Raw genomic sequence first — 124,960 nt, 5'->3', positions numbered from 1 at the left:
AAATCTTCTAATCATAAAAACGAACGATACGGCATGAATTCATTATTAGATTATACGCGCGGTATGAATACATATAGATCGCGTATATAATCTCCAGCTCAGGTATGCGAAATGCTGTGCCTTCTACGCGCCTGAGACAAAACCGGATAAAAATTCGAGAGAAATATGAAACCTTGAAATTTTCAATTGCCAACTTATCGGAATAATTAAGTTTTTACGAAACACATATCCATTAAATTTTCAACATATTCACCGACACTGCAATTACGCGGTGTCCCCGATTTGTCATATCTGCAAACACCCGCGCGTCCCCGAATCCTTTATACTTACATGAATTATACATATACCTTTTTATGTACATCCGTAAAGCAAGAATTGTGGGAAAAAAAGGAAATCCAATTTTTTGCAATTTTTATACTCTTCTTTCTTATTTTTCTTTTACGTTTTATCGTTTAATTGATACGTCGAGCCGCGGCAAAATATGTATATACATATTCTTCAGGTATACATCTATTCCCGTCGTCTGCTATCTCGCAGGATTTTTATTATCAGCTGTTAAAATTCGTATACGTGTTATTATTATACACCTGTCTACATACTAAAATATTGTAATTAAGCTTACGACGAAAGGTTAATGCTCGTATATGTAAGTAAATCGATTATACGCGGATAAAATGTCCCATTTTCAGAAATTTAACAGCGCGTCGATTGATGGGCAATAGCTGTTACCAAATTCACCGTCCTATGTTTACATAACGTTATGTTATCGATCCATCGGTATAAAGTCAATTTATGTTTCATCACGTCGAGATTAACCTCGAAATGCGGATCATTAGTCGGTGCTTTGGTCAATCAATTTGAAGTTCGTTTTAACATCGATTGATCGAACGGTGCGCAACGATACGCGAGGAAAATCACTGGATGAATAATAAAATACGACTTGTGCGAAATGCGATTTGTATAATCTCCATTCCGCAAAGGCTACTCAATCCGTGATAAATGATCAGCAACCACCCGCGCAACTTATTATTTGGGTTAGATAAATTTAAGTATTTTTTGCGAAAAACATTTATAAGTAATATAAAGTTGATATCGTGACCGAATTCGCATCTATTTGGAATAGCAAGAAAACAAGGATAGAATCCAAAGAAAAAAGTAGACCTACTTGAATGGAAGAGTAATATGAGGAAAAAGAGAAAAATTATTGCTACAGGAATATTTATAAAAAAAATTAGTACGTCGAGTTTATTCCGTAAGCTTAGACTATGACTCCGAGTTCTGGTTGAGCTGCAATCTTACGTAACGAACGGCAGATTCTAGATGGAAAAAAAACCGATGTTGTACAAATATTTCGACGCGGACCGATTCGGTCTTTGTCGCGTGTAATTCGTGCCACCCGAAGACCTCAGATAAGTCTCGGCATAACAGATTAACATGTTAATTGTCAGGCCAGCGCAAACGTTGAGCGAAACGACAAACATTGTTTTTCTTTCTCGAGAGTTCCGAAAGCAGGAATATTAAGATAAGCCGCATGCGTTCTAGTTGATTAAAAAACGAATTTGTAAAAACAAAGAATTGGACGTGTAATTTATCAAACGTGCAATTTACATTCTGGGATGCGATAAATGTGAGAAACTAAAATGAAAATCAGCACTCGCAACAGGTAAACGTACAACCCGTACCACCTTTCTAGGCAGCGATAATCAATTATGTAATTTTGTATATTTGATCGGCGTATCAACAATATTGACGCAAGGCATCGAAATTGTGTCGATTAAATATGCATCGTCTTGTCTCTAAACAACCCACACCGATCGATCGGGTTCAGTGACTGTTGTGTACCTACGTATATACGTATGTATTGTATAATAATAATATCTGTGTAGCTCGTCTGACTGCCAAATTACCAAAACCGTATAAACGCGGATATGAAAACGAAAGGTAGAACCCTGTGCGCGAAGAGCCGCAGAAAATAATTCAACGAGCAAGATTAAAAGTCAAAGTTGATGCCATTAGAAATAGGTGATTTTTTTTCTCACATCCAAGAGCAAAAAATTAAACAACGTTCTATCTCTATCTCTCTTTCTCTCTTTCTCTATAGTCTACAGTCATCATTTATTACTAATACTCCAGTCTCATGTTTCACATAATACGTTTAACGATCGTTTGAAAATTAAACCTTGCCCCATCTAATAAAAGATACAGGTCATTGATTCAAGATCAAGAACCATATAAGTTAATCAAGTTACAAGGCTGTCGAAAAAAATAATATGGTAATGCGTTCTTCGCTTCCGAGTCTAGAGTCGAAATCCGAATTAAGAGCTTTAGAGCATGGAGCTCATCCGTCTGGAAAACTCTCCGTGTCACGGAAGCGAGTTTTTACCAGGAGCTAAAATAACATTACGGCATCAATCGATTACTGTGACGTTGGTTAGCCGAATGCCAGACGACACACTTGATCGTAGAATTGCTCGGCAACAGTCACAATCGCATCATCGATACCCGCATGTCGCCGCCTTTCGATCAAATCCTAAAGGTGGACACCCAAGCCCAAGTTTCACGCAACGAACGATCGTCGGGACCATGTGACCGGACCTTGTCGAGTTCTACGCCATTGTATTACCGTTATCTGGTCAGCTGACCGACCAGTTTGAAAACCTGAAATGCTCTGGATGGCGGCCACGGTGTCCCTACGATTGTACACGTGTAATGGTGCATGGACGAGGAATAACGATCCAACGACGAAGAGAGGCTGCTGTGCATCGTTACAAGGAACGCGCGCGTAACATATTCGACGTCAGAGTCGATGGTAGAAAATCTGACCACAGGCGTAAGATAATTGGGTCTTTTTGACACGGCTCTCCCCACATTACCTACCGTTATCATTCGCCACGTGAGCTTTCTTTCTACAAGATGTTGAAAAATTGAGGTTTCGGAAAAGTGAAAATTATTTTTGCTTCATCCAAGAGACGTAACGAGAACGACTCGTGCGCAATGTTGATAATACGGTACCCCGTAACACGTAAACATCTGCGTACAGGGGCCACATGATATATATATATATATATAATGGATACCTTGTATAACGCCAGTTGTACGCGGTGTCACTTATCCGTTACCTCGGCTCCGTTTCCGTATGTTATAGGCGACTGATATGAAGTTTATTTGCGGCGCATGAACGGAACCCTTTTCATTCGATCCAAGTACCTACTACGGTCAGAAACGAATGGAAGGAGGTAAAAGTACCTGGTATACAGGTATCGATCGACTCTCGCAGCATCAGCAGCAGCCACAATTGCGGAAGTATCTCTGACAGTCTCGCAATTGACATGAGAAAAACAGGAGTCGACCACCTGGATCACGAGAAGTATACGACGGGGGAAAATTGAGTTCGTCGCGATGCACCGGAGTAAACATATCGTGTGGCAGCTAGAGCAGTTCGGAGCTGAACATTGCGCAACTCTGGACGCGTTATAGAATACCGGAAAACGATTGCCAAAGCCCTATTTTCTCGCAACACGTATTCAAAGCCCGTGTCGAGAGGATGATTTTTCACGTTTTCCCGCAGGCTTGATTGCTTGTGTCAGACGTTCGTTAAAATTTTAATTATTCCTTTTCAGAAGAGCGGTAAAAAAGAATAGAAATATTTTCGGTAAAACTCTTTAGTCGTGAGATTTTCGGAGCGAATAGGGGAAGGAAGAGCGCTTGGCTCGAAGAACGCCAGATCGATCAACCGGTGAACCGGCACGAACGACTGGGCAAATGATAATTGGAATATTCGAGGAGGAGGAGGAGGAGGAGGAGGAGGAGGAGGAGGAGGAGGAGGAGGAGGAGGAGGAGGAGGAGGAGGAGGAGGCCGGTAGGTATATAACGATATGGATTAATATGACTTCAAGGTCCCGGCAGATAACCATTGATGACCAGTAGCAGCGAAAGCCTTACTCACGAGGCGGGAAACGTGATGGACTACTATATTTCGGGGAAAAAATTCCATGAAAATTCCAGGTTTTCCAGGACCTAAGACCTAAATCGTTCGGCGTATTAACTCTATATTCGGTTCAAATTCGATTCGAATCCAAGAAGAATATTATGTACAGAAAAATCAGTTCAAGTGAATTTGTTTTCTCAACGAAAAAAAAGAAATTTGTTACCTCGAAAAATCATCTTTAATTCCCATGATAGGAAACTGTTACTTTCAGTTTTTTTCCAGATTTTTCAGGTGTGTGGCCACCCTGTAATAAAGAAATTTTGCGTTTTAAATACGTGTACTGCGATATTTCGCGATATATACGACACGTCGAAATCGACTAGGGCGCACAGTAAAAATTAGTAATCGAAATGTATCTTTCTGGAGTAATTTTGAAGAGATTCAGACGGCGCCACAGCCATGCAGCCATCCGGCAAACGTTTCTGGAAAGTTCTACACCGCCTTTAGGTTATACACCGTCGACCCTAAGAAAATAAACGTGACGGCTCCAAACTCAGAGTCTGAGGTACAGACAAATGGATATGCAGGTATCCTGAAAGCACGCGCCTCTCGCTCATCGAAGAGGATAAGCTACGACCTGACGAGACAAGCTGGATGAACAAAGAGCGACGGGCTCAGGTTCGAGCTTACCGAACTGAGTGGGTTTTAGAGTCGAGAAATTTTTGCCACGATCGCACGGATTCTTCGGCTTCTTTCTTCCACCGGCAAATATGGGGAAGAATTTGCTTTCCAGGAAGAGATGAGCAAAAGCGAGTCCCGAGTCTAAAGAAAGAAAAATCTCGACGATACGTTGGCGCAATATTACGTAGGTGTCAATGTTCTTCAAACAGAAGAAAATTATTACGGAATTGTTAATACGTAATCAGAGTGTACAGCGCGTATAGCCGCGACGGACAGCGATCAGTCGGTTACATAAGGTGCCTATACTCGGTCATGTATCCGAAGTCGGTGAGTTTATTGTACCGAAATAAAGAAGAAACAAATGAAATGGCAAGATTCTGCAGCAACGAGCTGTGAAAGTATGCGCGCACTTGATGCGAGAAAAAAAACTCTACGCAAATTACAAAATTAATGCGTGGATGTGCTCGAAAACTTTTTGGAAACTTAACAGCTCAGTTCCTCCAAGTGGTAGTTGCGAAATACGTATGAAGGATCGCATCGAAGAAGCGACATAAATTTCCTTACAGCAAACTATTAAACGCTACATTATTTGCTGCGCAATACACCGAGAGAAAAAAAAAAAACCGACGAGAAGAAAACGAAAAATGTCTTTCACGTGTTTCATCAAGCTTGAAGTGTCGGTGTGATGCAACCAACGATAGAAGAAAAAAAAGTAAAAAATTCCACCGGCAAGTCGACGTCGCTGGGTAGTTCTCGGTTTCATAAGTTTGTCCAAAGTTCGGACTCGTTGACGGGCGAATGCGCACGGTGTGAATTAGTCACGGGATTTGAAGCGTTATAAACTTTTCATTCGGGTGGTCGAGGAGTCTCTCTTGATACCTATACCGGCACGGTACGTACTCATCGTCGAACCTCCTTGAGTTGGATATCGGCGATACTTTGAAGAGTCGAGAAGTTTACAAAGGTTTAGTGGTAAAAGTCACGCAATGCGTCGGACTTCGATTAGAGAAAGGGATTTGTTTGGACTCGTGCCGTTGTACAGCGGTGCACAAATAAATTGCGCAACGTTTATGCCCGCTCCGTATAGAAGGGAACTTTCTCGCGAGTGTCACTTGAGGAAGGTGTTTTCTGACTGGAAAAAAACCTTCGACCCTGGGCCCCTCAGGCCAGTCTATACGGCCCTGCATTTGATCGTACTCTCGTTTGATACGGTACTTGGACTGTAAAATTCTTGCTTCGTGATATCACTTTGACCCGTGGAACTCTCTGCTAGTTCCAAACGCTTTTGCCAACTTCACGGAAAGGAGTGGAATCAGCTCGTATCCTTGATCATTAGCTCGTAAATTCCGGAACCGATTAAAAGATCTTATCGTTTGGTTTTAACGGCAGGTTCAGGTCAATAACACTATAAAAAAGTATTTGAATTTGAAATGAGAACACCAGATTTCAGCCTCGACTCTCGAACTGTATTTCGATCTCACTTTTGACTTGAAAACGAATTCATTTGCGTCGGGTGCAACGTGACCGTGCATAATAACGTTGTAACTCCCCCTACGAAAATATTTTAATCAAGCGGGTCAACGAGGTGCCTGATCTCGTAATGAAGAATGACACTCTTCCTCGACTTGTTCAGCTTCCGGCTCAAGCACCGGAGCGTAGGACAAAACGGGAAATAAGGGGTAATTTTATTCGCGAACTCGACAGAAATTGGGTCTTATCAGTGTAGGTTAACGTATGACATTTGATTGTGGAAGTTATTTTTTTTTTTCATTCACGCACGTATCTCGAAATGGAACTCGTCGAATAACAAGTAAAGAAATACAATTATAAGAGTATGAAAATGTCAAGACGCGCAGACAGGACTGACTAAGCTGGCACGATGAGCAAAAAATTGCGGAATTGAAACACACCAGAGATGAGTAATTTCCTGTGTCTTGACCCATGCTCTATGGAAAATTTTATGTGGAAAGTTGAGAAATGTTTGTAAAGCGGATAAGGAGCAGCAGTTGAGCGTGCGGAATGACGCAGGAAGTTTTATTCAAGTTTGAAAAAAATCCTTCGACAAACTGCAAGTGATTGTTATAGAATATAATGATCGATCTGGCAGACGGTCTTCTTTTAAACCTCATATCTGAGTATTGCTACGTCCTTCGGAAAAGAGATATAAAAACACGCCGATGACTTCAATGCGAAACGAAGAGAGTGTTTATGAAAAACGACTTTGAACTTTTTTATCAGGATACGTTATCCGAACTCGTGTAGCATAGTGGCGCTTAGCCGTATAAAGTGCGGAGAGAGACAGAGAGCGAGAGAGAGAGAGAGAGGCTTGAAAGAGGAGGAGGAGACGCAGAGAGAAAGAGAGAACGAGCGCCTTGAACAGACGCGGAAGCGTTATAGAGCGACTGGGAGTGCTTCCAGAGGAGTAGAGAAGCTACTAGTGCGGACAAGGTAAATGAACCATAAAGTGTCATCGACGCCTTAGCCTAGACTAAGGCCGACGTGTTCCGCCAGTCCAAGACGTCAGTCGACTGTACGGGTATAAGCTCAATTTCCACCGGACATACGTGACGATATAACCTTCCCTATTTCCATTTCGTTGATTTGAAATTTATTCAACATTTGCCTTGGCTCGCTGGCCGGCTCGAAACTAGACTGCCGACATTACGTACGCTTGAGTCGACGAAATTTAAATAGTAAGTACACCACGAAGAGAGATCGTTTCGTTAACGACAGCAAAATAGTTGTTGACGATTATAGATGCCTACGTTGTAACTGAAACAAACTAATCAGCAAATTTGCGACATGTGAGCGGTAGTAGCTCTCAACGTCAGCAAAGCAGCAGTGGCACACATAATGGCGTTTACAAGTATTTGTAAATTATGATTATCAATCGTTTCGGAAAAAGGATGTGGCTATTTGCAATACTTTTGTCACAGTATTCGTTACTAAATACTGCCGAGGAATGGTTGTTTCAACCTCTCGTATGCCTGCCGTACAATCCGGATACTGTAAAACTGTGTTACGTGGGGAATCAATACTGCCATAACGCGTGATATACGACGCTGACAAAAGTATCGGAAAGGAAAGTAAATGTTGTTCACTACTTGGCTACTTTCGCGAATATTGGATTATGTACAGTGAACATTGCTGTCTACTTTGACGCGAAAGTAATCACTTGAGTAGCTTCTTACAATACTTAATGCTACAATGACTCGTACACATGTCGGAGATTTCATATCATTGCATTTTTGCCGCAAAGCTCCGCTTCCAAAAGAGAAAAGAAATAACATAGTGCAGACAACTCTACGGAGTTCATTTCAACCCTTGTGAATCCCCTGAATGTAGGAACCATACTTCACCGCCAATCTTTCTATTACTCATTGCGACTCGGGTTGGATGATGGAGTAAAAACTGTGTCGCGTAATGGCAGCTGGAAGTGTGATACTCGAGTATTTTACAGCACAAGTCTAGCTGATGAGATTAATTAAACCAGTTTGACTGAAATCTTCGCCGTTGCACCAGCAGTTCCAATCTTCGTCATACGAAGAAAAAGTTATGGCAGATGTTTCCGGCTTATTCACGAGTTCGGCTCATTTTTTAGAAGCAGTTCAGAAGATTCGAAATGACCACAGACGATCTCTGACTCACTCGGCAGTAAAACTCGAATCACCTGCCAGCTACCTGGTGGAAATATGGCGACGTAGCAATGGTCCATACAGGTGCCGATGGTCCCCAACGGGTCGCATTTTTCTTTTTATTTCTGTTTTCGTATGATTACTTACCCGACAAGAATGTGCCAAAATGGCGCGTTCTTTATTCGGCTTACTGCGACCCCGTAGCGTTGTAAGAATAAGAGAATAGGTACCTACTGAGAAGAGGGTTTCGATCATTTCGTGGAAGCACCCTGTTCGATCAGCTGATTTGGAGAAAGAACGCTGGTCGGCTGACTCCATTCTCGTATTGGATTTGACCCACGTTCCTCGTTCATCAATGTTGGACTTGGCCTGACCGAACAAGCTACGACACGTAGAAACGTGAGTAAAGGAAGTGCAAGCACAAGGGTCGATCATGTCTGTGTGGTGCAGGGGAGCAGAGCTCTAGGATAGCGACACATTGTTATAAATAGATGGCAAAATACCGAAAGAAGCGTGGTATGGTATAGATTGATGGGCAAGTCGCGAGAGTTGGTTGAAAATCGATTAGATTCGGCGTTGCGTTATTAGGCGATTGATTCACGTCATTTGCATCTTTGCTTAGATTCTTATTTAGAATCGCTGTTGGATCAATGTCGGCAAGTGGGTAGACACGTTTGCTCATAGGCGGCGAGCGTGTGTTGTTCCATGGATCGTAAAACATATTATACATACACTTGACATTTAGGATTTACAATTAATAACCAAAAGTCATTATACTTCAGCATTGACTCAATGCCGTATCCTTGATCGAACGAGAGTTCAATCAACTTTGAAACTCCGGGAACAGAACACGTACGCGCTTGATTAATTGAACGTATTTAATGTTTCGCGGCAAAATTGGCTTCCTCGATGCGGAAATCGACAACAAAAACTTGCTGCGAACATTTGACTGTGGGAACTGGAATGCCGGTTCAATGCAAGTTTTGATTCTCCTTTCACGCTAAGCTGCGAATAAATAAAATTCACAAGGTTGTCAGTGTTCGAGGTAGGTTGTTTCGGTGGGTACGTGTCATACAGGAATATAATGAGGATAACAAAAAACAAATAAATTAATTGATGAAATTTTTTTTTTTATCATACGACACGTATGATTACGGTTAGTATCCCTGTTAAATTATACTTTTCTTCCAATGTCAGTGCTGTTTGTTCAAGAACCGAATTCAAGCCATGGCCAGAAGCCAACACAATTTTCTTTAGAGAATAACACAGCCGCTCGCGCAATCATAACGCGTAGTGATTGCTTATCTTTCAGTTACGCGCGCAAAGGAAATTTTTCATGAACGAATGTAGTGCAGGATTTAAAATTTAAATTCACGTGAAAAAAACCACAACCGTATTTATGTGTAACTATCACGCCGGTTCTAGTCTAAATTACACTCAAGTGCAGAGCGTGTATAAACTACATAGGACGACCTCACATTGTTATCGGTCCATAATATCAACTAGTCGTAAGTTGATTTGAACCAAAGCTCGACGACAAAGAGCTTTCTGAAAATCCCTGGAAAAAATCGATTTTTAATTTTTCTTTAACATTATCCGCTGTACCGTTATGCCGTGAGATTCTCGCTTGAAAATGCAAACCCTAATATCACCCGAAACTATATGAAACTGATACTCTCCAACGGGTTGGAAGATTATTCGTAACTTGGTATAAGATTCCATGATATTCCTGCTCAGGGACTATTAAGGAAGGCATTAAGAGCCCATAGGATTCGCTGCTATTACGCAGGGGGATGAACAAGTGCGCTAACCGTGAAACCGTTGCTTCCGTAAACTTCGTTCTTCAGCTCCGTTATTTCCGCTCGCTAAAATTATATCAACGTTGCCAAATTACCAGTGGAAGGTTAAGACACGGTGCCAATTTATTGCAAAACCTATCCTGAGATCAGTTTGCGAGGCGCGACTGCTAATTAACATCACATTAAACGATATCCGTGCGGGCTCAAATCTGTGAAGAACTATTCCATAAATTACATTTATTATTTACTTTGTTTCTTTCATCATCATCGATAGTCGGTACAACGTGCCGAGCCTATAACCGGAATTACAGTCACAATGTCGTTGAAATAGAAATACAGAGAAAACACAGTCTGAAACTACAGCAGAATAAAGCATGAAGCATACAAATTAAGCTGCCTTTAGTTCACGAGGTTGAACTTACCGGCGTTATCGTGACGAAACATCGAGGAAAAAATGACTATATTCGTCGAGTCGTGATTACAACTTTGCAGGAAAAAAGATTTTAAAATATGAGTATGTTTTATTTTATTACAGTTCACTGAACGCCAAACAAGTCCAAAATTGCAAAATAACGGATATCCTCAGCATGAATCGTTACGATAAAGTTAGTGACGTCAACTTGATTTTAGTTTCACGGGGATTTCGACATGACCTACTAATTACGAACATGACGCGGATGCCATCTGGATAATCAATGGAGGTTAATAACGAACAGGCTAGCTTGGTATACAATCGTTTCGTAATCATACAAAATTCATCATCATTTATCATTCGTAGAGTCTGCAGTGTTTGCTAATTTCGTCTCTGTTCTGGCATTAATTTTATTTTGTCAATTTACTTCGTTGTGTCGCGTATAACAACGGAGTTGATAATTTCACTGAATATTTGCTGAGTGTCATATTAACGGTAATTTGAATCGTGTTAACGTGTCTCTCTGGTGTAATAGAGTGTCGTAATGACGCTATGGACTTACATCGGTAATAATTGTTACGATTTGTATTTCGACGAGGTCCGTAACATTCGCTCCTGAAAATAAATAGAAGAGTAAAAAGATTTGGAAAGAAAAAACAAAAAGGGACACTACTTAAAAGACACTTTGTCTATCAGCGTTACACGTTGAATTTCAACTTCATTGTAACAGAACGACAGCTCCATTTTTGAGAACTTGATATGGAGAGCGTGTGATATTATATACGAAAGTGAAATTGTTAAACGTTGTCCAATTAAGCGGATGTCAAGACTGTAGCCGCTGCAGGAGATGGTAAAATATCAGTTAAATACGTCACGCGGCTGTAAACCGTAAAATAATCATTGAGGCAGCCTTCGATCAATTATAACACTTTGCGCCACGGCGAGTTTACTGCACCTACTTCACAATTAGCATGTTTAGTTGTTAAATAGTATAACGCATTGCTTGGGCAATAACTGTTTATTCACTCTGGGTGCAAAGTTGCATGCATATACATGTATGAAGTATTTGCCCGAGTCGTTGTGTAATACTATGTTGGTCAAGGCAACTGGGTTATGGAGTGAACCATATACACGGTGTACGCTCCGTTAGCTGATCGCACTGTTACTTGCTTTCAACGGATTCCAAACGAAGAATTATCTGCAGAGATTTGCTCGTTCGTCGATTTGAAGCTCACACAATTCTCTGCTGGAACCCAACGTTTTATCGCATGTCAAACATTCTATCGATGAGGCAAGTACCTGTATTAAATTACTTCTTAATTAAGGATGACAGGTTTTTGAAACTATGTATGCAATTGAAAGAAATGACCAAACAGAGTTCATGAATATTGAACGACGCTTGATTCAACTTTGTCGCAATAATTTAGAATTCGCACTGCGAAAAGACCGCGAATTACGAGCCACGAGTTCGAAGATGTAGTAGAAGTGGCTCGGCAGAGTAGAGGTTCTTCGTGAATATGCCTATGCTTAGGTACAAATTTATTCATTAATGCAGGCCGAGAGTTCCCATAAAATTTACGAATGAATAAATTAACTAATTGTACAAGAGACGTTAGCTAGGTAGGTGGAAACAGCCGGGTCACATCGTATAAAATCATGTTAAGTACCTACGTAATATTATATTTACATGGCTATTTGTACAAATTGAAAACTTGCGAATAGCTAAGTAATCACTTTCTACGTTATTATGTGCACAGGAATTGTGCTACGTATTTTATTCGTGTTGTGATCCGGAGGCTGTGCAAAGACATTTACGGTAAACCCGACGTGGCGTTGAAAAAATTCGCACAACCGCAGTGCCAATTTTTAATTCATGAATCAATGGTGCAAGTGAAGATACACTCGCTGTTAAATTGGAATAAATTAGTTACCAACGGTATTTGAGGACAAGTACAGAGACTACTGTTTAAAAAACTTCTTGACCATACATCGAATGGTTTGAACTTTGATCCAGCATCACTTTTTCGATAAGATTATTAGTTATTGGCTGCGATATGAAGATTGATCATAGCAAGTTTCTCGTTTGGGGAGGAAAATTATAATCTCAATCAATCTAAATTTGAAACGATTCAGCTGTTCAGAAGAGGAATTAAATTGAAAATGAGTATATCGATTGAAAGAAAGATGATACAAAAAAGAAACAGTTGATTCTGCAACGACGCGGAGGAGAATAAAGCGGGGAAAAATTCTCTTCCGTGATATATGCGGGCGCAAAGAGCGGAGAATTAAAAGAAAGGCTAAAAAATTAATAAAAAAAAGAAAAAAACGATCACGAAAAAAAAAAACATCGCAAAACGCTTAATACCAGCGGCACTTGCGTGAGCTCTGGCCAGATGGCCTCATGGATTAAGACCTGACAAATTTGAATAAAATCTCCTGTAGCCTGCCGTCGCGTTTCCTCCTCCTCCATTTTGCACGCAGGACGTGGGTTCTTTGACTCGAGGTGAAAAGAGTCGTCCCTCTTTTGTCTCTCTTTTGTAGTACTATCCGCGTATTCCCTTAACCCGGGTGTTAATTTCATGAAGTGGTCAGCTATCCGCACTCTTTCAATTGCGCGCGCATTTGTGTGTAAAATTTGCACGAATTGGTGTGTAGATAATGTTCATGGTGAACTTTCTTTCACATTTCAACTGAAATTCAATACGTAATAATATATATATATATATATATTGTCCTGGTTTTTAGGAGAATTCGCGGAAATACAGTGGTGAAAAAATACACCCTCGAAATTTTTTTATGGCGATAGAGAGCAAAAGCCTCGGGTTTTCGGAAAGGCTCGTGCAGGTTTTGCAGCTCGACAAGACAGGCAACATGGTGGGTCACGTTGCATGGGAACGGGTATAAACGACCGACCGAACTCAACGTCGACGGGCGTGTAACACGTTCATACCCAAACCCAAAATAAACTTGACGTGGCTCTATGGTGTTTAAAAAAACGACTACCGAAAACGAGGCGACGAACCAGCAACAGCGGCTCAGCTCTTCTACGGAGCAGATGGCAGGGCTTTACTTACCGAGCTTGCAGCTCTGAGCCCTGCAGGAAAAAATAGACGCCGACGAATTTTCGAGATAAACTGCGACACTGTTTTGCGCTTCACATGCATTACCTGCAGGCCTTGCGTTACCCGTGAATCTCAGCGAGTGGCGCTTGAGAAATCAACAATTATCAACCCTGATCGGTCACTCTGGGTGAATTTCACCCTAAAAATTTTTCAAACTCCTCGTAGAGTCCCTTAGTCCTGGAAATGGGCCTCTGGGCGCTATTCTTCGTGCGAAATAAGGCCCTTCTTTTTCGACATTTTTGTCACTTACTTTAACATTGCCGATGTTTCGCAATATTTAAACAATCAATTTTGGTTAGGAAAATTGAGAAAGCTTTTTCTGCGATCCTTAAACAATATCTAGATATTTTTTTTATATTTTTGGGACTAATGTTTGAAGCAACGTATCACGTTTGAGGTGAATTTCACCCAGTGTGACCGATTAGCGTTACGGGAGGTAGAAAAGCCTGAATATTTCTTGCAATATTCGCGAAAGCCCGTTCGCACAATTTGTACTGCAGTATCGATAACAACAACACTACACAGTGAATTGACGGACGAGTTTATACACGTGACTGCGATTGTCCTGACCTTTTACCCCCCCTGCATAATAGCTGTCGTTATACGTTCGTTCGGATGGTCAACAATTTTTATCGGACCGTTCGTCCGCTATGCTGCTTAAAGGGACTTGAGTCAACGACCCGTTCCGCCGCTGCATCGCTGCTGTACTTGCAGTGCTGCATTTGCGTGCATACGCGTGATTTTGTACTCAACCGAGGACACGTCATTTCGTATCTGCACTTAGGCTATATCTACACACAGACGACGCGTACAGTCGTGATTGATTTTTAAACGAATACGCATGTACTGGATTTCATTTACCAAGTAGCGCTGAATTAATCGTTGCACATAAAGAGATGTCGAGAACTTTATCCTATCTTCGAAAAATCTTCCTTACATTTCACGTGCCTTCGTAGACTTCGCGTGTATCAAGAAACTTGACGGTATTTGATGCCGTGTAAAATCTTGCAAGTTTTCACGGAGCTGCATCCAATTTTACGTCACTTTTATACTTAGCTACCTTTTCTACCATTTCTCGTAAATTCACCGCTGTTTGTTGGTCTCTTGATTTCCTGCAATGTTATATATCTTATAAGGTAGCAGGATATGTTTATTGGCATTGAGGTGCCAATTATACCGAGCTCCGTTTAATTATAGTTCGCAGCTGATCGAGTAGCTGCCGCTTGCTGGCTGGCTGTAGGTTTGCTACAAAAATGAACCGTCATTTTGATGATACCTACTTCGAGTCACCGGATGAAGCAGAGTTTTCAAGCATGATATTATATATGTATACAGTTTTCGTATGATGCGTTTTTTCAATTGCATAAATAAATTCGAATGAACCAAACGGATGGCGAAATTATTCTTGTTATGTTGAGGATCAGAGTGAATAATTAATTATACAAGTTTGGATATAAAAAAAAAAGATATATATTGAGGAATCGGTCGAGGACAAATTTTGTACATTTGCGGAAGCATTATACGAGACAAGGAGGGTTATTGAAAATGTTAATGAAATTTATCCCTAGCCATAAAAATCCGAAACAGTTAATTTATTGGTAAGAAGTAAAAACGGTCAGCAATTTTTGATGCGAGAGCTCGATTATTCACTGGCGTCAAGTTTGAACGAGTCGAGTAGTGACGAAGTCACGCCTACTCCGACGTCTAGACATCTAGACAAAGTGGTACAGGATTGCAAAAAACGAGTTCCTGTTAGTCGGAAGACCTTATTAACTCGAAGACGCCGCTGCCGCTGCTGCTGCCATGCCAACGGAAAAAATTCAGCCAATCAATGCGAACGATATCCAGTCAAATGTGGTAAATAAATATTTAAGACGTGTGTTCAAGCCTTTGATTACAAACAAGATATTCATAGGAATTTTTCGAAGTTGGTTTGGCGCAATTTAAGCGGAATCATCGAGTGTTCCCCCACACATGTCGTCTCAAAATATTATACAAAGTTATGTTGTATAATAGATTTCCTGCATAAATCGCGCTTCTCTCGTGACTAGACAGACAAGTTTCGGTCAACGTTTGACCGTTATTTTTTACCATTCGTAAATAAAATATTCATACATACCTACTTTTATAATTCAACTACCTGACGCGAGTTTGCGGTGAATTTAGGAAATAATTCATGACGCGGTTGAAAGATTTAACGGACGACGGTGCAAATTCAAACAGCAATCGAAGCAGCCACTGTCTGGGATACGTAACGGGCAATTAAAGGTTAATTATTGGAGGCTACAATGACACGTTTCTAAATGTTCGCCTCGTTACCATTCCATGTTTGTTTATTTACTCGCGATCAGTGCCACCCTGCGGAAGGCAGACGTAGGAAATTTGGCCGTACATATTATTCTACTGGCAGTCGCGCAGAAGGGAACGTATCGCGAGTTTTGAGGGAGGGAAAGAGAGAGAAAGAGCGAGAGAACCGCTAAAAATATTTGAACTTGCACTTGACGGTTCGGGGGCGGAATGTCTCGCGATCTGTCATGCCAGTTACTGTCACGTGGGCTGTACAGCGAGACGTAGAGATGCAGACAACAATGATGCACGCACACAGACGTCGAGCATTCGTAACGCTGCGCGGTTTCAACATCGTCAACACGACGAGCAACGGCAGCAGCAGAGACACGCAGAAATACGAGGTAAGGAGATTAATACGCGAGGCGCACGATGATGGTGAAATTATGCAAAATCGGTGCATTACTTTATGGTTTATATTTACACCGATTCGAGAGGTCTCGTAATGTAAAAACAACCTCGTTGCGTAAGTTGGGAAAACAATCGACGAGGAGTTGGAAATTTGATGAAAATAATGATTAGTAAGAGTATTCGCTTGTTGCAATACGAATCAGAAGGGGAACGAAACTCGAGTCGACGTTGTTGCCGCGTGTTTGTATGGATGTACTGTAAGCAATGTTTATTAGTGGTTCCCAGTGGCTTGCTGTGTTTTTTTTCCCTTGGAATCAAAACCAAAACAAACCTTCTTTCTACGGACAGTTTTCGTGTCTACGATCACTTGCGAAATTTATTGAGAAAGAAAAGTCGTTCTAGTTTTCATTAAGAAAAAAAAAAAAATAGTGTAACACTGGGAACCTATTAAACAACATTACCGTGCAGTATAAAACTTGGGCTAACGGCTAACTCGTTTTTTCTCCGAATCAAAATGCGAGCTCGTATGCGACAATGACTGGCGATGCGACCGGCGTGAGAGATTGAAAGTCATTGTCACATAATTCGTACAGAATCAAGGTTGCATTTTGTTTCGGAGCGACTGCCAAAACAAGTTACGGCATTAACGAAGATTACCGTTGATACCTAGGCAATAGGCACGTACGTACCAGGTAAACAAACCCAACGCGGGACGCGCTAGTTTCAATAATATTATCATCCGATGTACAATCAGCTGTGCAAAGCTTCTCCATTCCGCGAACGATCGAGTTTTATAAAATCGAGGAGCGTCTCCGATACAGTGAAAACGATCTCCGCGCTCAGCGACGCAGCGAGGCTTCTTTTCTCGCGGTTGATTGACAGACGAGGCGACGAGATTCGTCGCTCGGTCCCACGCGACAACTATACGCGATGCCGTAAATAGCCAGCGTGCATCGGCTGCACGTGTGTGCGTGCCTGTGGCTGGTGTGCGAGAGATAAATTCAAACAATCTAACCTTGGTCCGGGTTCCAGTTTCGACAGAGCGGTCGCGGAGCGGCCGACCCGTGTTGCTCAAATCGGGGACTCGTTCCCGGTCCTGGTCCTCGTGTAATCCCCAGGGATCCAAGGAGCGACGCCTCTCGCCTCTCCGTCGTTGGCTGGTTTTGCCTGTTTAGTTTTGCTACACGGGCGAGCGGCGGCCCGAGGGAAGCGAAGCGAAACGAAACGGAGCGAAACCAAACGAAAGGACGGAGCGAGCTGTCGCCGCTCGGAAAATGGCAGCTCTACTGCAACACTCGCGGCAACGCTGCCAACCAAAGCAGCGCATACGAATTAAACAGCGATCGAATCCTCGGATAAGCGGGGAAAATCTAGCGGGGCTGGAACGGCGATTGTTTTCGTTCATCGACGCCGCCGGGCCGCTGTCTTCGTTGCTGTATTCACCAAGCCCCGATACCACGCGTTGTCTTTCTCTTTCTCTCTCTTCCGTTGACTCGTCTCTCGTTTCTTTCCCTCTGCCGTGGTTCACGTCGTTCGGCAAATCGCGACTCGTATTCACGGTTCCTCACGATCGCACAAACTAACCGAATTCTGCACTCCAACCTCGGGTTCCTCGGTGACCCGAAGCGACTTCGCCGTGGGTATAAACGCGAATATTTTGATTACGGCCGCGAAACATCCGCAGGACACGAACCAGGCATCAACTCCACGCAGTACAGACTGGTTGGCAGTACTGATTATCCCAGGACCGACGACCATCTGCTTCGTAGTTGATACAAACGTCGGCAGAAGGGAGTACCAACTACGAGTATCTCCGCGGAGGACGCGATCTCAGCGCTGTCGAGCACACCTCGCGATTCTGCCTCTCGAATCGACTCGTCGGTAAGCCTTCTTTAGAATCTTTCGGTCAATGAAGAGAACGAAGAGGAGAATCTCCTGGGAATCGATCAGTTCTATTCGACGTCTTCGGTTGAGAATAATGTAAGAAAATTCTGTCGGAACGAATAAGAATTGTCTCACGTTATCGACCGAGCAGCGTCAAATATTGTTACATATCTTTTTTACGGGTAACAAAGGGTGTACGTTGTGTTTATTGGGAAATACCCAGGAATTCTAATAAATGTAACGATATACTGCATTCTCTTACAATTTAATGAATTATATGCCCAGGTTGGCTTCCGGCTGTTTAGCCACTGTTGCTGCTGATGTTTCTTGCTGTGGTAACCCTGCTATCGACTGCCAGCTCAAAGAATACCGAAATGACTTACCAGCGGAGTTGATTAGAGACAGAAGTTATAAAACTTATCTACAAATGTTAACCTTCTCAAGGTTAGTATGTACCAGCATGTGTAAGTGGTCAGAAAAAATTGGTTACCTGTGAAGATACAAATCCTCATGTTTTCGCGATACACGCAATAATTATAGTCGTCAATAACGAATTTTTATACCGCATGCTTGGTATTTCACGAATATCTATATCTCGTTTAAAAAAATCTACTTTTGATCACACGAGTTAACGGAGTACTCGGGTCGATTTCGACTTTGACCTATACATCTCCGAATATCGAAGTCCAGATATCTGAAACTCAAGAAAGATCTTAACATCCCCCATTCTATGCGCAATTAGCGACAAAAACACTCCAACACATTCTTATTTATGAGAATGTGTTGAAGTGTTTTTGTTCATGCGATACGTAAATTTCAATGCCTGGAGATATGTATGTCACCGTCAAAATCGACCAAGGCACCCCCTTAATATTGACAAACAAAACGTTGTTTGTAGTATGACGGTAGAGTTACGAAATTATTTTCACAAATTCCGATCTCTAACCCGAGTTAGAAACCAGACAATTTAGTTGGCTAAGCTCACTGCACACAACAGTAAACAACATTATCATGAAATACAAATAACTGATATCATAATTCACAATAGAATTTCATTTACGTGTTAATTTTCCAGCTACATGCATAGTTCCGTTTTTAAGGATCTTTGAACTTCTGCGATAAAATAATGATCATAACTCCGGATGATGTTTGGAATTTGTTATGACCACTACAGCAGGAAAGCAAAACAAATCGAAAAGAACTGACATTGATTGTAAGAATTGAATTGTTCAATTAGAATTTGCAAATAATTCTGAAACAAGTTACTTAGTAGAAGCACATAACCGCGCGTTATTGGAACGAGTTTGGGCGATAAATTCCGCTGGGCGATAACCAGCGATCAATAACCTTTGATGCAAACGTACACCGATATATAAGGCTGCTTAGTATTCGGGTGAAGATGGAAAAACAAGTATCGAAGGCACGATCGTCGCGAAGCGTGAAGGTGTCAGATAAACATCGATGTTTTCGCCGGACCCCGTAGTTGCGAGTAGTTCGGAGCTTGCACGGGTCGTGGTAATATCAAAAGCTCATTTCCACGCGACGTCTGGCATCCGTAACTCAGTTGGCCGATCACGGCGAGGGAGCAAGACGATAGTACGTGGCACGGTGTTCGGGTTCGTTGTTTAAGCATCGAGGCATAATCGAACCGGAGACCCGGGCGCCTCAGACATAACAATTACAACTCCTTGCTGGGTCCTTCGACGAGGCCTCGGCCGTTCCCCTGCGTCCATCACGTTCCATGCAGTGAGTCAAATGAAATGCACGAAGAAAACGGCGCGAATGAATTTATGTAAAATTTTAAGCATTTCACGATATGTACTCGGTGATCAAAGTTCAGTCGCAAGGATCCAAATATCAGCGTACACGCGGTATTTACGCCACCAAACGAACGCGCGGATGAGATAAGAACATTGTAATTAATTTTATACTCCTTTACAAGAGGTTGCGGTTATGGTTTGAGATTTGGACCTATACGAGAAACAACAGCTGCAGTGCATAGTCCAATCAGCTGCTGAGATTGTTAGTGGAACCCTTTCCATTCGTAATCAAAAGGAAGCAGAATTTCTTTTTTGATTTAGGTTGTGGTTTAAAATTATCATTAATCTTTTGTTTTTCACAGCTTTGACATTTTACAACGATGAAAAATAATGCGTACAATAATGTTTCGAAATTCACAATCGACTCGCGCGGATACTTTATCAAACAGCTCTGTTACCGAGTCGAAATACTCCGATAAAAAATCGCATGAAAATCGCGAACGACCTTCAAGATTGAAATTATAATTGAAAGCCTTAATTTCTTTCTCCCTCCTCTTCTCCGGCCGCCATTTCCTGTCGAGTCGTGTCCCGAGGACGTTTTCCTAGCGGATCGGAACATCGAGGTCGGATAGCAGGCCCTCGACGCGATGATATACGAAGTAATGGAAACTAATTCAAGTTGGAAGCAGGTAGCGTGTGAGGTAAGATAACCGGCAGGCGTTGGAAGCGATGCCGCGGCGCTACCAGAAACTAAAACGTGGCGGGTCCCGCGGGCAATTAGCAATTAGATACGAAAGTCTTAAAAGCTAGGAGCAGTGGGCCAATCGTGAAATCGATACGTGGCAGGACCCGGTCAGTCGCCCGTTCCACCTTGCCCGGCCATTTCGTGGCAGAAACTCCAATAAATTCGGCTATCTTTTAATCTAAGCGGTTGTCGTCCGCTAGCTCGGAACCAGGCCGAAGATATGAAGTCGCGGTGCTATCGGCCCTGGTGGCCGTTGGTCATTTGCGGGATCGCGGCCCTCCAACTTCCAAGTCGCCCTCCGACCCTCCGACCGACTCTCACCGTCGACTCCTGGGGGACGAAATGTCTCCTGCGATCCCACCCCGAGATACCGGACACGCTACTTCGAGCGCTCTTGGCGGTGATGTCCACCGTGACACGCCAACGCCACCGGAGACATTCAGATTCTTCCAGGGGGTGTACAAAACCACCCTTCACCCTTTCTTTCGGAGCGAGTATTACGCACACTTGCCAAGACCGAGGATGAGGGTTCGTCCGATCAGTCGGTGGTGTTTTCAGGTCGACTTTCTTCGTCCTACGTACACTTGTCACTTTAGATCAATTCCTTGACTTTGATCTAATCCCGTACCTTTAACTTTCACAAGACAAATTGCAGTCGGAACAAATTCTTATATCACATGCATCTGGATACTTCTTTTCCTTGAGACCTAAAAAAACAAAAATGTAACTTGTAACTTTGAATGTATTTATTATGTATCAGTGACTTAATTCCGATTCGTTTTTTTCCGATGACTTGGAGTTTGACTGGATATCAAAAGATAGGGGCGAACGAAATTTTAACGTATGGTAAAAAAAACTTCTACGCGAATGCTTTTCCCTTCGTAACTGTCTCCGAGACAAGGAATTTCTAAAAGTGTTAATAAAGTCGTGGATTAATGAACTCGGATAAGGTCTAACGACGTCCAAGGTTTTCGAGGTGGTAAAAAGAGAAAAAATCATATCAAACGAAGTAAAATCAAATAAAAAAAAAAAAAATAATAAAGAAAATACCTCGGCGGAATTAAGTGAGGTAGTTGTTTTCTCGGTGAAAAATTTTTCCACCCCTGGACAGACGCGTGACGACTTATCGCCGTTAAGACGGCCTCTTTTGTGCGGACGTAAGTGCGCGTGCGGCTCTGCGTGAGGGTTTCTTGGACGTCGTCGACAAGAAGTTAGATGGGAACGACACGCGAAAGTCCTTCCTACGGCAGGGTTTCCGTCGTGTCTTTTACTGTCTCCTTCGTGCTCGCGGCCATCTCCCCAAGCCTGACCGACGCGTCAGTCCGTCCACCCCATCAACGGAGGTTTGGCGCATCGAATTCCGCTCATTATGCCACTCCGTGAGACGGTACGTTGTTACATCGATTGCTGTTCAGATAACGAATCCGAAGGAAAGCGTTCGACGTGTCAGGCGTCTTTCCAAATAGCGTAACGGCGTGTGTTTTGACGATTTTTCAAAACATTCGGCGATTTAATTATCAATATTTCGTCGCCCCCTCGTCATTTGTTCACTTCACAATTCGCTCCCCGCGTACACACGATCCGGAATGACTCGGTTCGGGGCGGCATGCGCGTTTTAACCTTCGTAAAAAGATGCAAAGTAGAAGCAATAAGCAGCGCGGTTCAGGCGGAACGACAACGAGTGTTGTGCATGTAAGACGGGGGGTTGGAACGGCCGTATGTAGGTCTAGCTTTGTGGCCCAACTCCGACCCCGACGCCTCCCGTCACGACCCCTTCAAATAATTACGAAGCTAATGATTTTCTCGGTAGTCCAGCCACGGTTAGAGTTCACGTAACGAGCGCTACATGTGTACACAGGTTACAGGCGGGTGTAGGTATTACAGTCAGTGAGGTACTCACACCGTTTCCTCTGCCCACAGGGCTCGCCGTTCGCTTATTTAATATCGTATGTATTTTTCATGCGTTCGTGATCTGGTCTGCACGTGGCGCTTTGGAACGACCCACTGCAAAAGGCAACGTCACTTCCTTGTACCCGCCGGTATCTGCATAGGTACGATACACCATCAAGATGTCATATCTGTAACTCTGTGCGGGCGGTTGGCACATGACCTGGAACAATGAAAAGTCGGAAGGTGCGACAGAATCTTTGTTCCAACTATAGGTGAGTTGTACGCGACTTATCAACGTCAGGCTCCGTTAAAATCAAGTGGTGTACTTTTATAGCAGGTACCCTACAGATCTCCTTCGAGATATCTTTGATGTTAGAAACGAATACACTACGGGGAAATATTGCCGAAAGCGTAGTATTTACACGCTTACACGAAGACGCGTGCGGTCCGACGTTTCAACGTGCAACAGATCTCAACTATAATTAAGTCGAATCACAAGGTCCGTGTTCCTCCGAGCTCCGGTGAAGATGCTCATCTGTGAGCATACCATCACGAAAATTGAGGACATTACGGTCATTCCTGTATCTCGAACATCCTGATCGCGTCTGATAACGGACTCGGTGGGGAGTTAAAAAAATGCCCAAAATCAGGGGACCCTCTCGTGTGCATGGAGAAAGATCGCGTTCGCCCGAAGTAGGAATCGATACAAGAGCGAGCACACCAACGCAACGTAAATGGAGACACGGTGGAGAAGTTGGAAAGGCGTAGATAACGTTGCCGTTCTTTTTCACCGGTCGAAGAAAATTGTCGCGAGTTTATGCCCGTTTCATGTACGCAGACACGAGCCGGTCCTCGCATGCAAACACACATGCGGCCTCCGCTGGGCGGGTCGTCGGCTAATGGTGGCCGCGGTGTGTCGGAGGTGTAGGAGTGTGTTTAAACCGAGGCACGCGGCGTGCGAACCGGCGGTGGACATGCGGAGGAACGGACGGGTCGCCGCACACGGAGTTGGAAACGAGCGGTCGATGTGTGGCATGATAAACGTGTCCTGCAAGGAGGCAGTTTCAGCCTCAAGCTCTCGCGCGACCAGCTTTCGAGCGTGCGGTATCAGACGAGACACGGCAGTCTTTGCGCCATGCCACCAGATCCCAGAGCCGCGATATCGCCCCCGGGCATATTTACGGTCACCGAGATTTCTCCGTGTTATTAGAGTCATTAAGTATTTTCGCTTGTAACCTTATACCCGACGCGACCGACTCCTCGATCACCGGCGGTCCTTCTCTTTCGATGCTTTATCCCCATTTTCTCTCTTCTCGCGTCATTTCGACGGGTGTTTTTCCGCACTCGTATCGTCCCGGACTGCCTTGTACCCTTGTGACTCGCAGTCCGGCTTGCGGAGAGATGCTCGCCCTTGTTTGACTTGCCCGTTTATAGCCCCCGAGCAGTTTGATTACCGAGGAGCAAGCGAGCGAAGTAATATGTTTGGACAGGTTTGAACATCGCTGTGACCTGAAATAAACGCTTTGTTCCGGCCTCATCCATATTCATTGATTGGCCCAGGACACACGGGAGCAAACAGAGAGGGACAGGCGTGTGGCCGCAGAGACAACATGCCAAATTACGTGCATGCGATGCAGCTATGCAGTAACGTCGATTTAAACGTGAACGCGAAGCGTAGAACGGATACGATTTCCAATCAAAACTTGCAGTGCGATTCGGTATTAATGGTCAATTCTGCGTCCGCGTTACTGCAGTAACAACGACCTCTCTGTCATTCGTTAAACTTGGAATAGCTTTTCGAGGTCCGGTAAATGGAAGCGTGCATTATCGCAGATGAATATCGACTCGCGAATTTCACGCGCAAACACACAGACCGTACACCCTTTATACCGGAGCGTAGCTGGCTGATCGAATGCAGACAATTAAAAAGTCTCGTTAGCCGTTTGCTTACCGCTTGTACGCTCTAGACTGAGTGCCACAGTCGATCAGACGTCTACGTGGCTCGGTCCAAGTAATACTCTGTCATTACAACGAGGTCGCGCCTCGAACGATATAAGTACATTATAATGCCTGGTCCCCGTGTTTGCTCAAACTCGCGATCAGTTTGAACAACGATCCGGACTTATTGCTTAATTGTCAGTTACTCCGGCATACATGTGTATTCGTATTCCCGTATCCGCGACATTTTTATAATACAACGTCATTAGCTTGGTCTAGTAAGTATACGAGGACACGTATACTTCTCAAGTCTGTTTGTCCCGGCTCTTGATCTATTCATATGGTAGACTTTCTAGGTACAGCAATCCGATGATCTATTATTAACCACAACACTTTCCTGGCTGATTATGGTTAAAGCTTCACCGAAATCAGTTGAAGAGCACGGTAAGAGCCTGTATGTTGAGACTCGATGTAAAGCCAAGATGTGATGTAGCCTCGGATTTACAGGACTTTCAAATCCCAAAATCATTGCTAATTGACACTCTTCCGCTGAAATAGCAAATCCCCTTTTCCTTGTTCAGCGAAACAACTCGTTGGCACGATGCGCGAAATGGATGTAAGTCTCGGAACCTATAAACGTCGATCCATCCGATTGAAACGGTTGGCTGCGGTCAGTTTCTGCAGAACTTCCATCGAGGAGTGACACTCGATACTTCCTATATCGTGAAACCAAGCATTCTTCCTGAATTGAGACTCTTGGTTTTCTCACTTGGTGCTTTGCGGTTGCAAGGTCCTCGGGCAATCTGAGCGGCAGGTTTATCGATTCCTCGCAGACACCGTTTTCGCAATGGCTAAAACTCTAGCGAACCATTTTTACTCCACAACGAAAGAACAATTTCTTAGAATTGCTGAATTCCTTTCTGGTAATACTGGATCAACTGTTACGTTATTCGTCAGGATTTGTTTTCAAGGTTTCCGCGGTTATTTTCGGCGGAAATAAGCCTACAAAATATCGACAAACAACATTCGCATTAATTTTTTCTCCGCAACAATGTTCTGCCAATTTAATTTCGATTTTAGAAAATGATTCGTAGTTGCAGCTGTTACCAATTTGATGTCAGCGGACCGATTGATTTATGAATTTATTGATTTCAATTCTTGACAGTATCGAGGATGATTACAGTTAAACTGAACCTCTAACTGAGCTTGACCGTGCGTACATTGCAGACGACGAGAATTCATGCGTGATTCAAATCGCAAGGTAATTGTTCCATCATATCGCAGTAAGTGCATCTGTTATTGGCTTTGATCCTCTATCTCGAAAGCCTGGCACCAATTGATCGATCAAACTTAGAAATTCCTCTTAGTATGTTACGTTAACGATCGTCAACCTTGGCTGGCTTACAGTACAACAGCTCGGTTTCATATCCACGTGGAAAACTATGACGTCTCGACTTTAAAACAGCATGTAATCCCGAAGTAAATATATCGCCTGGCAATCTTCAGGTAGAAATCTACGGAACGATTATGCATTCGTATTTGCATCGTACGTGAATTTGTACTTTCTGTAATGTTGTTAAAGGAAAAGTTTTCACGCAGAATAAAATTGAAGCAAAAAAATAAGATGGAACAAAAATGGAGATAAATCTTGTAAGATTTCATCAAAGAAAATAATTCCAATGAATGAAATCATAATCTTTTTTTTCGCCTTTGGCGTTCAACTCGTTGTTGCTTATTGTTAGCTAGTCCTACGTATTTCTTGACTCGACGTATATGTATGTATATCATATATCACAACAGCTCTTGTAGAAGTTTTATTTTTATCCTGCCTACACCGAACGCTATATCTAATCTGGCGACGGTGGGCTACTCTCGCTTCTGGTGCGTTCACATGGTTGACGGACGGGTCCGATAATTTCACTGGCCTTTGAGATATACTGTATCGCGCATGGGGTAAACGAAACTCGCTTAAGTCCTTTGCTTAGAATTTTTCGAAGTAAAAAAAATCGTTGCGGAATCGCAGTTGGGGTGGGAACAAATCTTTATAACGCTTAGGTACCATTAACCGGAAGTTACGTTATGAAAACCACAATCGCAAGTCTAAAAACTTCAGTAACCTAATGATAAGCGTATTCATAAGAGAAATTGAATTTTATGCTTCGCCTCTTTCGTGTGAAACGTTAATAATTCTCCAGAGTCATAAGAAGGAAGGAACAGGAAAAGAGAAGATAAATAATTATTGGCTCCAGGCAGGAACCAATTAGCTTCTGTAAACTCTACGCGGTACGTTTTAGGCGATTGATTGTAGTATACATACTCTACAGTTATGTCACCCAGATTAGAACAGAATTCTCTTTAGGGGAAAAAATGATATGAAAGAATTTGAAACCCTCTTAGATTCATACGTCTTCCGAAGTAATAAGTCAAGTTTTCCTCGTGCATTTATTTGACGCAAAACCGAGATCGGTGTTTCCGTGATAACGTTTCTGGAATTTCAAGAATTTTTCCACGTTATGAAATATGCAGCTGAATCAAGACTGGGGTGAGAACAGGAGACAGAATAACTGACAAAAGACAGAGACTGGGGGTATGAGTAGAAATGTGCGGGAAAATGGCGACAGTTTTTAAAGACTCGCAAAACAAGCACATAATATTACAACGATTTTCTCGAACAGTTCAATCTGGTGTAAATCATCAATCGAAACTTTCGAGCGTTCAGCATAACTCAATTGGCTGGCAACTATAATTTTCACGTCTCGTATATAATTTGACGAATGAGGTGATACAACGTTACGGAAAAATCCATCGATGGTAAATAAATGAAAGAGAAAAAATTTGAACAAACATAATCTATTTCCGCGCTGCGAGAGTGGGTCGTACTTAGTTTATCGGCACGACTTCCTACCACCTCCTGACGTATGTGCGCTATCGCTACACCTACACACCTGTTACGAAAAATAACTGGCCAGGATTTCGTAGGCCTACAAGCGCAGGTACGGCCTACACGTCTGTCCAATCGATTCGAATCGAATTCACACACTTTCGTTCCATCTTTACTCGCAGGCAACGGCTGAGCCAGCCTGCAAAGAGTCTAACGTATCAGCTGCTCCGACGAAGCAGCTTGCACGACATCGGATTATTTTTCTTTCCGGGACCGGAAAAGCACAGTCTGTGTGCCTGCATTTTCAGAGTATAATTTTGCATAACCGCGTGAGAGAGAAAAGTGGGAAATTGATATACCTCGGATAAATGGTGAACATGCATCACAGACGCTTGATAAGAAAGAACGGCCTCTGGGTACACAAGACGAATTTTCACCGACGCTGGTTCCGCAGGACTGAGGCGGGGGGGTTGGCTGCCAGAAGCCGCAATACGCTGGGCAATAAATCCATCACCCGGTGATCAGAATCGCTCTGGACGCAGAGCACGTAGGTCCGAAGTCGGGTCGCGGTGAGAAGCTAGCCGAGAAACGGACGGTCACGATACCCTGCACCAGCTATAAGGGTGTAACTGGTACGCGTGGCGTTTGCACAGTTCTGCAGGGTGGCGGAGGTGGGCCGCAGGAGTTCTTTATTGTTTCAATAAGCGGCACGGTCCAGTCTTATTAGCGAAATAAACCTCTTTAACGGTGCCGCCGTGTGACAATTTTGTCCTGATTCTGGAACGGTTTTGCGGAGTGACTCCGGGACGGTCGGGGGGGAGAACGTCGAGGAGACGGTCCCGGGGATGGGGATGGGGAGGGTCTTGAAAGAGTTCTTTCAGAGAAGGCAAAAGGGAGAATCGATAGGATTTTTCCGAGGGTTTCCATGGAGACCGCGAGGCGAATCGGACTACACGCGATAAGTGGAGATAGAGGAGGAGGAGGCGGAGGAGGAGGAGAGGGCGAAGGGAAGGAGGACGAAGAGAACTTGGGAAACGGGACGCCTCGAACCACCGTGGATTCTTCTTCTCAAACTTCACTCTCGACTGCCACCGCTTATCCCTACACCTCATCCAACCTTGCCGCTGTGGATACTGAATGTGAGAAAATTTCTCGACATTTCATCCCTTTCAGGGGAGACCACGATTCTTCGGGGCGTTTTATTCCCCCGAAACGCCGCGTCTGCATTTTCAAAAGGCCAAAAAAGGCCGGGTGTACTCGATGCCTATAACGGTAACGGTATGGATTATCTTGGATCCTTTGGACTACTGTCTGAACTCTTTTTTTTTCGTAATTTTCAAATCGAAAGATCACCGCCCCCTTCCGATTCCGAGTATAAATTCTCGTCTACGATCGTACAATCTTCAAAGACAGACTCCCGACCGGAAGTTAAATGTGCAAAAATCTCGACACCTGCGCCAGAAACAACGACATATCCTGACGTTCACCAACACCGACGTCTCCGATTAGCGCAACGCGTCGTTATCAATGGACCGAGTGACTTTCAACAAAGGGAACTAGTTTGACGCCGAATTGAACCGAATTCGAGCGGCGGCTACACGAACAAGGAATTCGTTAGACGTTTGCGTGATCGAATTTACCCCGGCTCTGTGGGTATAGTTGTCCACAATCGCCGTAGTGGTTGCAGGGACACGTGGTGTATATTTCACAGAGACGCACGCACGTAGAGTTCCGAGCCAACGAGGGGCAAAGGTGGCTGTGCAGAAGCAGCAGAAGGACCAATGGCCAGCGGAATCACTTGTCTGCGGAACACCTGGCCTCGAGTAGGTTGAAGCACCGCACGACGATCAATATGACATCCATTCTCTTGGTCTCGTTCGAGGAGCAAAACGATAACGAGAGAGGGTTCTCCTCTCCAGGAGGCACGGAGGCGAGGCAGGCATGTGTACCTGGCTGGTCCCGGACGGCTGTCTCCCGTCCCATTCCCTTCCCTCCGGCTCCCTTCCTCTCCTTTCCCTCCTCGAACCCGAGGGTCGGTGGACGGGGGCCGCGGGGCTGCGGAGGAGTAGCCGGAGGGATCCCGAGCATCGGCGGCCATCTTGCGGATCGCCTCTCATCTTTTACGAGGCTCTCCCGCCGCCGCCGCCTCGGTCGGAGCTCCGTCGCTGCTACCACCGCCACCATCGCCGTTGACGACGCCGACGCCGAGCTACCAGCTACCTCTGCACGATGTCGTCGTTTTGCCTCTCGCGAACAATTGAATGTCGCCGGTTTATTTTTGGAAGCCTTAATTTAATTCTTGTCGCGTCTGCGGAGCGGCAAGGACGGAGGCACGGGTACGCGGGAGGAACCGAAGAATCGAGGAACCGAGGAACCGAGAAACGGTGGAACGGAGGAACGCGGAGAGTGCTCTCTCTCTCTCCACCAGCTTATAACCGGCGCGGATCTTTTGTTTCCTGCCGTTCAAACTTCTTCTCTCGCTGCTGCTGCTGCCTGCTGCCGGTGCTTCGTCGTCTTTTTCAGTCTTTTTTAGTCACGAGCTTACGCTCTCTCCCTCTTGCTCTCTACCTTCCTTCGTATAATGCCTTTACATTCCGCGATCCTTGGATGAGTCGTAAAATATCTGTTCAAAAATCTGGGAGGTCTGAGATCTCGGAATTACAAATACACACTTACTGGCGCAAGTCGAAACCTGGGACTGTAAGTGTACAGTAATGGAACCTTTTTATAACGAAATTAAAGTCACCATAGCATATTCTTAAAGTCTCAACCAGAGTAAGAACAAAATGGTGCAATACAGTAATCGTCTCACTTACCCGGACAATTCTGTGCCAAAACTCCTGCAAAAAGAGTGGATACGTGATGGATGTGATGGATGGGACCAGCGATTGGAGTAACGCGTTTCATCCAATTCACTCCAAGCAATCTAAAACATCACGTGCAGCCCTCTTTCCAAATCAGAATTCAAGGAAGGAAAGCAGGGAGATCATCGTCTAGATTCTTCGATGTGCTGGAACCATTGTACCGCAAGCAACTTAAGCAGGAATCGAAGGTGGAACCTCAGTTGCGGTATTTCGGGGATCCAAGACCTTTGCTGTTGGATCGCGCGGTATTCTACGTAATCTAGACTGCGGTAGGCCACGGACAGAGTCCTGTCCGCAACGGAGACCGCGGCGGTGGCGGCGGCGACGTTACCCAGGAGTCAGTGACACCTCGAATCGTTGACTGCGGTCCCCGGTAGCCATGGCAACGATCTCCTTCCCCTCCTCCCCCTTCGCAGGAGGGGGTCGCCAATTATCGTACCATCTCGCTTTCGGTCTCACCCTCCCGAGGTAGGTACGCGGCTGTCACTCCCTTGGCCTGTGCGCTCTTCGGGAGAAGAGAGAAGGGAGAAAGAGAAGAGCAAAGAGAGGGGGAGGGAGCTCGCGAGAAGTGGCCACTGTTGCCAAGCCGGAGGGAACGTCGTGTCTCTCCCGCCCTCGCCTCGACGGCTCTCCTTTCTTTTCTCGCTCCTCCGCACTCTGCGCTCCTCCTCGTCATTTTCTCGTCTCACGACTCGAGGATATTCCGCCGGCGTATGAATAGATCCACGCGGCTCGCCGCTCCATGTCTGCCGTAATGGAGTCCGGTCGTTACGGAGGCCGGTTATAGACCGATGCAGTATGACAGGATGTATGACTAACTCTACTCCGCACTACCTACTTCACTGCCACGAACACGCCGGTGCATTTGACGCAGCTATTCTGGGAGACAGCCGAACACCCGACGGCGAACGCCTCTCGACTCGCGGTCCGTGATCGCGGATCGTTTCTACCGAATTGCAGTAACCTGCGACGAATATAGCTATGTATATGCCTGCGCATATGCAGGTACAACTGCAGCCGCATGCGAGCGTCGGGACCCGTTTTCGGGAATAGCCAAGGAGATTCTCAAAGGTTTCGGAAGATTTTAAGATGCCTATACGATTATGTGTTAGAGGTTTAATCTCACGCTACGTATAACACGCGTACTTGAGTACTTTGTTATATCAGGATTTTGAAATACGAAGCGATTCGAGATTAGACTGTACGCGAATACATTTACATTTTATTTCACGGCTAATCAGTTTTCCTATATTCGTGTCAATTGTTTTTTTTTTCCACTTCAGTGATAATGGGTAATACTAATTGTGAACACTCTTTGCCTCAACCGTTCCAATTATATTTCGGAAATATCAACTTAAAAATTTTAGATTATTTGGTAGCTGATTAGGTTTTTGGAAGGAAAGCTTTTATCAGGTAACCTATCTACAGGACTACGCATGCATGCAACGACTATGTTTTTCAAAAGCTTACACTTCAGGAAATTGGCAACACTTTCCTCGACATCAAATTACCAACAACAACGAGTTGAAAATTTCCTGAGAGAAGAAAGCCAAAAAAAAAAAATAAAAAATGGAACAACATTAGACCGGGAAGCACCGTTCACCACCTTACCTCTGGCTTTAAGTCCGTCCGCATCGCCGCTGGTTTCCACAGGTCACGTTGTAGGTACCATTGTCTATCGGTGATGCCACCATTTTGGAGAAGCGAGTTCGCCGTGACCGAGCAGAGCGCGCAGTCGCGAAGATGAGTCGAGATGCTCATCGAGCAGCCAATCGTAGCGCGAGGATGATCCCCTCGACTCTGCAGCGGAGACTAAGGGGATGCGCGAGTCCCCGAGGGAGAGATACCCGTGGTAAATGGGAGCGAATGCGAGCGAGGGTTGTGCGTGGGCAGAGCTCGATCTCGCGCTCTCTCCTCTCCTTGCACTACGTCTCGCTCTCTCTTTTTGTGCGCGCCAATGGGCGCGGCTGAGATAAGATGCCTCTCGCAGGGGAGATAGCGCCGCTCTCGTTATTGCAATGGCGGACCCGACGGCCGCGTACCAAGAAACGCGAAAACGTCGGCCGCCTGACGAACCGCGCGCTCGATTGGCCTTCAATCTCGGATGTCGAGGGAAATGAAAAAAAAAATATCAGAAATGGAACCATAGCCGAGAACTTGTCACGAATAGTTCGAGACGCGATGCGTGATTATAGTTATACATAAATACTCGACGAGCCTGCAGCCGCAGCTTCGATTCGGAATCGATGTTGTAACTTTTTACGCCAATCGGGAAATATTCTTTGGTATTTCATTTTCTTATTTTTGGATTTGTTTTGTTTATGTAACAGTTAGGGATGTGTTAGATATTACATCAGCCGATGAGAAATATGGCGAGGCACGTGCAGGGGAGGGAGATGGAATCGTCGTGCGGAAGATAAAGTTGCCATAAAGTGAAACTCGGAGCGCAATAAACCGCTAAACTAACGAGGCTAATTCATCAAAAGTGTCCAACCGATATCCGGCTGATATATGATTATGGGCCCTCCGTGGTATCGATCAATCCGTACCTTATTATACTTAAGCTATGCCTCGGGATCTCTTGAAGAAATAAACGTTCGACCTGTATGGCAGACGTCAAAGCCTGCAATACGCGGTAGAGGCTCATCGTCGCAAAAATTTTCACTCCGTTGGAATGATCATTAATATGATAATGTGCAAGAGATGCAAGAACGTTCGAAAAGAAAATAAAATGACCGAGTGTTCGTTAAAGAGTTTGACGTAAAATAAAGTAGAAAATTAGTTAATCTAATCTTAATCTAGAGATATCTACATTTCGAATGATTATAATTGTGTGACTCTTATATTTTTCTTCTTGAACGGAGACACGGAGATGCCGACTAATTGCGTTAATTATTCGAGTTTAACCCGCGTGACGGAAAGACCCGCCTTGCGGTTCAAAGTCAAGGGCGTACTGGACCCTCGTTAAGGTTCTCCAAAAGTCTCTCCGCGTCTGGTAAATATAATAATTGTGTTCGGGGCATTGAAACGCCTGTGTCAAAGAGTCCGTGGTCCAAGGTCCAATAGGTAGAAGGTTGGCGGTGGTGCGCGAGGTGCACGAGGTGCTCGGCGTGGAGTGCGAGAGATCATCGATCGAATCGATACACAGTCAGGCGTCGAGATGCGGAACAGGCGCAGTCATGTATTCATTGGAAAGATTCCCGGTTAGCAACGAAACAGTGGTGAGTGGGAGAAGAGAGGAGAGGAGAGGAGAGAGCGAAAGGAGAGAGATCCTTCATTCCCGGTGGCAGGGAGGTATCGAGGATGAGGAGCCGAGGACGGCGGGGTGGCAAAAGACGAACCTGCGCGCGTCTCTTCCTCGGAGGATCAATAGAGACACGGAGACGAGCCCTCCCAGCCTCCGGTCCCCGGTCGGCGCCTCTCCTCTCCTCTCCACTCCTCTCCTCTCCTCTCCTCTCCTCTTCGCTCGTCTCTTCTCCTCTCTCAGCATCTCGGCGGTGAACGCGAGTAAGCCAACCGAGATCGCGAAATCCGTGCCCACCCACCGCTGCACGGGAATTTTCGCTGCAGCTTGCGGAGAGAGAGAGAGAGAGAGAGAGAAAGAGAGAAATGAGGAGGAGAGCCAGAGTCTCGAGGAATGGGCTTAATGTTGCGTGGATTGGAATATACGGGATGCGGGGTCGGGGGTAATGTTGCGTGATGAGACGCCTCGCGGACTCCTCGAGAAGAGAAGCGGCGGTCGCTGCAGGTTGGAGTCAGATTCTAAAGAGCACTCCCTCGTCCTTCTTTTTTTCCCCTCTCTTCTCTCTCCATCCTACGTTCGCTGGCCACCCCCTGCAGACCTCCTTCCCTCCCCCAAAACCGCCGCCCCTCGACCGCACGTGAAAAGCGCATCGTTCTGTTTCGCGAATCGCATTACGTAGTTCAGCATTGTTTGAGAAAAGGAGAAAAAAGTAAATTTAATTGGACGAGCCGACCGCGGCAGGGAGAAGGAGATTCCCAATTGTAACGATCGTCGTAAAAATTGATGCGAAGAGAAATGGTCAAAATGACTGTGAAATGTAACAGCTAAAAACGAATTTCTGCCAAATTGCTAAATTTCGTATAAACTTCTTCAGGTATCTGGCGTAACATTCGATTTATGTCAGCACGCGGACGATGCCTCCTTGGCGTAAAACGTGCAGTTGAACGGCAGTGAAAAATGAGATTGCAAAATGACCGAGCTATCGTCGGCTAAAATTTTTTTTCTCCCACAGAGAATATCTAAAATTCTAATCCGCGTGCCGAAATCTAGTACAACATGGATATACGTATCGATAATTAGTGCGATATAAACAAAGCGCCAACAGAGACGGGCGAAGGCTGCAACGCCTATCGGAATGACAGAGGTAGAGGAAGACAGACGTGCGGACGTGAATAGAATAGACCGGGCGGGTGTATCCCATCAGAGGAAGGTGTTTGCTCTCGGTTTTGGGAGCGTGCCCGTCTCCTCGTCTACTGTGCCGTACCGGGGTTGGCCGTGATTAATTTGAATCAGTGAATAGCTGCAGGGGTTTGCTAACTGAAGGCACAGCGGCTGCGGCAGTAATATGCTTCGGATGAGGAGCTCCCGCTGGAGTGGCGTAACGGCGGGCGATGTGCTCGGCACAAGGGAAGGCAGCATCACCGCCCCCGCCCCCAGCATCCCCAGCATCCCCAGGCCAACGTTAACCGCACCGAAAGCCAACGGGCCGACCGAGCGTCGGGGGTTGAGGGGGACGCCCGCCGTCCCGTCTTAAATCACTTCTCGCGCGACGTGGGAGGGGCGACGCCATGATTCCGGTTTACAAATTTGATTACGCCGAGGTGAAAAGACTCGGCTCCCCGAGACAATCGCCCCGTTTGATTAATAATTACCACGCCGTGTTTGTTCCTTAAGTAATCGCCCTCTCAGTTTACTCCTGCAAACTCACCGCTTGACGGCGTCAAACTTTTTTCTATCGGCTGTATGCTGAGAGAAAATTTCATTTCATTTCCCTGCTGTATGTAATTCAAATATTCGGTTAAAATTAAAAAATTTTATTAGAACTACACGACGATGTGATGAAAGTCAGTGTTTAGCCTAAATACGGAACAGTTTTTTTTTCGCTCGCTGCAACGTTCGATCAGTTCGTTTACGTCGATACATTTTTGGAGTTAAATGGTGTCTTAGAAAAAACTTATTGTTGCACCAACATCAAATTCTTGCAACAGTTGAAAGAAAATATTACAGCAAAAATGACCGTAATGGAAGAGAAGGTAGAAATGCAATGCTAAATTTTTCGGTTACGATAGAAAATGAAAATGTTAAGAATTGCATGGTAACCGTAACTAGGAATTTCTCATGGTGTAGCTTTTCCGCTTGTAGTTTAAAACAAGACTTCCGACCTTTATTCAACAAACGATATTCGTGACAGGCTTACGTCAATTCAGACTCAACTAAGTCTCGCGTCCTTCATCCAACTTGATTCTGATATCACACTTATTTCACCCTGAAATTTCCCGCTACTAAAAACAGCTACAAAAATTGTGCGCCGGAGAATCAGCCGCCTGGAATGAGGAGTAGGACATAACATTTCATAGTTTCAACTGGCTTTTACGATTGTATTTCGTTTAGTTTTACTGCTCTCTAGCCCCCTTAATGACAATGTCTAGTTGTAAAAATTAATTTCTGTTTTCAAAACAGTCGCGCACCCTTATCCTCCCTGTTTCATTTTTTTTTTTTTTTCATGCAACCGTACCGCGGTAAGGCGAGCCTTTATTTCTATTCCAGACGACGGTAAACGCGGCCTCTAAAAAAATAAAGACTTTCTTTGTCGCGACGCATACCACTGTAACCCTACTCGATACACCATCTACTTTCCTACACTCCGCGAGGTTCCGTCGGATTTTGGTTGCCATTATTTTCTCCGCGTTTGAGTCGGTGTGCAGCAACGATCCCGAGCTATAACTCGCGTCTGTCAGAAGCCTGGAGCGATACTTTAATAAGTTTTGGAACATCGTAAAGCCGGATGAAACAGGATCAACTTATGTTTGCTTCGGTGAAATATGTTCCTCTTCTTCTTTTTTTTTTTTTCCTTTCATTCCAGTTATACAACCGATAAATTTACATTCATATTCCTGCATAACAATATCGAGTTCACCTCCTGGATTTTTAGTTATGATTTTCCGTAAACGAAAGCGGAGTTTCCAAAGATTTGACCGTGAGTACTGAATAAAAAACGAAAGTGTATTTTACAAAGAATAAAACTGATTTTAAGCTTCTTGTGTTCCCTTTTTTTGATCGAAGGGGGATTAAACTCGGTTGAGCTGATTGTACGGCATTAAAAAAAATGTCGATAAAATTTCTGGCGCACTATTTGAAAATGGGTAAAATTGAACGAAGCTTTTTATCACAGCGAGCGTGGAGTGAGACGAAAATAACGAAGCTGCGGAATGTGAAAATCCGTGGAAGGAGGGTGCGGAATTAGTGTAACCGCGGCGCCCATCCTCCCCCAGGAACCCAGAGGACCGCGGCTCTGGCAACCTAGCAATTACTCGCTTTCAGTTGCGTTTTTCCGCCCGAATACTCTCTCTATGATACACTCGTGCACTCGACCTGCGCTTTGGCTGATACTCGTTACCCACGCGTGTTCTTTCGCGTGTGCCGGTACCCAGCCGCAAGCGAGAATCGAGAATTACACGGGGGAGAGACGGAGACAGGAATCAGAGAGAGGGAGAAGGAGAGAGGGAAGATCGCAAGCTGGGGTAGCGATTGAAGCGTGGTGCCGCGCCAAGGATTGCCAATCAAATTCTCCACTCGAGGCTCGTTTCCTAACGGCAATAAAATCAAATCTACCGAGCGCAAACGTTATATTTAGTCGTTCGTTACCGGAGAATTTAATCTGCAAAATTTCACCGCAAAACGGCGCCGGTTCAGCTGTCTAAAAACTTGCGAACGGTGTGGAAGTTTTAATTGCAGTTCAAATGAACGACGCGCCACTTATGTGGCTCGCGGAACGAGGTCGTGCAAATTGGTAAAGCCGACACTTGCGCTTTGACACACCTATAGCTATAACGCATTTTTAGAGAAATTGACCTGATATAAAAATTTGATCTTCAGAGTGCAACGAATACCTCTACGGGTTGTCGGTAATGTGATTTAAAAAAAATTATTTTCATCCGTTTCTCGTACTGTCTGTTTCATTTCCATGAAAGCACATGAAATTTCACAGGGAAAATCCTACCGTTAAGCTTATGTTTAGTTTCTGTGGACACAGATTTCCTTAATATAGTCATTGCTGCATTCTGTGAAAACTACAAGACGGGTTTTTACCGGGGTGATAAGAACAATTTCTTCAACAAGAGTTCGATGTACCTATCTATACAGATATGAACGTCGGCACCTAATTTGATTATTTCTAATCTACTTGTTCCCTATTTATCTTAAACGGTTCACGTCTTCCTGCCCTTTTATTTCCGCCTAATGCCGGCCAGCATCCGTTTACGACAGATGCGTGTTTGAATTGCGTGAAATCGACGCGGCAGCGACGCATATGTCAATCTACCTTATATCTACAGGCATCGAGAATCGAGGGGGACTGACAGAGTCAGAAGAGAAAGCGGCCAAACGTTGATCGTTTTTCATCAAATCTCTCGAATTTCAATCATTTTTCTAATACCTAAAGAACACAGATATCGGAACTGCACGGGCTACTGATTGCACGTAAAAAGATGTCTGGAGGAAAAGGTGTGATTTCAACGCAGCGATTACCGCAAAGTTCGATTCTGCACCGGCTGCCCTTGAAACAACGAAACACTCAGTACTAACAGTTCGAATCAAGTTGCAATACTTTGTAAGAAAATAACGTACGCTTTTAAATCTGCATCGAATCATCTTCCCTGCAGATCAAGCGATTCCGTCACAATTTATCGCTTCTACATGGAAACAGGCACGTCGATCCATCGAAGACAACGAATCGCAGGGCTCAGCAATTATGGTCAGACGGTATAGTTTTCAAGAAATAAATAATCTCGCCCCGCCCATTTCGTACTTAATAATACGGGTAATAACAAAATATATTATTGTCACGAGGCGCAGCTGAGCTGCCGGCTCGGGTGGAAAGTCACGCTACCTTTTGTCCACATTATTAGACATGCATATCTTATATTACGTGGCGAATGCGCGCGTGTTTGTTACACACGTACAACAGCGACGGGCACTTAGAGAAGAACGCTCACGACCCCGTGTTCACGTACGAATATAGGAGTGTTATGGTGACGAAGAGAAACCTCGGGGCCAAACCGACCAGGTCCCAGTAGCCTCTTGATGATGATAAGCCGTTATCACGAGATCCGCCCTAATTACGTATGCCTCGTGCCAGATTCGTATAAATTCAAGGGAACCCCGGAGAGAAGGATTTAACGACTTTTCGCTACTTTTTGTCTCCTCTTTTATGCCCCCGATATTCACACGTTGTATTAGCATTTACCACGATTTCTTTCCTCTTGCACTTGCGTACCAAGTTTCAGTTTTGTATACTTGTTGCTGAAAACTTGCGATACAGGCTAACCAGCATCTTTTCTTACTTAATTTTTCTTTGAATGCAAAACCAAGTTGAAGCAAGTGACGTAAGCTCGCGTTGGCAGTGTGCTATCGGATTAACCCAATTTCTGGAAATGCGGTACCGAGCAAATTGAACTTGAACTCCCATTCTCAGTACGCATGTAACTGGAAGTCAGAAAGCATAATATCTAATTAAGCAATGTGCGATTTTCTGCTTGTACCGACCGATTACAATTTCAAATAACTTCAACTAGTGAAGCGTAAGAACGTGTTTCAAATTTACCACGAACACGTCAATTTTATCCGGACTAATTTCTTATTGATTATTTCTCCTGCGTTGAGATTTTTGTTCCTGCGGATTGAACCTGATACTACCTTTGATAAGAGAAAAAAAAAAAACGGCAGTAACTAGCGGTGTGGCGTTTTTTCTCGACTTCTTTCGGCTCCTTTCCTTCTCCATGTTTCGCCGGCGGGATAATAAGTCCGTGATTTTTCATTTTCGCTCTTCGAGAGTCCGCGATAGCGGTCGCGGTTGGTGCGAGGGAGGTCGCATGTCTCACCGAGGCGGTCTCCGCGGTCACATCAGTCTCCGAGCATGCGAACGACGTCCTCCAGGTTTCTCCCCTCCTTTTTAATATACACCAATACACATCTGCGGAGCATACCGCCGTACAGGCAACGATCGGAATACACAAACCGCAGATGTCGGTGTGAGTCTGTGTCGGGTGTTTCTATACGTTTCTGTAGGACGCGTAGCTCACACGAGAGGAGTTGCTCGGTATACGCCTATATTCGGCCTGATGATTGCTGATATGACATGCGACCGTCTTGGATACAACCCGCCACGACACGCGGCGCACAGCCTGCTCTCACTCGGCTACTGCCATTTTGAAAACATTTTGCACTCTTACACTTTTATGTATTCCACTCCGCATTGCGATGCCCTCGATGTTTTCCAAGTTCTAATTATGTTCTTGTATTACTCGTTGTCCTACCGCGTACACCTTGAAATCGTTCGAGTCTTGCTCATAAAGTAGTCATATCTCGACTAACGGGTTGTACATTAAATAACGATGAGAGACAACCATGCTTCGAGTCTTTTCCTCAATCACGTGTCGCCACGTCATTTATTCACGAAAGTGATCAGTGCGACTCAGGTTAGTCCAGTCGTAGCACAGCGTTGTCTATTTATCGAGTGAAGAATATTGGCGGAATGGACACGGTGTTCGAAACTCTGGGACGGACTGTGACAATAGAAAGAATAAGGAGACTGTACGTGGCAAAAAAAGGGAAAATAAGATCGTAAGAAAGGCGACCATCGTAATCGGTGTGGTATGAGGTAAGCTCTTCGGGTTCTGGACAATGGCACGGCAGGGTTGGAGGAAAATTACTGGCTCGGGTCACACACGCCACTCCGCAACGAAGGTACGAACTACTTTCCGCGAGAAAGCGAGCGCTCGGAACGTCATTATTTGCTGAGCTAGTTTTTAGGGTTTTTTTTTCTTTCCACGAAGTGTCACGAAATTAGTTTTTGTTCCTACATACCTGATCTAGGTTGTGTGGAAAAATTACACGACCTTGAAAGGACGGTTTTCATTGCGAAGGTTATCAAAAATTGGCAAATGGTGGCTTGCGGTAATTTTCAGTAATCACCGACGCTTAACTTTGAGTCACATGGATTATAAGCTCCAGAAATTTTTGCGAATTGTTCGATGATATATTCGGGGTAAGGATTTGGAACAATTCGAATCGCAGGTATAAATTACTGAAACATTCCTCAAAGTACCGATGTCAGACAGCAATCGTTGTCCGAAACGCTTTTTAAGTGACGCACACCCCTCCGCCCCGGTAGGTCGCTTCTCATGGTTGGGAAAATACACGCGGCTAAAGGCATATTGTCAAAAGCTTCCTGGTCTAGGGGCGCGGGGATTAAAGTGAAGTACGATTTAAGTTGCGACACCCCAAAAAATTCGAAAAGCATCGAAGTGGTGGGCTGACTGCGATCGTATTTCCTAGTCGAAACGTATATAACAGGTCTGAAATCGTCCTCCTCCTTTCGCCGGTCGATATATACGATGGTCGGGGAGCTGGCCGGGCCGGGGAGGCCGGAATTGGCCTTTTAGTTCAGGGGGAGGAAGAAGGCGAGTGGTTTTTATAGTCGGTAAGGGTCAGGGAGGGCCAGAGAGGGACCTCGCTCCTCTCCTTCGTCGGAGTGTCCCTAATATACGTCGTTCGTCAACGGCACTCCCTTACGCACTTCCTTCGGTCCTCCGCTACTCACCCCTGACATGCAGGGAGGTAACAACCTTATCTCGGCCCGCTATTCATGCCGGAACCCTCAGCTTTCCAGCCCGCATTTCGATGTCTACTTCACTCGTGGTCCTACTACCTTCACCGGAAGTAGGCTACTCAGGATGCCCTTTTCTTGGATCCCCTGACCAATGGCCTGCTGTGAGTTATATTTTTCAGCTGAAATTTTACTCAGTATATGCTATTTTGATAAGAAGCTTTTGGTAAAGATCAATTCCTGTCGACCATACGACTAGATTAGATTAGAAGCACTTTATGGTTTTGCAGAATCGCTCTATACACCAGCTTCCCAGCACGAATCCATGTTTCAAACGAATCGACGACCATGACAAGAGAAAAAGTGGTCTCGTTGACACGGAAAGCCTCTTATACCGCAACATCTGGGAATGTATGGGAACAAAGCATCGATTCATAAATCGGTGCGGATATCTATAAACGGGGTGCACTTGCACTGCGATATTTAGTACTTTCGTTATACACGACACGTGATTCGAGATTGCGTTCCGACTGTAAGCGTGGTTTGTAGGAGGGTGAAAAGTAGGATGGCGTCGAGGGTGAAGGGGATCGTAAACATCGCTCACTTCCATTTACTGGGGAAGTTCCTGCGAGGCACAGTCTTTCTTCCGTACACCGAGGACATAACAGGGATCGGAAGTTTGCCAATATATCTGATGCGGGGTGGCTACATCCACCAAGCGGTGTGATAAAAGTAGGTCAGAAAACCAATCATGGTCGGTTGAAGGACCAGGAGGAAAAACGGGAATTATATAACAAATTTTGCATAACCTGCACCAGCGCTCCGCGGGCTTGCCGAGCTGACGGAGAAACAAGGGAACGAGGGACTTCGATTTAATTGCAGTCGCTGCTGGGAGGTGGTCTTGGACCGAGTTCATCGTATGCATACCCTGCACACTAACAAGTTAACATCGGGCAAAGCAAAGCATGCCGAAGCGGAGCGAGGAGGAGAACAAGTGACGCGACGCAGAGGTGACGTATGGAAGTTTGAAACCGCAGTGGAGGAGTGCAGAGGCGTGTAAAGAGTCTACGAGTTCCTTGGAAATGAGTCCAAGCTTGAACCGTGGACCAGGCGATGGTCCTTTCGCTACCAAGTAAAGAGGACACGCGGTCGTAAGCTCACCGCCTTGAACCGCCATCGTCACCGAAGCACCTCTATCGAGGTTTGCCTCTACACGCACGGTGCCTTGGCTCGTACCTTGTACGTGCCGCTCTGTAACCAGTGTGAAAGCTCTCTGAACGATGCTGCGCTTCTCTGGCACTGTGGTCATAAAGTCTCGGACTGGAGGGCTTGTCGGGAAGGAAATTAATCGAATACCGAGTAGACAGATCCCAGGGCGGCAAATCCTTTCGGGATGCTTTTGCATTTTGGATTTGTAATTTTTTCACGATTCATTCTGTTTCATGTCGTTGATTATCGACAACGATGCTTTCCAAGGCGGCTATGCCGGAGAAATTTTGAGGTATTTTGAATTCTACTTTATTCGTCTGTTCATTTGCCTCAGAAACGCGAAGCTCATTTTTTGTTTTGGACGTGGATGCGGATCTGAATACCTCCCTCGTATTCAAGGTGAGATTTCAATAATAGACTGCCGACTCGGTAGAGCTCTAAAGAATAAGATCAGGAGGTCTTAGGGTGTGCTTCATAATTGTGCCTGCATCATTGAGCGGGATAATGGGGGTTGAAAAAACTCGTCCACCGATAAACGACGATAAGAATATACAACATTTGTGAAACGTTATACTGGCCTCGTGAAATGGCAAAATCAACATTCTCATAGTTGACTAAATTTCTGCAAGCTCATGCTCGAGATACCTCCAAGGACGTGTTTTATATAGTCAAATCCAACAAGGTGATTGATTGGTTGTCGAGTATTTGTTCCAAGACACCGATTCGTGATTAAAAGGAAAAAAATATATTTTAAATGAAGAAAATAAGGCCAATCCTCGAGTCTTGTGATCCTCTGGAAACGACAGCGACTCTGTTTGTCCGCAGAGCAACAAACGCACGTATTCAATTTATGCCGTAGGCTGAGCATGCACCGAGAAGTTTCAGTTGCGCCCACAGGGTCCAAAGCACCTGCCCTCGCACCTCGGAGTCGAAAGGTATGTTAAACATCACAAACGTAATCCTGCGTCCATTCGAATGACGCGGATGCCTGCCTACCTACGCGACTGACCGCTGGTCAAGGCACCTTGGTCACCGTGGACCGCACGTGCACCGCAAAACAAAGAAACTGTACGGCACGACGAAAAAAAGGCCGAGGGTTCGCGAGATGGCCGCGACTCGCATCCCTTCTCCATGGGCATGGTGTCGTCTTACAACGATCTCAAAACCGCGACACGGACAGTCATTAGCCCCGTGCACTGTGAGGAATTCCTGTAAGTATTCTGGAACAGTTTCAGGTTGCGACTGTAAAAGGTGACTCGAGGCAGCACCCTCCGTCGGGATTATTGACCATCGCTCATCGTGTGACGGAAAACAGCGGAGCGCTCACCCTCGGGGAAAACCGAGAGACAGAATTCTGACGAGACTTTGAAGTTGGGAAGCCACGTCGCGCCAACGTCGAAGAGCTTGCAAGGATCGTCCGCGTGACTTGTGACAAACAATGAAAGCCGCATGACAGGCGGCGAAACTTCGCTGAAACCGAACCTTTTCCACTCGTCGTTTAATCAACTCGACCCCTCCCCCCCCGGCAATCAATGCCACTACGAGATTTCTGCGAAGTACTGTAGGGAGAGAACCTGGTGTACCTGTCCGTTAATTGGCGCATTTATTACGGCTTCCTATGGTGCGGAGGACCACTTTTCGGCTTCCCAAGTGCTTTTCTCCTGCGGCCTGACACGCTTTATTTCTAGCGCGTAATTCTGTGTCTCCCAAAAGTATAGAACCAAATTTAATTACGTTCATCCTTCCGCTTTTGTCCGGCCTGCAATCTGTGAAATGCGAATGAGTAAAGTTTCCGTCAGTATTTCGCTGAGATCATCCGCATTTTGGAGAATCTCGAGTAAAAAATGGTATCTGCAACCAGAACGTCCATATGTGACGCCGAAATCGATTCTGACGAACGCGGCTGGTTGACCGAAGTGCAAGAAGCGTTGCGAATCCTTGATCGAAGATCAACTCAAGACTCTTGTTATAGCCAGGGGCGATAAATATCATTGGTTTCGCTTCCGTCGCGGATAGGCCTGCGACGCGCGTATTAACGTGCAGGAAAACTGCGAACGTTGATCGCAGTGCGAACCGCAGTCACCTCGCGATATTACGATGCACAACGGCAACGCTCGCAGAGGCAAGTCACGCTGCAATGGGCAGTGCGAAAGCCAATGGCTGCCCTTTGTAGATTACAGCGCGACTTCGCCCGCATTTGACGGATTTTATCACGTCTCAGGTTACACGAGGCTGGAGGCTGAACCTGTCTCAGAAAGTCCACGTCTTGAGAGGCTGGACCCTCAACTCTTCCAGCCTCGGCCAGTCGGATGTTACCGCGGTTCCGGTTTGCCGCACGAATAAAGTAAAGAGGTCATTCTTGCTTAATTCTATATTATAGGATTTATCTGGCAGTTTTTTTTTTGTTTGATATTATTACTTCTTATTTTTGTTTTTGAACGAATTGCTATATTCAAATTCAATATCCTCAAAAGGATTGAATTATAATCGACAAAACGGTTGTTTAGATAACGGACACAACCATTTAACCGTTAAAAGCATAGCTGCGATTGATTGAAATTGATGTAATTTTCTTGTTAGTTAGTGTTGTTCTCATATTCCGACGATACGTTGTTCGATAAGAGTACAATTTCGAAATTTTCAGGTGAGTTGAAAAATTAACGACGGAGCCAGGAATCGAACCTGGTATCTAGAGACGCTTTACCGGAAACTTACTCCATTAGACCACCTAGCCGCTCTGACTGCAGTGTCGTTAATTTCTCTCATCACCTGTATTTCGAAGATTGTTGTTTTCGTGTGCCATTGAATATGTTCACATATTTGAGATACGTTGGTCGTTGACAAATTACAGACTTTGAACTCCGTTAAAGACGCTCAATCGAAAGTCTTTCGACGATATTTTTTTTATGCCAATTCTTTTTTCTTTTTCCGTTCAGTCCAGAACATAATTATGTCAATAAAAATTACTGAATATTTTTTAGTGTATAAGTTTCAGGTCTAGGTGAGGTTATGTAAATTGTAACTGGGACAAGCAAAATGTATGTGAATCATTCGTGAATTTGCTCGGTTGTCGATATCTAATGGCATAAGCAAGAAGAGGGATCGTAAAGAGAGTAAAATTTCTTTGGAGAAGTTATTTCAATTCTGTTATTTGCTTGAATCTGGTTTGCAATTACAAACCAAAATTAATGCAAAACTTACGCGGAGAATGTTTGAGTCAAGAATGCCTTTGGAAGAGCGCCACAATCCTGTAATTCGTAATGTGATAATTGAATTAAATCGAATTCGGTACTTACTGGAAACCTAAAATCAAACCACCTGTCGCCGTGTTCCATTCTCCAGTCACGCGTGCAAGCAAGCAAGCGGCGCGTGTTCGAAAGACGCACGCCGAAGAACCGCACGCGTTAGGTACTTATATAAGCGGCAGAAAACGAGCCGAGGAGAGAGAAAGTGAAAGAGAGAGAGAGAGAGAGTGAGGGGGAGAATCAACAAACATTTACGATTTCTCAAGATGAAAATAAACACGAGTGCCGGGTAGCGGTGCGGCTAGGAAAACCGCAGAACCATGGCGGCGTGCGTTAATATTCGCTGCTCTCACGATATATTTCCGCCCTGTTCTAGCTTCAGCCGCCTGAGGAACCTCGATCCATCGCTCGTTTGCGAACTGGAGCAGTTCTCTTTAAAATAACGGCTACTTACGATTTTAGAAGCTCGTACAGCCGCGCTATACCTAATTATTAGCCAACAATAGAATCGACGGTAAATAGCGGGGGGGTGGGGGTGGAAACGATATGCCAGTGTCTTTTCTTTGTTTTCTGACTTTCGGCGAGCTAATACGGAAAATACATCCTGCTCTGTAATCTCCAACGGCAATTCTCTTCGCCTCGAATCTTCCTGCAAACGTTGTTATTCTCGAAGAACCGGTTTCGCATTGTATAAAGAAATATCTCGGTGTAATTATCGCTGTAATGGCAGGCAATTCAGAGTTCAGACAGCCGTAACAAAACGTCGATGTAAATGGAAACACAGCTTTTGGTCTTTGATCCTGATCTCCTTCGATTGAAACAGATATTAATATGATTATCGCTACACTGTAAGAAAATGGTGGTGTTGAGAGTAACCGTAATTGACCGACGTGGATTGCAATAAAATAATGTTTTAGGCCAATTCGGAGATTCAACATCCGATAATGTCAGATTGACATTACATTATAGAGCTTTTATAGATGTCCACTTGGGTGGTTATTTTTTCGCTTTTTTTTTCTTACGTATCCTTCGACAAGTTAGTTCTTAGCTCCAAGCGAAGCCTCGTGAAACCGGAACTCGGTAGCAAAATTCTAAAAGCTACCGGTTTGAATCTTTCAAACACTCTAACCGAAATATCTCGAAAACTATACAAGTTAGGAAGCTGTTTTTTGTTTCATTTTGTAGATAATCAAGTGTTCTTTAAAAAATGTCGTAACCACTATTTGACATTATTTGCATCAGCTAAGAACACTGGTGAGATCAAACTTTACCAGATAATAAGCATCTTCGTTCATTTATTCAATGCACTCAACTTTGAACGTTCGTACATCGAGTACAAGATGAACATTTAGGTGTATCAATAGCATACTCTCGACCTTTTTTATAGTGGCCTGCTGCACGATTACCTTTGGATGGTACTTGATGAGAATTGCAGCGGTCGAACACGCCGCAAATACGTATGCATAACGGGGAGAAAATGGGATCCGAAATAGGGTGGACGATGCTTCTGCATACCTACCACGCGGCAATGAAAAGTGTAACGAGAGTTCAGCACATGCACTACGGGCACGATTCTACAACGACGCGCGATGCAGCGAGAACTGCAGCTTCGTACCCCTGCGATATATTTTTAGCAGTTCTTCTCGTCTCCCTCCTCGGACGCGACACCTGCACGTTTCGTGTCGGCAGCGCAGCGCGTTTTCTCTGCCCTGCGTTTATTCGCGCTCTTCGAGTCGAGCCCGTAATATTTGCTTCGACGTTAACGATCAAAATTACTTGAAATATAACCCCGGGTTTCCACCCACAATTCCCGTCCCATCGCGAGGGTGTCTGACCCTCGGTAGGCCGTTTTTCCAAGTGCCCGGACTGTGAACAAAAAGTTATGTAAAAAAGTAAGATGATTGTGAAGTAGGATGAGTTTTTACTAAATATCGTTTTTTTTTTCAATCATGATGTTCAGAAAATAATTCTCGTTCGACTCGCATCAGCCCCTTTTGTGGGTACCAGGTTATAGTTTGCCGCAGACAGATACTTCGTAAGTTCCCGTAACAAAAATCAACCCCTGAACTTCGGCGAGAAGTTGTGAAAATCCGCAAGTCATACTGGAGTTGAAGTTATATAAGTTAGCCCGAGTCGAACACTCGACTCATCCCGTGCTCGTTATCTATTTCCCAGTGACGATCGCGCGCTTATTCGATGGTCAAAGTCGCACCCAGTCGCCGGGGGGCGGTCGACGATACAAGGTTCAGGTGTATCGGAGAGCCGTGAAACAAACGCGGACGAAACGCTTCTCCGATTTGGTGCGACGCGGTGCGTCGTCGGTGGGGCGGAGCTGCGCGCGGGGGTGCGCGACCCGGTCAAACCGCGGGTGAAAGGAGGACAGAGGGTGATATTTTGCGAGGGCGACGAGGAGGGCAACAGCGGCAGGAGAAGCGACGAGCCGAGCAACGGTGAGGCGAGGAGCCGACGGAGTTGGTGGTCGATGCGCGTTGGCGACGGCTCACGCGGAGCGCCACGAGGAGCTTTGGGGACGAAAAGCTCGGGGAGCCGTGGAGCGCGGGTACGTAACAAGTGTCGAGAGAAAGCGCTCCTCAAGATCGGTGATAAAGAAAATCGCGAGGAAATCGGGCACCCTTTTCCAATTCTACCGGAACGAGGCCCTCGACGGAAGCTCGCGATCTCGAAAGAAAAAGCTCGGTGGTTCGCGGCGGCGGCGGCGGCGGCGGCGGCGGCAGAGACGGAGGGAGAGAGAAAAGGGAAGACCGTCGAAAACCGTGAGACAGTCGGCGATCATTGGCGGACAGGCCGAGCGGTGGGGGGGTGAGGTGGGGGTGGGGTGGGGGCGCGAAGAAGACGACGCGTCGCGTTCGGAGGATGGCGAGAGAGCTCGGAGAGCGGGGGGGAGGCTGCAGAAGGACAGATCCGCGCCGCGTCAGGACTGAGGGCGAGAGGACCGAACGACGGAGGTGACGAGGTGCCGGGGTACGAGGCTCGATCGCTCCGCTCCGTCGCTGCTCCGTCGCTGCTCCCTAAGAAGCTTGCTTAGTCAGGAGGCACCGAGACGCCGAGAGGGGGGTGCCAGGGGCAGCAGCCGAGCGCAAATCCGCACCGAGCTAGACAACTTGAGGTGTCGCTAACGGATTGCGGCCACGACGCCGCGAGGAGTTTCACGGACAACGTGCGGGACGGATTTTACAGCATACGTCACTCGCGGTGCGCTGTTTATTTGTTTATTTTTTTTCTCCATTTATTTCTTTTTCTCGCCATCTTTTCGTTCGGACGTACATCCGGCGTTATCGAGTCGTTCGGTAAACTGTTGGTGAAAAAACAATCGGAAAATAGGACAAGGTGAATAGAGAGTGCGACCGAAACCATGTTTTGACTTATTTTTTGGAATCCTAAACCGAAACTGTCGGAAAGTGTCGCGGATATAAAAAGAAAAGAAACTCTGATTAAATTTTTTAAACTAATTATTGGTGGCTTGCATGGCTCGAGGAACTGAAACAGACGTTTTGAACAGTGTTTTGTTTTTTAACACGGTTTCCTCGTTTCAACGATGAGATCCAAACCGGTGGCAAGGAGGCTGGCACAGGGTGAGTACTTTTTTTTTTTTGTTAACCTGAAACTGTTCGAATGGAACTTCTACCGATTGAATTTTAATCGGAGCAGCTGTCACTGATTTTTTACACCGAGTACCCGGACGTTGAAATATGCTTTCGCGGCAATCAAGAATTCTCACGAATAATTGAGATCTCAGATTATCGATTGTTCGACTGCCTAAGCGTTGAGGATTAAGCGTAACAGCCTATATATATTCGTTAGGCTGAATTACGCGTCCAACCGCACACGGTATAGCGTAACCGTCAACGATCAGAGGGTTTAAGATCAGCTTAGGATTCGATAAGGTGCCTGGTTTGGACCTATCAAAGTGGCACGCGATATAATTCTACGGAACAATTAATAGTCACCTCTTATCTATTTCAATTTCATTGTTCAAACGCGAAGAGAAATTGCGATTTGTGTTCGGACGTGTCTGTCGTCAATGCATGTGCATCTATTGCCTGGCATTACGAGATGAAAATTCTTCAAAAAACCGGGCTGGACGTGCGTTGTTTTATTCAGCGTTAAATCGAACATGAATACCGAGTATTTATAAACGGTAAAGGGATTCAGATTTCAAATTTTCAAAACGGCAAACGATGACAGCGGTGAAGTTATCTTCGAGGATAAACTTGAATTTGCCTTTAATAGACACGGAATCATCGAACATTACTCATAGATTGAAATTAAAGTTGGTGGAAAAATGGGACAATCGGAATCTACTGTTTCGAAAAAGATTATCAAGCTGTGATGTTCTAAGCATGAAAGTTCTTCGGTAGATATCCGATCTGTAATTCTACAATGAGATGCCAAATTCGAGAGTCTCAAATTTCAAATTGGTAGGACGATTTCGAATGGTCACAGATCCGTATATCGAAGGTAATGTGACAGAACAATCAAGCTCTGTGAGGTCGACAGGGAACAACGGAGCAGAATTCTTTTGTTGCACATGATTTGATCACAATTGAAAATTTCCTAATTCTTCGACTTGCCTCTAGGCGTGGATCCCACTTTACGGATAAATTGAGTTCGGTACAGTTTAATAAAGTTTACCACTTTCAAAAAATGTTACGGGGCAATCAATTTTCGGTATCTATTATATATACCGACTTGATTAATTTTTCCAAGAATCGAAAATACTACGATCCGTTTATCTTCTAATACGTGTAATCCAACAGGGGTAGATTAGCGATCTGATTGTCAATGCAATTTCAAACGAGGAGAATCAAAAAGAATGACTAGAATAATGAGACTGATGATGATGGCTGGATCTAGAAAGCGACTTGGAAAGGCTGCAGGGTGGAAAACATAGAAGTTCAAGTGGGTCCAACAGTTATCTTTCGACTACAGCGGTGTCACGAACCGAACAAATGACTATCAGTAGGCCATGTTGTGGACGGGTGTCTAGTTGGTCGTGTTATTGAATCACCCAATTCCAGTCGTAAATGGTCCAAATCAATCGATATTAATTAATTTCCACGAAATTCTTATCAGATATTAGAGAACTTGATACGTTGCGCAGGATTTTGATAGTCCTGACATCACGCGTGTAATACTTAATATACGCATCAGCATTGATGCTTTGTCCGAATTTCGTTCGGAGCTATTGCAAACAATGGTCCACGAGTGCATTGACATGTCAATCAATATCGCGACCTATAAACTCTCTTCGTTTTCTCGCTAACGCGGTTCAACTTGTATAAGTGCAACACGTTGCGGTACGAACTTCTGGTACAATCCTGTCACGTACACGTGAAGAAATCGATTCGTTACGAGCTCTGCTGCATAAGTGACATCGAATGTCTCCTGTATCAATGACGCTTGGGTTTACGTATCGTCACGCGACGTGTTCGGTCGATCGTTAAAAGACGATCGACTCACTCTTTGAGTCGATTCGTAATTAACTAAACTCAATCACAGATTGAGAAACTTTTGGACGATGTAGATTTCAATTCTTGAAGCTAAGGAGATTCGACGACAGAGAAATCTTCTTCAAGTTCTTAGGACGTTTAGTCAAATTATCGAATAATAGGGATCATTGATGAAGATTCGTACGTATATACATACATATATGGGCGCTTGATAATTTCGAGACCAAAAATAAGTGGAATCTTTGGTTTAGCCAATTGAAGAATTGCATCAAACCTTGAGCGTGAGGTGGAAAGATTCAAAATCGTTTTAATCATGGTTCGTACGAATTAGCGTAGAATCGCTGTACGGAAATATCGGTATTACAAAATCAGCTCAACCTTCCACACACATTGTCAATGCAGCCCATATCTCAGTCGAACTCCGCAGATGCGTTGAAGGGTTGTGAATGAAAGTGGTGTACGCCAGTTTGGCCTAATTTTTCAAGCCAATGTAGTTTGCATTTAGATTCACAAAGATTATCTAGTAAAATGACGATAAAATAACTGAGAAACGAAATAGCACACAGTGTTAAGTGACCATCGCAGTATACGGTATCGTCAGTTTCCAGCAAAAAATCGCGCGTGACGGTCCAACGGTCGTGTAAAACGCCTCGTGCCGATCCGGCCGATGATGTGACATGCGGCGATGATGCCTCTCTTTGGCAGGCGACAAATTACGTCGTTGGCGTATTGCCGCGAGTCGCATCTCGTCGGTCTTACCCTGGAACTCTCTGGCTGTTGTTAATAATAATGATGATAGGTTGCGTAGCTTCTGGGGGCGGAGCCAACGATATATTCCTATCCGTGCTCATCGAGTCATTTCCCTCTTTCCTCCTCCTCTCCATCCCCTTCTTCAACCTCGGCTCCCCTCTTCGCCCTCTTCGTTTCCCGCCGTTGTCATGTCTTGTCCGCGCATCCTCCCACTCGCGCACTCTCTCTGCATGTCGGTGTTCCGAGCTCAAGTCACGCCTACTGTCCTCGACTGAACGGTGAAGCTCCTCTTCGAGAAGCGACGAGATTTCTCAATTATACTAACCGCGCGAGTTTGGTTTGAGGTTCGCTCGGTGGAACGCACTTTGTGGTCTCTCTCCCAGCGTGTCGTCGCGATCCACCATCGGGAACCATTTTGAGAGAATCGTCGAATCTTGAAGCCTCGAAGAAAGTCGCTTTATGTGGAAAGCGCCCCTTTAATCCATCGGCATAGGACCGGCAGGCATCTTATGGTCCAGTTTAATCGCGATAGATCTTTGAATGATTAATACCTCTCCGCTGAGCGTGTCTATGGTAATCGAGTTTGTTGCCGGGTGAAGGCTTCGCGGGTAAACTGCACCTCGGGTTAGCAAACGGCATCACCGGAGAAGTGATTAAATCGGCGGAGGAGGCGCCTAGGTGTCGATAAAGTAATGAATCAAGAGTTAGCCTGACGAGGTGCGACGAGTATCGGGTTAGGCCGCCTTCACAACGATCGTTCAATGCCGCTGTGGCGAAAGTTTGCGAATGTTGGAAGTTTTCCAAGATCCTCTGTTACCCGTGCACCATATGCACGACACAAGTCGACGGTGTGAAAGCAGCTTCAATCCCGTGGTGATTTTGTCCAGCGGGCAATGAAAAGTTAATTGAAAAACTCTGTCTCGGTCTCGAATCGGATGTTCGATGTCAAAATAACCGGTGAAATATTGCACGATAAGTTATGAAAATATATTAAACAGAAAAAGATGAGATTGAGTCGGAGTAAAATTATAAACTGAGAATGAGAAAGTAACATGAAAAAGAATGAATTAAAAAAGGTATCGATTATCGAATAGTTTCTTATTCTTGTAATCACGTTTTGCTTTCGATACCGTTGATTAAATTAACACTTTCAACTCCGCAGAAATGCACAGAGGTTATAAAATACTTAGAAATAAGCTTGCTTATATTGTGTAGAAAAAGTACGTCATTCACTTGTAGCGTTATTGATGAAATATTAGACCCTTTTGAATGTCAGAGACTTTATACAATTTAATATCATCCATACGCGATATGTAAGAATATGAATATTGTTCGCAAGATGTTATCGAGATTTAATTTGTTTTTGAGTCAACTGTCAGAGCAGCATATCTTCTTGGATTTTAAAGACCAGTTTGTTGCCTAGAAGAAAATTTCTTTTTGTTCCAGTAAATCCATCGTTCTAACATGATTCTCTGCAGACTTTCTCTCGATGTATATAAAAAACATATTTCCGTCCTTTTAACCGACACGTGTAATTTCCTTCTCTTTCACATGTTTATTTCCGATAGTTGACATTTAGCTTGTATTATAATTAACACAATCTTGCGTAACGTGAGTAAGTAAACGGCTGAAATACCACAAAATTTGGCTTTATCGAAAGCGGGTGCCAGATTATTTTCAATCGCAAACGCTGCACCCCGTGATATCTTATCATCGGTCAAGATTCCGTAATTGATAGGGAAACGTAATTAACCGAGGTAACGAATTGTGGTTATACGATATGATCTGGGTGTAAGGTAGGTATTATTACCGTACTCTTTTGCCACAATTTTCAGAGCCTCTACATAATCGCGTACCCAATTAGCCCGTGGGATACGTATTAAGGTTGAACGTAGTGTATATCGGGCCTAGATTCATGCCGCGGGGTAACAGCCCGTAAAAATGTAGATTGATCTCTGCGTCTTTGTGCCCCGAAACAACAATGCATGCTCACCGCAGCGCTGCTTAAGCATCTATATAAACTTGGACATGCAGTTCGCCCCGGTTCGCCACAAAAGATTTATTTGAACAACGAGCTAACGTTTAATTTCTTCTTATTATATGATATTCTAAAGCGGGACCGACAGTTGGTTGCGAACTGCAGGCTCTGAGTTGATGCAGGCATGGGAGCCGAAAGCATTGTCACCCCGTCATGTCTCTCCGACTGTTCGATATAACGCCCTATAAAACAAATGATCCCTGTCCGAGCAGCTTTTGCTGTGATAAGACAATCAAACAGCTGGCTGGAAGAGTAACGATTCCCATTCATCGTGTATTATAAAAGAACTATCCGTGTCTTCCCGGCTTAAGTTACCCGCCTCGAAATCCCAGAAATGAGTCGATATGAAGTATAATCTCTGCTGGAATATAGTGAAACGGAATGAGCAAATCCTTTGCGAAATGCCAAGGCAACGCCTGGAACCGTGAATCTATTTCCAGTCGGTCTTGTACGTATTTTTAGGCTTCCCACTCAATTCCTCACGACCAATCTGTACGGCTTTGAAACTTCGGTTGCTTCTTTTATTCGGATAAATGAGGTGAGCATTGGTGGTACGAATAACACACGAAATTTATGAGGCATAAAAGTTCCTTAGCTTTTTCTGCGTGCTTTTGCCTGTCAGGCATTGGTTGGAACGGTTGAAACAGAAAGTGACGGGAAATTTTTGTTCCTTGCAATTCTTGTAGTTCCCTTGGTTCGACAGAGCCTGTTTCTGATTGTAGGTCTTTCAACGAATGAAATCTAACGTTGAAAGATGATGTCGAATCATCGGCTTGTTCGGTATGGACTCGATGTCGCCCAATTATACTGATATTCTGCTTTTCACATCCAGATAACACATCGTCGTTGAGACTGGGACTCTGAACTCGAACGGTGCTTACCAAATAATTTTTCTGAGCTGTACCCCTGCGATTCAATTGCTCGCTTGCGCCTTATTGTAGTAAAGAAATGGGAACCTATGGGAACTTGGCGAAGGTCATGGGCCGATTGAACGGGGGTTCCCAAGTCGACTGGTAGATGCTTGCACGTACGTGGATTGAAAACATCCTTTTCCTTCTCTCTCGGCGCCCTCGAATTAACGATTTAGTCAAGTAGTCATTCCTGCCCGGCCAACGGATCTTGGACAATAATTTGTAAGACAAAATCCGTTAAGGGTTGACTCGAGACTCGATTAAACAAAGGAGAATCGATTCGCAGGGTATAATTCTATGGGACACTGTAGACCGAATGACATGCGGCACGGGGATAAAATTCGACGGAGCATTTGCGGTTCGCTTCCAGGTGGAAAGGTGAACGGGGGTCGTAGAAAACCGCGGAGTGACGTGAATCCCCCGCAGGACCTCCCATTCAGGTGCATCCTATTCAGCGGCGAACAGGGACGCAGAATAACCAACCGGAAGTCGAAAACGGAGAGGAAACAAAGCGGAGAAACTCGGTTATACGCGGCGCGCCGCTCTGCGCTACGCGCTCTGTTTCATTGCGCTTTTGTCTTGCTTCCTGAGCGAGGATCGCCGTGAATAAAGTGCATGAATAGATCGGATGATCCTGAGGTAGGTCAGGCCCGATCCTACGCGAGGCTCCTTCTTCATCGCCGGCCTCCTGCGAAACGAGATCCTTTCCAACGAAATCTCGCCTCTTCCTCCGATTCATCTCGATCTTGATCTCATTTTAATAGCTCATTTCATCCCCCCCGCCAAGTTCCTTCGCCGAGCGAGACATCCTGTCGTCTTGTCTACCGCGGGCCAACCCAAATCTTACCGAATCAGAAAAAACCGGGGGCAAAAAACACCTAAAGAACCCCCAGACACAGAGAAAAAGCCATTTCTGCGAGTATAGCCCTGTGAAACGATTCCCACGCGAGTAATGAACGTTGTATACGTGCACCAATCTGTAAGTATGAAGTACCGGCCTTTAGATACGAGCTGAGGCCTTTGGATACGGTTTGTGAAAACGGCACGTTTCAGCTGTCGTTGACAACGTTCGAGAAAAGATGCGTCACGTGAATTCCAGTACACTTCTCAAAAATGATAATAATTTAACCGTCAAAAGCAATTACGCGTTTTCACTGATTTGTCGACTTCATTCTGCGTCTATGTCTCAATCTACGACGTTTGTTTGTTCGCGAGTTTAGTCACCGTTGGAGAATTGTCACACGACTGATATGTCGACTGAATTCCGTCTACTCTAAATGCTGAATACTGAATTGAAATTTCTAGAAACGTGTGAAATTAGGAACGCAGAACGATTCTAATCGATTTTCATTGATTTTCAATGAATACCGAATGAAGTTTGTTGAGTATCGCAGTTCATGAAAGTTTCATTAAATAGCTGAAAGTACTAAATACATTTACGCTCTGGTTGATACCTCCGTAGCAATTAATTCTCAGGTAGAAATTTTGATACCCTTTAAAACTCGGTGAAATCACAATATCGAATTAGAATCATGAGTCAACGATTTCCCAGTACATGCATAAGGTAAAAAAAAGCGAGGAATTTTCATAATTCGAATGAATTCAGCCGCAGCCTTGCGAATCCGATTAGGCATAATTCCCGAAGAACAATCGCGCTTTTCTCGCGCAATTTCTCACATTCTGTAGTTATAGTCAGAGCTTGCTTACGGCTTCGCAGTCGGTGTATAATCGTCAGCATTGAAGCGCATGCGAGTATTTTGCGTACGATGTGTTCGTATTCGTGCAGCTCATACAGTCAGTTGTGTGGTTCGTGATCGACGATTCAAGGCGTCTTCTGTGCTCCTTTCATGCAGGAAAGCGGGAGAGTTGAATTACTGCAGTGCTCGAGGCGATCGGCGTGTATTTTGTTTATAATTTCGTTTACCCGACATGGAATGCAATTAGTCGTGTAAGCTCGGAAAACAAACTCACAAACGGCATTCCCGAGAGCCAATCAGACGCGGCGGACAGAAAGTAGGTACAAGGCGCGCATAAGAATCGAATCGGAATCCGATTATTCGAGCGATCGATTGCAGTAATAAGGCCCTCGCCTTTGACGGCCGGGGCGTATTACACGAAGCTAGCCGAGCATAATGCGTCACTTGTCTTGGACATTTACCAGCAATTTCTCGCCGTCAAACATTGATTGCCTCTGCATCCGTGATCGCTTCTCGGCTCAGGCCAACCCTTGAATTAATTGTCAACCGATTGAACTGATATCCAAATATCGATATATGCCCGCATACGTATAATTAGTCAAAGCTCATAATCGTAACTATAATTAAGATTAGTAAGGAAACTAGAGAATTATTCGCTTTTCTTCCTGATAAATCTTCATTTATGGATCGGTTTAATTTGCGTCAAATTATAAAGTAACTCAATTTCTACATTATTTGAACAAGCTGTTGCAATAGCATTTTCAGAAATCGTGAGCAAAAGTATAAGCGCAGTCAGAAAGAGTTTCGTTAGTATTTGGCTCCGTCCGTATTATCTCTTCCTGTTCGCTACCCAGCTTCCTGATCGATCCATCGGCTGGTTTATGAATGTGCTTTCTCTGTCGGTGAATGTTTCGTGATGGTGGTGGTGGTGGTGGTGGTGGTGCGGCTCGTAAAGGCGTACAACCACGGCTGGTCGATCTCAGCGTCGGGTATAAGCGTGCGACCCGTTGTTGGGGTTAAGAGGCACGCTTCGCCGATAAGGTAAGACAGGATTGTTGTTCCCTTGGCTCGTATGAGTTGGATAATTAATGGCTCAATTAGGCATTCGTTTTTTCTTACACGAGGAGATCCAGGCATTCCCGAAGTGTCCCCTAATTCAATACAGGGAGAAAAATTCATTTATTACTGTGATTGGAAAATTTCAGTAAAATAGGTATCGTTACAACAACTGTTTGAATATTGTTGGAATGAAAAGAGAAAGAGGTCTTAAGCAATTATTTTGTGCGATTATAGCTGTCAATATTATATTTTCTGATAACACAGGTGAACAAAAAAAATTTATTTTTTTTGTCTAGTTTGTATTTAAATGAATGGATAAAATTTGATTCTAGACATCGAATAATTACCAAAATCTTCATTTATTACTTGTTAAGTTTGCTTTTGTCTTTTTTACGTTGAATAATAGGTCTTGAAGTTGCTGGTTCACAGTATGAACAGCAGGTAGCAGCACGTTGAAATAAAAAGCAAACTTCATCTGACAAAGCTATTTTTTCTTGTATTTGTTACGTGGAAGAAACAAAAATTTCTGTCTAGTGAACGCAACGAAAAATTTCTCTAGGTGCTTAATTCAGTCGTACAACAAAAACGTGAGAATAGCATCTATTCACCTGCAAAACGGTCAAACGGAAAAATGTCCGAAATATGCTGACGATAATGGTGCAAATATCGTTTGGCGCTAACCGCGCGCTGACGTCACTTCCAGTAACGATTCTGCGCCTGGACATTGGCCATACGCCTTGCTGGCAATCGTACGCATTGCCTACCTTTGTACCTAGAGTATAAAACTATTCAGCCTTCGTTCGGCCTTCCGCAGTTTCGCCGCACGGCCAACGTTTCGTACGTCAAGAGTTCATCGATGCAGGCCACTGACGTTTCCGTTTTGAGTGAAAGAAATAAAAATTATAAATCGAAGGTTATGGACAGTTTGTAGAGACTTTTCAAAATTGAGATTCATTTTCTACAAAATGAACGTTAAAACCAGAAATATAATCGGGCATAAATTCTCCTACAACGTTCGTCGTGTTATTTTGACGAAGCGTTCATGGTAAATTCAGTACGTGTTACATGTAAGGAAATAATTACTTTTCATCAATTGACAAGTTCAATTAAAAAATGTAGCGACGAAAGCTTGCAGCGAATAATTTCACTGACGAATTGTGCTTGGATCCAGTGACGTTTAACCGAATGAATAATTTTGGTATGGGAAAAACTGTTGAAGCTTTGACTTTTTCCTTCCATGTTACGAGAGCGCTTGCAGTTTTGAAAACTTCGTCTCAGAAGTTTGTCCTATCGACACATTTCTAACTGATTCCATATTTGAATGAATTCATATTATTACATACATCGTATGTTCTGTTTTTTTCTAATTCCAAAGTCTGCTCTCTTCCGAATCTTGCACGAGTTTCCGAGCAATGACGATGTTATTTTCCATAATTTCTACGTGAATTGCAGAATGACCAACGAGCCATCGATTTTCCCTCTCGGAATTTCAAACTTCCGGCAGGATTTCGTGCAGTAATTATGCGATCCATGCCATGCCAGCCATGCGATCAAGCGACGGTGATGAAATCAGCGACAGCTATAATTCCACAAGCTTCGAAGTATCATTGCGCATGAAGCATTGTGGCACACGTGATTGTAGAGAACCTTCAGCCTGTACGACGCGATGAAACGAACGGTGTAAACAATGACAGTAGAGTATAATAACCGTGCGAAGGGAATAAAGACGGGTGACGGCACAGCGGTTTTGCCAGAGCGCGCGCGGAGTTATTAAATCTTGAAATCATCCTTTATTTCGCGTCTCTTCTCGGTACGTCCGTAAGCGTTGAAACGCGGGTGGAAGCGAGAAGCGAGTCCATATTTAACGGGAGGAAAAGGGACGCAGCCGTGGCGGCGTGACAAACCGAGAAGGCGTGCTCACGCATGAGTCGCGGCGAGATTAACGCGCCTCCGATTGTCTCCGATTTTCGCGGATTTTAGCGCCTTTTCGCCATATCCTCATGCGTAAAACGGCCTCGTCTTCATTCGCAGTTCTAGACCCGCCAAGAATTCAAAGCTTCGAACTCGACGGAACTCAATACCGCGAAGTGCCGTCGACGCGACGGCAACCGGAAGTGACGATGCGGCCGTCCCTCAGCCGCGTAGTTACACCCTGCATGGTCTATCATCCAGTCGTACCGCCTGCTCTGAAATCGTCCGAGGTGTGCAAGCGGTTTATAAAGACGCGTGCATCGCATGCACGCCGATTCCCGGGGCCTTTCCCGCGTGTTCGCGTGCCCGTCTTTGGTTTACGACTCTAATTCCGCGGGCGCCCCTCGCAGCAGACCGGATCTCAATTACGTTCAGGGAACTTGGCCAGGAGCGAAGAACGGTAGCAGACAACACCGCTTTCCGGCTTCCGGAACGGTCGAAGCGTTCGAGCTTACCTCGAGTTCGAAAAGTCGGCGAAAGTCGTCCTGGTCGTGTAAGAATTACCGCGGCGTATTGCGTGGGCAGTGATTAACAGATTCGTTGGTCTGCTTCCGTGGCGCAAGGACTCGGGCTGAAAGCTGAAAGCTGCGCTGGTCTCTCCTGCGGACGTAAGAATGACAAGAACCGCTATCTCGCCGGCCACGCGATATTGTCATCAGGGCGGTGCGCGGGGCCGAGAATATACGCGATACCATCGCCTGACAACCCTCCTCGGGTAATCTCGTCCTGGCCTTTTGCTGCCGCCCCACCAATCCCCGACTCTCCCCCTCGCCGATACCACCCTGCCCGTATAAGCCCGTTATCTCGCACGCAAATTGGCTCAAGACTTCAGGAAAGAAGGCGCTCGGAGGCGACCTGGTCTGCGACTAATGGCCGCTCGGGGCTTGAATCGGGCGTAGGATTTTTTGACGAACATTATGGCGGCTGCTTCGGAAAAAGATTGACGCGGGGTGAATTGAATTTCCATACCTGAATCATTTCAGTCTTGAATTCATTTCATTCGGTATTGAACGTTGGAGTGTCTTATAAGCGAATTCGTTTAACCCTTAGCGGCCACATGGGGTAACTCATTACCCCACGTTGAAAAACCTAGTTGTACAAGACATATGGGTGTTTAAAGACTTCTAGCCGGTTGTTTCATGTTTGTTGAAGGGTTCTTCAACATTTATAATGATTTTTATCGGTCAGTTTATAGATGGCGTTCTAAAAACTGGTCATATGTGTGAAAATTCGGCAAAAATGGCTTTTTTCAGAAAAAAATTCATTACCCCGCCATTTTTCAATATTAAGGGCTAAAATTTTAGGATTGTACGCACAGCATATACCATTACCATAAAAAATAACAGTATCCGCTGATCATTCAAAAAGTATATTTCTTTTGTAAAATTACTGGAGGGGCTAATAATTTCACTTTTTCTGAGCCTGGGGTAACTAGTTACTCCGTGTGGCGGCTAAGGGTTAAAAGACCACGGGGGCTTATAACTTACCTAATATCGTATTGATCTTCTAGCACGAAGTGTACAGAATTTGACCACAATTATAATTTCTGAAACTTATAATATTCACCGCATGTGAGGTCGGCTCATAGATCAAGCAGCAATCTTTGTGTCGGGATACCATTGGATGATGTCAATTAAGTGGCGAAGTGTAGTCTCCGCACAAGTATAACGCATCAAACTCGTAAGTGAGGCCTGTTTGTACCAGCTCGTTATATTAAATTTTGTGATATATTCAAGTTCGTTTTTTCAAGTAGAAAATCACACAGATAGGGGGGAGCGTAATATTCAAGTCAGTCGGAACTTCTCTTGTCACTATAGTGATCCGTAATATCGTGACTGGAGCTGAAAAACTCGCAATTTTCGGTCGTCTCGTTAGACAGCTTTTGCTCGCGCAAGTCGCTCGATTATGTACTCTTAGATTATACCTATAACTTTTGAAACCCAAGGTACGTCGCTTCAAATTTCCGCGAACAACGCGCAGGGGTTCCATATCCATGCCCGAGCCTTGATTCGATTTGTCCAGAACAGTTTGAGGCACAGGCAATCTGCAGCCTTTGCGAAACGGTCAAAGGCTGTTCGGTGTCAGACCGTTGGTCATTTCGTTCGAAGCGTGTCGGTTCGATCCTAGTGCGGTGGTGGAGTAAAGAGGGAAGAGAATCGTTGTTATTCGATCTTAGATTGTGTTTAGACAAGGCGTTGGAAGATTTATCGACGGTCGTCCGAGTTCACGGCTAACTCGGTTCCTCGGTTCGCCGAGCAGTCGGTTATAAGTCCGTGAAGCCCGCGACGAGGAGGACGACAAGGGCCGGACCGAGCAGCCATAACTCCGCAGGGCAAGATGCTCGGTGCAACAGCGATGCTGTTCGAATGTTTGAGAAACGAGACGCCAGACAGCCGAAGTGAGCGAGTCGGTGAGTGAGCGAGTGAGTGAGTGTCCTGGTCACAGGTCTTCGGTGTTTCCCCGGACGGGACACGTCTCGGTTCGTGGGGTGGCGACTCTGCCGGCCCACACAAACACTCGCCCTACGAGGCGATAAGGTCTGGTCTAGAGGCTCGCCGAGAGGTCATGGAACTCGTCGCAAAACCTCTTGACGAGTCTTCCAGCCGCTTCCAGGATACGAGCGGCCGCTTGAACCAGGCGTTGCTTTATCTATTTAACGGTGAGAAGCGCGCGACGCGTACCCGAATTATAATCAGGCATTAGAACCGACGGTGAAACCTGGCAACCACTACCGTGTACATCCAGCAAGTAGTGCCTACTTGTGGTGAAAAAAGTTGAGGGCTTAGTTTACGACCCCCTTCAGGGGAGACACGTTGGGAGCGACGACGCCAACGGCACCGACAATCGAGCCCTTTGTCTTCCTCCTCCACCGCGTTTCACCCGCTCTATCCTCGCCTGTCCTCCTGCACCCGGGGAGCAATCGCGACCAGCGTTTTCCGTTCTCGCGCTGTCCTCCGGAAGGCGGTCCAATCTGCACGTACTCACTGCAGGATGTGCGTATGCTCGAGTTAGCTGTGCTCCTCCACAACCGCGCTGAATGGCCGTAACGCTCTCGCGGAGTCGTATAAAATAGACACAACACCGGTACGTGCCTGTAAACGGCAACACCAGATCCCCGGTTAACCCACTGTTTACATACTTCCCTGTCACTGTACACTATAAAAAATACTATATAATGACCCGGGCTCTCGTTCGCTAGTTCGTTGACAGCATCAGTCGAGTCCGGATTCCAAACGTCGCGAAGTCGTATCGGTTCGATTAGGTCCCGACCACGCATCTCGGGTCAACTAATCGTTGCACGAACGGATGCATTGGATTAATTAATACTCTTGCTGAGCAAGCGACGACGTCGAGTTTGCAGGTTCGGCTGAGAGCGTGTAATTATATTTCGGGAATCCCGCATCACGTGGCAATTGAAATCGATATTTTCGTTGTGGTAGGATCATCTAGACGTTAGATGTACCCTCGTAGCTTGTGTGCCAGCCTGTAGCGTCCGTCGTGAGAGGCTGAATGAGAAACCCCTGTTGTGTGTTGAAATTATTTTACGAGAACGCGATTCTTCAGCTTCTCTCTTGCCGCTGGAGAGAGAGAAGGCGAGGTTTCTTTCAGGTCCGCATAAGTCCGGACTATATATAGATCCTCACGAGTCTCCGCAGCCACTCTCTGGCCGCACTCGATGTCCTCTTGGAAACCAGAGTCTTGCGGTTCAAAGATTTCCCTCCACGCTCTTACGCGTGACGTGAAACGTGAATACGTTGTATAACTGCCTACCGATCATCCCTGATTGCCCGAGGCGTCGCCTCGCGGTTTACCTCTCACAAACGATCCTACGTTGCAATGCACCTCGACGCGTAACGGTCAAAGGAAGGAAGGAAGGAAGGCAAACTAATTACTCGCCGGTGCATAACGGCTATCGACTGGTAGATACAGACATACGCGTCGCTTGCTACACAACTCTTGAACGTAGGCGGACTTCTGCCTGGCGGATTTATTGGCTTGGGTGTAACCCATACCTCGCTAACTACCGCGGTGGCAGTCACGAACCAAGAATGTTACATCGGACGACATATCGGATTAGGAAAAGGTTGATGGTAAAGTGAATCGCCTGTCATTGGTTTGGAAATGAACAGGGTGCAAGGTGCCATACGGAATAAAACCTGCACTCTGTCAATTCGGAAGTGCGTCCGTCAGTCGTCCGCGTCTTAGTGTGTCAAGTTATCTTTCGAGTGGCCTCACCGAGACTTCTGGATCTCGAACGACTCCGCTTCGTTACGGCTATGAACTCCTCACGGTTTCGTGGCGGCTAGTTTTGTGAGCCACTGCTACCGAGTCGATTACTATCAAGCCCATGGTTGTCCATGAGGACAAACAAATGTGCACCGCTTTCGATACGGCGTTAAGTAATTTACGATCCGGAGATGCCCTACAATCTTATCGCCCCGCCGAGAGGTTTTCAACCTTCGCACCGCTCGCTCTCTTCTCCGATGCGTCATAATCCCGGATCTCCCGCAACTCGGAGCTTGTGAAACCGCGACCGCTAATCCGCTTTCGGTACCGTGCAAGAATCGGGCAAAACACGGCCGAATCACGAGTCTGCGGCACCGAGTGGGTCGGGTATAAGGCGAGATACGGGGCATGCGGAGGGGGACGCGGGGCCCAGGCGGTGCTTTCCAAGATCCAAGTTCCCACAGACTTGGTGGGACTCGTTGGCACACAAAAGCTTATCTTCTGAAAGATTCGCGGGCTTCTCGTCCGCGGCACATTCATGCATCGGGGTCTTGTGAAGCGTCGACGCTCGGATCCACACCCACGTCACCGCTCTTCCTCTCTTTCTCTCGCTCCGCGTCTTCCTCTCCCTCTTTCTCGCTCCTTCTCACCACCCCGTATTTTTCTCCGGCTCCTCTCCTCCACCTACCGCGCGTTTGTTCTTCGATGGGAACGCGAGTCGCGAGACAAAACCAGACGGACGAGGAACGGCTGAAGCTGGTGGCGCGAATCGGGTTTAGGACTGTGTCAAATGACAGGAGAGAGGAGACTCTCTCGACGCTCTTCGCAAACCTCGGACGAACGAATGAGGCCAAAGGTCCCGTGGGAATGAGAAAAAAAATATCTCCCTCAGACCGGCATCTCGGGATATGTTCATGTTCACAGTACCATTCTGTATGCGATTTTTTGCCTCATCTCTTACGCCTTGGAACAACGAATAATTTATAACGGAACCAGTCAAGACCGGCTAATTATAGGTTTTCGGATGTTTCTAAAGTTTCTATTAGAAATAAATGTCGACAGTTGAAGATAGCAGATCATTTAACGGCGAAGAATATACCGTAGTATCCTAACGAAACATTGTTCATAATTGGAAAGCGAGAGAGCGTCGATGCCGAGGCAGTGAAACGTTATCCAAAAGCTTGGCCTCGACCTCAATGATATTGAGGTACATACCCTAGTATAACAATCAAAGGTAATTTACGAAACAGTATCAGGAGCCACTCTATCAGCACTGTCTAAGCAGAAGCATGAATCGGTAGAAAACGGGACTATCGCAACCTTGATAAAAGATAAACTTCAATATAGCTCTCTTACCGTGAAACTCGTTTGAGTCTGGTTTCGACTCTGAAGGAAAAATGCAAGCTGATATATTGTACGTAGGTATAATTCGAAGCGTGCCCACAACAGGGCGGGATGAACGCAGGGATCTGGCCGCGGGTCGCGGTGCGTTTGTAAGATAAAAGCGAGCCCTGAAGCTGGCGAGTCATTACACGCCGAATCGCGGGTACCTCGAGTCGAGGTTCCCGGCTCAAAGTCCGTTTCGGTATTTCTTTAACTTGTTGTTTATGCGCGAGGTGTGAAGTCCCATAATCGGAAACCGCTGCACTCCCCGCGCCACCCACGTGGGCACCAACCAGTTCGCCATACTCGGCGAGGCGTTGATTTTCGCACGAACTGCACATGCGTATACGTAACATACGAGAAGACGGATGGACGGATGGACGGATGGAAGAACGGACGAACGAGGGACATGTGCGGGATTCTTAAAAGACATATGCTGGACATTACGTAATTGTAAACCACGAAGGATGTGGGCGGGTGCGTAACAGGACAGGACAGAAGTCCCGGAGTCCTATTTTCTCCAGGGGTCGATCTTTCCTCCGCTAATCGAGCGGTTAGTCGAACTTTGTTTGCTCGACTTGGTCCAGTCCTCGCGCAGGCAGATGTTACGTGACGTCGTTTGCTCGGCTAGTTAGCCACCTAGTTGTTATCTGGGCATCGTTAGTAGCTTCCGGAAAATTTATGGATAAGCCGGGTTTCCGACTGCCGCGCCTACTGTCTCTTCTACGATACACATCGCCGGGATTCACCGTTTCCGTTTTCGACCTACAGAGAAACGGCTTCACCTTGAACACGGATAATTCTCAAAAAGGATATCACGAGTCCTGGGAAAGTCCCGATTCGTCTTGACGCGTCACCGTTTACGAAGCTTGTTAAGGGGGTGCGTCTTATTTGAGGCGAGAGAACGCGTCCTGTGCACGCCATTACTGACAGATTTAGTCAATAGATGGCAACGGGCGAACATGTGTGAAATTAGCTTAATCTCTCGGCTCCGATGACAATAGAGATACAACCATACATCGTGTCCGACGTGCGGGACATTGCCTCTACACGGGTGTCAGATTCAGTCACCCCTGCACCGACACTGTCCTATCCCCGCGTAAATACATTAGGGGATGATCCTCTCAGCGGCGTAAACGCGGCAGGAAATCTCCGCACACGTAATTCAGGGATGAAGATGTGCTCTTGCGATCTGAGGACGAGTTTTTCCCTCGCTCGCTAGTAGAAGTCCGTATTCCGATCGAAAAAAATATTGTCCCTCCGTTACTTTGTCTCTTATTTTTCTCCTACCATTGGTCAATCCTTGGCCATCTACGATTCGAGCAACGAGAGTCCGAAGAGACAGTTTCGGCTCCTGAAGCACCGCGTCCTTACATATTGGCAAATTCTACGCCGCTGGGGCAGAGATATCGGGGCAACAGCTTCACAATGAGCCAGCTGGCGCGTGCTGGGGTTGTAACCCCTAATGTAGTTATATAGTGTAGTTTGGTACGCACACACGCGTCCGTCACAAGCAAACAATAAGCGTGGCTACGACCGAGGACTCGTATGTGCGCGGACGTGGATGCCTCAACGCTTTGTTGTCGTGGTTCCCGCGTCACTGCACCCATCCTGCAGGCATCGTTCATCGTCCATTGCCCGTGAATTCTTTATTTTCGAAGCGACGCCGAGCAACATGTGTACGCGATTCCAAAGTTGACGCCACCGCTCTGCGAAGGCTGCTAATTGAGTTGTTCGCTTTCGACGATATTATATCAAGCCGGCTTTGGTTCTGCCTCACCTGAAGTTACTACAACCTACCCGGTTTTTGAAAATTATTTTATTCATATTTTTTTACACTTTGGGAATTTCAGCTGAGTGATATTGAACTCTGCGTTAAGCGATTCCTTGGAGGAATGTGTGAATTTGTAAAATTGTGAAATTGACCGAAGTAAATAATTGTCGAGTAGATGTGCGTGTTCGTATTCGGAATGATCTAACTGATTGTTTTAAGGCTCTATCAAAGTCGTAAATTTGATGTTAATGATACTTGGAAAGCGATTGTTACAAGTATTTCTCAATTTTTGTAGATCAGCGAATGTGGAAGTAAACGTGTCTCTCGATAATTCTAGATCAGCTGATTGTGATCCAAACAGAAGTAACAATAGTTATCATTAAATGATCAGAATTTCGTCGAATACTGAGTTACTGAAAAGAACGGGTTTCTTGGCGAGGCTGTTCTTGCAAATTAGGAAACTAAACAACAGCGTCAATTATATTTTTTTCTCTCCAAAAACCCGTAATCTACAGCAACATAAGAAAGCAGACTGAAAAGGTCTCAGGCGCGAGAGGATCACTTGAATGATTGAAAACGGATAGTCCATAGCAAAGAATAAAATCATCCGTGTAATTCATAATCGGGGCCTTAGATATAGATGTCTCGGAGGTTCCTGGGCCCGCGATATTGTTTGGCCTCCCCCGCCGGTAGGGGGGGGGGGGGCAGGCGACCCCAACGTCATGATTAAGTAATAAAACATTTAGATCCCTCGCGACCCCAAACTGAAAAACATCCCTCCGGCCCTTTTATTCTCTGTCTCTCTCTCTCTCCGCCCTTTTCCGTCCCTCCGTCCCTCCGTCTCTCTCCTTCTCTCTCCCCTTCTCACTCTTTGAACGGTGAGCTGCGGGCTGCTTCGTAACGTGACTTTCCCGCACGAAACGCACACGCGCAAACAGAGCGGCTTATACACTCGCACCGCATACGGGAGGGCGTGACAACAGATGCGGCCCAGCGCAGATATCTACCCTCGGTCGTTTTGCTCGCTGCGGATCCGGCGGGCCTTCCGATTTTTCAGATCTCAGATAGCACCGCGCATTATGCGACCCGTTCTATGGTTCATGTATCAGATCTCATCTGTATGGTTAGCAAGTAATTGGCCCAATTGAGTTGTCCCGGTACGCATACTTCGTCGCATTGTCGACGCACTCATCTGAGGGTTGTTTAAGGAACCGGCAGCCGTTACGAAAAGCACAAAAAAGCTCTGCTATTCGTCGAAAGAAATTACAAGCACACTTCTGGCCGAGTGAGGATAGAAATTGTTCTTACAGAAATTTTCCTGTCACCGCGTTAAATACCTGGGTAGAAATTTTTTCATCGAAGAATATCTTCGCCTGGAAAAATTGCCCCTTTCCCTTAACGCGCCCCCCTACCTCGTCCGTAGAGTGAATTATCTCACGCACGTCGCATGCGGTAAAACAGCGCCCTTTATACATAGCTTAGCCGCAGTTCGCAGCGTCCGGAAGTTGATTTATCGAGCCGCCTTAGCCGCTGCGGATTCCAAGCAATTCCGGTTATTTCGGTTACCGAGTATCTCCACCCTCGGGACGTGCCGCAGAATTACGGCAAGCGAGTTACAAGGCTCGTTTCGATATCCCGTACAAATTGCAGCCTGATTACGTTAAAGTAGCTCTCCGCTTCCGCACGCTTCGCTGTGGAGGATTGCTGAAAACACGCCAGGTTTCCGGTACCCGAGAACAAACCGAAACTCACCTTTATACGATATGTATGAGCTTGTAAATTCGCGGGCGAACAGCGTTTCCTCTGTTGGTGAAATTTATACGACAGCTTCTCCCGCCCCACCCACTCTCCTCCCCCCTCTTCGCGGACGAGACCGATTATTTCGTTGTGCAAACAATCCCATTTCTGTAAACGATTGCCGGAGGAGCATTGAGGCGTAGGTAGGCTTGGGCCACGTGATTAGTCTTCGACGGCGACCCCATTATACAAGAAGACACGTGCCGGCAGCCCCTCTGGGAAACAGTTCCATTGCTCGGCATGTCCCACATCCAGCTTACTCTTCGCCCACCGATATTATAACCGAACGCACGATCCTTAACGACGACGAGGGTTAATACGCGGCGGCGTAAACTTGACCATATACGGTTCAGGATTGCATCGTTTACCGGGAAATTTACACGGATACGATTAAAAAGGGACGAAATTAATGGTTTTACCATTTCAAATGTATAACGCCTGCGAGCGGATTCGTCGTAGAGCTGTTTCGAAAATGGATTGAAAATTTGTCAAATTATTCATGCAACAACGATAACGAATTTCTTCAGTACTTTCGTCTCCGTGCGCTCTCGGCGTTCGTTGATTTTTGTTTTCGATCCGAACTCAAGCGGCAGTTTGCGAGACGACTTGGTGCCTTCTGCGAGACAGCGACGAGGGGCGTGGAGAGGCCCCTGAAGGCGTATCTTTCCCTTCTAAATTTTTACCGTTACGCGTAGGGGTGACGTTGGCTAACACGTGAGTTTACGCCAAGGATTTTGAGGCGTAGCTCAAGTGGTATCCGACCTCGTCTAGTATGTCAAGTTATAATATGAATAGAATCGTATTATTATAGACGTAACGGCACGCGACGTTCGCTTCACCCACACGAGGAACACGCTCGCATCATGCGTGTACGCGTGCATCTGCAGGGGTGCGCGTTAAACGTAAGAGAGATGAGAGAGAGATGGGAACGGTAGAAAAATGGATTGAATTTGAGAGAGGATCGAATCGTCGTTAGCGGCACATCGGAAATAAATTCAGGGAAAACACAACGTCGATACAACCGCTGGATTCGTTTCGAGGTGGCTTAAGGAGCACGCGAACCTCTCCGACAATAAAGTTGATTGGTCGGGCCCTCGGTCGAATTGCTTTTCACTCGGTAAGTCCTCTCCTCTCCTCTTCTCTTTCCGAGTCGACAACGGAAATACACCCTGGAAAGACCTTTACGGAAATATAACCAGCAGATAGTAGATATTACTGCACGAGAGTGGCGTGAGTCGCTTTTCCCCCTGCAGAGATAGACTGACGCATAATTTCCGGCTTCGGAGGATCCATCGATCAAACACTTCGCCTGATGACGAGTGCCTCCTCGAGAGGAGAAGTTAGCCGCTAATCGCAAGACACAAAGTGCAGTCTACCACCTCGTATCGGGATATAAATAAACCCGACTGCTGGTCTGTCGGAACTTTTCTCGCTTTATAAGCGATACGTGTCGATTCACTGTTTATTTATTTTCTGCTTACCCTGCGGTCGTAAACTATATACAAGCTTAGAAAGTTCGACGCTGAGGTTAGGAGAAGGGCCTGAGCGATCTCGGCGGTTTTTCTATCCACCGAAAAGTATAACTGCGGGCTTCAATTTTCCCTCCGTTTCAATTTCGGTCTCACCAGTCTGCGCGGTAATTATCCCGTAGATTAGACAAAGCGTTTCATCGTCAGGAATCGGCGATCTTCGGGTCGGTATTTATCTGGAACCCTTTGATGGACGACCTCCTGGGCCAGAAGTCTGCGGGCCGGTTTCAGGTTGCCTCATAAAGAACCCGGAGATCGCAAACTTGAGCTTCTGTGTCACCGAAAGAACTCGGCGGTCGTCTTTGCCTGGGCATGGATTCATTTCACGCCTGCTTGAGCAAGGCGACCCACGACTCATCGTCTGGCTCACGAGCCTCGAGACATCGCGGTCTTAAAAAATTTACAGTTTATATAAATCACAAGCGTTATGGTCGCCACCTCCTTTCTAAGCGCGCAGGTTCTTCGGTCAAGTTGGAGAAAAAATCTCTAGGGACAAAAAATGATTGGAAATAGAAAAATCGACAGAGGATATACTTAAAGTGATTCGTTCCTTGACCGGCAAACATATTTCCAATTTTATACACTGTCGTTTTCGACGGCTCGCATTTCGTGAAATATTACGTTATCACACTTGGAATACGAGGAAGTTACGACAGTGTCAAAAAAATGTAACAAATTATCTGTGCCAACATGCATAGTCGCGAAGATGATAAACTCCGCCAAAATTGTGGACGTAGAATTATCTCAGCGTTAATTTTAATCATCGACCAACTTCCTGCAGACGATACGCAAAAAAGCTGCTGGAATAGCCAAAAAATATTCGGCCGCATTTACAGTAAAACATATTTTGTCAAGATTTTCGGTCAAATTGTTTAGCACCGAAAAGTATTCCGCTTGGATGGAAATTCTTCGCAGTCCGTGATTCGAATAAAATTTTGAGAAAATTCGTAGATAATAGTTATGATTTGACATGAAATTCTCAATTGCCAATTCTCGTCAGACGCTGGGTCTGTAAGATTGTTTGAAAATATTTTTGTATTTGGGAAGTCGGGAAGCGTCGAAATCACTCGCGTGAATTGAAAATGGAAACCGCAAGGATTTTTCCGCGTCGAATCTGTCGCGGTAGTTGAAACGGTGGAAAATCAAATTCCGTCGAATTTTATACCCCATAACAACGAAACGTCCCGATCTGGGTCACGAGTGAGATATTTTTTGATAAAAATAACGACGTTCTGGCCGAACATTGATAAGGCGCAGCGGCGCCGAGACGCTCGGTCTCACGGTTCTCGCTCTTATCCTTACCCAATCCTACTATCGTGCAGGAAGTAGTAGGCGGTCTGTATCTCTGCGTGGTGATACTTCACTCAGGTCTCCTTCCAGCCCATTCGCATGCCGGGCACGTGAAAATCTTCCCTCCGGTTATGCGGCGTGCGAAATTCCGTGGCGTTTCTTCCTTTTCTCAACTTGCGTCGATCCTTTTTTCCATCTCCGAATAACAGCGATTAAGAGAATCTCTCTTGAGACTTCCGGCGGGCGGCAAACGTTCCGCAGCTGACGTTAGTTGAGAAAAATTAGAAGTTGATACGGGGAGCGCCTCGTGCGTGTAAGCCGATCCTTCCTCCTCCTTTCTTTCTCTCCTGTATATATCCTGTCGGCCGCGATGCCGCCTGTAGATAATTAGAAGATGCTGCCCAACGAGAAGCCTACATTCGCGCGTTATCTCCTCGCGTCTGCCGGTTGTTTAGACTGTCGCGTACCTTTTTCGACACCGGGAAGATCTGACGCGGCGCAGGTGGCCGTGAGGACGAGATTAGGAGCGAGAAAAAGGGATCGGTGTTTTCCTTCCTCCGCCACCTGGAGTCGCGTTATCGCGAATAACCGAGATGAAACGAAACCATAACGTGGAAGCGGGAAGTGAGAATCCTCGAATCGCCGCGTGGGTACAAACGGAGGGTATTTTCTCAGCCGCACTCGTACACACGTAACGCCTCTGCAAAACGCCGCCTCGCGCAAGGCGTGAGAACCGAGTGCCATCCACTGTCACTCAGTCATTATCATATCTTCACTCATTAGCGCCATGCGTGATACCGCCGAGAGGCTGGCTGGTTCGCCTTACAATATCGTTGCTCGAGCATCCAGCCGTAGGGTGCCAAGCAAGTGCAGCAGCCTCTTCCCTCTGATTCTATGCGAAGCGGACGAGCCGAGCGAGCTTCTCGCTTATCGTGAAATAATCGTCGATGATCGTTGCTGTGGGAGCAGACCGGACCGGGATTTCCGCGGGAGCTGTTCTCACCCAGGAAATGACCTTCGCGGGTAAAAAAGGGCCCCCCGAAGGACGGACGGAGGGCGTACTCGTCGCGCTATCTCGGTCTTGACGCCACGCCATGGGAATTGATGCGATAATGGCGAAACACGCGGTGTCGACGGGACGAGCAGCGTTACGCGTTGTATTGTATGATATACAAACTGTTTACGAACTGATTATGTTGTAACTAGATCGGTATCGCCGGCTAGATACGGGGCTATTAATTTCTCACAACTAAAAGCCACTTCGGCAAACGCGCCAGGCCTCGCATGCCTCTACATAACGCGACTTGCCAACACAATACAAATATCACAGGAATGATAATCGTCCGCGATGATACTATACGATACGATTTCCCCACCGGACAGATAGATAGCCCGCAATATTTCACGCTCGGAAGGAGCCGGATTCGGTGCAGTTTGTCTTTCGGCTCGGGAAAAACCTGCTCCAGCCGCATGGATCGCTATTTGGTTCTTCTTTCTCGTCTTAACCTGCGGGCTCTCCTGATAACGGATACAACGAAAGGATCTCTTTGTCGGTAAAAGACAGACAACAACGACTCAAGGACACTGAAGTATATGCGTAAGACGATGATCTTTGACGCAAATCGTGAGTATTGTTCGATTCACATCTGAATTTTTGACAATTTTTCACAGTTTTACCAGTTATAAGAATATCTCATTTCATTTACACCTGTCAATTATGAATTGACAGCTTTCTGAATTACACTTGCTTGCGCCGTGTGTTCGTTCATTTATAATTAGCATGACAAATAACTCGTCTTTGTGTCTTATTTTATTGAGTATTTAATCCATGTGATCAAGGTAGAAAAAATTTAGACACATGGTCTGTGTTGAAAATTTATTGTACAGATTTGAGATTGTCAGTGTCGAACAAAGATTGCTACAAACTTGAAACACCTAGTCGGAATGCAATTCTGCTTGCAATTTTTGCCATTAAATACACCAGAGCTTAGAATATTCGAATATCCGCTTGAGAAGTTGAATATTCTTTAAAGAAATTATTAATTAATATTTTTCTGAAGGCTATAAATAGTCTCTAGACATTTTATCATTAATGGTTTGAGTAAAGCGAAGCCAATATTCACCTACCTCATACAGATATTTCAACATTATATCACTTGATAAAAATCAAAATCGTTTGATTCGGTACGATGCCCGCTCACTTCTGTAAAGTAACAGCATTGAAGTCTGCGAAATAAATTATTGTATTTACTTACAACTCTTTGAATAAATATTCACAAGTTCCTCGCCGTATTTCATCTGAAAATCAGTGTAACGTTCTATTTAGAATTTTTAGCCTAATTTCATTTAATACGGTTCGACCTATCCTATATATGCTCTAATAGAAGAATAAGAAAAGTCAGTTCTATGCGTATACGTGTACTAATTACGTTACACACAGACATACAAATTTTAGTGATTAATTGTAAGTAAGTCTACTGAATCTGATTCGATCAGTTCAGATGCAGTGTTTGCGATTAAAAGTCGATTATTCCTCGATACTTACAATTAGTCAACTTCTAATGCATTATTATTTTCTCAAATTGATTACTAATCATCATTTTCAAATCGCGTTCGAAATCCTAATCTGAAATTCAATGATACGATCTCCATTTGTACCTAATTAGCCTGTGGTTTGTGCTAGATTTGTGCAATAGTCAGAATATTTTTTAGAGAATAATGAAATATGGTATAAACAGCAAGTCGTGCGTTAGCATAAAATTGTGAAATTTGTTCATGACGTCGGCAACCTCGAGACCGCAATGTTACTTATTGTCAAAAGATAACAAACGCGATAAAGAGTGTCAACTATCTTTAGATTTTTAACCGTAACGTCGCGGTGGCTCATAACTTGAAATTTGACAAAATGCATGCTTGAAAAATGAAACACGTGATTCTAAAAGGATGTAATCAGACTTCAAAACTTGGCGAATCACTTAACCCTGAAATTCTACATAAAGAACAGTTCTTAAACAACCAAGAAACTTTCAGTATAATGCTTCCAATATTTTTGAAAAGGAAGCTATATTATCAGATCGTTCTTCGGAAGATATTCAAGATGAAAAGTGTTTGAACTATGAAATTTTTGGTATCCTGTCAAAATTTTTACGTATTCGAAAATAAAACAAGCTTCCGTTATATTTTCCGTGGAATGGGCTCATTCCCTTTAACGGGTCTTTAAAATAAGGAATTAAGCCGCCAATTTCGTTCCGTTTACTAGATATTACGTCATATACGACTCAGATTATGGCGGAAAAGAAATTTTTGCACAAAATTTCGAATGAAAAAGTTTAAATCAGTTTGGTCTGCACTTCATTACCGCTCCAAAGTAAAGAGAATAGAAATTTTTTTATCGAGGAGATTTGGGAAAAACGGTCCGTTTCCTGATTTGGAATTGCTTATCGTTACGCATCTGAGCATACTCAGAGCGATTAACAACGTCGAGAGCTTAGGCTTAGCGAGCTCAGCTATTACTTCTTTGGGGGTTGGTCTCAGTCATGGAAGGGATGGTCGAGGAAAGAATCTATACGTACGGCGAGTGACAACGAGGCGTGCCTACGTGCCGGTACAAAAATACACACACGGGGCGTCGCCGTATACCTGCGTATGGATAGAAGAGCGAGATAAGGTGAAGACGCAGAAGTGGCCCGAGGGGCTTGACGTTGATATCACTTATCTGACCAAACTATATCTTCAAATCATCAAGTGAGTCAATTCCCGGCCAACCAGCTGATCAGATAGGCTTAAATTTCTATAGATAAGATTAGAGAGAAGTGCTTGAATCAGGAAGTCTCGATGATCCACTAATTAAGTCGCCCGGTTATAGGCGATATCTTCAAATTTTGATTGTAGGTGTCGATAAAGGCTTATCGCTAAATAGCGAACACGCCATGGATATGTTCTATTCCATTACGGCATCCGCTCGTGATATTAGTTCGCCAAATACTGACAATAATTTGTCGGGAAGGCATGATCTTTATCGGTATTCAGATTATTGGATTGAATCGAAAATCGTTTTCAATGTTTTGAACGTCAATTGATACAACAGAAATATTGTTTGCGGAGCTTCTCGCCTCGAGTTATGATTTTCTTATTTAATATCGACGTTTCATACTCAATCAATGTACACATTTCTACAGCGTAATCGACTGAGATGCTAATCTATCTAACGGAATGCTTCATACATATATAATGGGCAAAGCTTTGAGGCAACTAAATAGGTACGCCTAAATATAAGACTACCCATAATTTAATATCAATATTATCGTGGATCACGAGTTAGCTGCACTGTAAATTGAAAGAAAGAGATTTCGGTTACAAGTTAAGGGGGGAAATAGGTTTAGGACTAGGTTTTTTTTAGTGATTTTCATGAATTTGTTTGACATGAAAGGAATGTATATGATTTATTGAAACTGTGACAACATTTTATACATATATTCAAATAAGTATCGTCATTTTTTCGAAGTATTTCCTCGGCAAATATGGAAGATATCAGCTGCCACCTATCGGAGGTCACCATCAGACTATGTACATTCTGGAGGCCACAGTTTTCATCTAAAATCGATAAAGTTTCGAATTTACTTTCATAACATGTCTTCCTTCTGTACGAACCTAAATTCGGAGTAATGTCATTGATTGAAAAAAATTTTTGTTGCAAAAAAAGTGTGAAAAAAATGGCAAAAAATTATGCTCTTCTATTTAAACACCTCTAAGAAATGCAGGAAGTTAGCTTCATATAGAAGAAAGACATGTTCTTAAAGTAAATTTGATACCCTATTGATTTCAGATGAAAACTGTGGCTTCTAGAATGTGCACAAACAGCTGCATCTGATGATGACCTCTGACGGGTGGGCAGTTGATATCTTCCAAATTTTCTGAGCAAATACTGTGAAAAAATTACGATATTTATTTCAATATATGTTTAAAATGTTCTCAAAGTTTCAATGAATTATATACATTTCCTTCTGGCCAAAAAATTCATGAAAATCATTAAAAGAACGTAATCCTAAACCTTTCTCCCCCAAAAAGCCATGAAATAAATAATTCGGCGTGCATTGCCAGGTGTTTCATTTCTGTCAAGCTGGCCGAGGCTATAATCGGCGGTCGTAATTAAAAAATGTTCGGGATGTATCGATAAGGAGAGACAAGGAGAATGCAGGGAGATAGGTAATCTATCGGAGGGGAGATGTGCGAACGCGTCGCTGTCGATCACTGAGACGCTCGTTCGATGGTCGGATCGCCCAATCCCTCTCCGGATATCGCAACATCGGTCAATACTCGCCAGCTATCTCTTATCACCGAAATTGCGCCCAGCAATCAGTATCGTCGCTTCACTACGATCCTCACACAATATTACACTCAGGATCGGACACACGTAATTCTAATCGCCTAATCACGATATATCTATGAGACTCAATGTCTTGTAGCATGATTACGCTTCGATGTTGTCGAAAAATTGTTTGTAAGCAAAAATTGCGAACGCCGCGTTATCGAATTATTCCTCAGTTTTATTGTTCCGACAGAAAATAACAATTATATAAGTCAATCACGGTTTTGGCTGGTCTACAATCTTTTCGCAACTATTCGCTGTACAGAAGCTCACGAGTTTTTTAAAGCTTTCTTTGTTACACCCGCAGGTGTAATATTCTTCCAAGATCAGCATCACTTGATCGCTGATCGCCCGATCACTTATAATCATAGTAACCAATCGTGCCTTAGAATTGTACGAAAAGAGGTTCCTATAATTCGACGTGAACTAATCGTGATTAACAAAAAAAGCTAATGTGCACGACTAATCCGAACAACTTTATCGGGATTAGGCTGACATTTTTCTCATGGTCGTGATTCTCTTATCATCTATAATCGAACCTACATCCCACTCTCTGCCATAGAGAAGATTGTCTTCTCTGGTTTCCGAACACAAGAGTTTCGAGTGTATATTCTATCCGTTGGTCGCGTGTCTCTAACCGTACATCGTTTGCGAATCGATAAAACAGAGGGAACCGATTAACCGCCATTCCTGATTGAGGCTCAATTACCCCGTCCTTCGGCAATGTTCGAGGGCTGTGCAATCGCAGCGTAAAGCCGTAGGAAGCCAAAGGTGTGTCGTACCGGATTGAATCTAACGCGGCGCGTCGTCGAGATTAGCATTGGAGGTACCGCGGGATTTGAGGCTGCAGGCGTCGCTTTGCTTCACCCTCGATCATTGACTTCCGGAGTTTTCCTTTCCAGGAGGCGGTCGACTGCCTCCTCTCTTGAATCCAAATCGAATGAACGTAACCGGGTAGACGCGACTTCCGAAGACCGAGGATCGAGGATCGAGGATCGAGGACTCGGGTCTCCTTGCTGCTAGGGTGTTGGCGTTAGCGGTGGGAAGTCGGAACGTCGGGATGTCGAGGGAGAAAAATGAGTGAAATCCATTAGAGGGGATTCTGCGAGCCGGGTCGAGGGGGTCACTGTCGATACACGCCACCGTCGGCTTCGTCGTCGAATCGCCTCGCTCCTGTCATAATCTGACGATAACTATACGTCACGTGCATCGTTAATGCTTTTTTCAAATTTTTTATTGCGATCCGTCTCGCTGCAGCGCTGCATAGAACGAGACGCCGAGTCGCGGCCTCCGAACCTTGACTCAAGATTGTATGTCCGCTTCGTTTTTGAAAAACGATCACGATTGGAACGATGATGCGAAAAGCATCGAGGATCATTTTGGTGAAACACAGGATCTAACGAACGAAAAAATCAGGAATCATCAGACTTTTGTGGTTTTCAATTATATCCTGCGGCAGGAATCTATTTTCAAAGATTATGAAGTAAACGAGGTGGGTTGAGTTGTTTCATTTTGTCTACAACCCGCGATAATGGGAATAACCTCGCCCAGAGTTTAGATACTACACATCGTCAGAATGGCCTGTTCAGTCGGAAAAAACCGGCAGAAGATGAGAAAAATGACAAAAATCTGAATGAACGTTTAAAATCGATCGCAGTAAAAATGTTTCGCCGTTTATCGTACCAGATAATTGGTAAGCGAATCCGAAACGAACGCAGCACTCGTCGGGAGGTGGATATCCGAAGGCTGCGCGGGGTGTAAACGGCATAAAACAAACAGTTATACCTACACGGCGAGCATATGCGGTATGGGTATAATAAATGATTAACAATCGGCAACGATTACGATTGAAAGAGAGTAGAATGAAATCTGCCCCAATTGAAACGTTCGTCACGCCCCCTCCTCAAGGGCTCGTTCGACCATTATCGAATTGTTTCAACGATTGGCCCCGCGCCTCGTTTCGCTCAGGCATCGCGGTTCTGCCCCGTAAGCGCGTACAAGGCACAGACCGAGAAACGAAGGGGTGTTTGGACATGTGGGCACGTGCTGCGTCCCACTCGGACTCTCGATTGCCGCGACGAGCCGTTTGTCCGGTAATGCGCGAATTGTGAGGTCGATCTTGAAACAAAAACTCTCGCGAAGGGTGCCATCTGTCAGCGGGGGGATCGGAAAAAGAGCATCCGCGTGCCGCGCCGCGTTTAACCCCTGAAAGGGGGTTGAATGGGGCGGAATCCGCGCACCGGAGTACCTTGCATCGCATCCAGGAACCTCGGGCCTTCCCGCATAACCGCGTGTACAACACACTCCGCATCGGTGCTAGACTCGCGAGGCGGGGGCGCGGATCCTAGCAATTACACGCCCTGGAGTGCTCTTGCGGACGGATCCCCATTAGGGACGAGTGCAGGGGCGAGGAGAACAGGGAAGCTCACTTACTTACCCCCGCGCATGTGTCGACGCGCCTGTGTCTTTTCAGACTTTGTTCAAACGGTCCGGCCAACCGTGAATTCCGTTTGCTGATCTCTTTTCACCGATTCAATTCACCCACTCTGCACGCTCCGACCCCGCTTCGAGGTTCATCAATTATCATTAGGCAGATTTTTATATTATTATTATTATTATTATTATTGTTATTATACAACACCGACGGGGTTACCGATCACTTGATCGCTCCCAATTACCGATCTTTTCATTTTTCAAAGGATTAATTACTCTCTAAATGGTTCAGTCTACTCCTTTTCCTGAAAATCTCCACACATTTCTTTCAAACATTGTCCGACAGTATCTTTAAGCTGAAATCCAGCGTTTCTCTAACGCTTTTAATATTTGAAAAAATCCCAAGAAATGTTTAGAAACGTCTGAGAATTCGGCGGCATCTTGCCGCAATATCTGATGAAAACATCTTACGATATTATCTGCAGGTCATTAATTGTTTTAGCAATCCAAATGTCGCTATTGCGATTCATCATTCGGTAAGAATTTTGTACAAAAATTGTAAATATGTCAAACATACCAGACAGTAAAATGAACATAAATTAAAATAAAAAAAAAAAATCGAAAATAACTACATCCTAAAATTCGCGACTCCCAAGAACTACTGCTTGAGAAACTAGAAGCAACTCGTGCGAGAAAAAAATGATTGAAAATCGACTTTATAGGATCCCGTTTAAATTATGTTGTAATCCTACGGCTGTCCAAACAAAGGATGCTTTCATAATCTACGCTACCTGTAATAAGCCCAATTAACGCTTCCGTTGAGAAATGAGGCAAACCTAATGCAGGGACAAACCAACACGCGACGCTGTACAATGCATAGCGGCGTTCGAGCTGCAGAGCGTTGTAAACGAATGGAAGGTATGTAATTCACAGGCGATTGGTAACCGATTGGGTTGACGAAGGTACGCGAAGAGAACAATCGCACCTTTACGCCACAATCGCGGTGAGCCGATGTATGGACTGTTGGCTTTCCAACATTCTCGCTATAATATTACACATATATGTATACACATACGCGTACCCGTTCGGACCAATTATCAGGATAAACCGAGAAGCACGCCCCCTCGGTGATTGCGGCTAATCAGGCTGAAAGGCGGGATTTGAGATCATTAAAAAAATTATTCATGCAGGACATTGCACGGAGCCGAGTGATCGCTGATCAGCGCGCGGGCCGTGCGGTTTGGGGTGAGGAAAATCGCATTGCGGTTGATCGTTTATCACCGAGGATATCGTCGGCTTCTCGATCTCTTGACAGCTGGACGTACGCGCTCCTATCGCATTCTTTATTTTTCCTTCTCCTTAGATCTTTATGTTGTTTCGTCACTTATCGGACAAAGAAGTTACTTAATCTCTTGAGCCGGGTGAGCATGGTGTGACTCCTCCCACAAGACGAAAATACCAGTAGACGGTACGAGATAAGGAGAAGCTTGACGGTTGTCTCGTGTTCGGTAAATAGATGAGATATGTACCGAATGCCCCGGCTAGTTTCGCCCTTGAATGTGTCTAACAAGAAAACGGGAAACCCTCCGCTCGAACGGTGACAAAAAACGTGTTATTCAATACCCTGTACTAATTTCATTCCGGTCATAGAAAACCAAACGATCTCCACGGTATCTCCCTGCGACCAGAGACGTGTCGACAGTTTTTTTGTTTTTTTTTTTAATCTTTTTTCCGCGGTCGTGAGGAGATAAAAAAATTTGTACTGATTGTTATTCCAGTGTGAACCAGATGACGGAGAGTCGCATAGATTTTCCTCGTTCTGTCTTTTTCTCTCCAATATCTGACATTAGTTTTCTTTATTCAGATGTAGCGCGTCTAGTGTCGAGTTGCTTTAATCAAATCGCATTTGTGCTAATACGCGCCTGGTTCTTCCCTTGATGATAATTGAAACCCTGTTATTCAAAGTCGAGAACTCTGATCATCCGTAAACAGGGATAATTGCAGATAATAACACCGGCACACAAAAAAAATTGAGTAGAATGTGCATTTGACCGGACCTACCTACGGGTACGTATTTTGGTCCGCTGAATCCGAATTCGAGGTCAGTTTGACCCCTACACCCCCAAAATTTCGAGAAAACTTCGAAAAACCGTAAAAATGATGAAAATCGGCAGTTTTAATGATAAAAAAAATTTTTTGGAACTAAACTAAGCGTGATTTTCATGTATTTCGATCTGCTGAATATGAATCGAAACTTTATTGAGACCAAGAGCCATTTCAAATGTAAAAAAATCACACAAACCCTCCAAAATTCCGAAAAAATATAGTTTTCATGATAAAAAAACTTTTTCTGGTCCAATTCAGATAAAATTTTATATCTTTTCATGTCTTCAATTCGCATCTTAATTTTTTTAGTCTATTCACCCTCTAAAGCTGGAAAAATTCGAAAAAATTGTAAAAATTATAATTTTATATATATCTTAATTTTTTTAGTCTATTCACCCTCTAAAGCTGGAAAAATTCGAAAAAATTGTAAAAATTATAATTTTAATTTAATTTTATATATAATTATAATTTTTACAATTTTTTCGAATTTTTCCAGCTTTAGAGGGTGAATAGACTAAAAAAATTAAGATGCGAATTGAAGACATGAAAAGATATAAAATTTTATCTGAATTGGACCAGAAAAAGTTTTTTTATCATGAAAACTATATTTTTTCGGAATTTTGGAGGGTTTGTGTGATTTTTTTACATTTGAAATGGCTCTTGGTCTCAATAAAGTTTCGATTCATATTCAGCAGATCGAAATACATGAAAATCACGCTTAGTTTAGTTCCAAAAAATTTTTTTTATCATTAAAACTGCCGATTTTCATCATTTTTACGGTTTTTCGAAGTTTTCTCGAAATTTTGGGGGTGTAGGGGTCAAACTGACCTCGAATTCGGATTCAGCGGACCAAAATACGTACCCGTAGGTAGGTCCGGTCAAATGCACATTCTACTCAATTTTTTTTGTGTGCCGGTGTAATTGTTACGCAATGCGGTCTGAGGTTCCCTCCAGCTCGACTCTTCCTCCTCCCACTTTTTCTTGCGGCACAGCGACGTTGCGATAATTATCATTATCACGATGGAACGGCGGTTTTCATTCCCGACGAATAGCGGCAATGCGTGTACAGAGCCGATTGGCAGCGCTGCAGAGATGGTGGGCGGTGAGAACTGTGTGTGTAGACTGTAAGAGCCATCGCAAAATGACAGGGTTTGATCAAAGGACATAGGGTGTTTGATGTCTGCTGCAAGCTGCGCGGTTTCACGCGTCAGTTCTGCACCAAATTTGACTAAAACGCGTGACGCCAAGTAGTGAAATCGTTGAGCCAAATCGTAATCCAATGACAAATTTGTACCATTGACAGTGAACGTCATACCCGAGGCGCGCCTCATCGATTTTTGTTTTTTTTTATCAATAAACATCAGACGTGAATTTTTTCACCTGCCGATTCAGCTGTTTGAAGGGTGATATCTTTCTACAAAGTTTACCCCAAGGTATTAATTTTTTTTTTTAGGATCTTTACATAATGACGTGGATTTTTTTGATGAAACCAATTGGACGTTATTCTCCTTCGATATGCGTAATGTTTTTAACCGCAGGGGTTGCATCCCTCGTTTTATTGGATTGTTAATGTTAGGGGTGGTTTTCACCCCTTGAACGGTTAAATTACCACGTAGCAAAAATAGGTGTCTATATTTTTTTTTTACGTACCACCACGCGTTACAGAGTGAAAAAAATCGGGAGACACTCCTTGGGTACGTAATTCCTAATTACAAGAAAATCCGACCTATCGATTAACGCGCGGAAACCATCTGGCTTGAATATTTACAAGCCTCGAGCCTAGTTCAAGTTCATCGCGAAAATCAGCGAGCCTGCGAAAGCAATACGGCGGCAGCAAGGAATAAAAAATATTGAAAGTGTAAACAATATTGCGGTATGCTCGACGTATCGAAGGGCGGATATTCGAGTGTGCGTGTCCATATGGTGCGTGGATCATAATTCCGTTGACTGCAGGCCGCTGCGCGGCGACGCGGTGGCTTCGTTATGCGGTATCAAAACCGCAGGCTTATTGCACTACAGCTATAGCGAAGGACAGCGTGCAAATATTAGTGCGTTAACAATTCAATCTAATTATGTTTTCGTTCGAACGGCAGCTTCGCCGGCAATTCGGACCCGCCGCTGGCACTGCACCAATGCGCACTCTATTGTAATCCAAGCCGGAGTACACAGCCGCGGGCTAACCGCCTGGACCCGTAAATTAATTTTATCTCGCGTCTGCATTGGCGTTGAATCGGTCCAGAGCCGAATTCGCGGCTCCCCGTTTGGCCAGTTAGCAGTAAATCCGAGACTTACAATTAATTGCGGCGTCACGTCATCGCGTTTCGTACATAAGTACCTGATACGTAAGGCTACCTACGTGCAGATTCGTGGATTTCATTCTGCCCCTCTTTCAGCCGGTGTTTAAATTTCATTTTCATCATCTCGTAGCCCCGAGTTGTTTGTCCCGAGCAGCACTGCTCATCCCGAATCGGTCGTCTTGACCCTCGATTCCCGCCCGTTTCGACGCCGCTCGAAACTCAAAGACAACCCCTGCCGCACATCGTTCACCCCTTAGTAAGCGAGGCGCCCGGGCCCGAACCTTGGAAGGGGAACAGATGTTTTTGAGCGTAGGCCAACACGCCGTAATCTATGTTGCACGCCGTTGTAATTAGTTACAAATTGTCTGCTCCGATTATACATTTTTACCCCCCCATCCCCGAGGAAAGTTGCAGATTCGTCTTATCGTATCTTAGAATATCACGGGATGTTGTAACGATTTCGAGGGTAAATTTGAGCGGGGATTCGTCTATTTTTTAAACGAGATGTGCGGCGCTGATATACCAGAAACTAACACATCATGGCGCGTGTGTTTCACAAATGCTCAGGTGTTGAGCCTGATAAAAGCTTCGGGCAAAGAGATCGATCGAAAGATCTCGAAGTTTATCTCTCGGCGTCGAAGCGCGCGGAAGGAGGATCGTTATACTTGTGGCACACGGTGAGAAGGAGGGAAGGAAGAGGCGGGTGATCGAACTAGTATAAGGAGAGGAAATCCAATCAACCGTTTGCGATCACACGCCCCCGCAGTAAACAAGAGCAACAAAAGACTGACCGTTTCGGTCTGACGATCGCGGCCCCGTTTCATTCTTTCTCGCGAGAGCCAGAAGCGTCCGCGAGATAAAGTTTACTTTAAACTTTGAAGCCGGAGAGCCACTTACGCGATAGCGATCCAGGTCGTTCTCCGTTGGCCGAATGGAAATAGCGAATCGAGCCGGCATCCCCGGGTTATTTCGTGGACTCCATTTGCCCCCCTCACTCTCTCTCTCTCTCTCTCACTCTTTTTATTCCTCCCTTTCTGGCCGATGACGCGGTGCCCGCCATGCATCGCCCGGGCAGTAACATCCCTCATTCGGACAATCGTCACCGAGTTTAACTCGAGTGAGATAAGGAAGCGATATCGGAATCACTCGCTCGATCACGAGGACACAGAAGGAACGCCGGCTATTCAAACCGGGGAATAATAGAGTGTGATTCTATTCAATTCGGAATGGAAGATCGAACTTAGCATAGCGCCGAACGATCAGCGAAGGGTTCCTGCAGGGGCCGGCATCTGGGAATCGAATATCTCCGATCCAACGGTGTGACGTTGTATCCGCAATTGTGGAAGAAGCTGAGATAATTGACGGACAGTCGGGCTGCAACGGCGCGACAAAAATCAAAGCCTCACCCTTTTCCGTTTTCAATTTTTGCCTCTTCTCGGGTAAGTTTTTTTTCGTTCCTTCGGGTTACGCGCCGTTGTTGCGCTGCCGCTTTTGCCTTTCTCTTCTCCCTTGATCTGAAAGAGGGATGAGATCGGTTCGTCGCACCCCAATTTCTTCGCATTGTCTGCGGTTAACCCATCTCTGGATTTTTCACATTCCGATTAATATTTTGACAATAGAGAAATTACCGCGGGTCGAAAGGCGTGAGAAATCGCGAGGAGAGCTCTCACCTTGTAATAAACTCTGCGGGCTGAGTCGAAGGAATCGTAATTCACTTGTAATTGGTTGGGGATCGTCGCAGTTCGACTCGCGTCGTTCGCCTCGGTTTCTAATTTACTTTTGATAAGTGTCACGCTCGCCACCCGCCCCGGGGAAGAAGAACGCGGGAATTGGCGAAAAAGTAATGAAACCCATAAATAACTGATGAGAATCGAAATGCAGCTCGGCGACGCGGTTCGAGACGCCTGGCCCAACTTTCAAAACAAAGGGATTCAATTTCGATCCCAACTCAAAACAAATGCGCATCAAATATGAATCAGGGATACGAAGTAAGTTACGGGGGAGACGAAGCCGCTTTCGGTTCTGAAAAATTTTCCCCCTACCTCCTCCCCTCGCCCGGTTCTCGATATCAAATCCGATATGAATATTACTCGGCTAACGTCGCGCGGATCTGTGACTGACAGGCTTCTGCCTCGATATTCAGCCTCCACTGACAATACATAATCTTATCTCGCGACGTGCAATATTTCTCAGTCAGAAGATTAGTTACCGCCGATCGCAGAATCGCCTGACGCTAAAAAAATATCTACATACCCAGGCAATTCTTTTCTGATGACATATAACCTCGAACAGAGACGCGTGGCGTGACAGGTTCATTTGCGATTTCGAAGATATATAATTATACATACTTACGTGCACTATATAGATTTGACTCCAATCTGCATATATATAATTCTCCAAATTCGAGATCCTTCTTATATACGTTATTATAGTGTACCGTTCAACGCGGAGAGGAAGAAAATCTCGCATCTTCGCAAATGTAGGCACCGTGTATGAGACAGGCAATTAACGGGGCTGGCGATTGCTTATTTTGGCGAGTGATCAGATCCCCTAAAATGGTCGCGTGATCGCGGCATCAGGCGGTATAGGATGCGGAGTTTGAAAACAGCTCGCAGAGATGGAGAGAGATAGAGAGAGAGAAAGAGATCTCGTTCGTTTTCCTACAGCTATCTCGTACAAGGCTCGAATGTTTAGGCTGCAGTAAATCACGGCCCGGTCGAGAATTACGAGGGATAGATAAGGCGTTGAGATCCATAAGAAAAAAATAAAAATAAATAAAATACACGGGAACACAGCTAGATTATTCGAAAGATATAAACATCCCGAGGCGATTGCCGGAAGCGAGGATCATAGGCGATGGGGGAAAAATTAACGAAGCCAGAAGGCGCTTCGGTCTGACGGAGTGAATCGTATTTACAGACAAGCGCATTGTCCCATTATACCCCGCCCGGGTTATTACGGAGAGAATCAGGAGCTGGCCGGGAGGCTGCGCGATCGATTCTCGAGGGGCGGCCTGCCTCCGAGTCTTCCGTTACGTCTTCACCTTCCGGTGACTTCCGGTGGCTCGGTGGCCGGACAATGAGAGCACGGCGCACGCGGCGCCCGACAATTCCGTCTCGAGTTGCACCAGGCGGGGGTTCCGCATCCCCGCCCCCCTCGAACGCATTAGCAACGCTTTAAAGGCACTAGACTATAAAGCAACTCGACTCGACAAATTATAGACTTCTCCCGCTTCTCCTGCGCGTCCGTTACACGCAGTCATCTGCTTAGAAACACGCAATGCGCGCCGAAGAAGCGAGGAGCAAGGAGCGCGAAGAGGGGTTGGGGGCACATTCGTTGATATGAATGTCTCTCTTTGTCTGTGCGGCGAACAATCGCGCCTCGGGTCTGCAGATCAAGGAGCCACTGAATCGAGATTTGGTACAGCGCCGCGCAGGGCGAGAGATGATTGTTTGGTGACTTCGAGAGAGGATTTTTTTCGTTCACTTTTCTTTCTCTCTTTCTCGTTCTCTCTTTCCTCCTCGGAGCTGCACCAAGCATTCCTATGGTATAAGGTCTGGAACGACGCGGTGGTGCCCACTTGCCTTTGAGAACGGTTAACGGTCGATTGGGTTGTCCGCATCGCGCGACTTCGAATCTTGAGATCTCGCTGCGTGGATAAAACGCGTTCTCTGCATCGTCGTCGTCGTCGTCATCTCGATCACGAATTCATATCCGTCACGAGTATTTTATTATTGGGACATTTCGACCTGCGCTTCACCTGCACCCAAACGATTTTTCACCAACTCTTTTACCCCCCGAAGGTACTCGAGAGACCCGTTCACAGGTACCCGCAGATTGTCTGCATCGATCTCAAGCGATTTTCAACGACATCTTCATCCCGCCAGCCCCACTTGATCGGATCCGCGCTTCTACCAATTGGCCATCCTTTTTGAATTGAGAAAAATGCTTTTACCCCACTCGGCAGAGCCTGTATCTGATCCTTGCTCGCTAGTCTGCGGTATGCGTTGTCGTTGTGCGTGACGTTTTGTGTGCTGAAAATTAATGTTTGATACGAAAGATCGGGGTGGGGGGGATTTTTTGAACCAACATTCACCGCGGCCTCCGCAAATATTCGGTCGCTTTATCTGTTCGGGAATATATCCTTTGACCCGCGCGTCAATCGCAGGCCCTTTAAAATTGCTTCACAGCTGCAGCGACGATCTTGTAAAGAGGAGATAATTTGGGACGGGGGACAAGAGGAAAAACGACAAAAAAAAAAGAGGAAGAAAAAAAAATCAACATCGCGTTACCGTATCTACCCTTGTGTGTACAGATATTAATAAACGTGTTGCAGCGGAGATGAGGACGGGAGGGAGAAAGGGAGGAAGGAAGGGCTTCGGCCTTGCCGAGGGAACACGACCCGTGCGGGGGTGGCAAGTGTTTCTGTCAGTTTAATAGCTTCTCGCCCCTTCTTCCCACCGATGCACACCTCGCCTCCACCCTTCGACCCGACACACTTACGTTCCATCTAGTGCAGCTTCGTCGTCACTCCGAAGTGTCAAAAGTCACGCTCTCGGCCCGGGCGGTCTCACGCTTCGATCTGATAACCCTTTGATACCATCCGCGCACCCACAGCTTCCAGTATACTTCAAACGCCCGGGGTAAATGAAAATCATCAAAATCTGGAACGGACGGTGAAGGGATTTCTCCCCGTTGTCTAGCTACTTTCGATTAGTCGCAGTAGACTCATCGACGATATCTATCAGATTTCTTTTCTCGTATTTTGTTCACTTATGCATCTAAGAAAATTCATTGGAAGTATATTTTTCGTAAGATAATGGCAATACACTTCGTGCCAGGTAGGAGTACGTTAAAGAAGTGAAAAAAGATGTGTTAAACAGGGAATGTCAATAGCTGGAAGTATCGAATCTTCGGCTTTCGTCGCCTCTCCCTTTTGCTGTACCGAACCACAATCGTCTGGCTCCATGGCGATATTTGAACACGGTAGCCTCGACACACAAAGATATCGTCTAGGACACGGAACGCAGGTGCCTACCCATATTACGGTATTGAGCGGGTGGCTGCTCGTGATATTAGGATGTTTTTACGCTACGGTATAAATCAGGAGGAAAATATTATACGGCGTATCGTAGGCAGGGGTTGGCGTTGCCGCGGGTGGTGGTGGCTGCAAGAGGAGAAAGAAATAAATAAAGAAGGATAGAAGGTAACGCTCCAACGGAAAAAGAAGGAGCGAGCGAGCTGCACTGGGTCATAAAGAACGATATAACTACGCGACACATGTCCTCCGCACGTTGGAAATACACTTGGCGCTGTGCGTGCCCCGCAGTTATGAGCTCGTTTCGCAAACTGAAATGAAGATTTGTTTGAGGTTTCCCTTCTCCTCCTCCTTCGGCATTTTTCAACATTGTTTTCTCCGTGCACGCGCCTCGAGAATCGGCGACGAGTTTCATACTTTCCACGATGATTTCTTTTTTCTTTTTGTTTTTTTTTTTCCACACCACGCAATATGAGCATTACATAAGTCACCGGCTCGTATTTCAAAATGCGAAAGAACGTGTGTCCAAAATCCGCGCTGCGTGTCAAACCCCCGTAATTCTGTGACCGTTGAAATTTTTTTCTCTTCTCTTACTAACGAAGTAAGGTTATCATTTTGCACAGAATTTTTTTTTCTTCCACTTCTGGCTACGAGCGCCTTCACAAAACTTGGTTAAAAAATCTTGAAATCCGATTTTTCCTGTAATTTTTTTAAACGATTTCTTCTCACGCGCATATTCGAGTCAAGAATGGATGTAAACGAGACGTTGACGTCCGATCCTGGAAATCGAAGCGCCGAACGGGCGTCCAACCGCAAGACGTCAAAAAATTTTGTCCGCGAAGTGGTTGACGGAGGAATACGCGTCCCGTGTCAGGGTTTACGTCGAGTGGGGGTCGTCGGTTGGGTCGCGTCAAAAGCCGGGGCCAGGAAGGCCGCCGAAGGCAAACAGTCGAATTCCTGATTGCCTCCTTGGCTGTACTGACCGTGACTTGACGGGGGCACCCCTCTTTAATAATATTGAAAAGCCACTTTTCAATCGAGCCTAGGGTTCGCTCTGGCAAAGAAAAGGCGAAGAAAAAAATTCGTGATCGCAGTCGTTGGATCCGACCTGTAAGCATTCGCCATTGGTCAACGACCGCTGGTAACGTCTTGTCGCGGAGCGAACGAAGCGTCGTGGATGATTTTCAAATCGCAACGTTGATACGGCGCCCGATTCGCAGAATATTTATTAGATGAACTAAAAATCATTACATCAAATTCTCGTTAAAGATCGAAATCATTTTCTGAGAGTATTAAATTCAAATCAGGTATACGTTACTCGAATTTTATTCGTGTGAAGTGTGAGAATTGAAAAAATATAAAATCTACTTTAAGATTTCATTTACAATTTCTGACAGATGTATTTATCTAATTTTGAGTAACTGCAATCATTTATATTACCCACATTAAAGAGACCGTAAAAAATTGTACCCAATTAAGACAAAGCGGCGCAGTTTGCAGTTTCCTGTTTTTGTGATATAATCTAACCGTCGACCGTTTCACACAGTGAGGAAAAAAAAAAAATGAAGAAGAGAAATATAGTAAAATGGTGGATATTATTACGATTCGTTCATTATTTCGCTTGTTCGAGAGTGAACAATCACCCTCTCGGAACTATTCAAAATTTCTATATGCGGGAATTATTTTCAAACTGAAAATTAGTTTCATTATAAATTACGATTTCACATAAATACGTATATATCTGTGATAATGGAGTCACGGTGTAATTTTCATTAAGTTGTGATTAGTTTAGTTTCAAAATTCAAAGCGTTCGGTATACAAGGTGAATTAATTATAGTGAAAATTTAAACGTATAAAACAATAGTGTCACAACAGATCCATGCGTCAGCTGTCCCGAAATTCGTTGTTAGTTAGTTTATTCATTTTTCATCAAAATTCACGTTGCAGGTAGACCCAGAAAATCAAAATGTTATAGAGAAGTAATTAAATTTTAGCTGTACGTAAACCCGTTAGAAAAAGTTTATCTCCTCCTTTCGCTATCAAAAAGTTATGTTTCGCTGATGAAATCAAAGTCAATCTGTCTAAAATGAAAAGATTTTCTCCAAACGAATTAGGTAAATCTGTGACAGCTGTCGCGCCATATTTGTATCAAACGAACATCGATACATACGGTTAAAGATAGAGTTGCCACCAACTGTGGTTTAAATAAAGGACGAGAAGAGACGAATGAAATTAATCAATGTGCGGAGAAAACCGACGCTCCTGTGTTTCGGTTAAATAATCACGCAACGACGATACGAATTGAGTAAGAAAAAAATAGTGGGACGCTACGAAAGCTTGCGTAACGATAATTTTCCACGTGCCGTACGCCTATCGTATAAAGTTCGCGTCGCGTATCGAAGTCGTGGGTCGTGGCGAATGAGAGGATATTGGTATCAGTATCCGGGTGTAGGAGTGCGCAATAAGGTGGCAGGCGGGCATCGATTGTTCCGGTCCTGAGGTCTCCTCGTCCTTCGTCGGCGCGCGTCCCGGGTTGCCTCGCGTTCTCCGTCTCCTTCGCCTCGCAGCCGCCGAGATACGTACGTGGTCCAGCCACGAGGCGTCCGTCTCGCTCGGTGACAGGGGATGCTGCGGCGGTGGTGGGGGCAGAGCGATAGGGGTGGCTCCGCCCGTGGGCCAACCAGAGCCGAGACCGACGGCTCGCCACTCCCAGGAATTGTCCGGGCTCCCCCAGGAACCGTGCCATCCTCTTCTCAACAGATTTCGGATCTCTAGTCTCGTAAGAGCCGGCCGACACGGCACAGCTCGCATAGCACGTGCAGAGGGACGGACGGCTCTGCGCGCTCGTCGCCTCTACGCAGCGACAACTCCGTACAGCTGTGTAAAAACCACCCCCCGGGGAATCGCGAGTTCCTCGATATTGGATACTCGACACCGCAGTGACCGCGGTCAATTATTCCGGCTTGTTTCAATATTTCCGGAGAGCGAGAGAGAGAGAGAGAGAGAGTGTGAGTGAGAGTGAGGGTGAGGGTGAGGGTGAGAGAGAGAATGAGAGTGAGAGAGGGAATGAGAGAGAGAGAGAGAAAGAAAGTTTGTGAATACCTGTTGTTGTGATACTGCCGAACATTTTTTTCAACTAATCAATTACGAGTCACGCCGCGTTGGATCGAGAATTGTTTTCGCCAGTGAGATGTGTTGACGTTTTGTGACTTTTGTGACACCTCGGGTTCATCCGATATTTTTCATGAAGGGTCTCGGCTCCGGCTCGCCAATGGTTGACTACAAAGCATCGAGCGGTGGTGAGTTGATCGCGATGAAAGTCGACCGTATTCGTTGCGGCTTCTTTTCATTTTTTTACTTATTTTCTTTTTCCAGTGATTCTTATTTTTCTTTGGGTACAAGCCTGGATACCAACGGATAAGAAATCGGAAACGATTTCTGGAGCGCTTATCGAAATAATCGCTTAATTAACGTATGTTTTGTTCAACGCCGATTACGCGCCTCTGGCTTTTTTCACCCTGCGTCGGAACAAACCGAATCTTAAAACCAGATCGGCGTAATACGTTCGCACATTGTTTTCGTTCTTACGGAACTAATTAACATTCCAGATAATTGTGTAATCGCTGTTGTATAATCTACAATCACGTGTATTGTTATAATACGTAGGTATACGCCTATCGTTCAGATATTGCGTCGTTTTCGAGTAAATCACGCGCGGTCCTTTTATATCCGAGCGGATTTTTGCCAATATTATACCTCGTTCTTCCGTATACAAAATGCGATAACGGAAAATTTCAGACTGAAATAACTGATCGAACAGTTTCCTCCATGGAACATACGATTCAAAGTAGCCTCGAATGTGCGGAATTTAAATTTCCTCCCGAGAAGACCGGTTCCGCGGTGAGCCGAGCCAAAGATTGTCACGATTCTGGTCACCCGTTGTAAACGAACGATCAGCTGTCCGAGATTCACGCTGCCACGCACGCGGATTTTTTTCGTCACACTCGGTACGCACCCAATCGTAACTGGGCTTTGCATCGGCGGATCCAAAGGATAAAATTGGGAGCAGTGTATTAAATTCTACAGGGGACTGGTTCAGTGTAGGTGTAAGTCTCGTTGCCATTACGGCTGTGCAATATCGCGCCGAGACGGATGTCCTGTAATGCGGTTAAACTGCGGTTTACGTCCTCGTGTTAGCAAACGCGCGACGGGTGCGATCGTCGCCTACTTCATCAAGTACTGCGCCCTTTTCTACTAATTTATTATACTTAATTATCACGGGTTTTCCGGGGCTCGGCCATGGTGCTGGGCAGGATACTCGTCGCGATATATCCCCTCTCCTCTCCTCCCCCCCCCCCCCCACCCCCACCCCCCTCCATCGGGTAGCGGGAGAAATGTCCTGGCTAGGAAAATTTCCACCTTCCCTCGGTAGGTACAGCTTTCACAGAATCTCGGAAGGAGAGACGTAGTGGGTGGGCAGGTCCGCGATTTGTCGTCACTCGCACTCTTGACCTCCGGACACTCGTTGGATCGCGCTTTTCCGCGAAAGCTCCGCAGCGAATCTCCGGTTATCCGGCGAATACCTTGGCCGCGTCACGCCGTATGCTCGGAACTTTTTCTCATCGAGTAATTTCGATCCCTCGGCGCCTATCGGCTAAGCTATCAACCCGCCTCTTCAGCCCGGCTTATGCTAGAGTCAAGGGCAAGTAACTTACGCGCCGCGTGTAGTTAATCGGCGGAGTAGTTATATAGTAGTAGCTCCTCGCGTAGGTGCGGACTGCTGCTGCCGGGCGGGTGGCGCGTAAAACGATGCCACGGAGTCAAGTGCGGCTCGCCGCGTTGTACGCGTCAGACTGCCGCAAGCACGGCACTCGAGTCACCCGGGAGTCAAAGACCCCCGAGGGTTTATAAATATTGTTACAATATTGAGAGCAGCTATACAGAAGTGTTGTGATAGCGCGAGGGGCATGCCGATTGACGCGTCGTCAAGGATCAGCTCTCGTCTTTACGATCTTCACCCCCGGCTCAGCGACTGCTCTGATCCTGCCAAACTACTGCCGAAAATCTGTTTGCCCCGACGATTAGGACGGTTTTCTACACACGGAAGAGGCTGCGCCGAGCCACCTTCACCGTCATCTCGATACTCGGCCCGCGGTTTGTATGCCCGAGTCTATCGACGGGGTAAGTTTCATCTCAGGATACGGGATTAGCTCGAGTTTACTGGAACGAATACGGATACTATCGATAACGACTTAACCCACTCCCCCGGATTATTCTCACTTCTCTCGCCTCGTTTAAATATCTCAGTTCGAAATTCGTCCCATTCCACGTTATGAAACGAATCGACGCCCCTCTTGCCGTCGGATAGAAACGCGGATTTGAAGCGATATTTCCGGCGTTTAGGGAAGGTAATGCACGCATAGCTGCTGCCTGTATTATAGCCATAACAGACGGAGTGGGTAAACAGTTGTTCGCATTGGCCATGGATCACGATTGGAATTTGAGATTTTGGGGTGATTTTTCATCCCGTTAATAACGATGTATTTTGAGACAGGGTCTGCGAGGGGCAGGGGGGATTCCCTTTGTCACGTGGGGCTGTGGGCCCAGGGGCGTGTCGGGACAACGGTACTCATGCATTCGTATATATATATATATACACACACACACACACGCGTATACCGTTCGACAATAGTCATCTTGCAGGCGCCCTTGAGACGTCACGAAAACAATTATACGTATATCGGCGAACGCAAACACGTTTATTAGAGCGTAGATGCATAATGTACGCACGGCTGCGTGCATGATCAACGCCTCGCGGCTTCTTGGCTCCTCGCCGAGGAGAGATAAGGATTATAATTCCTACCCGTCAACCATCGAGACGCTTGTCAATAATCGAAATTGGTCGCGTATAAGCCGCAGCCGCTGAGCTGCCGCGACGTGCAAGGAGTTCGAATATTCTGATTTTCAAACGGTATTGTACGGTATACGTGTTGTTTCGATAAAGTTAAGTTGTCATACCCTGCACTATGTATGTATGTAAAGCAGCCCGAAACGCGAGTAAACGATGAGAAGAACACCTGCTCCTACGGTAACCAACGGGCGATTCCTATCTTGCACCGCATATACGTATAATCGGCTCGATATCTTACGCGTCTATTATCTAAAGTATTTGCTTAGTTGTCAATTCCCGCGTAGAGTTTGCTTAGGATTCGATTGCACAGGTTGTTTTCTATCTCCGTATAGACGCTGCTGTTTGTTCGCGAGCGATACGCGCGTCCGTGTCCGTGTCTGTTTTTATCTTTGCGTGCGTAGGTAGGCGTACGCACATGTACCGTTGCAGCCGTGCGAAGTTGACGAGTGCAGGCAGGGGTTTCAGGGTGTAAGGGGTCGACGGTGTCACTGCGCAGGGGGCTGGAGGGGTGAAAGCGAGAAGGAGTGAGAGAAAGAGAGAAGACACACGGAATATAGTTTGTTCGAGATAAAAAGATACGGCACGGATATCTCTCAATTCGGCGATAAGTTCCGTATTAAACGGCGCGTCTCATATCCGGCCTTGCCTTACACAAACAAATCCGTACCTACGCACGTTTCAGCCGTCAAGCCGGCGGTGCCGCGGAGACCACTCGAGTCTGCGGAGTAGTCGTAGCAGTGAATCCCATTGAAGACAAGACGCGCGGCGGGACCACCGCAGCATCAAAACCGCCGCCGAGGTCGAGGCTGCACGGCCAATAAAAATACTTAAATAAAATCTTATCGTTCCAAACACTCTTCGCTGCTCGAGGTTCGGGTGTCGCGAGATATCTCGCTTGCAGACCCGCCGCTTCGCCGCTACCCAGGACTCCGGTAACGCGGCTCCTCGCGATGTGTGTCTAGGATCCGGGTCCCGCGCGTAGATTGTACAGTCGTGCCGATGATAATTCGGACTGTGGGAAAAACGTGCGAGGCTCAAGGTTACGGTCTGCAGACTATACCTTTTTTTCTCCGTTTCAGGAAGCAGCGACGAGGGCGACACGGCCGGGGGCGTCGGCGGAGGCGGAGGTGGAGGCGGAGGCGGGGGTGGCGAGGACACGGATCTCGAGGAGAACTCGGGACGACCCAGCGGCAGCCCCGATTATCGAGATTTACAAAATCCGCGCCACGCCACCAGCGCCCACAACGTTCCCCAGGAGTATCCTCAGGCCAGGCCCGCCTTTCAGCAGGAGTACAACAATCCGGCGGCGATGGAACGGCCCCCCTTCGACAAGCAGCCCCAGCCGATGCTCAGGGAAGACGAGCTCAAATCCTGGAGTTACGAGGAAAACGAACGAAAGGATTTTCCACGGAGCGTTGCATCCTTTCCCGGCGAATACCGCGAGTATCGTGAGTATACCTGCGTCTTCCTTTTCGAAACGTCAGGGAGACTCTCGGCAACTTCCTTATCTTATCTCGCCGCTCTGCAGGTGATATCAAGCCGGAAACCCGTGGGCCCAAGGAAATACCCTTGAGAGAGTGGGTCTCCCCCGTGCCCGAAGTCGAGGTCGGCCGGTCCTCGGTCAGCGGATCCCAGGTGAGGGCGCGCAGAGACATCGCCAGGGGGAGCAAGTTCGGGCCCTTCATTGGGAGGTGGGCCCACGAACCCGCGAATCCGCACTACGCCTGGGAGGTAAGTGAGAGAGTGCGATTATTATCGTTCGTGACTGCGGAATGTCGGCGAAAAAAGTTCAAGGTCTACGGTGTCTTGTACGAGCCGAGTCTGCACCCGAACGAGACGCTTTCCCTGCGAAAAGCAACTCGTATCCGCGATCGCGACCTCAAAATTGACAATTTTACGGGTATATGGTTCAGCAGGAATCTTGAGAGATATTCGAACGAGACTTGAACAATTCACACGCGAATATACGTACCTATATCTTCGGACTTAACTATACGAGAGTGAGGAGGGACAGATATCATCTCAGTGGGATGCATCGAACCGTTTTGAAAGATGATCGATCTGTTTATAGTTGAGATTCCCCGGGAATATGTCCCCGGCTGTATGTCGGGAGACTCGGGTCCGTGTCCTACTGTTATAATCCACCGGCATTATCCGACAGATGCCGACGACAGAGTCGTCGCCGCGACGCAGCGGTACGAATGACGCCGAACCACCTGGTCGGTTCGAGGTGTCATCTATACTGACGGATCTGTCAATTGTCGCTTATACCCTCGCCCGGTCTTCGATGTGCCTTTCTTACCTCGGCGATTCCTATGGAAGATAGGTTTAATGTCGGCATTGAAAATCGCCAGGACTGCAGTCACCGCGGTGTATGTGCGATCCGCAACTTCCCATCGGCATCTGCAACGCTCTGTGAGTGCGTGCGTCCGTTTCTGCCCTCGTATCTTCGTAAGGAAATCATCCGTTGCTGTTGTCCGTGACAAAAAAACGTTGACGTCTTACTCGGACATTTTATTCTTCTCTTTTCAGAAAAGATGGAATCGATCTGTCCTTTCGAATCGGCTAATGCGTTCCTTTCTTATAATATGCATATGTGTACAGGTATTGAAATATGTAGAGAAATATCTCTTTTTTTGCAAGTTGATAAAAGTCTCAGACTTTTCCTCAAGTGCGATAGCGTTAGCGATTATCGTTGATCCGTATTTCGAGTAGTAGCTGGTATAATATTTTGACGTGATTGAATACCGTTTCATCGCTTTACGCATCATTGAAAACGTCAATTGGTTAATAGTGAAATGTACGGTAAGGATGACGTTAGTGAAATTGCGTATATTTTTTTTATTCCGCCTGCGGTTTCCCGCATCTACGTTCTTTCTCTAACCGTTCTCATTTCGCACGCCTCGTAACGCTTCACGTGCGACATAGATGCAGCCACATTTTTCTCCTCTTGCGGGTATCGCGTAACCGCAGGCATCTATTGTAGTAACCTTGACGTTCCAGACGATTCCTAATGCTCGTATGTAATGAGCGATGCAAAGCGAACACGTCGATTGGACCGCAGTTCAGAAGCTGGCCTATACAGCAGCGCGCAGTCCGACGATCCGCTGGAAAAGTGGTTTCCGGAAAAACTGTCATTTCAGCGGTTGAACCGTTTGACGCAGAGTTCGGTTGATTTCGTAACGTCTTTGGCTTCTTTCGTTTGACGTTAGTTATCGCGAAGTGTACGCGTACGATTCATTACGCGTTACGTACAAAGTGCGACCGTTGTACACATGTACGCACCGATGCGAGACGTGACAGCTTTCTTATCCTAAGTAACTTCGGGGTTCCTGTCTGGTTGAAAAAGAGAGGAGTCGTCGGTCTCGGAACTGATTCCAGAACACTGAGAATCGGCTCAGAGCCGGTGGTCAATCCTCGGTTCGCGCTGCGCTGCGGGGGTGATAGATATGATAGTCGAAGGGGCGCACGGCGCGGTGACAAAATGTAAATGACGCCATCCGTCTCGCGGGTACAAAAAGCTGACGGTAGTCCGGCCAACTGTCGACCGGCGATTAACGAGATCGATTAAATCCAACTACCGAATTGCCGAGCTACCCCTTCGTTCCGTCGTCACCCGATCCGTCAACCACGCTGTTGCAGGATGGCGGGTGAACGCCGAGCTGCGGAAATTCACCGTCGGCTGCTGCACTCCGCGGATTCTCACGCAACCGATTTTCCCAAATACTGTCAAGAATAACATCACGGTGTTTGTCTCGCCGCACCCCGATCTCCGGATACAGATATGGGTTGCGTGCCTGTACAGGCACTTTAATCCTTTTCTCAGATTCGTGGAAAGAAATACGTATATACTCGAAACCCGGTAAGCTCTCGAGATGAATTGAATGAAAAAGGGATGAAGAAGGTGAAAAAGAGAAATTGAAAGAGTAGAAAAAATTCGAAAACGGAGGAACGAACGTATATCGCCCCAATAAAAATTTTGATCGATCCGGTAAATTCACCCCTGTTAAATTTTTGCCATGTTTATTCATACAGCTAACCCAAATCATAGGCGGGAAGGAAAAAAATTCCGTATGAAAAAAAAAAGAGAGAAGAAACCTTCTAGCCGGTAGATCCGCGCGATGAGGCCATTGTGTTTCGTGGGTTCTGGTTGTATTACAGAGGTATCACCCTACCTGCGCGTCGAGCGATCGTTTTGGGGTTGCTTTAGAGGGTGAGTGAGCCGTACCTCGACCACTCTCGAAAATCAGAAGAGGCGAGAGTAGCGAAAGCGAGAGAGAGACAGAGAGAAGAGTGAAAAAACGGTGAACCAGCAGAGGGGGTTATCCACTTTTACGGAGATGTTTAGCGCAGTGACGCGTAATCAGGGTGTGCGGTGTGCCACTACGGCAACTAAGCCAATCTTCCGCTTAGCCGTTCGAGTATGAATTTACCATCCCCTCGCGTACATCGGACGGTGCTCAATTTGGCGGAGAAGAAAATCACAGCATAATTAACGCCGAGTGTGACCTGTCGAAAATGACCCGTACGTCCACGAAATGTAACGCGGACAGGCAAAGTCGCGATTCTTCTTCGGACGTTTGTTTCGCAAATCAAGTATTCGTCCGTGATTTTCATACGTAAATCGCGATTGCAAGCTTGCCGTATCATCGCTAGATTCTATATAATAACCTGTGCAGCTTGCAAAGCTCAATTCGTGCAGCGGATTCTATTAGAGTATTCTATTATAGGATTCGTGGGAGCTTGAAAAGCCAGCTCTGACATATTGGCCAGCCGCAGTTTCTTCCGCGTCACTAATCCCTGACCGAAGGGAGCTGCCGGAGTCTTTTTCCGTGATTCGAGGTGGAGAGCGTGGTTGTTTTTCATAAGCCACACGCGTCTATTTTTTTGTCAAATCGTGCGGAAGACTGCGGGGAATTTAACGTGCGAGTGTGGATGACGAATTGGGTAGACGGAAAAGTGCAGCGTCGCGACGTGCGAATCGACACAAAGCGGATACCGTGCGCAGGGTTGACGCGACGGACTGACGCGTCCCTGACGAGGTCTGAAAGACGCGTTGGCGCTCGTAAATTGGGAAAAATTAGACAATAAGGAGCCCTGGACATTGTCCAGTCGTTGGGGCGTTTCACCGCCCCGGAAGTCTCGGACAATTTTGAATCCGAGTCGCGTTGCGAGTGATTGGCAGTCGATGCCGGTTTTGTTGCCAATCAAAGGGCACGCCTGCCGCTGCCGCAGAGGGACAAATCGATCACATTATGCCCGGGCTGCGAATTAACGCCTGCGAGGTTCTCAAGGCGTACGTATATCGAGTTACGCGTTGAACCGCGGACCTTGCGCCGATCATTATTATGTACCAACATACCTGCGAGGAAGACGCGGGTAGTGAGAAAGTTCCATATTCAAATTTCGGATCGGCGAGAATCGGCAGGAAACAAGTGACAATCAAACCCGCGGGGATCTTCATTGTCGGCTCGTCACCTTCCCGTGACAACCGGGCAACCTTTGTCGCCGAGGGTCTCGGCCGACGGTCATCTCCGACGGACGGTGGTCAAGCCAGGACGACCTCGAGGAACGGGGGAACGGGAACCGCGAGGTCGGTCACGGAACCTGCGGCGCGACCCGGCAAAAAATGTGAAACAAAAAACGGTACCAAATAAAGAGTGACAACCGACCATCGCCCCAGGGGTCGCGGTGCAGGAGCTCCGACAAAACGCTACACGCTGCACCACCACCTTGGACCTGCGATACGTGCATACGTTACACGTGCTTACGACTGTTGGCCCCTTTCGAGACCGGCTTCCTTGATTGAGACTTTCGCGTTCAGCGCGTATCCTTTCTAGTATGTTAATACAGATATGATACCTTCCTTACTGCTCATATAATAATGCCGGCAAGGGTTCATATTTTGACATTTAAATCGAGCGCCTTATACACCCGGCGCAAGGTAGCCGCTGCTGCTGCTGCAGGGTTGCTCGCCTTTTCTCACCCCTTCCACTTACATCAGTTCGCGCGTGTGTCTCTCGCCTCGTTACCGATTCGATCCAAGAGCAGCCTCGCTCGCCTCGTCCGATCTGTATGTATACTCTCGTTCGCGCTGCAGGCTCCCCAAACGACCGGGGGAATCCTTTCTTAATAACTCGCGCGAAGCGGGGCCGCGTGACAAATCGAAGGGTTCGTAAATTTTCCGGCAGGGATGGTCGTAAGAGACACGTGTTACCCGGTTCATCCGGGCTGACCCCGTCGGTTCAAACCAATCGACGAATCGCGGGGGCGACCAGACTCCTTCCCTAAGGATTTCTCTTCACAATCCCGAACGGAGATGGAGGAAGCCGTTCGCGACGCTTCTCGCCAGCTACTTAATTGAACTTGTTTCACAACTCATAACGAGAAGTCGGCCAAGTGCCTCGGTTATAATTTACGGGAAACAATTCTCCTCCGCTCTGCCTTTGATCTCCCTCTCCCTCGCTCTCTCTCTCTCTCTTTCTCTCTTTCTCTCTCTCTCCCTTCCATCTATTTCAAGCAATTTGAACTCTGCCAACAGCTCCGTGTTCCTCGTTGACACCGAGGGTATCAACAACGTAGTGCCATTGTCGAAACACCGCCACAAAATGCGATACCTTTGATTGATCAGGCCTTCGTATGTTAGACTTCAGTTCTTAATCATCGAAAATTCTTAAAACTAAATATTTACCAGCGACAACGAATATCAGTAGTCCCAAATTTGATTTCAACATAAGTTGTCTATTATTATCAGGACGCCTTTTATCGAACCGCAATATTTGGGATGATATATCGCGGTGTAAAGTGGCTAAATGCAATTGTGGAATGCCTGCTGAACGTGAATGCTAGAAGACAGAGAAAAAACCGATCCTTCTTCGATCCGGTGCAAATGTATTTCGAATAGATCGATGAATTGGATTACAAAGCGAATGTGACGGCTGAATCGTGACGATCGTACCACACGGAGTATCGGTCGAGATATTTTTCAAGAATACGATTGGGTTTGAATGAAACACGTAACCCTCTTCTTTCCATATCGTCACAGACAGTCCGAGACGAGCGACCAGACGAGGTGGCTCCATTGAGTGTGGGATACTTAGGTCAATTGATCGCTCTCTCCCTGAGCGGCGTTGACAGATTGCGGGGTGGAGAGGAACGGGCTCTTGTTGGAAGGTGAGTTGCCGAGTCCCGTGGCACAATGCCCGAGCTAATCTGGCACGTCGGTCCGAGTGGAAGGCATTACCCGAACCCGAGGCAGGTACGTAGGTACACACGCACCGCAGGACTAAGGGCGCCCCCGCACCGTGCTGTGTGTTCTGGGCTATCGCCCCGTATATGCAAGGAGGAGTACCGGTCCCGGGGAATCGCCGGAAGGCACTCCGATGGTTTGTTCTGTACGGTGGAGAAAATTGTTCCAGTTTATTGTTCCGAAGAGCACTAACGACGCTACTCGGCAGGTAGCCCGGCTCCGTATACGGATAGATCACGCGAGCCGAGCGGGTCAACATCACGTCAAAAACATCCCCGTCAGTCGAGTTGCGTCCAGGCGAACGGTCCGGAAAAACAATTTTAGCAAAATTTTCTGGCAAATAAGCGTCTAATGATCGATCATAAGAAGCTGCGGCTGACGCGCCTTGGCCATAATTTATACCGTCAGATAGAAAGGAGGGTAGCTGCTCTTCATCGAGGGAAGCCCTGCGGATCGCCGGCTATCGAGGGGGTCGGTGGGTGGCATCTGCTGCGCGTTAGACACGGGTCAGAGGGCACCGCCGTCCATCACTTCGTGTCATTACGCTCTCGGTCCCCGAAACTCCGAGTCAACTGGGTCAAGTACGGACCCGCAGTACAGCCGGCTGCGTGCCCAGGATCTCGCACTGTACGTAAAGCGAGTCTCGGCTCAATTTTGGCGCGGGCAATTTCGTTTAATTGGAAAATATTAGCTGAGTCGAGAGGCGTCGGGCTGCGCGCTCACTCAATACTCAATTATCATCCCCTAAATTACGGGCTGTTTACGAGTCGACTCCTCGCCGTTCGCCGGAGAGTTCGAGTTACTCGGCACATTCAAGTTTGGCGTCATCTTTCCTTAATCTCCTCCGTCGTCGCTCCCGCTTCGTAGACCGGCAAGGTGACTGAATCACCGAGACCTGACCCGGTGCTCGATTGTCTGACAACCCGCCGGGTTTAATTATTCCTTAATTAATTTCCAAGAAATTTATCGACGCCAGGGCAGTCAGACTTGTCTGCGCTTAATTCTGACTATCGCGCGGATTACGCGTCGAAGTGAATTTCGAGGTGTTGGTGAGCCGAGGGCATCGCCGCCACCCCCGTCAACGATCAACGCCGACCCCGAGCGACCGCTGTGACGCTAAAAGCGTTTTTGCGTTAACCATCGCCGGGTTATCATCTCCATCGATCGCTTATTCATAACTTTTCTGATCCCACCGTTCCCTTCCGGGTCCGCCACTCGACCTCTGACGCTGAGCTAACGACATTTAACCCCGTCTGTCGTATAATCCTCCACTCCCAGCCTTGCGAAACTGACGCATTACCGAAGACAACGACTACGCGCTGAACGAAATACGATTCTTATGCGGTGTTGTGCGATGATATTATACACGCGAAAAAAGAATTCGACAAATTCACCAAACATAGCGGAGGAAACGTCATTTGATTCAACAACGAATTGACTGAGTCGTTAATCGAAGCCGCATTTAATGTAATCAACGAGACGTTTCTACAATTTTTTTTTTTTTTTGTGTTCACATACGCTAGGTCTTTTTTTTGCAACAAACTGAGAAGAAGAGTACAAATCTGATTTTCGCATATTTCTGCGCTTACTACAGCAATGCGCTTGTAGAGCATTTCGCTTCTCTTCAGTGACGAGCTTAAACTAATAGATCCGAAACGATCGACGAGCAGCAATCACTCTCACGTTCTTCTTCCCGAATTTCGGATCTCTCGATCCTCGCAGCTTCCGCTCCTTCGCACATCCCGCAATATCCGAAAATTATTGAAAGCTTGAGCTGAGCCAGGCGAGAGCGAGATTAAAATCGCCGGCCGCGTGTCCAGCTCCTGCAGATGCACAAAGATGCGCTGCGTGAGCGGGAACGTTGGTGATTACCGTAACCTTTGAGGCGCTACTCCGTTTGTTCGCACCAGGTTGGTTCGAAAGAAGACCTTAAGTCGGACAGTCCCTAACTGCCTTTGGGTCCTCTCCCCGAATACAGTACATCGGTTTATTGTCCGGGGTGTGAGGCTACAAAGGAGACGATCATCTGGTCCGTCCGTCGCCTTGCAGTCTACGAGTACCCCATGTGGCGCAGGATCATCCAGCCGCATGTCCTGCTCGTCCTTTCCGATCGGTAAACATCCCATTTTTTCCCTTCCACTTCGGCTTACGATCGTTACGCCGCTTGTCCACTTAATGGAACGAAGCTGTTAGCTTGCAGGATTCCTAATCAGTGCGGTTGCAAGGTCAAACTCTGATACGTCGGAGATTGTTCGTTCATTATTTCACTCTGTGCTATATTGCAGCTCTCATTTTACCGTTGTCTTTCTCGGCAATCGTGGTTGACAAGCTTCGGTCTTAGATGCAGTGTGAGTTATTATCCTGCGGATGTTTCAGAATTTCATTACGAACCTCATGAATTGTATAATCGAAGAAGCAATACGTGCGAAGTGCGTTCTTTCGCAAAACTACGACACATCTTAGACAAAGTTTCGTAACTGGAAAATAAATAAATGCGAAAGTGGCGTGGATTTTAAAAAACTCGTCAGTTTGGAGCAGCGGTCGGTAATCTTTCCGTGTGGCAGTAACGACGAGCCGTTACGTAATTAGAAGAATATCTTGGTTTCAGTGGGATGTGGTTTACTCGGGTTTCCGATCTGTCAATTTTAATTGCCACCCATGTCACCATATGCATCTTGTGTACACATATTACACAGAGTACAAGCGTCTACGAAGCGGGTGCGATACCGCATCAGCGTATCATGCGCGGCTGTTCCTCCCGAGAAAGAAACGTCAATTACGCGGTGTAACCGTCGGTCTAGTCGAGCCAAGCCAGGCTAAGTATCTGCAGGCATCGTTTGCCATTTCATTCGTCTTTAACAACGTTGGAATTTCAGTAGCGCGGAGATCATACAGCAAAGTCTTTTCCACACACATGTAAGTTGAACGCTCGTTAAGCCTGTTATATATATCCATGTACGCGGAGATATAATTATTATTCACGTTGAGTTTAAGCTGGAAGTGCATTCCTACATTCAGTATGCACGTAGCAAGTGAGCACCGGCAGTTTATAGGTTTAAATCTAACTTAATTGAAATGGTGGTGCAGTTTCTGCCAATTTTAGCAATTCCCTTTTAGTCTGCAGGTCGTTTCTATGCAAGGGCCGTGCAGAAGTGCATAATTATTATTTATACGCAACTAACTGAACTAGCGAGCGTTGCAAATACGTTTTTCTTTCTTTTTTTTTTTCTCCATTTCATTTTGCGAATTTCCTCTTCCGCGTTCACGTTCGCCTCTGTACTCACGGGCATCAGTCTTTCACTTCGCTTTCCCCTCTGGTCCCTCCTATTTTTTATATTTATATTTATTCTTTATTTAATATTATTTTCTCGCTTCGTATAGCACCGCAACTTGCCAGCGTCGCGTTTTTGTATAAATAATTAAAACTTTCTCTTAAAGCTTTAGAACTATGTTGCCAAGGACGCGACGACACTCGAGGCAATGTGACGGATTACTGCTCGGCCAAACCAGCAATTAGACACGACGTATAACGTACCGCAGATCTCGACGAGAGGCGGTCTGACGAGCAAGAAACATAAATAAATAAACAAGTGAATACAGGAGAATGAAAAATTATAAAAAATATAATGACTCGTTGCGGCGAACGTGCTCCATCCGCGTAGTAAGCCTCCGCGGCTTTTATCCCCACGCGGAAGAAACGCTCGTGCGGGACTAAATTTTCGGAATTCGGTAGGACGAGGAAGGGGAAGAAGAAGAAAAAACGAGTGAAAACGATTAGAAGACCGGAGGATTCTCAGGGAGACAAATCTGTGTCCCGGATTGTCCGCACATGCGCCTCGTGCCGACAAAGCGAAAATACGCCCCGCTGCGAGGGCAATGGCGGAGCGGCCGAGTTTACTTTTCCGCAGGGCCGGAAACCCTACGGACGAGCGATGCGGCCGCGGGCGCGCGACGCCGCTGGGTCCTGAGTTAACACGTTATTGTAGTAGGTGTGACGGACTTGCGATCCTAATCCCAGTTGACACCCGGCCAGGATACTCTCTCCGCATTGTGACTGCTGTCGCGAGTCCTGTGCGTGACCAGTTTCCCGGAACGGTCCTTAACCACTGTCTCGTAGCCGCCGGCTCGATGCTCCAGGACCGAAAATCGGTCGAACATCTCCGACGATCTCTCCTCGAGTTATTGTCGAGATTGACACAAAGGTGCGCCGAAAGCAGCCAAGGAACGAACGCTTCTCGAAGCCCGAGCAAGAGAGAATTTCCCGCAGCAACGCCAGTTTTCACGACATGCGGATGTTATCAGAGCGGCGTAGTCAGGGTCCGCTTGGATGGGAAGAACTTGTCCAGTTTCATTTATGAAAGAAAATTTTCAAGGTATCCGATCCGTGAATGAACGGTGTTAGCGGTGCGGTGGTTTCCTGCTGCGGGGATCAGCCGCATCCAGCTTTTCCCATTCGAGTCTCTCAGTGTCCTCTGGAAGCGTCGGTCCGTGCGTAAGCCTGCCGGATTATCCTGCTGTTTTCATTACTCGACAGGTTTTTCCCATCAGTGACAACTGTTTCCTGCGATTACCTACCGCGCAAACGATAGATGCCACTTAATTGTCATCGCTCAAGAATTCTCAGCGCATCCTGCTGGCACTTCGACGTTTAGAACGGATGATCCGATACTTACTTGCAACGCCTTGTCAGCCATCAAATGCTATTTACTTTTAATTCGGTTACGTTCATTGTTTTCAAAAACGAGAAAAAACATTATTTTTGTGAAATTGACAAAGTTACCCGGTTTTTGGCTCCAATCAACCATCGTTCAATTTTTCTTTCTCCAGATTCAAATTCCATACTACGAAATCATGGTGTATACCAAACCATATATAATATCTAAACTATGTGTGTGACTAATTAGTTTTAGTTTGGAGATTATGCATGAATTGGAAAGTGATGGATCGTATCAGCCGAACTTAAGTATGCTTTCTGTAAAGATTAAACACCATCAAACACCGAAAATTCTACGTAGTACGATTGAGCGTTATACCGACGTGCAGGTACATTATTATAACGTAAAAAGTAGATACGTCAACAGATCTATGGGCGAACGGTAGCCACTTTTCCACCTGCAGGTCGGTTATCGATTTTCCAGAAGGTGAGCAGAATTACCTAGGGTACAGACAGGTGGGGTGAGCGTGTTCGTCGATGAAAAAAGCAGTCGAGCTTATCGCAGTTCTCTGTATTACCGACAACCGCGAATGTTCGTTTCGTTATTTAAAGCATTATGCGTACATACATTACCCAATGTAGAAACTTCGACGAGACAGCAGTGGGTCGATCTCAATGCAAGACTCGTTGCTTTTTCGAGATAAAAAATACATCCGAGTTTCCTCGTACGGTATTTTTGTATGCAGTGTGGAGTTCATAAGTATCTTTGCGGTTAGTCCCGCAGCCTGATTTCCCCCTGTTAGCTGATAAAATATTCGAGGAGGAGTTTTTCAGCTCTTGCAGCACGAGCATTGTACATACACGGAGAAAAAAAAGACTAACATTATGCGTTATATTTCATCAACTTACGTAGCTCGGTTGACTCGTATGTAAAACTTTAGCCCGAAAAAGCAGATGAAACAGTTGATTGACCAGTGAAAAATTTTCGTACGAACGCTTGTTGCGGTAATAATTATTGTTCCAAAGTTATTGTCAATTTTACTTATACTACTATTTCGAATATCGTTCTTACATTTCATCGTAGCTAAAAATATTTAATATAAATAAAGACTCCGTTTATAATAAATACCATCAAAAAAGTATGTGAAAATGGCATGCCTCGACTAAAAATCGGGAGAGAAATTCGAAAAACGGGACATTTGACGGGCGGCTGATACGCTCGAGGGTTGGAATGGGGTGGGAATGGCGATAGTAAAAGCTGTGGGATTCGGTCGGAGCGTTGCACTTGCTAATGCGATGATGAAGCGAGGCTGTTGCGGGAAGAAAATAACGCTCGCTCCTCCGCGGGGTGCGATGCTTGGCTTGCCAGGCGTGACCGTGCCAGGGGTTGAACGCCGCGTGGTTACGCAAGGGTGCGAACGGGGCGTCCGCGAGACAATTGGAAAAATCACTTCTCCCAGCCCCCGAAGGTCCGTGTGGTGCTCGGGCGAAGGCGGAAGGAAAAGCTGCAAGGTGCTGTCGTGGTCCATGTGCGGGATGATCCGTCGCAGGGCGACGACACGCTTGGCTGATTCGGCTACACCGGCTTTCCCTTGAATGAGACTGATTGAGGGAGAGCGTCGCGGTTTCGGACGATGCCGAAATCGAAAACAAATTATGCGAATGCCGAATCTAGGCCAATTCAACATTTAATAATACCTATATTGCTACGTGGGGACGTCAAACTGTAACCACAAAAATCACTGCAATTGATGAGAAACGCGTAGTGGCAATTTGTTTTATCTTCAAGAGTACCTAGTTTTAAATATCTCGGAATTGGTTTGATATTTTTAATTTACCGATGAAGAATTTCTCTTACATCTTTGATTATCGTTCCTAATTCGAGCTTTCTATCATTTCCATTGCGAATTACAGATACGTATTGCTGGAAGCGGTGTCAGAGGATGGCTCGACGCATCTCACGAAGCGAGTAATTGGCTCAAGTATATTCGAAGTGTGCGCAGTCCTATGCACGCGGTCAACATGCGCCATGTTCTGATTGGTGGACAGGTAAGTTATTTTATTTACCAGGGATTCAAATTCTATCTTTCAAGATCATTACGCTGAACTTCCGTTTCTGGTGTCTTTGAAATGTCAGACTGAAGGAACTACATTATTTTCTTTAGATTGGTTCACGAGTTAAAAGTAAAAAAAAGAAAGGAAAAAAATACAGATATTATGCGTTCGAGCACCTGCGGAATGCTTCATTATAGAGCCTCAATTTCTGTCGACCTGCCGCACGCTGCAATTAGAGAAAACAACAGACTCGGCGTCAGTTGCAAATACCAATCGATTGAATGGAATTGAAAATGACCAAACAAACGAGTTAACTCCATTTAGCTCTCGTTCCAACATATGTTAGTATCGTTAAGCCGTTAATTCGTCATGAAGTATGTCCGCGCCCCTCGGGGCAATTCACTCCGCGATAACCGGCTGCGACATCAGCTGAAAATGATCGGGATATTTATTGTAAAAAATGAGTTTTACGGCTCTCGCAGTAGCTGCATTATTCGGTGCCATCCACGCGTCAATTTCAAGGTCCGAGTGACTCGGGGCCGTCTGAGGTCACTCTGCAAGCTTGCAGGGGCTGCAGGGTCAAAACCGGGAAACGACGAACCGAGACCGGATCAAAAGCGACTCACGGTGCGAACGGAGACACATGACAATCGTATGCGTGTATTATACGAGAGGAAATTCAACTCGGGGTGTTTGGTTATTAAGTCGTCGAGCCCCGGCGTTTTCATTGCCGCGGGAGTTAGGGGTTCTATCCCCAATTCGTGAAGAGAGGGAAAAGTGACTGCCTATCACGACCCAGCGTCACTGTAATCACCCGGCTCGTCGATTACGACTCTGATTGATTTATTCAAGGGTGAATCGGTCGATGCTGCGTTTTTTCTTTCATGTACTACGTACTACTGCGAATCGAAAAAAGTCAGGATGGACGGAAAAAGAAAACGATGAGTGCTAACGCGATTCGTAGATCGTACAAATTATCGATCTTTTATGTGTTACACTTGGAGAACACTGACTTTTGAGCATTCGATAAAATCAATTCATAGGCAAGCTTAGAAGAACACTTTTTCGGGGTAAAACAAAATACCAGAAACAATCAAATAATTGCTCTAAGAATACGAGAAGATTTCAAGTATAGCTCGACAGGTGTTTTTTTTTTTTTTTATGCAAAATTTGGAACCTAAAAACTTTGCGCATTAGATTCAATTTGCATGGTCAGTTTTATTCGACTATTTATCTTTTCGAAAAGAAAGGTATAACTATCGTTTTCGGCCATATCTTTTCAATCATCCATAACAATGACTTGAGAATATTTTGAACCACTAACAATGTAACATATGCCTATATCGCTATTAAAAGTTGAAACGATGACTTATTTGATTGCAATAATTGAAAAATCATTTCGCAACCTCCACAAAAATGATTTCAATGTATGGATCTGATTTCGCAATCGCAACAGAATTTTTCGTATTGTGGTGTCAATTTGTTTTTGTAGAAACATCTTTATTTCACGTGAAAGTAGTGGGAATAATATTTTTGATCGCTTCGACGAATTTTTCCGAGTATATATTTGTCACTGTTCTTGTAACAGATCATAGTTTTAATATTATTCTTCGAGCAACATTGCTTTGTTCACGTTATTCGATTGTTGTCATTCATTTAACTCTTATCACAATGAATTTTCAATGAATTCAAAAAAATGCACGAACTGACGATAAATAGAATCTGACCATGTTGCATAGAGTTTCTTTCAAGAAACAAACAGGAATTGCAAATAATTTGAAAGTTGAAAACGTCATCATTCAAACAACACAATTCAACAATTGTGATTACAATAAATTTTGACGAACGCTGAAAAACTAGCAACTCTAGTTACACGTCGAAGAGAAAGCGAAGGTTACCCCAATTCCCAGGATCCGATTTTTGGAAGACGAATTCATCTCCTAAACCCGCTTCATCCCCGTCATAAATACGTAACATAAACCTTCCGATCGCAGGTGGTGTACGAAACGATTCGAGATATAGCAGCGGGCGAGGAGCTGCTTCTGGGTTCGCGGGAGCCGCTCCAGCTGCAGGATATGCTCGGTGAAAACACGGTGGAGGACAGGAGCGACAAGGAGACCGGTAAGTGCGAAATTGTAACACGGTACATATGTTAAACACATCGTTCCGCCCTGTGACTCCTCGCGTGGAACGATACGCTTCGAATCGAGTCTCGTGCGTACGCCATTAGCCGGCGCAACTCAGGGCAGGTATGCATATGCAGGGTACAGAACTGCAGGCAGGTGCTCCGCAGGACAGGCGGACTTGCAGCGCAAGGGTAGATAGGCCCAGATACCGGGTCCTGGGGGTCAAACGTGATCGGTGACTCGTGATTCGCACCAAAGTCGGGTCGCAACCCAGCCCAAATAGTCGCCGCTCGTAGCAGGTCGTCACGCCTCGACGAACTCGGCGTGATTCACCTGGCCAACCGTCTCTCTCGGTACGCACACCGATTCTTTTTGTCTTTCGCCGCACGCGTGTCCGCTGCACAACGGATTCGGGGAGTACTCGTAAAGTGGAGTTAACATCATTCCCATCTAGCGTCGAATCAACGATTCGAACGCACGAGTCTGCGTCGTAGAAATAATCGTCAAATACACTGCTGTACTTTGTCATCGATAATGGTTAAGGATCGTTGAGTAACAACGTACTTTCTTCTGAGTCGAAGGTCAGGTGAGGGGACGAAAATCGTTTAAAAAATTTCCGGTTATGTCGTGTGCGCCGATGATGGTGAACGCGAATGAAACAACGTACCTGTAATTATGAAATGGAAATAAATCTGAGCAAATTGTTGATATCTTGGCTTGTGTTATTCGAATCTGGACAGATTCGCTTTTATTGCGTCGTCGAGAAGTCGTTTCATTCGTCTTGACTGTCAGTGAAGATTTTTTAAGGGGGTTTTTCTCTTATTCTAACTTGCTATTTCGACTTCGGATCCAATTCATCTTTGAACGAAATAAAATATTCCGCACTTTTTTTCTGGTTCAAGTGCATACTCTTGGGTTTCAATCGAACAAGATTAAGTATCGAACCCCATGTATTTTACAATTTTACTTTGGGCAAATGAGATTCTTGTATAACCTTCTATAAGGTGATAAAGACATACACTTCCATGGACAGATAGAGCAAAACACCTGAAACGATAGAAAATAAGATCCAAAGAAAAAATGGTCCGATCAATGAATTATACGAAAAATTGTTCGAAATTTATTCTCATCGTGCGTCTGAACATGATGAGGTTCGATTTGAATTTATCGACAGAAATATTATATAAATTAGATCGTGACTCCGAAACGATCGTTGACAACGCGACTGTATAAGGCTGAAGAAGAGATATGGAAGGGTGTACAGAGTTTCGTCAAGATTATGCGAAGGCCGGATGCCGGGTGGTGGTAATTAAAACGGTGCTAATTGTCAAAGTTGAATCGAATTGCACGCGCGCCGCGGCAACTGTTGCGATTTCGGCAATAATTTTTACAACGCTGTTCTTTACCTTCGGCTTCTCCGCTCATTTAATTTTTGTCGACGGTTCGTTTTTTACCCTCCCCATTCACTTCTACTCCTGCAAGCACGAAGCACTCGAAACTTTTTTAATAAAGTTTCGTCTCGCAAAAATTCGATACTGATTATTCTCGGAACACTCGTTTGCGTTTGATGAACTCCGAGCGATACACATTCGTTAAAATATCGATCAACCGACACTCACCCTCCAACCCTCCGGGGGAGTCACGAGTCAAGCTGTGCCGGAAATGGACGCCGCTAGTTCCGGTCAAATGTTTATCCGTAATTACTCGAGCCACGTATCAGGGAGTATAAGTGGCATCAACGAGCGGTGCAAGTCAACGGGGGTTCGGGGGTGAGTCGGAACCATCGTAATGCGACCAAAACAAATCCCCCGTCTCTGATTCTTTTCAAATCATTCGCCATTCTCCGACCCAATGACGTTCGGTTTTGGTTGAAACGCTGCAGATAGGAGCTCCGAGGAACGAACGACTGGTCGCGCAAGTTCCTAGATGAATTTTTCGTCAAGTTCAGCCCGTGACTACTAGCGACCAGAGAATTCCCAAGAATTCCCATAACTTCTTAGGGGCTAATTGCGCGGGGCGCGTGCTCCGCATATCTTTACCGTCTGCAGGGGCGCTGCGGAGTGGTTGAAAATTAAGGAGTATTTTTACGAGACACTTTTAGAGCCGGGACATGCCGTTGCAATTAAGTTCACCCCAGCGATATAAACGTTAATTTGTAAAATTAATTAAGAAATTAAAGTAGGCTCAACGTAGCGAGCAATCGGCGCCTCCGGGTGGCCGGAAAATATGCATCTATACGAATTAGCAGTTTATAAGCGCCGACCACGTGTCACCCGGGACGTTCTCATATCTCAAAACGCTCCTGCACTGCAGCAGAGAACAACTTCCCCCCGAGGCGGCGGGCGACAATGGTGAGCAAAATATAATCGCAATAATGATGTCAAACAGGCGTAAGCGGGCCGAGCAACCCTTGCGACGGGCATCTGCGCCCCTGCAATGGCTTTTCCCCCGGATTTTCCCCGTCTCCCCATGCAGTTCGCTGCAGAAGCGTACGCGTTTTTTTTTTTTTTTATTCCCTACATACGCACAAAACGCTGTAGCTATACACGAATCGTGTCTACATATTTCTTTCGGGGGATAGAATCGCTTTAACACGCCTACGTCGGGTCGCCCATTCGGCTAAACTACCGGCCGAAAAAATACGGACACGCGTCCTCGCATTTGTCCCCCATACGTCATAGGTGTGTGTATGCATATATAGATGAATTCAAATCGCGGCTTAACCTCGGATATTATATCGCGTCAGATCGCCATTTCGTTTTACATTCTGTACTAAGGGAGGCACGTGTCTCTGCTCTGTAAAACGGCACCGCTGTTTCATAACCGATGTTCTGCTGGCATTTTTTTTTTTTTTTTCTCTTTCTTATTTGGTTCTTCACATACCAAATTTTATTTGGAATTGCACCCATGGTTCCAAAGTCATTATTATGGGATATCAAGCGATTTAGATTACTGATTAACCTGATCTCGCCATTAACTGTAATATGGGACTGACTTTAAATGGTGTTGCAATGCAGTTTTAAGATTACAACAGCGCAGTTTCCGGGCAGACTGTAGAGTTTCGTAACTATGTATACAATTTACATACGATTTAAGTATATAATGCGATTACGGCGCACGAGGGTGGGAAACCGCAAGAGATCGTGAGGCCGGATTCCACCATCAGGCGCCTAACCACGGATGGGCGTAAACGCGTTCAGAAGGATCCGCGCTCGGTGTTAACGCGTGTGTGAGTTATTATAGTTCCCGAGACATATTCTGTGCTACCCACTTTTTCGCAAGCCATTAGTTTTTTCCTCCACGTCTCTATTAGGGGTTTCGATAATTTATGACGCGCTTTGTCGATTAACACGCGCGTAACCGGGTCCGGGATAGAAAAAGGATAAAAAGCAAGCAAAGTCGTAGCAAAGAGCGAAGTTAAAAAAAAAACACGACCCAAAAAAGGGGTACGACACAATGGGGCACGCGCCCAGCGGCGGTACACGCGCAGCCCTATCTGATCCGACGCCTCGAAACTAATGACGCGTCTATTTGACTTTTGGCTCGAGCGACGATCGGCGCAGCGATGCAACCTTGACATATATTATACGCGTTTTACGCCGCTGCGACGCAGGAGTAATTTTTCTTTCCTTTCTTCTTTTCTCTTTAAACTATATTTTATCCACTTTTTCCTCATCAGATTTCACGATTTTGCCGTTTCTGTTGTTTGCGCAGTGTGAACGTCATTTTTTACACAGCAAGATCTTCACACATCACATTCCGGACGTACAATAAATGTAATATTATATCTTATTTGTAATTTTAACTTCTTGGTTTTTCCTCTCAGTTACGTAATTTTCACTTCCTCGTGAACACGTGCGAATCGCGAACCCGCAGATGCGTATCTTATTGAACCAGACGAGCTCTAGTTACACGTATCGAGAATCTTTGTTCTACCGTTTACTTCTTTCTTTCCGTCGTAATTCCACATCGCTTCCACCCTTTGTCGGCCGGATGACGCGATTCCCCGCAAACGTACGCAGAGTCACTTGAATTGATTTCGGTTACTTTTTCCCAGGCCGCGCGTCCTCGGCTACCCGGGTGTTCCGCAGTCCAACGGACTTCGCTACGCCGGTGGATCCCACCTGTTGACTTTCCGCAAGGCTACCTCGCCGGGGGTCCATCGGATTCCCAGCGTATTATACGTTGGGATTACGTTAAACATATACGCCTATCTGAGGCTAGCTGCACTTCATTATTCGTCGCCCACATTGAACGTTTGCTCTATGTGTTTTTGTTACGGTTTGTCGCACGCCCTAGCGGGAAATTCTCATCCAGTAAATTAATACGCAGGACAGTGAATGTATTGAACTTCAAACGCATTGAAGATTTGAAAAGACGTTTTCAAATCATTCTTTCCTCTTTTCCAAAGAATATTTTTTGAAAGTCTTTGGTAATTTTGATCCTCTACGATTTCAACATTCAAACATGTTATCATATTATTGCGATGAATTTAGAACAGCTTTTTGAAAGTAAAATTTACTTCGATGTTTTTAATATCAAGGTCAATAACATATTTTATGCACGTCATGTTGAATAGGAATGTTAGCAGTGCTTTAACTCAAAGAATTTTTCCCGGACAGTCTAAACCACCGTTCATAAGTGTGATTAGATAAAGCAGTTCCTCCCAATGAAAAAGACAGCTGTACTGACGTTACGTATTTGCGTCAGAAATTGTAATGCTGGTCATTTACGTGGTGATACCTTGAAAAGTTTGATGGTGTACGGAACATCTGTGTACGTTAACGGTGTTTCAGAAAAAAATAATTCACGATTTTCCACCGTGGGACCCCCTAAAAAGTTTGTTTTGGGTAAAAGAAAGATTCTGTAAAAATATGAACGTTCTACGTTATGTGGAATGTCGTGCTCATTAGATTTTTTACTTTTTTTTTTATACGTTGTTATGAATTTGTGAAATCACACGTTGTAGCACTTCAGTTACTATTTCTTTCCTGACATTTATATTCGATCCAAAGGTCACAATACACAACGCAACGATATATCAACTGGGAATCTTATTCTCCTAAATTAAGAGTTCATATTATATTATAACTATTTTATGAGATTGAATTAATAATGAAAAAGTCGTCTGATACACTTCTCAAACACCAACCGGAATCTTGATATTACAAGTGTGAGTCTTCTCTGTGGTATAATATGATATTGTGATTGATGTAAGCAATGAGCGGAAAAATCAATTCACGACACTTCATAAATTTAAAAAATTGTATAACAGTGAAAAATCAACCGAGCGCGATGTTCCGCATAACGTAGAACTGTCATCTTTTGACAGGATTTTTCATTCGTCCTAAATAAACTTTTTAGGGGGTGCCGTGGTGGAAAATCGTAAATATTTTTTACTGAAAGACCCTAATACACGTAGAAGCATGACCGGGATAAGTATTTATCAAGCAGCGACTTTACCGCAACAGTAAGCATCGAACCGCTGAATGGAGAAGAATGCAAATGACGAATTCTCGGTAATACGGAAAGTAAAGCCGAGATGGTCTGCAATGAGGTTAACCGCATCCCTTTAAAAACTGAAGGATAAAGCACAGAAGCGAGAAATGCCCGAAGGCCTCTCGGCCCCCGTAAGCGGTAATTAGTTTTAGATAGACGTGCGATTAACACTGCGTTCGGGGTGAGCAGAGGGTGTAAAACGCGCCGGCGACGGAGGAGGTTCCCGTACGTGGCCGTACCCGGTTCCCATGGCGGTCCGTTGGGGGCCACCGCCGCAGCCATATGGCCGCCAAGTGCATATAACAGGAGATTTAAATAACCGTTGAGATCATTCATGGGGCCCATTTTATCGCCGGTTTAATTCGAGAGCGCGCCGATGATCCCTACCATTAATAATTATCCCGTCCCTTGTCGGCGCTCACGACATGCGAAGCTATTCGGCCGCTGCCGAGCCGCTTCTTGTCCCTGCGGTTATCCTCGACGAAGTTCTGACCAGCTCCCAGCTCTTTCACAATCAGTCCTCGCGTCGAGTGCGCAAGTTGACGCTCGGATCAGCTGCCTACTGCCATCGCTTCGCTTTCTTCTTACATCGAAGGAAGTTTCTTCGTATCAGATCTTCGGACAGGTAGGAAAGCCGTAAAGACACAACTTTTGACAACATACCTCGTAATTCGTAATTCGTAATCTACAAGCCAGGGGGAAACAATATTAAAAAAAAAAACGTATAAGACTCCGGGTGCAATTCTCGAAAGTTATTTTGAAACAAGAATTTTCAAATTTGGGGCATTTGGTTCTGCATATGATTTACCGCTCTCAACTTCCTGACTCGAGCAATCGTCGGCTGTGGTATTCCTGCCGCGGGGGTTTCCCGGGGCGGGTTAGGATTGGACGGTATCCTGGACGCAACGGCCAATAGGAAACGAGCCCGAGCACCCCGGCCGCATCCGTTTATTCGAGGACCTGGCGCTATAACTAGAGCATCGTTGTTTCTATTGTCTTTGGGACGAGTTGTGTGTCGGATCGCAGTCGGTGCACAGTGACTTCTTCTCGTGGTTGTTTTGGAAATCGTCAGGACCCTTCATAGAGGCATCTTGGATTCTGCGTGTAATTCAGAAGTCAGTTTTACTCAGTGTCACGTAATTCGATACATCGTTTTTTTGTTCAATCAGTGGATGAGTTTTAGATTTTTTCCCGCCCCCGTGCGATTTACAGGATGAAACATATTGAAACACACCGTTTTTCAGAACAGGAAAAACTTTACGGATTTCTTATTCGTATTAGTTTTTATCGAGAATTCATTCAAAATGGATCCGAGTCAACGCAATCAATTTCCGTAATAAAGTGTATCGATAATCCGACACCGAAAGTCATCGATAGCTTGGCTCTGTTCAATTTCGTTTCGCTCCTCGTTCAGCCAGCTACGGCTGAGCTTCAACGTAGGCATTAGTCGTTCGGTTTAATAATTCAACTTGTGATTCCCACGACACACGATGGCGCTTCTCCTATCCGTCACGCCACTGTCGCTAGTCCTGGTTGTCCTCTATTCCACTCGCTATTTGCACCGAAGCTCGTTGGCCTCAATCACGTGACTTAATGGCACCGAGCAAAAGGGCTGCTACCCATTTACGAATCAATTCCAAGCGATACTTATCATGCCTGTAAAGCTAAATTCTGAAGTAAACAGGTATCGGGTCAGATGCTCGGACACGGAGATCACGAGTGACTCGTTATGATCAATCCAACTAATATTTTTCTCTTTTTGTTTCAGCTTCTCAGCACAGCGGTACCGTCGATGAGGACAGAGAGGAGGAGAAGGAAGGGGATATAAGGTGCACGGTCTGCGATAAACCTTTCCAGGAAATCGACTCGTAAGTATTTAATAAAATCACTGACTTAATTGTAGGCTTTGAACTTTCATCAAAAATGCGAACAACTTCAGAGTCAGATACATGTTGGGCGTGTACTATAAATTTGTGTATAAAAATTGTTTTTCGTTACACAATTCGAAGGTTGTACCAAGGTGGGAGATAGACATGGACAGTGCTAGTCGCATGCTAAAAGTCACCCTCTGAAACGGTAATTCGGCGTTCCAGACATATACACGCATAAAGCATAGACAGGTTATCTCGATGAAAAGATAGGTAATCGGTTATACTAAAAACTCGTAACGGTGAAACTCGATCGTCAATTATTAATTAACCGGGTGAATTCAGGTACGAGCGTGTTATCAATTGGAAATCTTGGCAGGGGGCACGCGTCGTTGATTCCATAACGCAACCTGCGAGGGTTGTGTAGAAATTAGGTAATCCCAGGTACAGGTCGCCAGGGTCGGTCGGGTTGCGGGATTGATATACTTATGTGACGAAACACCTGAGAGCCACTAGCGTGGTGCTAACCCGTGATTACAGCCCGGCGTGATGGATGACACCACGGTGTGAGGCCGGACGAGTGTCTCCCGCCTTCGCAGCGTTCAACTCCGAACTAGTTTGCTTTATAGATTTTGCCATTAGATATAATAGACACTCTTTGTTTGCGATGTGTCGTATCGCTCGATAGGCTTCCCATAAGAAATTTGCCGGTGCATTATTAATTCGAATTTCCTTCCTCCGACGCCTGTGAGCTTCGTACCAATTTGTACTGCCAAGCCCAATCTTTTCTCCCCTTTCTTCTCTCTCGCTCTATCACTCTCTTATCACTCACTCACTCTCTTTCTTCCGGGACTGTAAACCGCCAAGAGGGAGAATCTATGCATACAGAACTATAGAATCGGTTTTAGGCTCATTGTCGGTTGGCTTCGAGTGACTTTCGAAGAACGCGTTCTGCTTCGACTCGACGTTACTCGACAGCATTTCTTTTGCGTCAGAGATAATCGGCGCGGCGGGGAAAAGCCACAGAAATCATTGGAGATAGCGGATCCCTGGTCTCTGCGGCGCACACTTGCAGCCTGTTCATCGTCCGGTGGTTAGAACCACGGTCGCGGAGTATCTTTTCCGGGTTAAATTTCACACGTCGTCGTTCGCTGGGCAAAATCAATGTCCCCATCCCCGTTCCGTTCTGTGCTGTCGTGACCGTTGCGTGCCCGTACCCGTGTGCCCCTGCCCCGTGTCGATTCGCTATCGTGCCTCAAGTCCCCATCCCCTGGTCGTGACCCTTTTCGAAGCACCCTCAAGCCGGGCTGGAGGCGGAGGCGGAGCCGGCCGCGGGGGTGGAAGGTGGTTATCACGCAATGGTGAGAACTGCTCACTTAGTCACCACCCTTGACTCTGCTTGGATCAACGCTAAACTCGCGGCATATCATCGCCGTCGCGGGGCGATCCCGTAGCCCTCCGTAGGTAGTTTTGCGAATGCTCCGACGATTCCATCTTGTTTTTGTCGCGGTGGATCTACTTGTACGGAGCTTGCGTCGGAAGACGTTGAGGGTGACCGTGTGTCTAATCTGCACTTTTATTTTGTTACAGACTCGATGGCCACCTGGTGACCTGCCACAGGTATCCAGCGGAGCAATATCGGTGCGAAACGTGTCACAAGGGCTACGCATGGAGGCCACTGGTCGTTCGGCATCGGGCGATCGTTCACGGTGACCTGAAGAGCTACCAGTGCGAGAACTGTCCAAAGGTAAGAGTCGATCGTGGTTCGAAATCGAGTTGGCTAAAAATTCCCTATTAGTCCACCATCTCGACTCACGTACCGGCCATCTTTCCCCAGGTGTTCACTGATCCCTCAAATCTCCAGCGCCACATTAGGACCCATCACGTTGGCGCCCGAAGTCACGCCTGTCCGGACTGCGGCAAGACGTTCGCGACGAGCTCCGGCCTGAAGCAGCATACCCACATCCACAGCAGCGTGAAGCCTTTTCAATGCGACGTATGCTTCAAGGCCTACACGCAGTTCTCAAACCTCTGCAGGCACAGGCGAATGCACGCTGACTGTAGGGCGCAGATAAAGTGCGGTAAATGCGGACAGTCCTGCAGCTCAGCATCGGCTCTGTCGAAACACAAACGGTTCTGTGACTCTACGGGGCCGCCCGGACCCACCGGAGCCATGCCTCAGCTCCCGACCTCGGGGCCCAGCTCGTTTCTCGTCTACCCACGGCCGCAGTGTACGCTGCCCTTCTACCCGGTTCCGAGTCTAGGACCCTACCCAGGCATGTTCCAAAACGCGGGAGGATTGTACAACAATTCATTCGTCTACCCGCCGAAGATCGAGGAGCTTGAAAAGCGGTGCGAAAGCCCGAAGAAGGAGAGGTTCACGCCACCTCGGATACCGACGCACCACAACAAGGTCTCACCCACTACGGCCGAGGAGGCGACGTCGACCTTCAGGCCGTCCCCTGCCAGGCCGCCGGTTCAACCCACTCCGGAAACGGACGAGGAGTCGCCTTTGAAGCAGTGCAAAGTGGAGAAGAGCTCGGAGGCCGAAGCGATGCAGGAGGAACCCGTGGACCAGCCGCTCGATCTCAGGGTCGAGACAAGGAGACGTCAAACGCCCAGCATTGCCGGAAGTCACAGTTCCTCCCCGGTCCCCGTCGTCGAGGAGGCGATAACCGATCCCTGGAAGATCAAAGACGAGGAACGCATAGGGGCCAGGGTGAAGAAGTTGGCTCTCAGTCCGCCGTGCACCGTCGCCGAACAACCGCCGACGAGCGCGCCTCCCCACATGGCTTATCCACGGCCCATTCACCCGTTGGTACTGGACGCCATGTACCGCGCTCCGTCCGGGACGTTCCCTGGTTTCCCAGGGGGACCCCTGCCCCCCGGTGGTGGACCCGAATCTCGGCTCCTACCGCCGCTTCCACCCTTCGGACCTTCCCGTGGGTATCATTTTTTAGGGTCGCTCATGAACGCGCCCAGTGGCGGTAGACCAGGTGGGTTCGACCTCCTGGCCCGTCCGCCACTCGGCGCGTTCCCCGGCATGAAGCCGTTTCAGGAGGTGATGTCCCACCCCCACCACCACCCCCACCACCACCCTCACATCAAGACGAAGGATCGGTACGCGTGCAAGTTCTGCGGCAAGGTGTTTCCCCGTTCGGCAAATCTCACGAGGCACCTTCGGACCCACACCGGGGAACAACCTTACAAGTGCAAGTACTGCGACAGGTCCTTCAGCATTTCCAGCAACCTCCAACGCCACGTTAGGAACATTCACAACAAGGAGAAACCCTTCAAGTGCCCGCTTTGCGAAAAGTGCTTCGGGCAGCAGACGAACCTCGATCGCCATTTGAAGAAACACGAGGCTCCGGATGGCAGCGTTGTCGGTTCCGCCGCCGACTCACCCGGGAGCAGCAACGAGAACGAACGGGAGGATCCCTGCTTTGACGAGATAAGGTCCTTCTTCGGCAAGGCCACCGCGGAGGGTGACGGATACTGCCTTCCTCACCCCTACCCCACTTACCTGCCGGGCAGACTTCACGACCTTCACGGGACGAATCCTGAGGGCGAATACGACGAGGACGAGGACAGCGAAGAGGGCGTCTCACCCCTCGAGGAGCCCGACGCCATGTCCCCCATGGAACAGGACAACTCGCCGTCGCCTCAGTTCGAGCTCAAGCTTAGGGATAAGCAGGAATTGCTCAACAATAATACCGCCGAACCAGTGATAGAGGTATCGACGTAGCCAGCAACGGGGCGACTCCGACGTCGAACTCGCCCGAAACCGCCGCTCCGCTTTTCCTTTACTTAGTGATTAGTTAGCTATCCGATTTTTTATTTTCTTTTCTTTAAGATTTTTATTTTTTTTTTATTTTTCAAAGAGAGAAGGAGACATAATATAGTTCGACAGGCAGTTCTCTGTACTTTGGAATTGTGCACGGCGTAATGCAAAACTAATATATATTTGTCCTTATTTGCCTAAGTAAGTCCCTTAAATAGTTAGTTCCTACAAAACGCGTCAATGATAATTTAATGCAGATATCGGATACAAAATACAAACGTTAATGACTTTTTTTTTTTTTTTGTTCTATTTTTTTAACAAGTTTTCAATGACCTTACTTACATTTAATTCATCAGATTCATTCAGTGAGGGAAGGCTCTACCGAAATTGTGAAATCTACCTGCTTTAAATCAAATTTAATTCAAGAGCTCGTTGATATTGATTAATGGATTATATTACAGCTGATTCTGTGAACTGTTGCAAAATATTTCAATAAAATTGTGGCAGTTGTTTACATTTTGCAAGGCTCAAAACGTTATATCTCAAACATTATCTCGATCTTTTCAAAATTAAACTATGAATATTGATCAATTTTGCCATAGAGAGTATTTTCTCGGTAGGATGTTTCAAAAGTGAGTCCTCGTTCTCCCCTGCACTGATATTTATTGTTACTATAATAATAATTATCATTAATTATGGCTTTATCGAATTTTTTATTTCAACTTAAAATTAAATCTATTACTATTATCATCATCATCATCATCATCATCATCATGATCATCATCATCATCATCATTATTATTATTAGTATCCTCATTATTACGATTAGTGTTACTGCTTACTATTGTTAATTTATGACTATAATTTCAAGTCAAATATGTCAATCTTATACACACTATGGATGAAAATCAAATTTTGTAGTCATTGAAAAGAGAAAAGTGAAAAGAAGAAAGAAGGGTTTCGGAACGAGTTATAACCTATGTCAAAATTTGTAGTCTGACAAGCCAAAGTAAAAGAGGAAGACAGAGAGAGAAAATAAAAAACAAAAGTGTAATTACGGAATTATAAAAAGTTATGTACAAATTTTCATTAGGTAATAATGTTTGTAAAAATCTCTGTAATTCTTAATATATTATTATTATTATTAAAATTATCATTATACATATTATAGTAATTATAGTAGCGATCAGGGGCATTCGTCTCGTGTCGTGATTATTAAAGAAATAAAAGAAGACGCCGCGTGTTAATTGAAGAGGAAATAAAAAAGCGAAATATTGAGGAGTGAATGACGCCGATTTCTCGGTGCTCCGTACCTAAGCTAGAGAATTGGATAAGTGCGCCCCTGTCAGATTTTTAGCATAGCACACGATCTCTAAACTACGATTATTATTCGTTCATTAAAGCTATATATCTTATAATATAATTAAACACACAATCACACACGAGTCAAGTCACGAGATGGGGCAACACTTATTTTTCACTTTAAAATTTAACATGTTACATGTTCTACATATCTCCTCTCTTGTAGATTATATATGATATTATAAATTGATGAATTTTAAATAAGTCTAGATTAACCAAGCGATAGACTATAATTATTAAGTAAAAAATCTATTATGACTCTGTCTATCTATACATACTGTATAAAAGCATCTGTACTTCATTATTACTATACTATTAAAATAATATACTTCAATTTATTAAAATCATCTTATTTCAGTCTACATCTCGATCATCGCATCCAGCTAAACCAATTGATATTTCGAATTAACCTCAGGACAGCTTTTGCTGGACGCAAACAGTTCTGAACAGTTCATTGGAAAACGCAATTTCCGATCTCTCAATCGTTGATGGCCGTGTAAGTATAAGACAAAACTGTTGTACATATTACAATTAATTTTTCTTGTGAGTTTTCAATCAAACCGGTTCGTTACCATGTATTTTTTTTCACTAGCTAACAAATTATCACCGGTACTTTAATTTTCACCCATAAAAAGAAATATATAATACTTATGGAAAAGGATGATAAACAATATAAATAATATTTTATTGAATTTGAGATGGTTTCTACATAGTACAATATTTGGTAATGAACCGAATAATCAATTTCTGGATTTAAAAAAAGTCTGGTAATTGCTCTATAAATCCATCATTCGTCTTTTTAATTGATATTTTACTTCGATTCAATGGTCACAGAACTGCATCAATTGGATAGACCGGCGGCCAGTAGAAAACTGCAGGGTTCTGCGATACCGGCGAAAGGTTGAACGGTGTGTAACGAAGTCGCTGAAACACGCCTAAACAAAGGCAAGTGCACCTACGCCACTTGTTGCATTTGTTGAAATTAATAAAAGCCACTGGTATATAGATACCGAGCCCTTTCAATCGGTATTCATGTTTGTCATAATTTTCCGCGTCTGCCCGATACTCAAATAGTTTGTTAAGACTCGATCACTAACGAATGTACTTTATGATCCAAGGTGCATGGATCATCATTCCCTGCATTATCTACGGCGGTACACATGCCGGGGACGTATTTGGTGGCGGTACCTTACGAAGAGGTGGCCAACCATAGAAGGGACATTGATTACTGATGTGGAATCGTGTCGAACAGGCGGGTAAAACAAGCTCGATAGCGATTCGAAGCCGTGTAAATAATGATAGCCTTAATATTGAAGGAAGGCAAGACTATTAGCCAGACAATCGAGCCAGCAGTCACGGTACTTTGCTTTGTATACGCTCAGCTTTCTAAACAGCGGTAATGGATTCTACGAATCTAAATCATTGCCTATTACGAATGATATAAGATGATGGAACCTAAAACGGGTGCCTCGAGATAACGATTGAGAAATTTTTCGAGATAATTGATTTGCGCCAGAGCAACAAGACCATGTCCGTTATATGGGCGCTATTATTTTTCACCTTGGTCGGATGTGAGGTATAAGAGATAGAATTGGTTGGTTGACCCTGCGGGCGGTCGTCAATAATGGTGGATATCGGTCGAGATCTCGCTCCTCGCTCATTGCTAAAATTGCGTCATTCTCTCTCTTTCTCTCTTTTTCTCTGTCGGTCTCTTCTCTAAATTGTTGTTTCTTGGTTTCTCCAATTTTTTTCCCTTTGCTGCCCCTAATTGCCTCA

General features: G+C 45.6%; 1 protein-coding gene and 1 long non-coding RNA gene across 3 annotated transcripts; both read left to right on the top strand.

The window, feature by feature from the left end:
- The first annotated feature begins 67,182 nt into the window (after nt 1–67,182).
- LOC124308335 (uncharacterized) lies at nt 67,183–81,421 on the top strand. Its single transcript, XR_006908967.1, has 3 exons — nt 67,183–67,193; nt 76,017–76,022; nt 81,243–81,421. It is a non-coding gene; the product is annotated as an uncharacterized LOC124308335 (long non-coding RNA).
- Nucleotides 81,422–91,483: 10,062 nt separating this feature from the next.
- On the top strand, nt 91,484–124,155 carry LOC124308241 (histone-lysine N-methyltransferase MECOM-like). 2 transcript variants are annotated; one of them, XM_046770792.1, is made up of 9 exons: nt 91,484–91,978; nt 95,670–96,038; nt 96,119–96,321; nt 108,408–108,542; nt 110,543–110,669; nt 117,942–118,041; nt 119,632–119,788; nt 119,906–123,680; nt 124,019–124,155. In XM_046770792.1, the coding sequence occupies exons 1-8, from the start codon at nt 91,924–91,926 to the stop codon at nt 121,784–121,786; spliced, it is 3,027 nt and encodes a 1,008-aa protein (XP_046626748.1). In that variant the 5' UTR covers nt 91,484–91,923; the 3' UTR covers nt 121,787–123,680; nt 124,019–124,155. The 2 variants fall into 2 exon arrangements, with proteins under 2 accessions (XP_046626748.1, XP_046626739.1); XM_046770783.1 differs by having other exon boundaries at nt 119,879–123,680.
- The last annotated feature ends 805 nt before the right edge of the window (nt 124,156–124,960 follow it).

This window comes from Neodiprion virginianus, chromosome 1, assembly GCF_021901495.1.
Source record: "Neodiprion virginianus isolate iyNeoVirg1 chromosome 1, iyNeoVirg1.1, whole genome shotgun sequence".
NCBI lineage: Eukaryota > Metazoa > Arthropoda > Insecta > Hymenoptera > Diprionidae > Neodiprion > Neodiprion virginianus.
The sequence above is the reverse complement of the archived record's forward strand: the minus strand, read 5'-3'. Positions and strand labels throughout refer to the sequence as shown.

What these genes read in the sequence shown, in the direction of transcription:
- LOC124308241 (XM_046770783.1), top strand. Translation starts at nt 91,924, where the DNA reads ATGAAGGGTCTCGGCTCCGGCTCGCCAATGGTTGACTACAAAGCATCG. An exon ending in CTACAAAGCATCGAGCGGTG is followed by an intron (nt 91,979 to 95,669) that starts GTGAGTTGATCG and finishes TCTCCGTTTCAG; the next exon opens with GAAGCAGCGACGAGGGCGAC. An exon ending in AGTGCGAGAACTGTCCAAAG is followed by an intron (nt 119,789 to 119,878) that starts GTAAGAGTCGAT and finishes ATCTTTCCCCAG; the next exon opens with GTGTTCACTGATCCCTCAAA.